This window comes from Marmota monax, unplaced genomic scaffold (genome assembly GCF_021218885.2).
Source record: "Marmota monax isolate L192 unplaced genomic scaffold, Marmota_monax_Labrador192_F-V1.1 WCK01_AAM20220418_F8-fsc00218, whole genome shotgun sequence".
Lineage (NCBI taxonomy): Eukaryota > Metazoa > Chordata > Mammalia > Rodentia > Sciuridae > Marmota > Marmota monax.
The window spans coordinates 137,712-280,182 of NW_026694764.1; the positions used below are offsets into that span (position 1 = coordinate 137,712).

The 142,471-nt window shown below is 42.8% G+C and overlaps 7 protein-coding genes and 1 long non-coding RNA gene across 9 annotated transcripts; 4 read left to right on the forward strand and 4 right to left on the reverse strand.

The window, feature by feature from the left end:
* Positions 1–29,060: 29,060 nt before the first annotated feature.
* On the reverse strand, positions 29,061–56,252 carry Pelp1 (proline, glutamate and leucine rich protein 1). The gene is made up of 17 exons (XM_046425068.2): positions 55,786–56,252; positions 46,857–46,921; positions 46,031–46,136; positions 41,726–41,875; positions 41,405–41,476; positions 34,319–34,378; positions 33,897–34,047; positions 33,581–33,710; positions 33,359–33,446; positions 32,825–32,913; positions 32,628–32,744; positions 32,367–32,514; positions 32,081–32,240; positions 31,346–31,401; positions 30,973–31,179; positions 29,352–30,860; positions 29,061–29,203 (listed from the first exon to the last, which is right to left on the reverse strand). The coding sequence occupies exons 1-17, from the start codon at positions 56,032–56,034 to the stop codon at positions 29,111–29,113; spliced, it is 3,450 nt and encodes a 1,149-aa protein (XP_046281024.1). The 5' UTR covers positions 56,035–56,252; the 3' UTR covers positions 29,061–29,110.
* A 3,219-nt stretch (positions 56,253–59,471) lies between these two features.
* Positions 59,472–67,724, forward strand: Arrb2 (arrestin beta 2). Its single transcript, XM_046425055.2, has 15 exons — positions 59,472–59,591; positions 62,269–62,299; positions 62,939–62,999; positions 63,110–63,154; positions 63,361–63,557; positions 63,874–63,933; positions 64,332–64,399; positions 64,531–64,666; positions 64,860–64,944; positions 65,229–65,301; positions 65,574–65,711; positions 66,482–66,565; positions 66,655–66,734; positions 66,834–66,888; positions 67,172–67,724. The coding sequence occupies exons 1-15, from the start codon at positions 59,569–59,571 to the stop codon at positions 67,263–67,265; spliced, it is 1,230 nt and encodes a 409-aa protein (XP_046281011.1). The 5' UTR covers positions 59,472–59,568; the 3' UTR covers positions 67,266–67,724.
* A 7,335-nt stretch (positions 67,725–75,059) lies between these two features.
* Positions 75,060–76,544, forward strand: Med11 (mediator complex subunit 11). The gene is made up of 3 exons (XM_046425020.2): positions 75,060–75,233; positions 75,446–75,576; positions 76,012–76,544. The coding sequence occupies exons 1-3, from the start codon at positions 75,149–75,151 to the stop codon at positions 76,147–76,149; spliced, it is 354 nt and encodes a 117-aa protein (XP_046280976.1). The 5' UTR covers positions 75,060–75,148; the 3' UTR covers positions 76,150–76,544.
* A 1,690-nt stretch (positions 76,545–78,234) lies between these two features.
* On the reverse strand, positions 78,235–83,336 carry Cxcl16 (C-X-C motif chemokine ligand 16). Its single transcript, XM_046425078.2, has 5 exons — positions 82,988–83,336; positions 82,482–82,620; positions 82,123–82,205; positions 78,859–79,278; positions 78,235–78,407 (listed from the first exon to the last, which is right to left on the reverse strand). The coding sequence occupies exons 1-5, from the start codon at positions 83,052–83,054 to the stop codon at positions 78,367–78,369; spliced, it is 750 nt and encodes a 249-aa protein (XP_046281034.1). The 5' UTR covers positions 83,055–83,336; the 3' UTR covers positions 78,235–78,366.
* A 215-nt stretch (positions 83,337–83,551) lies between these two features.
* Positions 83,552–89,644, forward strand: Zmynd15 (zinc finger MYND-type containing 15). Its single transcript, XM_046425076.2, has 13 exons — positions 83,552–84,894; positions 85,552–85,786; positions 85,876–86,031; positions 86,309–86,469; positions 87,005–87,157; positions 87,454–87,534; positions 87,680–87,796; positions 87,885–87,973; positions 88,060–88,158; positions 88,292–88,445; positions 88,537–88,595; positions 88,856–89,016; positions 89,362–89,644. The coding sequence occupies exons 1-13, from the start codon at positions 84,309–84,311 to the stop codon at positions 89,519–89,521; spliced, it is 2,211 nt and encodes a 736-aa protein (XP_046281032.1). The 5' UTR covers positions 83,552–84,308; the 3' UTR covers positions 89,522–89,644.
* A 20,336-nt stretch (positions 89,645–109,980) lies between these two features.
* Positions 109,981–113,555, reverse strand: LOC124079509 (uncharacterized). The gene is made up of 2 exons (XR_006847384.2): positions 113,313–113,555; positions 109,981–110,167 (listed from the first exon to the last, which is right to left on the reverse strand). It is a non-coding gene; the product is annotated as an uncharacterized LOC124079509 (long non-coding RNA).
* Positions 113,556–116,695: 3,140 nt separating this feature from the next.
* LOC124079487 (transmembrane 4 L6 family member 5-like) lies at positions 116,696–123,457 on the forward strand. Its single transcript, XM_046425060.1, has 5 exons — positions 116,696–116,866; positions 122,214–122,294; positions 122,814–122,950; positions 123,183–123,363; positions 123,443–123,457. Exons 1-5 carry the CDS (start codon positions 116,696–116,698, stop codon positions 123,455–123,457), a joined length of 585 nt encoding a protein of 194 aa, XP_046281016.1.
* An 8,071-nt stretch (positions 123,458–131,528) lies between these two features.
* LOC131423424 (endogenous retrovirus group K member 113 Gag polyprotein-like) lies at positions 131,529–134,749 on the reverse strand. 2 transcript variants are annotated; one of them, XR_009225004.1, is made up of 2 exons: positions 134,400–134,749; positions 131,529–132,654 (listed from the first exon to the last, which is right to left on the reverse strand). XR_009225004.1 is itself a non-coding variant. In XM_058572788.1 (2 exons), the coding sequence occupies exon 1, from the start codon at positions 134,318–134,320 to the stop codon at positions 133,280–133,282; it is 1,041 nt and encodes a 346-aa protein (XP_058428771.1). In that variant the 5' UTR covers positions 134,321–134,393; the 3' UTR covers positions 131,529–132,654; positions 133,226–133,279. The 2 variants fall into 2 exon arrangements, 1 of the variants encoding a protein (XP_058428771.1); XM_058572788.1 differs by lacking the exon at positions 134,400–134,749 and adding an exon at positions 133,226–134,393.
* Between the last annotated feature and the right edge of the window lie 7,722 nt (positions 134,750–142,471).

Below are 142,471 nucleotides of genomic sequence, written 5' to 3' on the forward strand. Positions count from 1 at the left end.
AGATACGTGTGTCAGAATACTTTTGATTGCAACTAACATAAAAATTCAAAATGATTCAAACAATTGGGAAAAATTAGGAAATAAGAAGTTCATAAGGTAGGTTGGCTGTAGGGTTGTTTGGGTCACTGGTTCAACAATATCACCAAGCAACCCAAGGTATTTTAGGGGGCTTTCTTTTGGGTTTACCCTGATCTTTCCATTCTGTCATTCTTCATCGGTTAGTTCCTCAATAGGTTACCTCTTTAATTATGTTATGGTGGCACCATGTAATAACTGCTATCGTTCCAATAATCCCATATAGACACAATATCTAGTGGGAAAAGAAGGACCATTTTATGCTTTCTTTTTAAGAGCCGAGAAAGTTTTCTCAGAAACCATCCAGCTGTTTTCCATCAATCCAAAATGAGCCACAACAAACAAACAAACAAAAAACAGCTCTCTAGAACACAGTGTTAATTCAGGAACAGCAGGGGACTGTTCCTGAATCCTGGATATGCAAGTCATAGCAACTCATAGAAATAACCAGGTGGGCATAGAAAGACAAAGACTGTAATCCCAGAGACTCGGGAGGCTGAGGGAGGAGGACCACAATTTGGAGGCCAGACTGGGCAATTTAGCAAGACCCTGTCTCAAAAAATAAATAAAAAGTGCTAACACTATAGCTCAACGGCAGAGTGCCCCTGTGTTCAGTTACCACAAAGAAAGAAAGAGAAGGAGGGTGGGAGACAAAGGTTTTTAAAGGCAAATGAGGATTATTACATAAGCTTTTTGAAACAATAATCCTTGGCTACAAAAATTAATTTTAAAAAAAGTAGTATCAGTCCAAGACTGGATAGGCTACTACTGGACAGACATTTTTTTTTTTTTAATGGCCTCAGCAAGAAAGTTGCAGTTCCGGAGTCTCTTGGGATATTCCCTGTTATCAGGCAAATGTGCTCATGGCTTCCTGACTCTCTTTGGTTAGGATTTGACATAAATGACTCCATTTTGAATCTGAAAACATCACATTCCTCTTATCTCTTTTCCCAAAACTGAGTGTCAAGCCTGAAACCATTAAATGGGCAAAGGAGATGGAACCACTGTGATTCTCTTGACTTAGTTAGAACTTAGCCCTAACTTAATTGAGCAATTATGGACACCCAAACATATTTGGGGCTCCTCCAATAAGCGAGAAGTTTGGATTAATGATTGGGAGGTAGGTGCCAAAGAGTGTCTGCTATAGTTTATAAAAGGCTTGAATTCATAATATTCAAAAGAAAAAAGTTGTTATAAACTGTTACCAAAAAATAACATAATGCAAAAGAGTGAATAATTAGGACTTTTGACATTTTACAGGTTTTAATGAAAAAAAAGAATGGTGTATTTCTTCAAAGTTCATCCATTGTAATTAAGAGATGTATGTTTATTTCCATTAGTAAATAGAAAAACATAAAAACAGATAATTGTATGTGAGCCAAATAGATCTGGAAAAAATTGGAACTGTTCCCAAAAGAGGAAAGACTGATCAGCACATGTGGTTACACATGATAACCAGATGGGAAGGAGGTTCAAACAGTTAACGAGTGCTGGTGCCTATACTTCATGACCAAGGAGAAGGGGATCCTGAGTTGACAGGTAGTCAAATTTCCTAAAGAGAAACTTATGGGTAAATGCAATCCATCTCTCCCAGGAGAAGAACCTATTAGATAGATGCCCCATTAGTCATGAGAATACATTAGCAATGCATGCATATGTTTTATTGTTGTTGTTGTTATTTCTGGTACTGGGGATTGAACTCAAGGGTGCTCTACCGCTGAGCCACATCCTCAGCCCTTTTTACTTTTTATTTTGAGACAGGGTCTCACTAAGTTGCTTAGAGCCTCACTAAGTTGCTAAGGCTGGTCTTGAACTTGCGATCCTCCTGCCTCAACCTGGATCACTGGGATAACAGACCTGTGCCACTGTGCCTGGCTAGATATGTTTTTAATACTAATAACAAAATAGGATAATGTGGGCTGGGGTTGTGGCTCAGCAGTAGAGTACTCGAGATCCTGGGTTCAATCCGTAGCACTACATAAAAATAAATAAAATGAAGGTATTGTGTCCAACTACAACTAAAAAATAAATATTTAAAAAAGAGCACATAGATATTAAAAAAAAAAACAGGACAATGAGAATGAGGGGTTCCACAACTCTGGCCAAGTGAATAAAAGAGTGCATCATTTCAAGGGAAAAGACAGATTGCAGAAACAAAGACTTCTGTGAAAGATACAAACACTGAAAGGTTTATTGAGGTAGGTGGAAAAGACAGTTCCTTGGGAGAAACAAGCTTCAGTACCCCAACCATGAATTAATCTGTTAGGAAGTGTGATTTTGAGCTTTAGAAGATCTGAGGATTGAGGATATTAGAGGTTTAACAAGTAACAAGATTTAAGTGTCAAGAAGAAAACAATAAAAGAAATATTTTAGCAACCTTAAGGAAGAATCTAAGCCAGGCGTAAAGGCATACCCCTGGAGTCTGCAGCTACTCATGAGGATGAGGCAAGAGGATCATTTGAGCCTAGGAGTTCAGGGCCAACCTGGGAAACATACCAAGAAACCATCAGGAAAGGAAAGGGAAGGAAAGAAGGAAACCTTATTCCTAGGGAAAAACAAAAACAAGTAAAAACCAATGAAGTCATGAATTAAATCCATAGGGTTGATGTTTTAAAATAGATTTAAGAACAGTTGTAGTAAGTCTTATAATCATTGTATTGGTGTTTATTTTGTGTACCCTTTAAAGTGTACTCAAAAGAATCATCAAATTAAATTTGCAATTGCAGTTTAAACTGTTTAACACAATGCAATGAAGTTTGCAACGTGTAAATATTTTTTTGAAGTTTAGGTTTCCAACTTCTACTTAGAGATGTTTAATAAACTGAGCATTAAATAAGATGAATATTGTAGGATGGACAAAATATCCTCAGACATTAAAAACTTTATCAATGTTGAACATAAACTGTGAACAATAAGTATAAATAAATACCTGAAAGGGTGTTCATCAAAAACTAGCAATGGTTAGCTCTAGAGAATGGGGATAAGGTGGGGAAAGGACTCTCGTTTCTTATATAATTTGGAATGAATTTGTAAAGTTTTAAAGAAGCCTGAAGGGTTTTTCCCAAAAATTTAATCTTGGGCAAAATGTAAGACTATAAAAACTATCATAAGGGCATTAACTATAATCAAACATGGCTGTCAGGAAAGCCCCAAAAGCGAAGTTCAAATTTTCTCTTTCAGATTAAATTCAGAAAAATCAAAATGTCACAAAATTTATCATCCATAGTTATGACACAAACCCAGTAATTTTCTTACAGATTAAAAGTGTAATTGAAGAGTTGGGAAGACATCCAAAAGCCACTCAGTGACTTGTGGGTAACCTCAGTGAGTTTCGATAATGATGCAGTTATGACCCAGAGAGGTAAAACCTGAGCCAATTCTCCCTTTTTTGGCCAGGAATATCTATCAAAGTCATCCTATGTCTTTTCCACCATTGCATGTTAGGGAGAGGAGGGCAGATGACTCCCCTTTAATTTATAGGTCTTTAGAAGGAGAGGAATTATACTTGAGATGCTGTACTTAATGAAATACACTGGGAAATCTTAGCCATACCTGAAGCTGACTTGAATGGTGAAATGCTGGGCTTCTGTAATGATTCTATAATGGGATCAGACTTTGGTGCAGCTTGAAAGGGGTTGAGTCTATTTTGCACATGGGAGGAACATAAGTCGAGAGTCCGAGGGCATTCAGTCTTCAAAATGGCCCCCAGGGATCCCTACCACATAACATCCATAGTATTAGAGATATTATTTTTATTGTTTTATAGATAGTCTCCTCTAAAATTCTATCAGGGTTAGTCTGAATATGGCAAAAGTGATGGAAGTCACTTCCAAGGCTAAGTCTTTAAAACATTGTTTTCCTTCTCCCTACCTCCCCTCTCTTTCTCTCTCTCTCATGAGGAAGAACTCAGCTGCCATGTCATGAGGACACTCAAGAAATTCTGTGGAGCCAGGCACAGTGGCACACACATGAAATCTCAACAACTTGGGAGGCTGAGGCAGGAGGATTGCAAGTTCAAGTCCAGCCTCAGCAATTTAGTGAGGCCCTCTCAAAAAAAATCAAAAGAGCTGGGGATGTAGCTGAGTGGCAGAATGCTCTTGGGTTAAATCCCCAGTACCAAAAGAAGGAAAGGAGGGAAAAAAGGAAAGAAGGAAGAAAATAAGGAATAGGAAGAGAGGCAGAGAAGAAAAGAAAGAAAAAGAAACTCTGTGGAGAAGTCTACATGGCAAGGAAATGAACATTTCTGCCACGAGACAGCCAAGAACTGAGGCCTCCACCAACAACCTTGTGAGCGTGTTATCTTGGAAGCAGATCCTCCAGCCCTTTTCAGACCTCCAGATAACTGCAGTCCCAGCCAACATCTTAACTGAAACCTCACCAAGAGACCTGATCTACAACCACTTGACTCCTCAAACTGTGGGAGGTGATGTTTGTTGTCTAATGCCTCTGAGTTTTTAGATAATAGTAATTCAGCAATGGATAACTAATAGAGACCATGTACTTATTTTCTGAATTCCCAAACTCACAAGCTTCTGTAAAGCCAAAAATATTCACAATGAACTGACCACTTTCAAAATTAATCCTCACACAGATATTCCTCCCCAATTAATAGCAGCTACCAACTACATGATCATCTACTTGACTGTAAAGTAAAATTTCAAGTTTTGAAAAAGATGATTTCTTGGAGCTGGAAATGTGGCTTCGTGGTAAATCGCTTGCCTAGCATGCACAAAGCCCTGTGTTTAATCCCCTTAGTGCTAACTAACTTCTTAGGTATCTCACTTCTTATGAGACTAGAATCTTCCAGGAAACATATAGGATATGGTTAAAATTGATCAGCCTTTACTCTTTCTTCTACTGAGACAGGATTCCCAGGAGGCTGACTCCAGTACATGAGGTAAACATCGGAACCTCTGGTTAAATATACTTGCGATAGCCAGGCACAGTGGTGCACACCAGTAATCCCAGTGGCTCGGGAGACTGAGATAGGAGGATCACAAGTTCAAAGCCAGCCTCAGCAATGGGGAAACGCTAAGAAACTCAGTGAGGCTCTGTCTCTAAATAAAATACAAAATAGGGCTGGGGACGTGGCTCAAATCATGTGCCCCTGAGTTCAATCCCCAGTACCTCCACAAACCAAAAAAAAAAAGAACACTTGCAACCAAAAACTCAATATGTTTTCAAGGAGTACAGGATTGAGACGAATAAGAGGGTTTGGGATTGTGGTCAGAGTATGCCACAGAAATGTAGGCATGAGGGAAAGAAGAAAAAGATTAATAAAAAGTTACAAGAGCCAGTGTCAGAAATTGTAAATGACCTTGGAGTTGTGAATGCCTCCAACTCTGTAATTGCCCAAAAGTTCTTAGAGGGTATTCAATGATGACTTTTCAGAAATTGGACATCAGATTTCAAATAAACACATTCTCATGTGTCAGAATAAAGACCACTCTGTTCATATGCACTAAGGCTGGAGGAGCTTCAGAATGAACAAAACACCCACATGCTATGGAATACAGTTTGGAAAAATAGGATTTGTTAGAGTGAGCAACTTACAGAGAAAGCTCAAATTGGAAAACTCAGGCTTCAAAATGACCTTAAGGCCTTCCTGAATTCACATAAGAGAAGGAGAGGACATTCGTTCTCTCAGAAAATAGGAAAAAACACTAGGGTTGGCCTTAAAGGAACCTCATCAAATTCGGGAAATGAAATTGATATGTATCTGATTCCACTCCTAAAGACAAATTCTCAACATTTTAGATCTCAGGGAGGGGAAGAGAGATGAGTGGGTTTCCCACTTCTTGTAGAAGTTTCCTGAAAACAAGCTGATTGGGGTCTGTAGTGTGGGGAAGCTATGTGACTGATCTGGGGAGAATATTTGGCTTTCTGTGGTTGGTCTTAAGTGGAAGCACGGACAAAAATTCTAGTGTTATTGACCTAGTCTTAACCATTTTGAGCCAATTGCTGCAGAAGTTGTGGTTTGGTTTCTGCCACAGTGTGATTTGACTTCCCTGGATGGTTACTACAAAGGTTATAGGACAAAGTTCTATATTTATATATAATTCTGGCCATTGTTCTTTTATACGTTTAGTCTCTCATTGGAAATGCATGAGAGTGCCAGTTACTCTGCACTCCTGCCGGTACTTGGTATCATCAGTTTGTCAATTAAAGGTGGTTTTTGGGCAGGGGGTTGGAGATGTGCAGTTCACCATGCAAATAGATGTGTAATCATATGCCATTGTCATTTTAACTTACATTTTGCTAATGACTAATTATACTGAGAGTCTTTGTTAGTTAGACTTCCATTTCTGTGACAAAATACCTGAGAAAAACAACTAAGAAGAGAAAATATTTATTTTGACTCATAGTTTCAGAGATTTCAGTCCATAATCACTTGGCTCCATTGATTGGCCTGTGGTGAGGCAGAACATTATGGCAGGGAGGATGTGGTGGAGCAAAGCGGTTCACCTCACTGACATCAGGAATCAGAGAGACAGAGAGAAAGGGGCCAGAGAAATGATATACCCTTAAGAACACACCTAATTCCTCCAATGAGGCCTCACCTTCAAAAGTTTCCATCATCTAATAATACCATCAAATTATGAATCCATCAATGGATTGATCCACTGGTACGTTAAAACCCTCATGATCCCATCATTTCCCCAAAGTCCCACCTCTGTACATTGCTGCATTGGAGGCCAATCCTTCAACACAGGAAACTTTGGGGGACATTCTCAAAAAATGAAAAGGACTGGTGATATAGCTCAGTGGTGAAGTACCTCTGGGTTAAATCCCCACTATCAAAAATAAATTATTAACAAAAATTTCTGTTTGGCCTCAGCAACTTAGAGAGACACTAAGAAACTCAGAGAGACCTTGTCTCTAAATAAAATACAAAAAAATGCCTGGGGATGTTGCTTAGTGGTTAAGCACCCCTGGGTTCAATCCCTGGTCCCCTCCCCCCAAAAAAAATCTGCTGGGTTCTTTTTTATTGTGATTATATTGAATATATTGATATATTTGTAAAGAACTGACTTCTACCAAAATTGAGTTTTCCAATCTATGAATAAGATTTATCTCTCCATTTATTTAGTCTTTGATTTCTTTCATTAGTATTTTAGTTTCCAGCATACAGATCATGCACATATTTTATTTGATTTGTACCAAGTTTTTCTTTCTTTGGTGAGGTTGTAAATAGTACTCTTTTATTCCACATCCCAGTTATTCATTACTACTGTATAGAAATGCATTTGATTTTTGTATATTGATCAAGTATTCTGCAATCTCAAAAAATCTCACTTATTAGTTCTAGGAGCTTTTTTTTCTTTGAGTTTTCTATGTAAATAATTATATTAGTCCATTTTCTGCTGCTACAATAAAATACTTGAGGCTGGGAACTTTTTTTTTAAAGAGAGAAAGAGAGAGAATTTTTTTTAATATTTATTTTTTTAGTTTTCGGTGGACACAACATCTTTGTTTTATTTTTATGTGGTGCTGAGGATCGATCCCAGCGCCCTGCGAATGCCAGGCGAGCGCGCTACCACTTGAGCCACATCCCCAGCCTGAGGCTGGGAACTTTATATAAAAAAGAGGTTTATTTAGCTCACAGATTTTTGAGGTTCAAGAGCATGGCACCACCATCTGCTCAACACTGGTGAAGCCCCACAAGGCTGCATCACCTGGTAGATGGCATCATCATGGGAGTGCATATAAGAGGGAGAGATCATTTGTAAGGCAGAAAGCCTGAGAGCAGGGAAGGGCCAGTCTTGCTCTTTCACAACAAGGCTGTGATAAGACAATCTCATAGAACTACCTTAATTTAGGGCTGCATCCTCATTGACACAAAGACCTCCCAACTAGGCCTCACCTCTTAAAAGATCCACCACCTCCCAATGTCACCACACAGAGAACCAAGCCCTCAACATGTGAACACTTAAGGGGGTGGAAATACATCCAAACCCTACCAACAATCATAGCAAATATAATGGGAAAAATTTTATTTCTTCCTTTCCAATTTGAATAGCTTTTATTCCTTTTCCTTATAACGATGCACTGGCTAGGACTTCCCATATGGTGTCACATAGGAATGGTGAGAATGAACAGCTTTTTCCTGTTTCCATTGTTAGGAACAAAGTATCCAATATTTCACAATTAAGTATAATTTTAGCTGTAGCTTTTCAACATCAGGTTGCGGAAGTTCCCTTTCCTCTTTACTCTGTTAAGATAGTGAATTATATTGATTGATTTTCAAATGTAGAATCATCCTTGTATTCCAAGATGCATTCCACTGTTTTAAGCAATAAATAAATCATTGCTTTGAACCATGTAACTCTGGACAGTGGCCACTTCTGGGAATCCTTCAGTGAATGCCACGGAAGAGCCCATTTGCATGCAATTTGTGACTCCTGTTGATAGGAAGAATTCTGTGTTTTTTCCATGGAATTTACTAGTTCAAAAACCTTGGATTCAAATCTCAGCTGCCCAGAAGTAGAAGCAATGGGTGTAAACTGATAAGCCTCAGCCAAGCTGTTTTGCTCAACTTCATCCTGTTTACCTCAAGAAGCCTTTCTACACCAAAACCCTTTGGTGTTCATATCTACGTAAATAAACCTGCAGACCCGCCTTCTTTGTTAAGCCAGACTCCCTCAGAGCTGCTTGCCCACCATGTCCCGCTTCCATCCATAATTGAGTCTTTATTTCCATAATTTCTAATTTTCTCAATCTGACTCACAGCCTGAGTTTGGTGAACTGTTCATTCACTGTGTAGGATGCACTCCACTTAGATATGATTTTTATACACTTTATATACTGGTGATTTCAATTTAATAACATAGCATTAGAGATATTCCCCTCTATGTTCGTGAAAGATCTTAGTTTGCAGCTTTTGTTTCTTATTATTTTATTTTTTATACCAGGGTGTTGCAGAAAGCTCAGTCCTTGTCCCTGATGAAAATCTAATAACGAGGACACGGTTTTGAGGAAAAGGAAAAAGACAGTTTATTGTTTTGCTAGCAAAGGAGAAACATGGGGGCTTCTGTCCCAAGGGCTGTGATTCTGACCATCAGCAAGAACAGGGCGGGTTTAAAGAGGTGATTCAGAGAAAATGAGATTAGCGAGGAGAGATCAGGAAGGAGATCAGAGAGGAGAAGATCAGGGAAAAGTTTAGGGAAAAGAAGATCAGAAGGGGCTGGGGATATAGCTCAGTTGGTAGAGTGCTTACCTTGTATGTACAAGGCCCTAGGCTCAATCCCCAGAACCATCAAAAAAGATCAGGAAGGAGGATAGGGAAAAGAATATCAAGGAGAATAAGTTTGGGGAAAAACAAAACAAAACACATAAGTCAAGTGAGCCACATCCCCAGCCCTATTTTATATTTTATTTAGAGACCAGCATCTTGCTTTTACTGAGGCTGGCTTTGAACTTGAGTCCTCCTGCCTCAGCCTCTTTAGCCATTGGGATTACAGACGAGCGTCACCGTGTCCAGCTCTTTCTTGTAATATCTTTCCCTGGCTTTGGTAATAGGATAAGACTAAACTTTAAAAACAAAATCATAAAAAGAATGGGGAAGTGTTATTTCCTGTTTTCCAAAGGAGGTTGTATAGGATCCGTATTATTTCTTCCCTGAATGTTTAATAGTGAAAGCATCTAGACCTGAGGTTTCCATGATTAGAAGTTTTCTACATATAATTCAATTTCTTTGCTAGATATAGAAGTTATAATGTCTAGGGCCAGGCATTGTGGCTCACACCTCTAATCCTAGAATTCAGAGGCTGAGGCAGGAGGATCCTGAGTTCAAACACAGTCTCAACAATTTAGTGAGGCCCTGAGTAACTCAGCAAGACCCTATCTCTATAAAATATTTTTAAAAAGGGCTGGGATGTGGCTCAGTGGTTAAGCATCCCTGGGTTCAATCCCTGGTACCAAAAATAAATAAATAAATCAAAAGTTACCCTATGTCTTCTTGAGTGAGTTTGGCAGGTTAAGTCTTTCAAGTAGCTCATTTCATCTAAGTTCTCAGATACATAGATATTAAATTGCTCATAATAATCCCTTATTATCATTTTAATATGATTGGAATCCATAGGGATATCTACATTTATATTCCTGATATTGGCAATTTGTCACTTGTCTCTTTTTTTTTTCTTGGTCATGACTAGAGATCTATCAATTTTATGATCTTTTCAAAGAACCAACTCTTAGTTTTTCTGCTTTTTCCTATTATTTTTTCTGTTCTCGGTTGCACTAATTTCTGCTCCTTAAAATCTCTTTTTTTTTTTTTGGCTTGATTTTGATTTCCTTTGTGTTTTTCCCCCTAAAGATGCAAGCTTAGACTATGATTTGAGGGTTTTCATCTCTTCTAATACATTCAATGCTACAATTTTCCAAAAAGTAGTGGTATAGGCTGGCCTATACCAACTCATGAGAGTCAGATCCATGCATATCTTCCCAACTTTGTGTTCGGTCATGTCACGTGGTGCCTTGAATCTGTATGCAATGAGGGTATTTACATCCCAGAAGGTGGAAGATACTGCCAATCAAGTCTATTTTCCCCAGAAAACCTCTTATTAAATATTTGCCAGCAACTAATAAGTACTTCCTTAGCTGTATGCCACAAATTGATTTTTTTTCATTTTTATTCAATTTATGTTTTCTTATTTCAATGTGATTTCTTTCTTGTTCCTTGAATTACTTAGAAGCCTATTGTTTGATTTCCAAATATTTTAGAGATTTTTTAGAAATCTTTCTGTTGCTGATTTCTAGTTTAATCCCATTATGGTCAGACACATACTTTATATGACTTCAACTATTTTAAAATTTGATGAGTTTTGTTTTGTGGCCCAGAATATGATTTGTATTGGTGAATTTTTCATGTGTACTTGAAAAGTGTTTATTTGGATGCTGTTTGAGTGGAGTGTATTCTGAGTATTAATTAGATCAAGTTGCTTAAAAATGTTGTTCAAGTCTTCTGTATCCTTGCTGATTTTCTGTTTGTTCTACTGATGATAGGGAGAGTAGATTGAAGTTTCAAAATATAATTATAGGGCTGGAGTTGTAGCTTGGTGATGGAGCGCTTACCTAACACAAGTAAGGCACTAGGTTTGAACCTCAGCACCACATAAAAATAAATAAAATAAAGGTATTGTGTCCATCAATATCTAAAAAACTTTTTAAAAATATATATATAATTATAAATTTGTCTACTTATCCCTTGGTTATGTTAGCTTTTCTTAGTTTATTTTTAATCTTTATTTTAGGCACCTATACTTTAAACACTTGTTATGGCTTTTTGTTGAAGTGACCTGTTTTTTATTGTGTCACATCTCTTACTTTACTGATAACACTTCTTGATGTAAAGTCTAGTTTGTCTAATATTAATATGGTTACTCTAGTTTTTTCTACTAGTATTTTTATTATCTTTTTCAACTCTTTTATTTATAATCTATTTATAGCATAATATTTGAAGTGGATTTATTATATACAGCATATAGTTGGCTCTTGGTTTTTTAATCCAATCCAATAGTTTCCATGTGTTTAACCCATTTACATTTAATATGACTATTAATATGCTTGGATTCATGTCTACTATTTTATTATGTTCTCTGAATTTTACATTCCCGGACTTCTTTTAGATTATTTAGATATATTTTAGTATTTCTTTCTTTCTTTCTTTTTTTTTTTTCCAGTACCAGGAATTGCCAGGATGTTATACATGCTAGGCAATCATTTTGAAAAACCACTGAAAATTTACAAAAGTTAGGGCTTAAGAGAAATTTCAGTGCTGATATTTACCACCTTTAAAAAATGGATGATACTGGGTATGGAGGCACCCACATGTAATTCCAGCAACTCAGGACTAAAGCAGGAGCTTCACAAGGTACAAGTCAGCTCAGCAACTTAGAGAGACCCTATCTCAAAATAAAAAATAAAAAAGGGCTAGGGATGTGACTCAGTGGTTAAGCACCCCTGGATTCAATCCCCAGTACCAAATAAGAAAAAAATAAATTAATTATTTAATAAAATTAAAAATTGATGCTATGCTAGGTATGGTAGCACATGCCTATGTGTGTACATATACAGTTTTTTGTCATCCTTAATCACTTTAGATTACTAATTATGCCAAAATTAAGAGATGGTTTCTGGGAAGGGACAAATCCAAGGTGTTTTCAGGAAACATGCTTTAAAGATTAAGCCAAATGTATAACTGTAAAATAGTTTTATTAAAACCTGAGAAAGATTTAAGTTAGTGCTTTAAACAAACAAACCTTCTAAGAATCTTAAGGGCATGCTTGGCAAAACATCTCTGTTAAACAATAGGACTTTAAGGATATTAAGGGCAAGGAGTCCAAACTAGATGAGGCTATTCTATGATTTTGTCTGATAGATTGGATTAAAATTGAAACATCAAACATACACACAAGGTTTTTTTTTTAATTAATGAGCTTGATCTGAAAGAAACAGAAAAATCATACTTCACCACATAATTGTCATCACTGTAAAATTGTCACAACCTATTTTTTCAGTCCCAAAATTGGACCTTTCATCTTGTAATTGGTATAATTCTGTTGTCATGCCACTTAAAAGGTAAATAGAGCAGCAGTGTATTCACAAGTGACACATAGATGTGCATTAGTCCTCTTGTGCACTTTGAGCCAAGAGCAAGAATTCTCAGCACCCACATTGTCAGTATATTCCAGAAAGCCAACTTGGCATGGTTTGTTTTAGAGTGCTCCAGTACTGATGGTAAACACATCTCAGGTGAGTGGCACTGAGGTCCAAGTATCAGATGAGGAAACCAATGATAACAGTACAGAATCTTTGGACACAGAAGATTAAATTTTTAAATCCATGTTTCACAACACTGTAGTAAATTTTCTCAAGTGTAATATTTTTAGCATAATACATAAATCAGTAACAACTAACGTGTTACCTGTATTTTTCAGATGAGAAAATGTTTGCTAAACTGTCATCAAGAAATGATGTACATTGATTTTGACTACTCAAAACATATTTAACATGTATTCACAAGTATTCCATGTATGCTAATCTTGCACCAAAGACAGTTTAATAATAAATTATTTTTTAGGAATACAACACACACACACATACACACATACACAAAGCGTCACATAATGGTCACACCATATTTTTTGAAAAAAAATTGGCATAAAAATCTGCAACAAATATGTGGTGAAATACAGAAGTACAAACAAAAAAAAAATTTTGGACCTGAAAACTTCTATAGGCAAGAATCAAGCTAAGAAATCTATTTGCCTACAAACATAGGCTACTATTTATGGAAAAGGGAGGATGACTTAGAAGAGGAAACAAGATCCTAGAGGATGAAGCCAGGAGCTACAGAGACCTCACAAGCAACAGATAAGCCCCAATCAAAGACCTGTCCCTGAGAAACACACCTAGGAGGCCTCATCTAACCTGGATGGGACCCTGAACTTTAAGCTGATGCTATTATGGAACATGACCTGAGGGAAGGATTGAGTGGACTTAACTGTGGAATGAATGTGATTCATTGTGGTTGGAGGGTGGACTGTGACAGATGGTGCTCCCTTAATTTAGCCACAATAATATACAATACCCTGCATTCTCTTCTATGACACTGATATCAGGTGCCACCTCGTCTAGGATAAGAAAGGTGCAGCTCTGCGAGTGGGTGTCATAAGATAGTTGAATTACACCCACCTGTTGTTGTAATCCTATCCTTTTGCCCTTTTGAGATAGAATGTTCCTTGGATTAGCTCTCTTCATTAATAAATCCAGGTTCAAGGTGTGCTCCTCCTTTCTTGCCTGCCTTGCCTCACTTGTGGGAGCTGTGGCTAGGAGCAGTCACTGAATCCAAAGAAAAAGGTACTTTCTGTGTCTGTGTGTTTATTTAGTCAGCCCAAATTCACTTGGAGTGACCCTGATTTAGTTGCGTGTCTCCGCACACTGATGCTCCTCTCATGGAGGAGCAGGTTCTATTTGCTCTTCTTCATGCACCTAAGTGGACCTTTGTGATGCCTCAACCAGGGGTTTACAAGGAAGCACTGCTATGTGATTTCCGAGACCAGGTTATGTGAGTCTTTGTTGCCTTGTGATGCTTTCTCTGGAACCTAGTGGCCATACTGTGAGAACACCTGGATCTCATGGAGAAACCATACATAGATGTTCAGCTGACAGCCCTAACTCAAGATCCCAATAGAAAATATCATCCAGCTGATAAGTGAGTTAGGAGGCCTTTGAAATTACTCTGGCCTAAGCCACTGAATACAACCACGTGAGATTCCTCAAGTGAGACTAATTTAACTGAGCCCCCATCCACCACCAGCACTGTACAAAATAATAATAATATGATTGATAATATCTTATGTCACGAACTTGGGAATGGTTCATTACACAGCAGTATATAACTGGAACAGATATGCAGAAGCCAAAACAGGAAGTAGAGGGCCTGCAGAAAGAAACCAACTCACAGCTTGTCACAAAAAGTGTTGACAGAAACCACAGATCCCTTGCTTCACCAGAGATAGCAAGGCATATGGTTGTACACAGGGCATAGGCCTACCAGGTGCTCTTCCATTTTGTGGAGTCAAGAGATCTATAGAGCCCTGAGGTGAATCAAGTGTGGCAAAAAACAGGGCAGGATATACTACTAGTTTCCCAGTCACCCTTATTTTCCAGCCCCCAACCAACAAACATCAACTGGAGATGTATATTGGAGCAGAGAAGACAAAAAGATAAGAAAATTGTAAAAAGAAAATTACCTGACTCTGTATTTTATAATAGTGAACAATCTAGTTTAAAAATCAGCACACGTTTCAAAGAAAACATTCAGGTATCAGGCCAAAAAAGAAATAGATATTTCTAAAAATCAGTGGGTAAGCTAGGCTTAGTGGCAGGTGCCTGTGATTCCAACTCCTGGGGAAGATGAGGCAGGAGGATCATTTAAGACCACAAGTGGAGGTCAGACTGGGTAACATAGCAAGATACCATCTTAAAAAAAAAAATCAATGGGCAAAAATCTACTCACTGACATGAAGACTTCTTTTAGGGCTATGTGATTATTGCTTAGCCACCCTCAAAAGAGAGAGAGAGAGAGAGAGCACGAGCGAGCGCTGGGTGTGGTAGCACACACGTGGGAGGTTGAGGCAGGATGGATCACAAGTTCAAGTCTAGCGTCAATAATTTAGGGAAGTCCTAAGCAACTTAGTGAGATACTATATCAAAAGAAAAAAGGGTTGGGGATCAAAAGAAAAAAGAAAAAAAGGGTTGGGGATTCAATTCCCAGTTCAAAATTTAAAAATAAATTAAAAATTTAAAAATAAAAAGGGCTGGGGATGCAGCTCAGTAGTAAAGCACCCTTGGGTAAAATCCCCAGTGCCAAATAAATAAATAAAAATAAAAATTCCTCATTCAAAATCCAAAAAAGGTAAGAAAGATCAAAATGCCACAGAAGTCTATCCTTCATAGTCTGACTTGGGCAGAAATGTGTCCAGTGGATGCAGAGAGTACTTTTTGGAAGGAAAGAAGTGACAATTTGTCATTTGATTATTCTTCAGAATCCTGCAGCTCTTCAATAAGCTTGAAGGTTCAGCTAATTATGAAAAACTTCTGATGCTCACTACTAACCCTGGTTTCTCAAAGCCCTACATTCTTTTTCAATCAATATAGTTCCAAGGAACTATATTGTAAAAGCAAAGACATCATTGGTTGCAAAGATGATGGCTTCAGTGTTGGGATAAATATCCTGTCCATCATCTGGGCGGGACTGAGGAAAATGAATATCAGAATTCTCATTAAGTCCCAAGTCTTTCTATGAGAAATGTCTAGGAAATGATTATAAAAGAAAATACTTCAAATAAAACCCATGAATAATTTTAAAGCCAAAGAAGCAATGAATAGATTAGATAAATCAATCTATTAGGTTTACAGAGATTAATGAAAATACCACAAAGTAAAGAATACAGCAAATGGGGCAAATTTATTTTATTCTATCTTCATCTTCTGGATTTTGCCTTGAAACAGAATGGTTCAACATAATTCAATTTATTAGATTTCTGTCTGATTTTATCTAATGCTTTATGAAATTCATATGTATAGATAGATATATGTGTGTGTTCACTCCTAGTCAGAATGTAATACAAGTCATTGAAAATAAGACTTACTGAATTATTGATAATATTGGCTCAAACTACAAATGTGATGTTATTAAGACTAAGTAATAATATAATCTTAAATTTGGCTGTAATATCATTGGAAAATAAAGTTGCTAAGAGAATTGGATCAGTGACTTGGAAGGAGATACTGTTGTTGTTTTTTTTAATTTCAGAATCTGAAAAAGAGAAAATTTTCTAGTGAAATTCCAAATAATGTGAGGTCATTTTAAAAATGATTCTTAATCATGAAAACAACTTACAAGGAATTAGATGTTTTTCAGTTCAGCTCAGATTTAATTTCGGGTGTGGATTTAAAAGTGAAAGATGAAATAAGAAAGTTGGACCATCCAAATCCATTTATTAAATCATGAATGTGTGATCGTGGAATTTTGGAAATACCTCAGTTTCAATATAAGGTAACCTGGGCCATAGATTCCAAAAAGCAAAATTAAAGAGAAGCAGAACTTGTAAATATTCTAACTGAAGTGTGTTTGCCGGGCATGGTGGCCCATGGTAATAATCTCAGAGACTTGTGAGGACAGAAAGATCCCAAATTCAAGGCCAGTCTCAGTAACTTAACCAGGCCCTAAGTAACTTAACAAGACTCTCAGATAAAAAGTAAAAAGGACTGGGATGTAGCTCAGTTGCAAAGCACCCCTGGGTTCATTCCCAGTACCAAAAATAGAAAAGAAAGAAAGAGTATGTTAGCAGAAAGAGGAACCTGAAGAATAAGTGTGAGTCAGGTCAAAATTCATCAGGATTTCCAACAGTGCCATTACCTGAAACACCTATGCAAACAGAGATGGTGTGAGATCCTTTGTAACTCTCTGTGGCAAAGAGCAGGACTCCAGGATGGAGCAAGGGACAGGATTGTGTAGGAGTCCCTATATCCTGCCTCAAACATAGAGCACAAAGACACAAAAGTTTAGCAGCTGCCATTTTTTATTCCCAAGACAATAAATACATCCATCCACTCCACATTACACCTAAGAAATCTGGCCTTTGTAACCACGATCAGGGCACTACTTCTCAGTCCAAAGAATTAGTGCAGACATTTCTGATAAAAAAAAAATGGATGATTTAATGCATTTTTGCATTCCACCTTAAAGTCCCAATATTGTTACAAAAAAAGAATTGAGGCAGGTGAGTTCTAAGGGATCGAACCAAAGGATTTGGACATGCTAGGTAAGTGCTTTAACACTGAGCTGCATCCCAGGATGGCCTCAAACTTGGGATCCTCTTACCTCAGCCTTCAAGTAGCTAGGATAACAACTGTGTACCTGGCCTGTAAGGAACTTTTTTAAACATATAAACCCACAAGAACAAAGGTAGTAGGAGAGGTAACATATATAGATGAGAGCTTCAACAAATTTATCACCTAGAAGCAGTGAGGTGATAACTACTTTAACATCCTGGAAAAAGATGAACATTAGAACCATGGAGGGGGTAGACCCAGGGTCATAAATCCTCTTTAAAAAGCACATCAGCTGGGTGTAATGGCTCATACCTGTAATCTCAGTGCCACAGGATGCTGAGGCAAGAGGATCACAAATTTGAAGCCAGTCTAGGTGATTTGGGGAGACCCTCAGCAATTAGCAAGACCCTATCTCAAGATAAAAATAAAATAAAAAGGTCTGGGGATATAACTCAGTGGTAAAGAACCCCTGGGTTCAATCCTCAATACAAAAATTAATTTGAAAATGTAAGCCAATTCCTGACAAAACGTCCTGAAAGGCTTAGAAATGAAACATACCCAGTTCCTTGAAGGCGCAGGTGCAGAGTAAGACTATATACTGGGAAATTAGATAAAAATCCTTAAAATAGCAATTATGTCTCCAGAAATCTTTCCTTAATCTGCACAGTTGGCAACAATCTACACCCAAGACTGGGGAAAATTTTAAAGTTTTACTTTCTGGGGACACCAGGCTCCCTGGATGTCTCATCCTGGTTCACAGGATGTGATTCTATGCTCAAAACATACTGAACAAGGAAATTTCCAGCACCCAGCCCAACCAAGCTTCCTGTGCCAGCAGCCAGGCTTATTCCCTGTGAAAGTTAAGAGTACTCCTGTTTGGGAAAATGAGCATAACCAAGAAAAATTACCTGTAAATACTGGCTTCTGGGATCCTCCCGCAAAATGACCAGGCCCCCATCACGGGCAACAAGGCCCTCTAGTAGAAAAGTCCCATTAACATACCACAGTTTCCAATGGGCATCTCATAGAGCCTGACTTAAAATCTAAAAGACAAATATCACCAGATATTTGAGAAAAGTGTAGAAATATAGGAACCAACAGAAAGGAAACTTAGAGAAAAGAGAGAGAAGAAGGAGCCAAACAAATTTTTCTGAAAAGTTATCATTAACATAAAAAGAAAGGTAAGAGAGGGGGATATTGCAGTCATGAAATAAGAATAGGAATCTATTTATTGGAAAAAAAGAGAGAAAAAGCCAGAGAAGAAGGAAGAGTTTTGGGAAATAAAAAATTGGTAGTAGAATCTAAAATTTCAAAAGAAGCCTGGTAGGAAAAGTATATGAAATCTCACAGAAAAAGATAAAGAAATAGAAAACATCAGTAAGGGCAATTAGGGAATACATCCAAAATTCAACATCTAAATAATAGCACTTCCTGAATGACAGAAGAGGAAAAACAAAAAATGTGAGGAAAACACATGAACAAGAAATTTTTCTAGAACTTAGGGAAGGAATATTAGTGCCAGATTGATTCAGCCCACAAGCTGTCAATAAAATGAACACAATCAGACCTGGAACGAAGCATACTGTAGTGAAATTTCAGAATGTTGGGGACCAAGAAATAAAACCTAAAAATGCAGGGAGGGGCGAGAAAGAAAGAAGGGGAGGAGGAAATAGGACATAGACAAAGTAAGTCAAAATTGCATCAAACTTCTCAATGATAACACTGTGAAAACTGTAAGAAATGGAAAAATGTCTACAGGTATTTTGAGGAGAAATAATTCCTGACCACTATACCTGGCTAAATTGTTAACAAATTGTGAAGATAAAGTCATTTTACCTGCTACACACCCTTTCTCAAGAAGCTACTGGAGGATGTGCTCCATGGAAATAAATAAGAGAAAGGCTTGGGATCCAAAAAACAGTAAAGGCAAACGGACATCCCCAAATAACACTTTTATCACAGGTCTAGAGAGCAATGGATCCAGAGTGGGGCTAGAGGTATGTCTTTAAGAATGAATGAATGAAATCTTACTTTGATTAAATATAAATTACTAAAATGTGTGTAAAAAATTACTGTAGAAATATCACAGCAAAAGATAAGCCATAATATATAGTTTCCCCTTAAATTCTCTGTTGTATAATAGTTTAAATATTTTCTCCTATGCTCATCTGCAATGTTAATTGATGATGTCATGGCTACAACTTTCCTGCTGTCAATCCCTAGCTTCTCTACCCATTTCTTTATGTTTGTTTCATTCATTCCACAAAAATGACTGGCTTTCATGTTGTTACAATAGCAATCTTTATGACCTATTCAGCCTGACCCATAAATTCTAAAGTCTTATTGACTGCCAGCCCTTGGTGTTCTGCAGAAACTGAAGGAATGTTAGCAGCTAAATTGGAATTGCACCGCCATCATTGTTGTTGCATTCCAGCAAAGGCTCCAACCTTGATGACTATGTGGCCAGATGACAAGAAAGAGATGCTTGGACAGAGCTAACAAGTCTAGCAGTCCTGCCACAACCTAAGCCTTATCTTGGCTGGACATATATGGCATTCTCATTTAATGGGAATCTTTTTTAAAAGTTACAAATATGTTAGTTAGGGTTTTATTTACTTTTAACTGGAGAGAAAAGAAAGTAAACACTAACTTGGGAATCTAATGCTAAGCAGGACTTAGCAGAGATGGCTCATGCTGTAAAGATTCAAATGGGGGTCAGGGAAGTCTTGTCAGATGGGGCAAGGGTACCTATGACTTGGTGACACTAAAAAGCCAAAATTAACAACCAGCCATAAAGGATATTAATAGGACAATTGGGGAAATTCAAATGTGGACAGCATGTTAAGTAATAATATTCTCTCAATTGTTAAAATTCTTGACTTGTACCTGGCAAAGTGGCACACACCTGGAACTCTGGAGGCTGAGGCAGCAGGAATCCAAGTTCCAGGCCAGCCTGGACAACTTAGCAAGACCCTATCTCAGTTAAAAAGAACTGGGAATGCAGCTCAGTGATAAGTACTCCTGGGTTCAATCCCCATACCATAAAAAGGAAAGAAAAATCTTGATTTTTATGGTGATTGTATTAGATGATATCCATAATTTTAGGAAATACTGTAGAAGTATAGTGTATTAGAGTGTGAAAGTATTTGAGGGTAAAGAATCATAATAATGCAACTTACACTCAAATGGTTCAAAGGAGAAAATTGAGATATAAAGAAAAAAGTATGGTGGAATGAATATTTAACTGACCTAAGTTAATGGTATATGGATATCTGTTGTACTGTTATTCTGTTAGCTTTCTAGGATTTGAAGTTAGGGAAAAAGGGAAGTTTTTAAATTTTTTTTGAACATTTTTTAGTTGTTGATGGACCTTTATTTATTTTATTTATATGTGGTGCTGAGAATTGAACCTAGTGCCTCACACATGCTAGGCAAGCATTCTACCACTGAGCCACAACCCCAGCCCTAAAATTTCTTAAAAGCTAAATACTTTGTTATATAATGTGAATATCCTCCTTTTTGGCTCCAGCCATTAGGATTGATGGAGCTCCCTAACCTTCTTCTGGCTAGAGTGCCTGACCCCAGTATGCTCAGATGACTGGCACTGCTCTCCAATAACCTTCTAACACCCTTAGGTCTTCCTATTGTCCCCAGCCAGCAGCTCTCTGTTGGGGCTCCCATTGTACACTAAAATAATTACTCAAGGATTTCATTTCATTGTATTTATCCATTTGCCTTCCTCCTACACAGGGGACTATGAAATCCTTGGAGATGGTGACTGTTTCCATTTGTTATCTCTAGCACATAGCATGATATGTGGCCTACAGCACTATATGTATTAGGAAATGAATTTGTAAATCAAGTGAATGGCTCCCTGGATGTCTCATCAGAGATGAGAGCTGAAGTACGACAAATGAAAGCAAGTAACCACCAGGCTGGTTGATGGGCTGAAACAATGAAAAAGCGAGTTCAGATTCTTAGTGTTAGAGACCTAAAAGTATTGCTTACACACTACAACATGAGAGCTAGAGAAACACAAGATAGGTTAGGCCTGAAGGACTTGTGGTCAGAAAGGTGGTGGAACCTGGAGTCAAATGGAGTTAAAGTGTCTGGAAACAAAACCAGCCTGAGAAGAGGAAGGCCAAGCACAATCACCAAGGACTGGAAAGGGCATTTCCTCCTCAAATTTGGATCACACAAAGGGACATTCATTTACCTTCCAGCCACCAACAGCCTCTTGATACCAAGCATTTTGTTAGGTAAAGAATATCCAACACTAGGGCTGGGGATATGGCTCAAGTGGTAGCGCGCTCGCCTGGCATGCATGTGGCCCGGGTTCGATCCTCAGCACCACATACAAAGATGTTGTGTCTGTCGAAAAAAAAAAAATTAAAAATTCTCTCTCTCTCTCTCTTAAAAAAATAGACCCAACACTCAACATCTAGCATCCACAGGATGCTAGATGAGTTACTCTTTTGGGAAATCCACTGGACAGGTGGTAGGGAGGCCACTCCTTCGGGGTTTTAAGACTGATTTCCACAAGGCAGAAACTGAGAAAGAACACCAGGCACAAGGGCTGAAAATTAATGTAACCACATAGTTACAGGCCAGAGAAATGGCACCTTGTGGGCTCCACAGGCTCTGTGCTCTGAAAGATAGCTCAAAGTCTTCTTGGCTTGCAAGGAATGAGGGAGGAGGGTGTGCAGTCCCGTTGGTGCCCTACAGCCCCAGCCGGTTCTCTGTGATGTTCGGGCTGGGAGATGATGCCACCGAATGTTGGGACATTCCTCAACAGCACAGATATTGACTTGAAGCTCTTATTTTCTGGGACACTGCCCTCTCCAAGTTCCCTTTCCTCTCCTCAAAGGGGCCCTTTTAACCCTAAATGTGCTGTTATCTAGGTTCCACAGACAACATCACTTTGCACTCCAATCAACTCCCTGGGTGGCTTTTTGCCTCCCAAATCTCCAGCCCTGGGCCCTCTCTTGAACTTTCAACCTCACATACAGCTGCTTATCACCCCAGAAGTACTGTTCCCTCAAAATGTTATTGCCCAGACTGTGCATTTCTTTGGAGAGACATCTTAATAATATACTGCTTCCTCGATGCCTCATACCTGCTTGTGTACCATAAGGACATAAATGCTTGTTTAAATTGTTCTCCCGGGGCTGGGGATGTGGCTCAAGCGTTAGTGCGCTCGCCTGGCATGCGTGCGGCCCGGGTTTGATCCTCAGCACCACATACAAACAAAGATGTTGTGCCCGCCGAAAACTAAAAAATAAATATTAAAAAATTCTCTCTCACTCTCTCTTTAAAAATAAATAAATAAAAATTAAAAAAAATAAATTGTTCTCCCGTTTATTCCCCAAACTAATCTTGGCTACAGTCCCTTCCATTTGGGGGATTACCTATGGTTTTCATCTACCTACTCCCCCAAAGTCCCATCTCTATCAGAGTGTAAGCAATAAGGACACTGATTCATCATACTGAGAGTGACAAGAAAACACAAAGCCTGGCTACGCAGCCAGCTCCTCCAAGGAAGAGTAGGAACAGTGAGACTGCTTGACCCAGCCAGGCTTTGGCAAGGATCCCCCAAATTGATACTCTCATGGCTTATGTGGCAGTCAAGCCCAGGATGGTGGGCCAAAGGGCACTCTGACATATCAGGACAGCTCAACCTCACTTTCTCCATCCAGGGCTCCTGCCTACAGTCAGCTCCCACCACCCTCCCACTGAGCCCCTGCACACTTAGTCTCTGATCTCTTGGGCTCCAACTCTCTTCACAGGCTGTCAGAGCTGACTGAAAATAGAATAAGACACTTACCTCCTCAAGGGAGGGAATCCCTGCAACTTAGAAGAAAGTTTAAACTCTGAAGCACAGCTTCCGATGCCCTCCACCACCAGATCCTCACAAACCATCCAGCACCTTCTTCACTACACCACCTGCTTCAGCCTTCTCTTGTACTCAGGTGGCTATGCATGGAAGTACACTTCTGAATCTCCCTATTTCTTCTGAACCATATCCTCCTCCTGCTCACTTAACTGAGGGGTCCAAAGACAAAATAGTCTGATCCTTGTGAAATTCCACCCTACAGCTTTGTCTTTTCTCCCCCAGTAGTGCTGAGGATTGAATCAAGGGCATCACCCATGCCAGGTAACACCCTGTCACTGAACTTTTTAAAAATCCCTTTCAGATAATTCCAGATATGAGCCTTCCAACTTTGTCTCATAAATATTTAATAAACAGCTTCACAATTGAGCTACTTACAAGGATTTTTGACCAAAGTCTGGAGAACACCCCAAAAAACCCTCTCTTAATAACCCTGATTTGTTATCCCTAATAATTAGGGTCAACAAATTAGGGCACTAAATATGTGAATAATTTAACTAACCTTTCACTACCCTGGCCACAAGCACATCTGAAAATCTGGTGGAAAGCTTGCTGAAGTCATTATGCTGACCTTACTTCCTCAACAAATAATCCAGAAATCCAGGACTAGCCGGACAACTCCTGTTCTGAATTATGGACCCATTCCAGTCTCCAATAATTATATGTGCACAGGCAGACCAATGGAATAGAACACACGGGGAAAAAACACCCAAATACATGTAGAAACTATAATAAAAGCATTTCATATCTTGGAAAAGATGACATTTTTACAAAATGAGGTTTGGTTAAAATAGCAATGTTGGATTTGGTTTTGTTGTTGTTATTGTTTGGGGGCTTTTTGGTATCAGGGACTGAATCCAGGGGTGCTCTATCACTGAGCCACATCCCCAGCACCCCCGCTTTTATTTGTGGGGCTGGGGATGGAACCCAGGGCCTTGTGCATGTGAGGCAAGCATTCTACCAACTGAGTTATATTCCCCAGTTCCCCCCACCTTTTTTTTTTCTGAGACAGGGTCTTGCTAAATTGCTTACGGCCTCACTAAATTGCCAAGACTGGCTTTGAACTTGCAATCCTCCTGTCTCAGCCTCCCAAATCACTGGAAGGAGTACAGGTGGGCACCCAGTGCAATGTTGAATCTGTACCTCATGCTTTACACTAGAATAAATTCCAAATGGAAGAAAACTTTAAAATTAAAAACTGAGGGCAGGGTACACTGATGCACACCTATAATCCCAGTGACTCAGGACACTGAAGCAGAAAGATTGCAGTTAAAGGCCAGCCTGGGCAACTTAGCAAGAACCTGCCTTAAAATAGAAAAAAAGGAAACTAGGTGCCCTTCAATAGATGATGGATAAAAGAAAATGTGGTATATACACACAATGGAATACTACTCAGTCATAAAAAATGAAATTATGGCATTTTCCAGTAAATGGATGAAAGTAGAGACTATCATGCTAAGTGAAATAAGCCAATCTTAGGAAAAAACTAAGGGTCGAATGTTCTGATATGTAGATACTAACACACAATAAGGCGGGGAGGAGTGGCAAGAGAAGAATAGAAGTTCATTGTACTAAAGAAAAGGGAATGAAGGGAAGGGTGGGGGAATGGGAATAGGAAAGATCACAGAATGAACCAGATTTGACTTTCCTATGTTCATATATGAATACACGATCAGTGTAACTCCATATCATGTACAACCACAAGAATGGGAAGTTATACTCCATGTATGCATAATATGTCAAAATACACTCTATTATCGTGTATATTTAAAAAGAACAAACTAAAAAATTAAAAATGGGATTGGGCATATAGCTCAGTGGTAAAGAACCCCTGGGTTCAATTTTTGCACAAAAACTCCTAAAACTTAAAACCATAAAAATTAGTACTACAAAAGCATGGCATCATAAAAATCTTAGAGGAAAAAAATGTGAGACTTTCCCAATCTCACTCTAGGCTTCTTAAAAATATTACCTGAAGAGATAGGGGTGTTGCTTAGTAGAAGAGCATCTAGCTCTACTACTCTCTAGCATGTTTGAGGTCCTAGATTCAATTCCTGGCACTGCCAGGAAAAAAAAAAAAATAGGAAAAGAAAATCAAGCCAAACCCAATAGCCCTAAAACACATAAATTCAATAAAATAAAATAAAAATAAGCTGAAAAAATTTTATCATGGAAAACAGTATAAACCATTAAAAGACAAAAAGCAACCTTATTACAAAGAGCTAAATTTCCTAATCCACAGAGTTATGATGCAAGAAAAAACAGAAAACTTATTAGGCAAAGAATGTGGACATCTCACAGAAAAGGAAATTTAGAATATCTTAAACAAGTTTTAAAAAAAAGTTCAAAACATGTTGATTTGCCATTGAACAGACTGGCAAAGGATCACATGATTCAATACAATTTGGCAAAGATCTGGGGAAACATATTCTTGATGGAAGCAAAAATTGGTACAAATCCAAGGAAGGACTCAGCAATTCTGCTTCTAGGAATTTATCTAACACATATTCAAATGAAAAATGATACGTACACATATCATGCATATACATGTACATGTCTGTTTTGTGGCAGTAAAAGATAATCAACCTAAATATCCACAGGCCAGGGACTGGTTTCTTAAATTATTATATAATTAAATTCTAGGCATCTGTCAAAAAGAGAAATGGGGAACTCCCTATGAACTGAAATGGAATGTTTGTCCATACTACCTTCAAAGATTATCTAGAATCCAACCATTTTTTACCACCTTGGTTGAATGAGCTCCTGACTGGGGTCTCTGCTACCACCCTTACTCCCTTTCATCTGTTCCCCAAGAATGTCCAATGAATCCTGCTAACATACAAATCACATTGTCGATTCTCCGCTTAAAACCCTTCAGCAACCCAGGGTATGGTGCACACCTATAATCTGAGCCAGCCTTGTCAACTTAGCAACACTATCTCAAAATAAATATTTTTAAAAAGGCCTGGGAGTTATGGCTCAGTGGTAAAAGCACTATTGGATTCAATCCCCAGAAGCGGGGTAAGACATGTTGGAAAACACACATACCCTCACAAACCTAAGCCCCCTTTCCTTATTTTCCTAAGGTATTTGTCACAATCTAACAGGGGCACATCCCTAGCCCCTTTTTCGGTATTTTATTTAGAGACAAGGTATTGCTGAGTTGCTTGGGGCCTCGATAAATTGCTGAGGCTGATTTTGAAATTGTGATCATCCCCACTTCAGCCTCCTGAGCTGCTAGGATTACAGAAGAATACCACCACACCTGGTCACATTTAGAAAACAAATCCCATAAAGACTGGACAGAGATTTTTGTCCATTTCCAAGCTTCATCATCAGCTTGGAAAATAGCACCTATCAGTGTATCAACATCAAATGGCTGGTTTTGACATTGTACTAAAATCATGTAACCAGGAGGGAAGGAGGGGACTGGGTAAAGGCTACCTCAACAGTCCTCCCCTCTGTACCATATTTGCAAACTCTTGTGTATCTTAACTATTTCAAATATACATATATTAATATATGTGCCTAGGGCATAATGGTACTAAATATTTCCTGAATAACTCCCCACAACAGTGAAATTAAGTGCTCTACTAAATTGTGGATATTATCATTTGTGTAAAAAAAATAGGATGTATATTTGTGTGTGTATACATAAATATATCCACAAATATATATCTCTGGAAGAATATGTGAATACTGATTGTACTGGGTGCTTTAAGGAGAAAATCTGGGTGGCTACCTAACAAGCTTTTGGTAGTTTTTGAATTCTGAACCATGTAAATATATTATCTATTTAGAATACAGTTCAAATTGAGAAATACCTGTGCTAGCCTCTTCCCAGGGTCAATATCAACTGCACCTATCTACAATTTCCAGACATCAGGTTTGGTTCTTTTCTGAAAAATCACTATTGCCTGAGGTCTTACACTTCTGTACCTCTGTCCTTGCAGTGAGCCTTGGACTTTAAACAGCCTTCTCCACATAATGAGAACTCTTAAACTTGATTCAGAAGGAAAAAAAAAAAAAAAAAAAAAAACCCAGCTCTAAGACATTTTAGGGACAATAAGGGAGATTTATCACAACATATATAATACAGATGTTCCTCCTCTTACGTTGACATTCCAATAACCCATAAGTTTGAAATGTTTTTGAAAATTGCATTTAACACACCCAACCTACTGACCATGAGTAGCCTAGCCTACCTTAAATGTGCTCAGAACACTTCTTTGCCCACAGTTAGGCAAAAATCATCTGACAAAATATTTTATAATAAAGTATTAAACATCTCATGTAATTTGTTGAATACTGTAAACTGAGAGTGAAAAAAAGGAATGCAATCCTTATTATCTTTAGCAGTCAGTTTAAAACAAATAGCCCACATCAATGTAAAGCCAAAAAAAAAAAAAAAAAAGTCAACTATCGTCGTCACAAGGGATTATCTGTATTATTGAATTAGTTACTTGTGTTAAATTTGATGATTGTATCATGATAGTGTTCTTAATCTTTAGAATGTTGAAGAATTGAGGGGAAAATGTGCATGATGTCTGCAACTAACTTTCACATGGTCTCACAGAGAGGAATGTGTACCTCCAGATTTCTGTCTACATGTAGACGGTTACATGGGCTAAATATTAACAACTGATGAGTCCAGGGAATGGCCTATATATTATATTATTACAACTATTCTGGGGATTTGGAATTTTTCAAAACAAGTTTGGGGAAAATTTTTTTAAACCATACTAGTTCAAAAAAAATTAGTTTAAATGCTTTCAAGGTATACACAGAAAGAAGAAATGACTCTCTTTTCTGCATTCCTAAAATCTTTACTTGTGTTCATACATCAATAGACTGAATGAAGACATCATGGGGCCCCATCTCAAGCCTATAACTCTTGGTACCTCACAAACAGCTTCAGGCTCATGGTTCCTAAACAAGACCTAGGATAAATATTAAATTTATTTAATTAAATGCACCACACACTAATTGGAGAATACCCAGGTATCAAGAGTGGGCAGCCCCTGGGTATGCTTATGAAATTCCTGCCCATGAGGTGTTGGGAGAACAGGGAGATTGTCAAAGGATGGCCCCAGGACAAAGTTCACTCCCCAGCCCCACTGACAATGCCCCTTTAATATGGGGTACCCAAAGTTCACAGTGCACAGAATTTAATGACAAAACTTTCAATTAACTTCAGTCTGAGCCAGATGCAGTGGTGCACACCTGTAATCCAGCCTCAGTGGTCTGAGGCAGGAGGATCTAAGTTCAAGGCCAGCCTCCGCAAAACTGTATCTCAAAGTTAAAAAAAAAAAGGGGGCTAGGGATGTGGCTCGGTGGTTAAGCTCCCCTGAGCTCAATCCCCAGTGTCCCCGCACTACCACAAAAAATCCGTTTGCTTTCAGAGCAAGAGACTGCATGTGCACAGGCACAGGTTCACTCAGCAGGCTGCTTACTCCCTTAAATTCTTATATTATTTCCCACCTCTAGATTACAAACTCAAAAGCAGGGTTGCATCTTTTAATTCCTTGCAGTCTTAGCCATAAAAGCATCCTTGCATATACTTAGTATTATATGAGAGCAGAGAGCAAAAATTCTAAAACTCTGACTCTTAAATGTGCTGAGTGACAAGACCTTCATTTCTTCTATAAATCAGTGTTTCCTCCTCTATACAATAAAGACAACATGACAGTTGCAGAACTCCGGGCTCCTGGCCGGGGATATGTTGTGGCAAGAGCCAGAAGCCACATCAATATCTAAGGATATAACTTTATTGGAAACAAAGTGTTGGGATGTGGAAGAGAGCTAGGAGTCAGGTTCCGTGGTAGGTGGTGGCTTCTCATCATCAGGGGGGCAATCGATGAAGTCAGCCAGCATGGCAGCTGTGTCATCCTGCTCCTTTTAGGAACAAAGACATAAGATTTGAAACAGATACATAGGTATACATAGAAAAGTGGCAAACCTCTTCCCTAATAAAAGCAGCTGCACCCCATTTCCCTACCAGCCCCACCTTTCTAGCCAGAGTGCTTCTCCACCTGGCTCTCACCTTTTCCTGGAGAACTGCAGCCTCTGACTCTGTCTCCATCTCTTCTTCTGCAGCTGTCTCTGGTGGGGGTGGTACGTTGTCACCCCCACCCTCAGTCCCCTCTTCCAGCAGGGTTGGAGGAGCAGAGGGTTCTTCTTCAACAAGCTCCTGAGGAGGTGGCCCTGCCTCTGGGCTTCCCCCTTCCCTCTCTTCCTCGCCCTGAGAAGGGAGCACCTCGGGGACTAGGGTAGGGGCTGTCTCAGTCCCATGCTGCTCCTCTGATCCTGGTTCCTCCACTTCCAGCAGCAGCCCAGGCTCTGGTTCTGGCTCAGGCTGCTCTTTGGGAGACTCTGGAGGAGGGAGAGCTGGCGGCAGGGTTGGGGGTGGGGGTCCACCTTCTTCTACCTCCCCTCCTGCTGACCCAAACTCCAAGTCTTCAACCTCTTCCAACTCTTCTTCCTCCTCCTCTTCCTCTTCCTCCTCTTCTTCCTCTAATTCACCTTCTTCCTCCTCAAATTCTTCTTCAAACTCTTCTTCCTCCTCTTCTTCCTCTTCAAAATACTCTTCTTCCTCCTCTTCTTCTTCCTCAAATTCTTCTTCCTCCTCCTCCTCCTCCTCCTCCTCTTCTTCCTCCTCCTCTTCCTCTTCCTCCTCCTCTTCATCACTGCTATTGATATTAATAACTGTCAAATCTTCTTCCAGAGCTGGGGGTCCTCCCCCTCCAGGAGTCCCCTCAGGGACCAGCTGCGGTGGCGGGAGTGTCACAGGACCAGGTACAGGTGGGGGCGGGGGCGGGGGCGGAGGGAGAGGCCCGGGGGCTGCAGGAAGCTCTTCAGGCTCCTCCTTGGCTGGCACAGGAGGGGATGCTGTTGGGGGCCCAGTAGGGGCAACAGGGGGAGGAGTGGTGCCCGAGGGTGGTGGGGGTGGCAGGGGCGGAAGCCCCTCAGGCACAATCACCACGCTGTCATCAGAGTCGCTTTCTAAGGAGATCTCAACATCAGATGCCTCCTCCTTATCATAGTGGACAAAAGCTGGTCTGGGCACTCTCCCCCCAAAAGTTTCATCTGGTGGGATGGTGGGTGGAGGAGTCCCACTAGGAGCAAGGACAGGGTCCTCATTGGAGCCTGCACGATGGTTCTCAGGGCCAGGAAGGAGCCGAGGGGGTACAGATACCAGGCCTGGGACAGAGAGGCCTAAGTGATTGGCTGTGGCTGGAGGTCCAGGACGTGCTGAGGGCACAGGGCCTGCAGAGGGTATGGGGCCTGCTGAGGGCATGGGGCCTGCGGAAGGCATTGGGCCTACTGAGGGCATAGAGCCTGAAGAGGTCAATGGGCCTGCTGAGGGCATGGGACCTACAGAAGGCATAGGGCCTGGGGGCTGGAAAGAAGGAGCTCTGAATGGAGACGGGGCCTCAGGAGGGGGCACTGGGGCAGGTGTGGGGCAGGTGGGGCCCATGGCCTGTAGAGGAGGAACTCGGGGGTGAGTCAGAGCAGCACAGGTCACCAGTGCTTCCGAACAGAAAGAGGAGACCTAAGGAAGGAAGAAAAGGCCACTGTGACCCTCAGGAATACATGGTCTCACGGGCCAGCATAACAAGAGAATCCAATAATCAAAGAGGGTCTCGGGCCCAGTGAGCAGTTACCTCAAGACTGTCCTCTCGCTGACCAAGGGAGAAAGCTTGCAGGGCACAGGCAAGAGGAGGTGGGCAGCGAGGAGAAGGCGCCAGCAATAGCGCCAGCAGCAGGCGGTAGAGCTCACGGCGGCAACAGGAGCTGGTATATGGAGAGCTGCCCAGGACCTCACCCTGCTGGACACCCATGACCAGAGGCAGAATCAGATCATGCAGTCTCTGAAAAGGACACAGAGCACACCTAGAAACTTGGCCAAGACTGCCCAGACCGTCTCCAGGGCCTCCTCCCAGGTTTCAATGGACCCACCTTAGGGGCACCCCCCATACACATGCAAAGAGCAACAGCCCCCACCCCCAGGCTCCATGGAGAACATGTTCCACTAACCCTGTGAGTCTCCTCCTTGATGAGAGGCCCACACATGAGGATGGTCCGGCTGAGGCCTGGCAAAAAGAATAGTATGTGACCTGTAGGCAGGCTACCGACAAGATAAAGACTGAGGGCTTCTGAAGCACACAGCCCAACAATAGCATCTGGCTGCCACTGAGCACCCTGGGCAAGGCATTTATTTCCTTCCCTTGGTCTGCTTTCTCATGTATAAAATGGGGACCATAAAAGCCCCTCTAGGATATAAGGCTATTGATAATACTTAAATGAGATAATGGAGGTACACCATTATAAATGTGCCCTTAGGTACTTGGACAGTTGACTCCCTGCTTCACATGGTGTGGGGGAGAGTGAAATACATGGGAGCCAAAGGAAAATCACCCATTAACTGCATAGCATCCAATTACTAACTTCTGTTGATAGATTAGTGGCTGCACTGGAGGCAAGGAAGCTCCACCAGGCATCCTGCCTTATAGGGGAATGTCAGTTCCAAAGGCAGGGATTTCCCCCAAGGGCTAGAATTGTATCTAATACATGGGTACAAAGTGTCTGTTAAGTAAATGAAAGGAGAGAAATGAAACTCTGGAAGGGCAAGGTGAACTATCAGAACCCCAGTCTAATAGCAGGACCCAAGACGCCACCTGCAGCCCTCATAGCTGCATGGCTGCTTCTGGTCATTCTGCAGGCTATGGCTCCAAGCCTTCCCAGAGCCACACAGGTCCAGGCATCACCAACCTCTCAGCGCAGCTGCACAGACATCGCTGTTGGCATTGTTCTCTCCTTTCCGGTGGCTGGGTGGGGCCATAGCCTCCCCTACATCCAGCTTTATCTTCTTGGGGGCACTAGGCTTCCCAGTTTGCAAACCCCCATCAGGGCTCCCCCGAGGGCTGCGTAGCTGATGGTAGAGGAAAACACTAATCAGGTTATACAGAGGCCAACAGAAAGGCAGGACAGAGGTAGGAGACAGTGTAGTGAAGAGGCACATTTGGACAAAGGGCACAGGAGATAAGTTCTCACTCACCTTAAGGGCATCAGACGGTGGGGAGATATCACTGAGTAGATGAGTGAGCAGGGCCTCTCCAGAGGCTCCTCCCTGAAGCACCCCTGCTGAGGCCCCACAAACCTGCACCCACAGCTCTAAGATAGCATATACTTTGGTCCGAATAGTGCTATAGTATGAGCAAAGAGGGTAGGTTATAAATGGAAATTGGTTGTGCCAGAGCCCCAGGTCCACCTGCATGCCTTCTCACCCTCTCCCCTTTATCCCCTCCTGGATGATCACCTGTAAGGCCTCTCTTGGCCAGGAGAGAGAGCATCCCTACCAATGCTCCAGGCGTTGAGGACCTGGGGGAGCAGGCGACTGATCAGAGCCCCAAAGCGTAAGAGCCGGCCTCCACACCTAAGGGCAGAGATGGAATGGTGATGCTAATTTCCAGCAGGCCCAAGATCCTTCTCCACACCCAGCTAAATCCCACTCACGCAAGAATGAGTGCAGAGAGCAGGTCCAAGGCTTCAAGGTGGATAGACGGCAGTAATAGCAACCTCAGGGGACCATCTCCAAGCAAGCTCTAGAGAAAAAAAATCAGCAAACGTAAGGAGTGGGAAAAGAAAGCAAGAGCCAGAGAAAGAGCAGAAGAGTGTGACTTTATACATTATGTACAAATAATTAGGAACCTACTCCTTGGCCACAGCTCACACAAAAACAAACTCCAATCCTCTAATAAGACCCTGAAATGGAGGGTAACAAGAGGATGGCTAAGCTTCTCAGTAACGACTCAGTTGATCCCCAAAGTCACCCTCCAATAAGGAGGCACTGGCTATGTGAGAAAATCTACTTTGACACTGGCACTTGTGTCAGGGAAGCACAGTGAGTTATGGTATTTGGACCAAAATAAGGAGCCATCTGGGACAGCTTCAGAGATAAGTCTGTTTGGGGAGCTTCAAGTCACAGTGCTTTCCTAGTTGCCCAAAGTCCTGAACAAGGGCTATGTATAAAGGACAAAGTCCACTCACAATATTCTTGCCACTGACACTGAGAGTCCGGCAGATGAGATCCAGGACTTCCTGCACAGGCACGGAAACAGGAGCCCCAAACTCAGAGCTAAAGAAAATAAGAACAGGGAGACCCTCAGAGCAGGCTCCCCAGCATGGCTCCACACCCACCTCAATCTCCCTTCTTCACATTGAAGTTAACTCTCCCATTCCAAGACCCTGCTCCTTCCAATACCCACACACCTGAGCATAAGCCCCAGACAGCGGGCCAGTCCTGAAAACCTCTGCCGAAGGCGTAGGAGGACATGGGCATCACCATCTTCTGAAGGGGAAAGCAGTGTCTCCACTCCAGGGCCTTCATTCTGAACAGGAGCTGAGCAGCAAACAATCACCTCATATACTATCTTCTTTCCATTCCTTCCTTTTTCATCGGTGGTACATGACCAGCTATGTTCATCCATTTTGCCTAGCAACCAACTGCCCCGCCTCTCTGGACCTCCCTCCTGTTCCCTCCTGTCAAGCTCCCCAGTCCTTATTGACCACCAGCCCCGGTCCCTACCCGTTTCTGCGCCTTCATAGAGGGCCCCCAACAGGCTGTGCAGTGAGGCCAGCAGGCTGTGCAACTCCTGCTCCCAGCTCTCAGTGTGCTTCAGGCCCTGGGAAAAGCCAGCCCCTAAGGAAGGCAGCCTGGAATAACACTCACAGGCCAGCTGCAAGAGGAAGGGCAGAAAGCTGGTCAGATGGAACTAGCTCAGCTATGGAGCCCCCACCCCTCTAAAACCCAAGAGCTGGAAATCAAAGGAAGCTCAAGAGACAGTTAGGCTTTCGGGTCCAGATGGGCATAGGAAAGTAGAAGTCGAGAATAGTGATGTTAACCATGGAGAAGTGGAAACAACCCAAAAGCTATAAAAGAAAAGCTAATAATAAACCATAAGAGGCTCATATCCCTGAGTTCTGTACCTCTCTCCCCACTTCCTTTACCTGCTGGAGCTGAGGGCTCAAGGCATCCACTCGAGACAGGAAAAACGAGGCCAATTTGCCCTGGAACGGAAAAGAAGGAAGAGGTTGCGAAGCAGCTCCATGATCCAGAGATGCACACCCATCCATTCCCAGTGGCAGACTCTCCACCCAGTCTTTCCTACAGACGCAGAAAGCACACTGCCTACACAGGGCAGTGAAGCCTGGTATCATACATTCTTTCATAGCAGGAAAACACCCTATATGTCACATCTGCTCCTTAGCCTCCTGTCTGGGGAGAAAAGAACCTGGGTCCTGCACTACAGACAACTGGATTCCGTCCTGCCAGTTTTTACAAAATTACAATCATCTCCCTCAACCAAGGACACAGTCCTAAGAAACAATCTCTACATTCCAACCCTCTACCAACTCAGACACAGAAACCAGAGTCCAAAGCTACGAATCAAGGCACTCCCTAGAGGTTATGAGGGACAGGCCAGTGGAGCAGAACAAAGGCAGCAAATCTGAGCAGTAACATGACAGTCAGCAAACATCATCTCTGCTTGCTATGAGAAAACTCTGGCACAAGAGTGTTTAATCTGAGGGCCACAATTTATTTGGAAATAAAATCAGAGGCCTTGAACATAGAAGGTGAAAAAATTACATCATTATTTTCACTAACTATAAGTGAAATGTAGTGTTCCCTTCAATTGGAAATGTAGACAAATGGCAGTGTTAGCAGTACCTTTGACTGTCACCAACAGAACATACTTATTTTTATTTCATATTATAATGGTAACATATCTTGAAATATCATCCATATGCATGACAAATTTAAAATTACAGTAGTTAGAAGACCTACTTCTAGATTTATAATGAATTCTTTTAATTTTATGTTGCCTTAATATCCACTGTGAATACAAACTGAACTTTCTTATACCAGAAGCAGTGCTCAGTCATTCCAACAGTGTCCAATTCTCCACCTTCTCCCAATTGCTCAATGCAAGTGATCCTGGTATGTGTCTTGTTCTCTTGGTAGCCAGCCCCCAGATCCAGCCTACTGGACTCAAGGCCCTGCTGACCTTCACACCATGAATGGGCTGGGAAGATATGCCAGAGTGACTGCTTTGCTGTCACCTCCTAGAACCCATGCTTGATTCCTTTAAACACATCAATTAAAACTTCCAAGGGAAATCTGTCTGAATAATGCCCTAGAGTCAGAAGTGAGAGTGTGTGTATGTGTACGCGTGCGTGTGTTTTGGTCTGTTTCCTCATGTTCCCTAACCTCTTGTGTAAGTAGCCTCCAGGTATGCCATGTATCCTATAAGGTCCCTGGTAGGACCTGTAAGTAATAAAATCTTTGTTCTCTCTAGGTTTCTCCTAATCACTGAAGGAAAACTCTCATCTTAAGACAACTTAGATTAAAATAAGACCTTGCTATTTAATGTATTAATAAACTAGAACATACTACTCTATTTTAAAAACTATTTTAAGAGACTAGCTTTCCTTAAAATTCTATGCATTTTATTTTATGAATTCAAAAATATTACTCCAATAAAAACATTACACTGCTGGGTGCAGTGTACACATGCTAATAATCTCAGAGACCCCGGAGGCTGAAGTAGTAGGATTGTTAAGTTTGAGGCCAGCCTCAGCAACTAAGGCCCTAAGCAACTTAATAAAACCCTGTCTCAAAATAAAAAAGTAAGAAGTTGAGGATGTAGCTCAGTGGTAAAGTGCTTCGTTCAATCCCCAGTACCAAACAATCAAACATTACTCTCAGAAGGGTTCATGGAAAAAAAAAAAAAAAAGAAGAAGAAGAATACAACAACTGAAATATAAACAGGAAGAAGATAACATTTCTACTTTCAGAGAGATGTAAGAGTTAATCAGGTAGACACAATAGCCAACGCTGGACAGAAAGAAGATCAGGAGGGAACAATGCTGAGGCTAGAGAATAGAACTGAGCTTGGTTTAGGAAAAAAGGCTACAATCCAGATCATGAGGCCAGAGAAAGAAAAATGCTAAGGAAAGCTACAAAATCACAAAATGCCAAGAGAGAAGAAGACTGAAATCTTGAATTCTGGATTGGGAAGTACTAACTTTATCCTGGACTCTGTGGCACCCTATGTACAAAGGTGCACTTCCAGAAGACAAATAAGCCGTAGCACCAGGCACAAGGCCCAACACTAGGGAGGATACTAGGAATAGAAGCCTCTGCCAGTGTGTGGTTCAGAAACCAAGTTCCCAAGGGTTCCCTATCTACCTGTGGCAGGAGCCACATATAGTTTCCCATATTACACTTCAAGATTCTCACGAACCATGAGACAAGCACTGTTACAGCTAATCCCAGGTAGGGGAGGATGCAGGACCATTTCCCTTAGGATTCGGAGAGCATTTGTATGTCTTATGTGGTACCCAAGGTCTCCTGACTCACTTGCTTCTCCAAGAAAGACAGGTCTTCAAGAAATTAAGAAATACGAAAGCCTCAACTATTAATGGCACTTGGCCTTTTGGGCCAACTTATTACTCATGCTTTTTTTTGAGACTCTGGCTCAAATGGCTGGACTGAGGCCAACAGAAGTCTGCTTGTGTATCTGTAACAAAATAAACAACAGTACAGTGACATGGCGCCAACCACAAGGTTTGCCCTGGCTAACCCATAAAGCAAGCCAAAGTTGTTCCAAGCTCACCTGAACATTTCACTTAAAACATGCATGAAGCCGGGAGCAGTGGCATATACATCTAATCTCAACAGTTCAAGAGGCTGAGGCAGGAGGATTGTGAGGTTAAAGCCAGCCTCAGCAACTTACTGAGACCTTAAGCAACTCAGTGAGACCCTGTCTCTAAAACATACACAACAGGGCTGGGGTTGTGGCTCAATAGTCAAGTGTCCCTGAATTCAATCCCTAATACCACACACACACACACAAAAAAAAGAAACAATATACATGTCACACACACACACACACACACACACACACAGTCCTAGGTGTATCACAAGGGTAGGGTTTGTCTCCCCCCTCATTCCAAGTAACTACTAATCAACTTGGCAAGGAGGAAGAAGAGAGGTAAAGCCTCAGCAGAGACTGACTTCAGGAACTCAGAATGTTTGAGATTCTTCATTTGGGAAGTATACCCCTGAGATGGAAGATTGCAACTGCCCTGGGAGCATCTGGGAGACAAGACAAAAAATTGATAAATATTTCAAAATGGCAACTATCAGTTTCCTAAGTATTGGTCTGCAAGATTTCACAAATATAGACTGCCCCTAATGCCTGTGCACAAAACAGATTCTTATCTGAATAGATAAAGCAATAGACGAAGCCAAAATCCTCAACAGAGGGAAAGATGTTTTCCAGATGACATTATTTTTAGAGAAATAAAGGCAGGCCAGATACAGTGGCACACACCTGTAATCCCAGCAACTCAGGAGGCTATAGCAGGAGGATCACATATTCAAAGCCAGCTTCAGCAAAAGTGAGTCACTAAGCAACTCAGTGAGACTCTGTCTCTAAAATACAAAATAGGGCTGGGGATGTGGCTCAGTGGTCGAGAGTCCCTGAGTTCAATCCACAGTAGCAAATAAATAAATAAATACACAAAGGTACGCATACCCTGCAACCACATATGAATGCTTTGTTGTTTGTTTGGAAAGAGTACACAAAACACAGGCCATAACTCTAAAAACTATACTGTCTAAAAAAGGCTTTGAATTACACATCAACCTCCCAACTACTCACATTGAAAACTTAAGAGACAACCATAGAGGAACCACTTAGCATTCTAATCTCTGTGACTATTCAAATTTCCACTCTTCAGGTAACACTCAATTTCCATTCTGCTTTTACATGGGGATGCAATTAAATGTAAATACCAAAGAAAGCTGAATCAAAACAGATATTTGTAGTATAATCTCACAAATTTTGGTTAGGGACAAAATGCTAACCTGTATAATCTGAGAACGAACAAAACATCTTGCAAGACAGGCAGTTAGTAAAATGTCAGTAAATAAATCTTTAGTAATTGTTGGTAAAATCCATGAGTTACTCCAAATACTTTGTTTCTTTACCAAAATCCTGTCCTGTCCACTCAAAGTTTCTATTAGCTGTGGTTAAGAGCATTCATATGAAAACAAAGAATCAACAAGGACATGACCCATCCTCATGCTCACTAAGAAATAGCACATATTCTAGGACTTTTCAGATACTGCAAATAACCAGTTACAGAGGTCTCCCTCTTAACCATGGGGAGCACATTTCAAGAACCCAAACAGATGCCTGAAACCAGATAGCTGAAAACCTATATACTATGTTTTTGTTTTACTATACATACATACCCATTGTAAAGTGTGAGTTTTAAATTGGGCACAGTAAGAGAATAACAACTAATAATAAAACAGAACAATTTTAACAACATATTGTAATACAAGTTATGTGAATGTGAATTCTCACATATGCTCGTGCTCTTGATACTTTAATAGCCACCTCAGTTATCAGACTATTTCAGCATCATAATGCTTGTGTTCAAATAACCCTTATTTTACTTTATCACGGCCCCATAGAGTGAGAGGAGTGTTACTGGCAATCCAGACATGCCAAAGAGAAGCCATAAAGTTCCTCCTTTAAGTAAAAAGGTACTCCACTTACATACACAAAAAAAAGTACACTGAGGTTGCTAAGACCTAGAGTATGAACAAATCTTCTATCTGTGAAATTGGAAAAAGAGAGAAAGTCATGCTAGTTTGTTCCCAGCATGAGGCCAATTATCATTAAATCTATCAGTTTATATATAGTAAGAGAAAACATTTGAACTACAATGCAACACCTACTGGTTTTTAGGTATAGCTCACACCCAATTACACAGATATGCCAATTACAAATGACCCTTAACTGTTGCTGTTTTAATAGAATTTGTAAACTGTTACTGCTTTAACAGAATTTGTAAACTATCCATATCTGTAGCAGCAACTTGAAAATCAAAACTGGACCCCAGCCCGACGCACGGGGGAGGCAGAGGAGATGGCCCTGGCAACCAATGCATGGAGGAGGACACTGACCACATACACGTGGAGGAGGAGACTGACAGCACTGCAGCCCCCCATCTACCAATGCATGGCCCTCCCAGTTCGCTTCCATCTAGAGACAACAGCCAGGACAAGGAAGACTATAACCAAGGTTCCTGCAGGCCTAGTTAAACCAGAGGCGAGGTATTGGTAACCTGCAGGGACACTACAAGATTACGGAATAAAAATTATAATACCTCAGATCTGTACTGCCAGAGAGGAAGACACATGAACAACATGAAAAAACAAGGGAAGAAACTGCCCCCAAACAAACCAAGATGCTACAATAATAGAATCCATTGACAACACAGTAAATGAAATGTAAAGAGAAGGAATTCAGAATGTACATAATTAAAATGATCTGCAAAGCACAGAATAAGATGAGAGCGATTATAGGCAACAATTGATCATTCCAACAAAGCGATAAGAGGGCAAATACAGGTAGCAAAAGATTACTTCAAGAAAGAGACAGACTCTTAAAAAAAAAAGAAAGAAAAGAAATCCTTAAAATGAAGGAAATAAACCAAATACAAACTTTAATAGAAAACATCATTAACAGACTAGACCACTTGGAAGACAGAACCTCAGGCAATGAAGACAAAATATATAATCTTGAAAATAAAGCTGACCACACAATGAAGATGGTAAGAAACCATGAACAGAATATTCAAGAATTATGGGATAACATGAAAAGAACAAATATAAGAATTATCGGGATAGAGGAAGGCACACATATACAAAAGGAATGCACAATCTTTTCAATGAAATAATATCAGAAAAATTCCCAAATATGAAGAATGAATTGGATAATCAAATATAAGAGGCTTACAGGACACTAAATGTACAAAACTATAACAGATCTACACTATGGCACATTATAATGTAAATGCCAAGCGTACAGAATAAGCATAGAATTTTAAAAGCCACAAGAGAAAAGTTTCAGATTACATACAGGGGGAAACCAATTCAGATCTCAGCAGATTTCTCAACCCAGACCATCAAAGCTAGGAGATCCTGGAACAACATACACCAAGCTCTGAAAACAAAATTAAGGAGCTGGAGATGTGGCTCAAGCGGTAGTGCGCTCGCCTGGCATGCGTGCGGCCCAGGTTCGATCCTCAGCACCACATACAAACAAAGATGTTGTGTCCACCAATAACTAAAAAAATAAATATTAAAAATTCTCTCTCTCTCTCTCTCTTAAAAAAAAAAAATTAATTCTTCCCCTGGCCTCTTCCCTCATCTGTGCCATGTATAGTCATTTTGTATGGATCATGATAAGTGGTGTGGAGTGGGGTGACAAAGGGAATTTAGGCAGGAATACAAAAAGAAACTTTGGAAGAGTTGTCCTAGGAAAGCAATACATCAAGAAGGCCTCCTACAGGAACAAAGATAGGATGTAGAAAAATGGGCAAGGCATTCTATAGATTCAGAGAAAGCAAGGCAGAAAGAGAAACAAGGCAAGACACAATGGCACATGTATCTAATTCCAGCTGCTTGGGAGATGAGGCAGGAGGATTGCATGTTCAAGGGCCTGGGCAATTTAGGGAGACCCTGTCTCAAAATAGAAAATAAAAAGGGCTGAGGATGCACCTCAGTAGTAGAGTGACCATGGGTTCAATTCCTGGTTTGGGAAGGAAGGAAGAAGGAAGGAAGGAAGGAAGGAAGGAAGGAAGGAAGGAAGGAAGGAAGGCAGGCAGGCAGGTGGGCGAGGGGGAAGGAGGGAAGAAGAAAGGGAAGGAGGAGGAAAGAAAGGAAGGAGGAAAGGGAGTAAATGGGTGGTTGGTGGTTAGTTGTGGGAAGGAGTCCATGGGTACAGCCTAGGTCTTAACATCAAACAAATAAATAAAGGTACTAATCCCTGCTGATCTTAGGCCAGTTGCTTAATTCTAATTTCTTGATCTGTGAAGATTAAACAAGTGCTCCAAGGTAATATCATTATAGTTGTTGAGACAGGTGCTTAGAAATCTCAGAAATGGGATCTGAGGTTAAGAGTGCTATCAAGGCTTATATTGGTGGGGAGAAGAGTTTCCATGAATACTTACTTTGAGAGAACCACAAGCCCGAGGGAAATAGGTCATACAAGCCTTCATTCCTTCTAATGCTGACTGCTCACACTGTAGGAAAAACAGAAAGTCAGGAAGAAGGAAGAAATCAAGAGCCCAATGGCCCCATGCACATCCCCCAACCCACTGCACTCTACTACCCTAGAAGGTCCTTTCTCCACACACTCACTTTTTTCTTGCTCCTCCCTCATCCCACTTCTTCATCCTATTCCTTAATTACTTCTCACCACATTCTTTAATCCAAACAGTGTAAATAAGGGCAAAGACTCCTAGGGGTAAAGCAGTGGGGAAGTGTCTCACCTCTGGTCTAAGGCCCAGCAGGGAAGTGAGAAGTCCAGGAAGGTGGTTGATGGAGATGTCCCGAAACAGTGTAGGAAGTTGGGCTGCATACCGGAGTAGGTCCCTCAGGACAGCCACAGCCAACTCCATGGTGGGTGGAGGGTCCTGGGACTAAAAGCAACAACACCCATGCTGCCAACCTCACCTCCACTGTCACCAAGAGGAGGAACAGGAGGTATAACAACACAGGGCTTTTGAGAAACATCACAGTCGGTGTCAATAGTATCATCAAATCTACTACTGTAGGGAAAAAGGGCCACAGAGAATATACAGATCCAAAAAGAACATATTTGTCTTCAGAAAGAACTTGTGCTTAATATTTTAATATTAAAAGTATCTGGAATCCCAGGAATATCTGTTAGGAAGGGAAAAAGGTAAGGAAGCCACTCCTCAAGATCCAATTCACCTGAAGATTTCAAGAGTTGTTTGAGCTGGGCTGGTGGCACACACCTGTAATCTCAGCAACTTGCAGGGCTGAGGCAGGAGGATCACAAATTTAAGGCCAGCCTTAGCAACTCAGCAAGACCCTGTCTCAAAATTAAAAAAGGGTTGAGGATGTGGCTCAGTAGTAAAGTTCCTTTGGGTTCAGTCCTCAATAACAAAGAGTTGTTTGAATCTCTCATACTACTCTTCAAAAAAAAAAAAAAAAAAAAGAAAATCATTGGATTTAGAAAGAAAATTAACACTATTTAAGGACAAAGCATTTAATACAGATTTCCTTCTACACCAGGGGAGACCATGAGCCAACAAAATAAATAAGAATACTTCTTAAGAAAGTAAGACGAGGTGGGCCTGCCTACCAACCACAGGCTCTCAACGCTGTCCAGCAATCCTACTGCATTGGCTAATTTCCTCGGCTACTCAAACCTTTTCCTTGAACTTCCAAACCCAACTTCTCCCACCACTACCACCTTGAGGTGGCCTTGCCTACATCTTAGAAAACTAAAGCCCAAAGATGGGAACCACCTTAGTTTCCTGTTCCCAAATCTGAAACCCTTATCATCCTTCTCCTCTGCTAAAGCCTGCCTGCCTCCTCCTGTCCACTATGTTTTAAAATACTATCCCATCCCTTCTTTTCAAAACTTTACACATCAACCAGCTCTCTCTTCTGTCCCTCGAATGGATTCTACCCACTGACATTTACATGTGCTCAAGCACTCCCAACTTCAAAACTCCTCAAGCTGGGTGCAGTGGCACACACCTCTTAATTCCAGACTCAGGAGGTTAAGACAGAAGGATCACAAGTTCAAGTCCAGCTTCAGAAATTTAGCAAGGCCCTCAGCAACTCAATGAGATCCTGACCCAAAGATGAAAACAGAAAGGACTGGGGATATAGCTCAGCAGTAGAGTGGTTCAGGGTTCAATTCACAGTACAAAAATGAATCAAAACTACACATACACACACATATTATTCTTCCTTGATCCCATCTAGTGTTCCACTTGTCAAATTCCATTAACTGCCCAATTTCTCTCCCTTATCATTAGAGCTAAAATCTTGAAAGGCTCACCTATTTTCCCTACTTCTACTTCCATTCTCCTTCTCCCACTTATCTTCATCCCAAGCTAACCTGGTTTCAGTGTCTATAGCTCCATCAAAAACACTTTCACTACAGTCTTAACAACTTTTGGATTTACTAACATGATAAGCAATTTTAGATCTGTGTCTTGTTCCATCTCACAGGAGTATTAACAGAAATGACTCTTGCCCCTTCCCTCAAGAGTCCTTCCCTTGGAATCCATCCAACCCACAATCCTGCTTGCTACTCTCTCTTCTGTTGGATTTCATCCAACCTACCACCCTAGTTACCTCCTTTCTATTATCATCTTGGTCTCCTTTGTTAAGTTGATTCTCCTCTATCTGACCATTACCTGTGGTACACCTTGAAACTCAGCTGGTACAAAACTCATCTTGATATCTCATTCTCAATGTTAACTGCTATCTAAATATTGAATGCTCCTTCCCTTATGAAACATACCAACTAGCTGGGTGTGGTGGCGCACACCTATAATCCCAGTGGCTCGGGAGGTTGAGGCAGAAGAATGGAAAGTTCAAAGCCAGCTTCAGCGACTTAGAGAGGCCCTAAGCAACTCAGCAAGACCCTGTCTCAAAATAAAATATAAAAAAGGGCTGGGGATGTGACTCAGGGGTTAAGCACCTCTGGGTTCAATCCCTGGTACCAAAAAAAAAAAAAAAAAAAATACCAACTAAAGCCCCAACCCTCTGAACCCTTCAAGGCTATATGGAGACACTTCCAGTCATGACAGATGAGATGCTTATGAAGAAGGATTCTATATAACACCCAAGGACAGACACATCTATGGTGTTTTCTCCCATTCCTTCTGAACCTGGCTGTCTTCCAATGTTCTCAAGTCCGTGAGTCATTCTGGGCATGTCTTCTCCCTAATGCTAATCAATCATCAGGAATCCCTGTTTTGCCTCTGTATCTCTATATATATCTATTTCTCGTTAATTCTACTGCCACCACCCTCATTCAAGCTACTGCAAATGTTCTAGATTACTTCAGTAGTCTTCCACATGGTATTCCTGTTTTAATTTTCTCCTTTCTAATCCTTTCTCCACACAGCAGCCAGGGTGCTATTTTTAAATAAAAACTTGACCATCACTGTTACCACTATTTCCTCACTCCCACTGCTATGGTTTTAATGTTCTCCAAAATTCATGTGCTGGAAACTTTTCAACACAATAACTTAGGAAGGTAAGACCTTTAGGTGGTGATTAAGTTATGAGGGTAAAATGGGTTAATGTCATTATCACAGGATTGGGTTTACTATAAAAGCAAGTTCTGGGCATGCATACTCATGCCCACAACCCCACACACCTAACACCCAACCTCCCATGTGATGCCACCCACGTTATGTTGCCCTCACTAAATGCTGCCTCTCAATCCTGCACTTCCCAGCTTCCAGAAGTGTGACCCAGATAAATCTCCATCTACAGTATTTTGTTATTTTGTCTGTTAGTATTTGGTATACTAAGATATCAACTTTAAAACTTTGGATGAATTCCACTGCTCTCAGAATAAAACTAAAAATCCTTAATGTGACTATCAAGGCCATACATATTTTGGTCACAATCTATCTTCCCATTTGTGTCTCATCAACTCCAGCCACACCAGCATGCTTTCAATTCTTCAAACGGCAACTTCTCTTCTGTCAGGGTTTATGCACTCTTACAACATTTTTTTCAGCCCAATTAACTACTACTGATCAGTTCAGGAAAGCCATTCCTAAACCTCTGACCCCAATCCCTACCTCTGCAGTTGGGATCAGATTCTACCTCCATAGCACCTACCTCAGTTTATCACATCACATTCAACTGTATCATTATTCAGTTAAAGTGTTTTCCATTAGAACAGAAAATAGCAAACTAGGGTCTGTGGGTGCCTGTTTCTTCATGGCCCACAAGCTAAAAATGGTTTTCACATTTTTAAAGTGATGGAAAACAAACAACAGACGACAGAAACATGTGGTTCACCAGCCTAAAACATTTACTATCTGCAAACACTTATTTCATTGAGAAAATTTCCCAACCTCTGTACTAGACTCTAGGCACCATGAAAGAAGAGTCCAAGTACACCTTACCACTGTCTGCCCAGAGCTTAGCACACAGTTTGCTGTAAAACTAAGTACAGACATCATCAAAGCATGGAAAAGGAGAGAAGAGAAATTAAAACATTAAAAGAGGAACAAAGGAAGCCAGGAGCAGTGGTGCACACCTGTAATCCCAGCATCTTGGGAGGCTAAGGCAGGAGGATCATGGATTCAAAGCCAGCAAGGCACTAAGAAACTCAGTGAAACCCTGTCTCTAAATAAAATATAAAAAAGGGCTGGGGATGTGGCTCAGTGGTTAAACCCTTCTGGATTCAATCTCCAGTACTAAAAAAAAAGGGGGGGGGGGACGACAAAGGAGTAGACCAAAACAAACCCAGAAAAAGGAATATTAGCAATTTAGCGATGACATTCATTACAAAAGCTAACTAAGGAGTGAAGCTGTCAAAGGTTACAGTGTGTGATAGATCAGATGAATTAAAATAAGCCAGCAGATAAAAATATCAAAAAAAAAAAGTTTGAAAGGATGTTTCTATTTCAAGTTTAATCTCCCTATTTTCAGGAAATTGCTTCTCTAATCATTCTGTCCTCAGAACTAAATGTCCCAGGCACACACACACACACACAAAAAAATACCAGACCCAGGAGAAGGATCAGGTGGGAAAAGGAGAGGGCAGTAGGCAGCTGAATCCTTACCTGCAACACCTGCTGAATGCTACGAAGCCAGGACACACAGTGCTGCTGGAACATCTCTGTAGGGCTCTCCCCCACCAGCAGGGACAGCAGACACAGGCCCTCAAACCTTACAAGCAAGAAGGGTGTGACACAGTGGGTGGGGGCTATTGACTGCACTTTTATTCTCATGGGCTCTAATAAAAGACTTCAACCCCAGATCCATTGTGCTTTCCACCTCCTGAAATGCTTGGAGGACCTAAGGTAAGGTGGGGCCAGCAAGGAAAGAAAGGAGGCCCAGGTAAAGAATAGAAACTTGGAAACTGGAAAGGGTAGATTCAACTCAAGGAGAGCTCACAATCAGAAAGAAACTTCCCACCCTTCTGGAAATGGAGAAATCTTTTGAATCCACAGGGTGGTGATAATAGATGGACAGGTGTATATACAGTTCACTCCCTAAGGGAACATACCCCTGGAGAGGAGGAGGGGGAAGCCAGGTGTGGTGGTCCACACACCTATAATCCCCGCAACTTGGGAGGCTGAGGCAGGAGGATCTCAAAGTCAAGGTCAGCCTTAGCAATTTAGTAAAGCCCTGAGCAATTTAGCAAGACCCTGTCTCAAAACAAAAAATCAAAAAGGCCAAAGAGCCAGGCATGGTGGCACATGGCCTATAATCTCAACAGCTCGGGAGGCTGAGGCAGGAAGATTAATTCAAAGCTAGCCTCTGCAATTTAGTGATACCCTAAGCTGTCTCAAAATAAAAAAGGGCTGAGGATATGGCTCAGTGGTTTAGCACCCCTGGCTTCAATTCTTAATATCAAGGGGGAGAAAAAAGTGTTAAAAGACTTACCTAGTTTTGATGGAACCTAGACGCGCATTACTGAGACTCACCAATGCTCCAAGGGCTGAAAGATTCTAGAAAAAAGAAGTTAGGTAATAGGACATTAAACACAAGCAGAATTCTCCAAGCTTTCCCTGTCCCAGCACATCCAAAATCCTTTCTGAAGTTACAGTTCCTTTGAAGCCAAAAGATCATCCCTCTAGAGGCCTTTCACCTGTGTCCTCTTCTCCTGTGGGTAACACTCATATCAGCCTCTGAGCTCTTCCTCAACTTCTAATTTGCCTGATCCCTTCCACCATACCACACCCAACAAATCAGAGCTATCCAAGAAGAGCCAAACTCATCCCTCCATTAGTCTTCAACAATGGGTCAGGTTCACCTCGGATCCCTGGAAAGCACTCAGCATAGAGATATCCAGAAACCATAGCTGAAGGGACACTGAACTCATTCCCCATCCTTCTGCCTTCATACCCAAGCAAATCCTCTCCCGTTCCTGATTTCCATACAGCTGTAAAGAGGACATCACAGATTACTCAGCCAGAGTCTTCCCTCCAAGGTTCCCCATCCTCTCATACTGTGGAAGCCCATGAAAGAGGTTTCCTCATTGGCCCTCCCACAGACAACTTCTCTACTGGCAGAAGGACCAGACCCCCCCCCTCATGGCACCTGTATCTTCCTAATGGTATACAACACTCATTGTTTCTGTTTTTCTTCATACTGGGTATTAAACCCAGAGGTACATTACCACTGAGCTGCATCCCCAGCCCTTTTAATTTTTTTTTTTTGAGACAAGGTCTCCCTAAATTGCTGAAGCTGGCTTTGAATTTACAATCCTCCTGCCTCAGCCTTTCGAGTTGCTGGGAATTACAGGAATGTGCCACCATGCCCAGCATCACTCATTCTCTGAACACACATCATGCATCTTTCTGAACACACATCATGTACTGGGTCAGGTGAAGGAACATATAGCTCAATAAATGTTTATTCAAATGTGACATTGTCTTAGATGCTGGATAGTTTACTTTCTAGTTAGAGACAGAAAATAAAGAACTGATGAAATAAAAACAGGTTGAGCATTCCTAACTCAAATATCTAAAATCCAAAACATTTTGAGTGCTGGCATGACACAAGTGGAAAATTCCACACCTGACCTTACGTGATGGGGCCAGTTAAAACAGGTATACAGTAGCTTATGCAGTGCCCCCAAGGGGAAAAAAAGAGGACCCTCTCAGCCCCCTTCAGCTGTAATTCTCTTTCCCACAGCTCAAATTTCCCCCACATAAGCCTACCCAAAAAAGGTTGTAAAATGGAGGCATGAAGGCCAGACCAGCCAATGACAGGTTCCTCACAATGCTCCACATGGATTACATGCAATACTCAGTGTTTTATTTTGCTGCTTATTCTCTGCTCTCTAATGTAAAGATATTGTTGAAAATTTTAAAAAAGCAGATACCTCTATAGGTAACCGTAATAAGAAAAAAGCATGTGTATTTACTTACAGCACACATAGGTGTTCATGATAACAGTGATGATGAAGATGATGTTAATATTGGGGAAAATGTACCTACAGATGACATGGTGAAAATGTGTGAAGGATTTACTTAAGGACTAAAGCAATATGCATTCATAACTGAATAAGAAATCATGTCCATTTGTAAAATCAAAGAGAGACTTCTAAAACAAAAAATGTTAATGGGGCAGATGACTAGAGGAAACATTTCAAAAAGTCATCCAAAAAAATGCATTCTCATTCTTTCAGGACCCACTTCCTAGTCTTGCAGCTGTTTCACATGTTTGTGTTCACTTAAAAAAAAAAAAAAAAAAAAACACTAAAACAGTACACAGTAACCTTTCAATGAAAACACATGTAGGTGCCATTATTTGCAGATACTGGTATTCAATAACTGATGCAGGGCTTTTCTTGCTTTCTTTTTTCCTGTGGGTACCAGGGACTGAACTCCAGGGCACTCAACCACTGAGCCACATTCCCAACCCTTTATTGTGTTTTATTTAGAGACAGGGTTTCATTGAGTTGCTCAGTGCCTCGCTGTTGCTGAGGCTGGCTCTGAACTTGTGATACTCCTGCCTCAGCTTCCTGAGCTGCTGGGATTACAGGCATGTGACACCACACCTGACTCAATGCAGGGATTTTGATGATATTTTTGTACTGCTTCCTTATCACTTACTGTATTAATGGTGTGTCATATCATATTTTTCACTGCAAAGTACTTAAGTATTAATAAGTATAAGAAATGATTGCTTAGCATATAAATTCATTGCCACAAATGATGGTGATACCAAACAACCACAGATTGTCCACATGGGTGACTAAGAGCGTCAGCTTCACTTCTTTACAGTTCAATGTACCCAAACTTTGTTTTATGCACAAAATTAACTAAAATATTACATAAGCTGGCTGCAGTGGCACACACTTGTAATGCCAGCACAAAGTGGGAGGCTGAGGCAGGAAGAACCAGGTTTAAGACCAGCCTCAGCAATTTAGCAAGACCCTGTCTCAAAATAAAAAGAACTGGGGATGTAGCTTAGTGGTAAAGCACCCCAGGTTCAATCTCCAGTACCAAAAATAATAACAATAAAATGTTCCAGTACATATATGTCAGATGGTGCTAAATGTTTAAAGAAAGAATAAAGCAGAGTAAAGAAGGAAAGCAGTGCTCTGAGTAGGAAGGGAGATAGTACTTAAGTAGTAAAATGGGCACAAAAGTCCTCTCTTGAAAGTCTGTGTAGGCAGAGATCTAAAGACAAATGAGAACAAGACACACCCTCATATGCTACTGATAAAAATGCAAGATGGTCATTTTGGAAAAAACAATCTGGCAGTTCCTCAAAACAATATGCATAAGCCAGGTGCTGGGTAATCCTAGATATTTGGGAGGCTGAGATAGGAGGATCGCGAAGCCAAGGTTAGCCTCAACAACTTAATGAGATCTTGTCTCAAAAGAAAAAATAAAAAGGCTGGAAATGTGGCTCAGTGGTACAGTATCCCTGGGTTCAATCCCCAGAACAACAACAACAACAAAAATGGGGTTATATGCAGAGTGAATACATGACCCAGAAATTCCACTCCTAGGTTGTTTTATGCACAAAATTAACTAAAATATTACATAAAATGAAAACATGTGCTCACAATAACTTGTATATAGTTCAAAACAGTATTATTCTAACAATGAAAAAGTAGAAATAATTCAAATATCCATCAATTTCACAAGGCCCTGTCTAAAAAGTAAAAAGGGCTGGGATGTAGCTCAGTAGGAGAGTGTCCCTGGGTTCAATCCCCAGTACCAGTGACCACACACACACAAAAAAAAAAATTATAGAAGTAGACTAATGGTCACCTATGGCTGGAAGCAGTCAGAGAGGGGTTGATGGGAAATAGGGACTATCAATGGGTACAACGTTCCTATATAGAGTGATGAAAACGTTCAAAACACAGTGATGGTTGCACAACTCTGCAAACACACACACACAAAAAAACAAACATTGTATTGGGGCTGGGGATATAGCTCAGTTGGAAGAGGGCCTGCACAAGGCCCTGAGTTCAATTCCCAGCACACACACACACACACACACACACACACACACACAAAACTATTGTACCCTTTAAATGAGTAAACTATACAGTATATGAATCACATTTCAATAAAAACTTTTTTTTAAAGGAGAGAATTAAGCAGAAAAGTGACATTATCTGACTTATGGTTAAAATAAGTAAATAAACAAAGACAGACATACCAGATTATACTGGTGAATACTATAACCTATTAGCTACTCCAGAAGTTAAAGCAGGAAGATCACAAATACAAGGCCAACCTGCAAAACGTGGTGAGACACTGTCACAAAATAAAAAAATAAATAAAAATAGCCGGGATGTAGCTTAGTGGTAGAGCTCTTGCGTAGCATGTATGAGGCCCTGGTTTGATCCCAGTATTATCTCTTTGTAACCTGGTAAGAGTGTGGATAAAAAGCTGTTAAAATCCAATTAAATTCTGAAGGTAAAGCTAATGGAATTTGATATGAATATGCATACTGGATATGGATGGGAGATACTGAGAGAACTCAAAGATAACCTCAAAGTTTATCACTTGAAAATTAGACAGAGGTGCCATTTACTAAGAGGAATGATTCAGGAGAAGTAGGTCTTGGAGGTAAGAATCAGGAATTCAGTTTCAGGTATGTTAAATCTGTGGTATTTATTTAGCATCAAAATGGAAACGCCAAACAGGCACTGGGTAGACAAGTCTGGAGTTACAAGAATTCCTGGTTAAGATGTGAATTTGGGAGTTTTTGGTCATGACATTGGATCAGTTCACCAATGAAATAAACATAGCAGAAATAAATAAACGGAATAAATAAAGCAAAGAAGCAGTGTGAAGATTGGGTTCCTGGGAACTTTAACCTTTATAGAGGTCAAAGAAATAAGGAAGAACTAGTCTTTACTGGAAAAGACTGGAAAGGAGTAAACAGTGTGGTAGGAGGAGAATTGAGAGAGTGCTATCCCAGAAGCCAAATAAAGAAAGTCTTTTAAGAAGGAAGGATTCAGACACACGGTGGCACACACCTATAATCCCAGCAGCTGGGGAGGATGAGAGAGGTAAGAGGATCCCAAGTTCAAAGCCAGCATCAGCAATTTAGCGAGACCCTATCTCAAAATAAAAAATAAAAAAGGGCTAGGGATGTGGCTCAGTGGCTAAGTATACCCAGGTTCAATCCCTGGTACTCCCCCCAAAACAAAGGAAGGAACAATCAACTATACTGAATGATATAGATGGGTCAAGTAACATAAGGACTCAAATTTGACCCATGAACTTACTCTCTTAATGGTCACTAGGATTACCTTCAAGAGTTACCAGATCACCCCAAAAAAGTGTTTTGGCAAAGTGGCTGAACAGATTAGCCCAATGAAATAATCATCATAGTAATAATCTATTCTGGGAAGGAACTTTAATGGATGGCAAAACAGATGAAAGGTTAAGACACAGGACATTTAAATCATCTCCCAAGATATCTATTAATTACAAATAGAAAAATCATAAGTTTATAGTTGAGAAACCTAGAAAATACATCTTAACCCAGAGATGAAAATTAATATATCAACATGGAAAAAAATAGACAATATATGCCTCCTGATGTGGATGCTCCAAGAATGACACATCATAACTTCTGCAGAACTCCTGCTGAAAATGCACAATCTCAATCTAAGGAAAACCCAGAAAAACCAAATGGAAGGGCATCTTACAAAACAACTATCCTGTACTGTTTTGTTTTTCTTTTTAGTACTAGAGACTAAACCCAAGGGCACTTTATCACATTGAAATACATCTCTAATCCTTTTGATTTTGAGATAGGGTCTCACCAAGTTGTCCAGTTTGGCCTCAAACTTGCAATCCTCCTACCTCAGACTCCTGAATTCCTGGATTTAAGGACAGAAGCCACCACCATCAAGTTGATTTTGACCTTTTTAAAGAGTATTGGGCCAGGTGTGGTGGTGCACACCTGTAATCCCAGCTACTTAGGAGGCTGAGGCAAGATGATTGCAAATTTGAAGCCAAACTGGGCAACTTAGTAAGACTATAAATTTTTAAAAATTTTAATGAAAGGGCTGAAGTAAAGATTCAGTGGTAAAAGAACCCTGGGTTCAATTACAGTACTGCAAATAAATAAATTAAATGAATTAAATGTTGACTTGTGGGTAAAGGATATGTAGGATTTCTTTTAATCTTTCAACTTTTCTGTGAACTTTAATGTTTAAAAAAAAGAAGAATGGAAGCAATCAAGTATAGAGAATTATTTTGAGGAGTTTTGCCATAAAATAAAATATAAAAATGGGACAGGAACTGGAGGGTAATTTTTTTTAAAGCAGCTTTGAGTTATATACTGATGAAAATAATCCACCAGCGAATAGGGGAAGTTGATGATGGTGGAGTAGAGATCTGCTGAAACAAGGTTCTGTGTAAGTGGTAAGGGAAAGTGTCTAGTACACATGCAGAGGAACCAGCCTTATGTAAGAGTATGGACAGCTCATCACTAGTAACATGGGGGAAGGCAAAGCATTTGTCACAGGTAAGCTGGTAAATATGGTGGTGGGAGTCTATGGAAATTCCCATCCATCCATTTCTCCTTTCTCCATGATGTCACCAAGTAAGAGTGAAAATGTAGAAAATTAGTAGGGAAAAAACAAAAAATATTAGGAGAGGTTTGAAGAAGGTACAAAACAGTTGTCTAGGAAAGTGGGACTGTAACAGGTTTGCTGGGCAACACTAAAAGTCCACTTCTGAGGACAATGGCCATGAATTTAAAGTGGAATCATAAAGCAAGGACTCACGGTTTTCTCTAGTTATACTGAGCTGTGAAGATGCAGGAACAAAATAAGTTAGAATTGGATTTAACACTTACCAAGTAAATGCAAGTCAAGAAGAGCAAAGGAATTGATCACAATGGATCACCGAATTTAAACTGGGAATGAAGGGAAGAGAAAACTTAGAAAATGATAAGTAGATAAATTTTCTTCTTTCAAATAGTGGTAAATGCTAGGAAAGAAATAGGATAAAATGAAAGAGATAAATGAAATAAAAGGGGCTACTTTACAACAGTGGTCAGGAAAGATTCCTCTGAAATGGTGACATTTGAGATCTAAGTTTAAAAAAGCTCACTTTGCCAGGAATTTCCCAGCAAAGAGTTAAAAAAAAAATTAATAAGCAATGGCCTCTGTGTATCCTAGAAATTAGATAAGCCTCGGTGGCTGGAACACAATTAAGACAAGCAGAGTGTCCTATGAGATGAGTTCAAGAGGTAAACATGCCATGTACAGCCTCATGCAATGGTAAGTTACTGTAGAGTTTCAAGCAGAAGAATGCTCTAATCTTACTGATATTTAGCTACTGGCTAGAACAGAACACTACTAAGCCCTAGGGATACAAGGCAGAAAAGAAAAACCACTGTCCTTCAAAGAGCATATAGTTACAGGAGAAATATCTGGGATTTGCTTGGGAGGGGGCAGAGCTGAGAAGGAATGAAACAAAACTGCTAAAATGTTCATTGTTAAATTTGGGTGATAGAGACAGCTCAGGGTGGAATGATTAGAAACATTATCTGTGTATGTCTGAATATTTCCATAAGATTTTTCTTTCAGTTATAAACAAAAATAAAACAAATCTAAGCCTAGCTGTGCTCCTGCAGAGAAGAGAGGTTGAATATACTATATAAATGAAAGAAACAATGTAATAAACATTTCTTAATCATAGGTGGTTAGGAACAAGCAAAGAACTGAAAAGATTTGAGGCAAGAGCCAAGGCAGCTCACGGAGGGATTTCAAGAGAAGAATAAAGGCCCTGAAATGAAATTTAAAAAAAAAGAAAGCAAGCAAGCCCAGGTACTGAAGGATTTTTAAAGGCAGCAAACAGAAACAGAAGTTACTTTAGAAAGCTCACTCATTGCTGGGCATGGTGATCCATACTATAATTCCACCTACTCAGGATGGCAGGTTTGAGGCCAGTCTGGCAACTTACTGAGACCAGCCTCAAAATAAAATTTAAGCCGGGTACAGAGGCACACGCCTGTAATCCCAGCAGCTCAGGAGGCTGAGGCAGGAGGATGGAGAGTTCAAAGCCAGCCTCAGCAAAGTGAGGTGCTAAGCAACTCAGTGAGATCCTGTCTCTAAATAAAATACAAAACAAGGCTGAGGATGTGGCCCAGTGGTTAAGTGTCCCTAAGTTCAATCCCCGGTACCCAAAAAGAAATGGCTTGGGATATAACTCAGTGCTTGCCTACTAATGTGTTAGGTCCTGGATTCAATTCCCAGTACACCAAAAAAGAAAAAACAAGCAAGAAAGTTCACTCCAACTACTGTTCAGGTAGTAAGAAGACAAGGAGAAGACTTTGCTATAATCTGAACTAGAAATTGTGCACTGTCCTGGAGTAGTACCATTTTGAAACTGTTAAATTTGTGGTACCATGGGAAAGTCAAGTCGGTGATTAAGCTTAAATGGGTTGATCAAACAATGTATCTCTCTTCTCAAGTTCCAGGCCCTTTTACTTACCTTCATTTCTGTTCTTAACTAAACTAGAAATTCTTAGGGAAAAGACCCATGTCTAATTTATCTACCTAGAGATAGGAACAATATGTTACATATAACCCATACCCAATAAATATTTGCTGAATGAAAATCTATGGGGAAGCAGCAGGATTTGATAGAGTGCTCATGGTAAGGTGTGTGAGGAATAAAGTATTCAATATGACACTTGACTCTCTACTCACGCTTTCCCTCCACCTCTGAGTCTCTGGACAATAACCTTTTCAGTTCTTTCCTACCCCAGGGCCTTCCCACATGAGTTTTCCTCTAAAAACCCTCTCCCATTTTCTTTCCTTACCCAACCCCTACTCATCCATAAGGTCTCATTTTACATTCCAGTTCCCTTGGAAAATCTCGACAATTCTCCGGATTAGGTTAGGTTCCCTGCTAGGATTCAATTTTCATCGCGTTTCACTGCGCATTGCTCATCGCCATCATGTCTGTAAATGGAGAGCCTAGTACAGCCTTCGGCTTTCAGTAAGACCACGTAAATATTTATCCGTTGAATATGTCCGTTAACTCTGTGGAAACAATCCCCAAAACAGGTATCTCCATAAGAAAACGGGACTGGAGATCATTCAATTATTCAGTGACCAGGCCTGGAACTGACTCCATTCCGGAGTGCCTACCAAATAGCCTAGCAACAGAAAAATGAGGCCTAATTTTTCCCCTAGAGAAACGGCGGATAAAGGGGAAAGACGTGAACCTAGTCTGAAATGATGGCTGGATTCGCTTTCTGCCGTTCTCCCCTCAACCTCCCTACTGCAGCTTCGGTGCAGCGTAATCCTGGCCCTCGGGTGCCTTGCCAACCTTCCCACAGAGCCCCGAGCACGCGAGCTCAGACTTACCTGGGCCCCGCCCACCGTCCCATGCAACCGCAATAGGCACATGAGCCCGGGCAAATGTGGAACAGAACAGACTGGGGGATGCACAGGAGCAACGGTAGACCCCGTTCGCGGCTGCAGCAAACCGGAAACGCTCTCCAGCAGCAGCAGACGAAGACGTGGGCCAGAGTTCATCGCCGAGAGACCCCCGGCTCCCCCGGGAACCCCAGCCGGGGAGCCCGCTGAGGGCCCACTAAGAACGGCTGCCGCCATCTTCCCCGGGCTCTACTGGTGGCGTGGCGCGATGACGCCAACACACCGCGACGGACGCGTCTTGAGAAGGGGGCTTACGGAGGGGGTTGTGATCCTGCGCACTGGCTGAATGGAGGTGGACTCCCGGGCTCAGGCTGAGTGGGAGCATGCGCGGGGTGGAGGGGCCCCGGGGCCCCGGGGCTGAGGCAGCGGGAGTGTAGCATCTCCGGTGTTCCGGGATGGCCTATAAGGCCCGCCCGGGGCGGGACGGAGGCTGGCTTGTGGTCCTTAGTAAACACGTGGTCCGGACAAAAGGCGCTGAAATCCGAAAATTTTCCTTTAAACAGTTTTAGACACCTTCGTTCTGGGATTTGGTATTACCTATTTAAGAAACCGCTTGTCTGAAATCACATTTTTAACCACACTTTCAAGTCCGGAAATGATATAATATACGTGCCTTTGAAAAACAAATTAAAACTATACGAAGGGCATCAACTATAAAGAAAACCTTCTCTTTTCCAAAGGCACTCCCCCAGTAACGTGTGTATTTTCCTAATATTAATCCATGCACAAACACATTAATGAATAGTTTATCTTACAACAAGAGGGTGTGCACTTGGCTTTTTAATTCATATATCGTGAGCGTCTTTAAGCTGCTACGATCTAATAGTTCCTATTGATGAATTTTTGCACCAATTTTTCACCAATACATTATAAATGAACACCCCAATACCTCATTCTGTATTGAGTGATGGTTAGATTCAAATACAAGAGTCATCCTTTTTTCTGCTAGACCTCTATCCAATTCTTCAAATCCTGATATTCTGCTTCTGAAATACATTAACTCAAGAGGGCTAATTTTTTTCATTTCTCCATCTCCGGTGTCACTCTGGTCTAACTCACCATTCTCCCTCACCTGGCTTCTTATAAGCTCTTACAAAGGTTTATTCATTGTTTTCTGCCTCCCTTTTGCTTCCTAGTCTCTCCACACAATAACCAGAGGATTTTGATTTTGGGGGTTTTAGTGGTTCTTTGTGTGTGTGTGTGGGGGGGGGGGAATGTTGTATTTGCTACTAGGGATTGAACCCAGGGAGCTTAACCACTGAGCCACATCCCCAGTCCTTTTTATTTTTTTTAATTTTGAGACAGAGTCTCACTAAGTTGCTTAGCACCTTGCTAAGTTGCTGAGGCTGACTTTGAACTCGAGATCCTCCTGCCTCAGCCTCTGGAACTGATGGGATTATAGGTGTGCACCACTGCAGCAGGCGCCCATGTATATAAGCTTTTGTCACTTCCACCTTAAAGCCCTTCTGTGGCTTTCAATCAAGATGCTGAAGATGTAGCTTAGTTGGTAGGTCCTTGGATCTCCAGCACTGCACAAAACAAAAAACAAAAGTAATGACAATGAAATACTGTCTCTCAGGAGATATCTTGAGCCCAGGAGTTTTTGTTTTGCTGTTGTTATTGTTTTGTTTGTTGGCAGTACTGGGATTGAACTCAGGGCACTTTTCCACTGAGCTACATCCCTTTTTCATTATTTTTCATTTTTGAGAGAGTCTCATTAAGTTGCCCAGGCTGGCCTTGAATTTATGATCCTCCCGCCTCAGCCTCACCAATAGCTGGGATTGCAGGCATGCACCACCATGCCTGGTGAGCTCAAGAGTCTGAGACCAGCTTTGGCAACATAGAGAGACTCTGTCTCAAAAAAAAAAAAAAAAGAAAGAAAGAAAAAAGAAAAAGAAAAAATGCCAGGAGCGATGTTGCTCACCTGAACTCTCAGCTATTCAGGAGGCACTGAGACAGGGATCCCAAGTTTGAGGCCAGACTAAGTGACTTAGTGAGACCCTCTTAAAATAAAAATAAAAAGGGCTGGTGTGTAGTTCAGTGGTAAACTACCTCTGGGTTCATGCCCCAGTACAAAAAAAGAAAAAAATAAAAGGCCAATCTGGGTGTTGAAAAAATCTAATTAGTGAAATAGAATAACTTTTCATAGAATAACTTTTGGTGTTTACTAGACATTTATATTTCTTCTTCATTACCTTTCATGTCCTTAACCTATTTTCGTTCTGTAGAAATTCTTTGTAGATATGGGAAATTATTGCAAGGCATTTCTACCAATTTGTCCTTTTATTTTTTTAGTTCATTTGAGGAGATTATGGGAAAAGAGATAAAAGGAGAAATACTTTATCTCCATAAGTCATCCTTTATTCTCCCTCAAGTCCAATCTCACTCAAGAAATGACTCCAGTATGGCCCTCTTCTCTCTTCCACTCTACCAACCATCATTTTCTTTTGACTAGTTTATGTACTGCAGTCTTGTCCAACTCCTTCCACCCTCCAGATTGCCCAGAATTATCTTCCAAAAAGAGAAATCTCTTCATGTCACTCCTCTTGCTAAAATAATAATAGTAACAATAATAATAATTAATAAATAAATAGTTTCCAGGGAAAGACCTCAGTCCACTTTCTCCACCTACTATACCAAACAACGTGTTCCACTCTTTCCCCTTTCTCTTTCCTGCCATCTAACCCTGTGAACACTTCAGAAGAGGATGTGACTTGACTTTTTCCCTCTTTGGAATGCCCTTTCTCCACATCTGCCCATCTTTCAAATTTCCTTCCTATGGACAGTCTTCACTCTCTCCACCCCCATGCTGGCCAAGCGCTTTTAGTTGTTTTGTCTTCTGAGTCATACCTCTATTATAGCATTCATAGGATCATAAAACCTGTTTGTGTGTGTCCTCAAGTATACAAGGAAAACAGGGGCCAGGGTACCCCATAGAAACTAGCATAAAATAGGGATGGATGTATCGATGGATGAATGAGTGGGTGGAATGTTAGCTGGGATGGGTTGGTAGAGGAGGTGGAAAGTCGGAGAAATTTTAAAAAGGAACCGTGTATGTCGAAGACTTACACCAGGGGGAGCTGAGACACCACAATAAAACGGGAAGGCGGGCCAAAGGCTTTAAGCTCTGGGGTAAGAGGCACTCACTAAAGCAAGCATCACGCAACTAAGAACCGCTCACCCACGTGTGCATTACCCAGTCCTCCTTCGCAGACTGTGTTTGAGCTCATCCCACCTCCCCTGCCACCCGCGTCGCCTCCACAGCCACTGAGAAAGCAAACAAAGGGGAGGGCACCCCTGCAGGGCTCCGGCTGCCAAGAGCCAATCAGTGGGCTCTAGTATCAGGGAAGGCTGGTGCCTTGGTTTAAAGGGGCCCAATCGGTTTCTAAGGGATTGAGGGGGGGCGGAGAGATGGGCGGGAAGAGCGGGAGTAAAAACAGCGCGCGCAAGAAGGCTCCCCCAGGGAGGCTGAGGGCTGAGGCGTGGGGCGGGACCCAGGGGCGGCCCTGTCTGAGAAGGCAGGCAGCGCTGCGGCGCGCGCGATCTGGCTGACGCATCTGGCCCTAGTTCCTCAGGACCTGAGGGGAGGGGGAAGAGGAGAAAGAGCCGTGGGCGCGCGTGCGCAGTGGCGCGGGGAGGAGCTGGGACCTGGCAGCGGGCGAGAAGGCTGCGAGCAAGCCGCGAACCCGGCGGGCGGCGGGCGCGCGCACCATGGGGGAGAAACCCGGGACCAGGTAAGGGAGGTGGGGCCACGCGGCGGGGCACGGCCGGTGGCGGCTCGCCGTAAGTGCCGGTATGGTCCCCAGACAAGGACAACGGGGAAAAAATCTCGGGCCAGACCCCTGGGTCCCTAGGGGGCAGCCATCCGGGGCCGCACGCCTAGGTCCTCGAGGATAATGGGGTGGGGGGGGCGGTGTGCGACTCATGTCTGGGCCCCTGTAGAAAGCGAGGCCTGTCGTCGTGCGACCAATGGATTCTCCTGTGCAGGCTGCGATGCAGGGGCGGAGGAAGAAGGAGCAGGTGGCCGGCCCCAAGAGGTTGTGTACTAGGAGACTGATGCTGGGAGGGGATCCTCCCTAGACTCAGGCTTAACCAATGGAAAGCCTCCTGTCCGATACCCCACAGGCAGTCGGGCTGCCCCCACCTGTCCCAAAGGCCCAGTGGCTCTGCTTCCAAACTTCTGCCTTTCCCCATGTTGCTAGGAGCAACAGCTTCATATTGAGGGAGCAGAGTGCTTAGAGACCCTCTATGAGATTAGGCCGAATCCCTCTTCTGGGGATGGGGGAATATCAGCCCTGGGCACAGCATCCACTCCCCGGATGTTTTCTGTGCAATTGAGGCTCCTTCCTTCCACTGACACCCCGAGTTCTCGTTTTTTTTTTTTTTTTGGTCTCTAGCAAAATCCACTTCCTGTTGTGACCAACACCCCAAGGGGGCAGAGGGTGCATGCCTTAGTCCCAGGGGAGTAGGAGCAAAAGAAAAAAAGGTTGGGGTTGTATGCCTCAAAGCAGAGGGGATCAGGAATGGGAGCTTGGTCACTAGTTCTGCAAAACATCATATAAATCCCACCACTCCTCTCACCCATATAGTATGAGAATTCAGGTTTCTGAGCATCAAGAGGACCAGTGTCCGATAGAGATAATCAGAGGGAAGACTGACATCCTGGGTTAGGGGTTAAATACCCCACAGAAAGGGGAAGTCACAGACTTGAGGGAGGCCCCCTGATTTCCGTTGTGTGGTTCATGGAGGGGGACGGGTGGACCAAAGTGGACTGCTGACTTGGCATGATTCCCTCCACCCTCATCAAATTCTGGGCCATAGGAAATGAAGAGAATAGCAGGAAGTGCAAAGGGGCATCTGCTTCAGCTACCCTCCCCCTGACTCCAGACACCTCCCTGGTCATTCCCATACTCTGCTTCCTTGACCAGCTTTACTATGTGCATGCTCTGCTCCCTAGCATGGCAAGAGGTGGCTGGGATAAGATCCAAAAGGCAAGTGTCCTGTAGTTGCTCCAGAACTATTGACCCAGAGCCACATTCCAGTTGGCCAACTGACTGTGGCTGTTGCAGCCCTTTGCCAGGGCTCCTAGTAGGAGGAAACACTGGGACAAAGAGGAAAACCAGAAGCTGAGGGCAGGGAGAGTCTGGATGATGCCATAGCAAGTTGGAAAATAAGGTAGGGTCCTTATTCTAGCTGCCACTGTGTCCATGTTTACACTCCTTTATGATTGGGGGTATCTGGGATGCTCCATACCCTTTGCCATATGACCTTTGGACAGCTTGGCTTCAGGAAAAAGGGACAAGGAAGTTATAACAGAAACTTGTGGTGGCAGAATTTCAATTTCTATTATCTGGGGACCCTTCCGAGGGATTGCTGCTGATGACAAATTATTGATGCTAGTTACAAAGCATAGTGAAACAGTTTGGTGATTAAAAGCAGGGACTTGGAGCCAAGTTGCCTCAGTTTGTGGAGGCTCACCATTTACATTCTGTGACCTTAGACAAAATTCTTGATCTCTCCGTACCCCAATTTCTTCACCTGTAAAATAAAAATATTAGGACTTTCATCATTGGATTAAGAGCATTAAATAACACATTTGGAACAGTGCTAGGCATGGAGTATTCACCCAGTAAATGTTAGCTAGCATCATGAATTTCATCATATGGCTGTTACTAAACTAGGGATGCCTAAATGAACAAGGCTTTGGAACTCACAGTGTAAGGAGACAGAAAGATGGTACACAGCTAAATTCCCTTGTGTGCTGTCACTTGTCATGCAAGTAAAATATGAACAAGGTGTGATAGGATTCACAAAAAAGGAGTGGGCTGAGGTCTAAGCTGGGTCTGCATCCTAAAAGAGGTGTTATGTGAGCTAAGCTTTGAAAGATGAATAGACTTTTTAAGCTGCTGAGATCAGAGATGGGGACAGTTGGTGGTTAATAGAAAATAGCTCCTGTGGTAGAAACCATTTGAGGGACAAAGTCCAGAGCCATTGCTCTTCCATGTACCCCAACTATCATTGGAGCTAGAGGGCAAATGGAAAAATGGTTAGTTCTGACTCAGGACACTGCTGCAGCTTGCCCATTCAGGTCCCCTCTGGGGCAGGTACTCTGGGAAGAGTCTGGATGGTTCCTGGGGCAACCAGTGGCCATCACTGTGGATGGAAGGGGACTAGTGAGGGTTGACCAAGGACAAGAGAAGGAGCATTTGCCCTGGTAACGAGCTTCAGGGGGCTGCCATGTGAGAAATGTAAGGGACTTATCATAAAGTGGGAGGGGTAGAGCTGGGCAAAGTCTCCAGCCAGGGTTAAGGGTAAGCTCTGCTTCTCAGGCTGGGGAGGGATAAAGTCCTGGCATGGGGGTCCCTGCTGAGTCTGAGGGAGGCAGTGGGGTTTCCCTTTCTGTTTTGTTAGGGTCTTCAAGAAGTCGAGCCCTAACTGCAAGGTGAGTCACCCAAAGTACTTATCCTTTGACCCTCCCTGGGCCCTACCAAAGCCCAGCCTGCCCCTAGACAATCCCCAACACTAGCTCCCCACTTCCTGTGACAGCTAAGAGCTGACTTCCTTTGCCTCTTGAAGCCCCTTGCTTCAGAGGCTGCTCAGCCTAAGCCAGCCACAGGGCTGGGTGTGGACAGGCCCAAGGCCTTATAGCAACACTAAAGAAAAAGAGCCAGAAGCAAGCCCAGTTCCTGTAACCCTTTAGGAGCCAACTCATTGAGCCTGGGGCTGGGAAAAGTTAACAACCCCCCAGGCTATGGCCTGTTTATCCCAGAGCACCTTGAGAGGTGAGCCTTCTGTGCCAAATCACTAGCACTGTTCTCTGACCCGCTGATTGGGCTATCCTCTCCCAAACACATACACCTGACTGGTGAACAGAAATGAGAAGAGAGATAAAAGAGCAGCTAAAAAGCCTAAGAAGTTTGGTTCGATAGTTTGGGAAACCCACCACCCTCACCTTCCTAAACTACTGGGAGAAACTCCTTGATAGCCCAGCCTGGGCCTGGGGCAGGGCAGCCACTTTTGAGGGCTTTGATGCCTTGTCACCATCCTCCCCAATCCTCCTGTGACTCCTTGACATCCTCAGCTCACCGTGTACTTGGGCAAGCGGGACTTTGTAGATCACTTGGACAAAGTGGACCCTGTAGGTAAGTTTGTCCAGAAGGGGACAGCTTACTCCCCCAAAGGGGAGGAGATTCCTAAGCCCGGGAATGGGGAAGAAGTCCCTTCAAGAAATAAACCTGTGTCCTTTTCCTAGACGGTGTGGTGCTTGTAGATCCTGACTACTTGAAAGACCGCAAAGGTACCAGCCCCAAATCCAAGGGGCCTGAGGGGAGGTGGGGAGGAGAGAATGAGATGGACTGGCATTGGAAGGTGCCACAGAGAGATAGAGGGCTGAGGCAGAAGGAATTCTTATGCTACCAAAAAAGAAGCTATGGCTGCTTAGGTACTGGGAGGCGTTGGGGAAAGGGGTTCTCCTGACCACCCCACCTTGCCCTCCCTTACCAGTGTTTGTGACCCTCACCTGCGCCTTCCGCTATGGCCGCGAAGACCTGGATGTGCTGGGCTTGTCCTTCCGCAAAGACCTGTTCATCGCCACCTACCAGGCCTTCCCCCCAATGCCCAACCCTCCCCGGCCCCCCACCCGCCTGCAGGACCGGCTGCTGAGGAAGCTGGGCCAGCATGCCCACCCCTTTTTTTTCACAGTGAGAATGCCCTCAACTCTGCTGGGCAAGGGGTCTGGGATCATGGTGGGGCAAAAGGGGTGAGGCATCTATTTTAAGCAGATCTAGAAGAAACAAGTGAGGCAGGTGCCCTAGATTCACCGCCCTTTAAGGAAGCAACTTCTATGGTTTAACCATTCCCCACTTCCTGGAGCCCCAGGAAACCTTAGTATAGGCCTCCTCCCTGGGGCCTCTTTCTTATCCCCAGGTGCCCTTTGTCCAGCCTCTTAAATTGAGATTGGGGTAAAGACATGAGGCTTTCTGGAGGCACTGAAGTTTCCCCTTTCCTCTGCTACAGATACCCCAGAATCTACCCTGCTCGGTCACACTGCAGCCAGGACCAGAGGACACAGGGAAGGTATGGAAGGAATGGCTCTGAGGACACGTGGGCAAAACAAAGTTGAGCAAGACCCAGAGCATAACTGAGCAGAAAGTGAAACTGCAAGGGTGGATAGGGAGATGTCCCCCACACCATAGACGTGTGTGTGTGAGAGTGTGTGTGTGTGTGTTCACTGCACATGTGACACTGCCTCCTGCTCTTGACCTGCATGCACATGGGTACAGGGGTTGCCCATATACTACCATAAATGAGCCTCTGCAGGCTTGGAGGCAGCGGGGGAGATAATCCCTGCACTCCTCACGGCAATGGGGCAAGAGTCCCTGCCCAAGACAAGAAACACGGAGGAAGGAAGGGGAGTGGTGGAGATGAGCACAGGAGTCTTGGGTAAGATGTGGCCTTTCCTCCCCCCTCCCAAGGCCTGCGGGGTAGACTTTGAGATTCGCGCCTTCTGTGCCAAATCACTAGAAGAGAAAAGCCACAAAAGGTGAGGGAAGCAACCTCCTCTGTGGTTTAACTATTCCTTCCCCACTTCCTGTAGCCCCAGGCCCTGTGGGAGGTGGGAGGGAGATTTGGGAGTCTAGAGATTGATCCCTTTTCCTCCCCCCCCAACCCAAGGAACTCTGTGCGACTGGTGATCCGAAAGGTACAGTTTGCCCCAGAGAAACCAGGCCCACAGCCTTCAGCTGAAACCACACGCCACTTCCTCATGTCTGATCGGTCCCTGCACCTTGAGGCTTCTTTGGACAAGGAGGTGGGATGCTAGAGAGTGATGCAAGTGCCAAGGCAAAACTGACCCTGGGGGCAGGGATGAAGCCACAAGCAGTTGCCTCTGCTGGGTGTGGAGTTGCTATGGGCTAGGGCTCAGGGGAGGGGGCACACCGAGAACGGGACCAGTGAAAAACAGGTGCAATTCATGTAACGCCTGCCCCCCCCCCCTTCAAAAGCTATACTACCACGGGGAGCCCCTCAGTGTCAATGTCCACGTCACCAACAACTCCACCAAGACCGTCAAGAAGATCAGAGTCTCTGGTAGGAGACAGGGTTGGAAGGGTATCTTGGGGGAGGGAGTCCCTGCATAAGTGACTTCTGTTAAGATTTCAGTCCAGGTCATATCCCAGTGTGGGAGACCTGCCAGGGCACAATGAATTTAGAGAATGTTATCTAGACCTCGGTATTTGCTGCAGGGAGGGCCCTGTGTTAGGGATAGTAGGTAGGGGTGTGCTGGGGTTTGGGGCCCACCCCACATGGTCTGGAATGGTGGCGCAGTGGTACGTCTAAGCTCCATCCAGAGCTGTTCCACCCCCACCCCACAGTGAGACAATATGCCGACATCTGCCTCTTCAGCACTGCCCAGTACAAGTGCCCCGTGGCTCAACTTGAACAAGAGTAAGTATCACAACAGGCCTGCGGGTCCCAATCTTAGAGAGGAGTAGGCCCAGGGGAATATGAGGTGAAGGGCAGAATTTATTTCCTGAACCATCTCACTCCTAAGGTTGTTCTCTACACAGTAAGGTGGCTCTGAGCTGTTCATTTTCTTGAACAGACTGAGCCAAAACCTACCCTATGTAACGTGTGCCTAAAGGGACAAAAAGAGGTAGGCTGCCCCATCACCCAGCCTAGCCTCTCCAAGATTCTTGTCCCTTTGTTTCTACCCCAAGTGACCAGGTATCTCCCAGTTCCACGTTCTGTAAGGTGTACACCATAACCCCACTGCTCAGTGACAACCGAGAGAAGCGTGGTCTTGCCCTGGATGGGAAGCTCAAGCATGAGGACACCAACCTGGCTTCCAGCACCATGTGAGGCGGGGCTGAGTGCCTATGGGGCAAGAGACAGGGCTGGTTGTGTGTCAGGCTCTGTCCTAGGTACCAGGAAGGTATCAGTGAACAGGAGACCAAAAACAATTTTTTTTTTTCCCCTAGGAGAGAACAGATGATCAGATAAAGGGTAAAATATACATGGCATGTTAAGGGACAAGAGTTAAGGAGAAAAAGCAAGCACAGACTGGAAATCTAGAGAGGGGCAGGTCTGCATGATTTTAAATAGGGTAGCCAGAGGTGCATTTTAAGGAAGGAGGTGTTGTGAATATGCAGACCAAGTGTGCTCCAGGCAGAGAGAGCTATAAGCCCTAAGACTCAGAGATGGGACAGGCCCAGTGTATATAAGGAATTGTTAAGTGCCCTGTGCCCTTGGGCAGGAGCAGCCCCATTGGTCCAGAGCTTCACAAAGGGCTGGATCAAACCCCAACTGGGCACACAGTGCACACTGCACACAGGAGGCCTGGAGGCCAGCATAGTGAGAAAGAACCAAAAGGAGAGGAGTAGGTTGAGGCGAACAGAATCTGTAAGGTTCTCGGGTTAGAAAGACTGAGCTTTTGTTGCCAGGGATGAGGGCCCAGGAGGGTTCTGAGCAGGGGAATGCCGCGATGTCCTTTGCCAGTGCTGCTGGAGTCCCGGGGTATAGTGTGACTTTGTAGTCCAGCTCAGAATCCTGATGGAAGCCACAGGGTTGTGTGAGGTGACAAGGCAGTGAATGGGCCACCTGATCCAATATCTCCCCACAATTACAGAGTGAAGGAGGGTGCCAACAAGGAGGTGCTGGGAATCCTGGTGTCCTACAGGGTCAAGGTGAAGCTGGTAGTATCTCGAGGCGGGTGAGTATGGCAGAACCTGGTAGGGGTCACAGTGGTTCTCTCTGGTTCCACATCATTGTTGTCCTCTTCATACATCCTCTTTCTCCCAGGGATGTCTCTGTGGAGCTGCCTTTTGTTCTTATGCACCCCAAGCCCCATGACCACATCACCCTGCCCAGACCTCAGTCAGGTGAGCACTCTGCCCACCCTGCACCCCCAGCAAGGCCAGTGGAGAAACCTTGATCCTTCCAGCACCTGCCCACCCACCCACTCTCTCTTCTCCCCTCAGCTGCTCCCGAAACAGATGTCCCTGTGGATACTAACCTCATTGAATTTGATACCAAGTAAGAAACCTAGAGCTATACCTTTACTTTGACCTTCTTTGCAGATTCCCATAATATCCAAATCTACCCTTATACCTCCTGGGGTTATTTGTTTTCCTTGCGGGGTAAGAGGGTGGTTGAATATTGGATGACTCAGCCTTGTAAGACTCCATATTTCTGTCCTTTTCCATCCCTTCTGGTTCCATTGTTGTTTAAACACCTCTGCCCCTGGGAGGGGGTAGGGAGCAGAGGGGGAGACAAAGAAGGGTCACAAGCCTTCACCTCATCCCTCTCTACCACCAAGCTATGCCACAGATGACGACATTGTGTTTGAGGACTTTGCCCGACTTCGGCTGAAGGGGATGAAGGACGACGATTATGATGACCAATTCTGCTAGGAAGGGGGGCTGGAAGAAGGGAGTGGATGGTGCTGGGAGAGGTAGGGACAAGACCAAGATCTCCGCTATGGAGGCGGGGGGTGTCCCTGCTTCTTTTCCTTCCCCTCCATCCAGCAGTTTCCTCAACCAACCCCTTTTCTCACTCCCCCTTTACCCCAGATACGCACTGGACCCATCACTTGTTTAAAGTGGGCATTAATCTTTTGACTACAGCTCTGCTTCCCCAGTTGCCCAGTGGGTGGCAAGCTGTGTTCATACATGAATTTTTTGGAGGGGGACAATGAAAACAAGGAGTGAGAGTAGGGAAAGGGGAAGAACTCCCATATTCAACTTCACACCAACACACCTGCCCCCTCCAGTCACTCTCTGCCTCCCATTCCTCCAAGATAAGACCCTGCAGAGGCAAAGCTGTTTCTTTGTTTCTGAGCATAAACAAGAAAATAAACCTTTTAATAGGCATGAGTGTGTGTGTGTTTTCCCTGTAGTGTTCAGTGCATAGTGTGCGTATCCACAATTCCTTTCTGTACCCTCAGGGCACCTGACACCAGGCTATCAATAAATGTTTATTGAATGATTGTGTGTTCCTGTGTTCCAAAGTAAACACTGAAACTTGATTTGGTCACTCCACACTCAAGTTTAATAAGGCCACAAAGTAAACTGTCATTTACAGGGGAAATAATAATTAACTTCCCCACAGACTAGATCCTCCCAGGAGCTGAGCAGGGTGGGCTCTTCCCTGTTATGCCTGATGACATAGGACAGCATTGTGACCCAGCTGGTTTCATTCCCACTTCTTATGGTTACTCAAGTAGTCCGCTCCTGGGGCTCAGTGGAACCACATCTGCACACTTCACCAGACAGAAGCCACATGAGTGACGTCTTTCTAACACAGAAGCTGAAGCTTTGATCAGCCAAGAAAGTCATGCAGCTGTGGGCCTAAAGATACATCCTAGTGCTGTTCCTGTGATGCCTGGGATATGCATTAGAGATTCCCTGAGGCTTGGCCTAAGCTCCAGGCTAGGCTGAGGAAATAAGCAACACTCCAGAACATTTCTCACCATCACCCACTGCCACACCTGTAATTGACCTTTATCTCCTATAGCTCCTTCATTCATTCCATAAACTCTTTAGTTTTGGTGGGGGAGTACTGGAGATTGAACCCAGGGGTGCCCTTGAGGGTCTCACTAAATTGTTTAGGGCCTTGCTAAATTGCTCAGGCTGGCTTTGAACCCATGATCTTCCTGCCTCAGCCTCCTGAACTATTGGGATTACAGGCGTGTGCCATCACGCCCAGCTCATAAACTCATCTTGATTTAATTTGTATGTGCCAGGCATGATATAGGGACATAGCAGTAGGAAAAACAAATATTAAGTCATTCCCCATCTATTACAGTATCTGTGTCCCAAGGATAAGCACAGGAACTGTGAAACACATGACAGGGAGTCTGATATATCTGGGGTTTGGGGATGATTTCCCTGGAGGAAGTGACTTTTAAGCAAAGGTAAGGAGACCACACAGAGATGGCAACCCCAAGTGAAGACTGAAAGAAACAGAGTGCCTTTTGGGGACTTAAAGAGACCCTGGACTGGAACAACCAGTCAAAGGCAATGGGTATAACAGGTTCACTTGATGCTTTAACTATATCCCTTGTGGCTTTGAAACAAGTGGTTTTTTTTTTCTTTTTCCTCAGTTTTCCCTAAACTCCTCCCTGATCTTCTTTTCTCTGATATTCTTTTCCTTAAACTTTTCTTCCCTGATCTCTCTTCCCTAATCTCATTTTCTCTGAATTACTTCTATAAAACCCCCAGTTCCTGCAGATGGGCAGAATCTTTGGGACAGGAGTCCCTTGTGTTTCTCCTTTACTAGCAAAGCCATAAACCATCTTTTTCCTTTTTCTCAAAACCGTGTCCTCTGGGGCTGGGGATGAGGCTCAAGTGGTAGCGCGCTCGCCTGGCATGCGTGCGGCCTGGGTTTGATTCTCAGCACCACATACAAACAAAGATGTTGTGTCCGCCGAAAACTAAAAAATAGATATTAAAAAAAAAAATTCTCTCTCACTCTCTCTTTAAAAAAAAAAAAAAAACTGTGTCCTCATTGGCAATGGGGACAAGGATGGAGCTTTCAGCAACATGGGGACAAGTCTATGGGCTCTTAGTCTATGTCAAAGTTTATACGTGTAGAGTTAAATCATTATTTATCCACAGGCTTTAAGTGCTGCCAAAATGTCATACCTTGCTTACCCCACCACAGGATCAAGCTTCCCTCTGACTGCCATGACCCTGCTCCTTGACCTCCAAGTCCATGGATCTCCAAAAGCTTCGAGTGAATAAGAACCCTTTGGAGGCACAATAACAATTCAGAATCTGGCTCTACCACCTTGGATTCAGAGCCAGGAGCCCCCAAGAAGAATCCATATGTATAGTTAACACACTTTGAGAACATGAGGTTTTTTAAAGCTTTTTATGTTTTTAATGCTTTTTAGGAAGTAATACATGCAGTATGGTTTTTAAAAAGTCAAACATTATTTAACAGTAAACAATGAAAAGAAGGCTCCCTCCTGCCCATTTCCCATCCTTCCGTTTCTTTTTCCTAGAGACAACCACTATTGCTAGTCCTTGATTATCCTTCCAAAGATATACTTCATATTCAGTCACACATGTGGGTTTATGTATTCATTAGCTTATATAATACACAAAGACTAGCATATTATGAACTCTTCTATACCTTTTTACTTAATAGTGTATCTAAAATAGCATTCCTTCCACAATACATATAGATCCACCTCATTCTTTTAAAGAATGATTTCCTCATTGTTTAGATATCATTTATTTTTACCAGTTACCTATTAGTGGACATGCTGAATGACCACTATTTTGCCAACTCAAACAGTATTAAAATAACTGCCCTTGTTGATTTGTGGTTTTTGTTTTGCTTGTGGTACTGGGGATTGAACTCATGGCCTCAGTCATGGTAGGCAAGCACTTCCCACTGAGTTACATCCCCAGTCCTTTATTTTGAGACAAGGTCTCAAGTTTCTAAGTTCCCCAGGCTGGCCTCAAAGTTATGATCATCCGGTCTCAGGTGTCTGAGTAGCAGGGATTACAGGTGTGCATCACTACAGCCAGCTTATAGATATGTTATTTTGCCTATGCTAAGAGTGCCTATAGGACAAATTCTTAAAAGTAGAATTGCCAGGTCACAGAGGGTGAGCTTTTTTTTTTATTACTGTCAATCTAGCAAGTAAAATATAATATTACTGGAGTTTTCACTTACATTTCTTTGATTATGAGTGAGGATGAACCCAACTTACTGCACTGATTTTTCTTCTTAATGACAAAAGCTCTTCATGAAGAAATCAGCTATTTGTAGTATACTTTGCAAATATTTTCCCCAGTTTTTTATATCTTTTGCATTTGTATCTAGTTTTTTATCTTAAAATGCAGAATTCAATGATAGTTAATACATTCACTATGTTGTGCATTCTTCACCATTATCTAATTCCAAACATTTTGCTTCTAGTTTTACTCATTCATTCATTCCAGAAATTGAACCCAGGGGTGCTTAACCACTGAGCCACATCCTCAGCCCTTTTTATTGTGTATTTTGAGGCAGGGTTTCACTAAATTGCTTAGGGCCTTGCTAAGCAGCTGAGGCTGGTTTTGAATCTTCCATTCTCTTGCCTCAGCCTTCCAAGTCACTGAGATTACAGATGTGTGCCACTGCTTCTAGTATTTTGTTGTTGTTTTTGGTGGTGCTGGGGATTGAACCCAGGGCTTTGCAAGGCAAGCACGCTACCAAATGAACTATATTCCCAGCCCTGCTTCTAGTATTTTTAATACACAAATTTTTAAGACAGTCAGCTATAATCACTTTTTAATGGCTTTTTAAATTTTTTTTCTTCTTTTTAGTTATGACAGTAGAATGTACTTACTTTGACAAATTTATTGGCTCTTTTAGTTTTTTATTACGAAAGCTCATGGTTCCTTCTGCTTTCTCACAACTCGACACTTCCTCTTCTTTCCAGCCTACATTCAAGATCATTAGATCAACCACTATCTTATCAGCATACTCAATTTCTTCTCCTTTCACAATTCTGCTTTCAAACCCCACCCTTGAATCTGTCCCACTATCTCCTGCCTCTTTGCACTAACAGGGAGCTGATAGGCACTAACTGGAGAGAAATCATATAACCACACTTATCATTCAACAAATATTTTTGAATACCTCCTAGGTGCCAACACTATGCTAGGCCCCAGGTATAAATTTAGGGCCACTATAAATTTATGGTCTCTAATCTAAGCTGAGATCTTGATACCTGATACCCTTTGTCCCTTCTCCTTGTCCCTGGTCACCTCCCTCTCCTGCTCCCATCCAACTATTCTCTACCTTCCTTATAAGGATTTCTGCTTTTCACAGACATTAGGCAGTGAGGATGAATGACTTCAACTTCCCACTCTACAAACACTGACATCTACACCAACTCTCCTACACCACCAAGGTTAAGATGCTTTTTTGGTTCAAAGCTAATCATTCCACCTGTGCTCACAGCTCTCACTTCCCTCCTCCTCAGAGACCTTAATTCATTGAACCAACCCTTCTCTTCAACCCCCTTTACTAGCTCTTCCTTCACAGTAAATAAACCCACACAATTCTTTCCACTGAAGGGAAGAAGAAAGGAGAAAGAGAAAGGAGGGAGGGAAGAAAACAAACTCCTCCACGCTTAGCTCTTTTTCACAGTAAAGTACATCTCTATTTTCTCTCTCATTTTTTTTTAAACTTATTTTTTTTTTTGTACCTGGGATTGAATCCAGGGGTGCTTAACCACTGAGCCACATCCCCAGTCCTTTTTTAATGTTTTAGAGACAGGGTCTTGCTAAGTTGCTTGGGGACTCACTAAGTTGCTGTGGGCAGCTTTGAACTTGTAATTCTCCTACCTCAACCTACCTAGTCCCTGGGATTACAGGTATGCACTACCATGCCCAGCTTGTCTCTGAGTTGTCCTCAGAGACAACTACTTTCACTATCTTTAGATGTTTCTGTTGACATTTATCTCCACATCTCCAAATACTTTTGACTTCTTGATTTTTTTTTTTTAAGCATTTATGGCTTCCCACCATAGAAGATAAAGACTGAACCCAATCACCAGGGAACAACTTTCATCTTGCCCCAACTCCAATTCTCTCAAGGGAATTATATCCTCAGTTTGGATCAGACCAATATTCTATATTTAATTATGGCTATGCAAAGGTTATTTATGGTTGAGTCATGTGGTATATTATGATTACCTTTCTGTTCTTATGCAACTATTTCCCCTAAATAACTGACATTTTGAAATTTGCTTATTATCAGAATTTATCACTAATTCAGCAGTATACACTTCCAAAAAAAGTCTACATTTTGAACAATTCCAAAATTCATCTCTTTCATCTCCTTGAAGCAATCTCTCCAGGATCCTTCTGATGAACTAGCTGTTCTTTCCACCTGCTGTCCTGGAATTGCCTGGGCTGTAGCCCTTGTGTTGGTGGTATAGTGGTGAGCATAGCTGCCTTCCTGAGCCCAGGGGTTCCCATTTACCTCTCAAGAATTAAGGCTTACTTCCTGGATCCTAGATCTTCCCCTTCTGGTTTAACTCTAATAACTTCCTGAGAGGGATTGGGGTTGTGGCTCAGTGGTAGAGCACTCACATAGCACGTGCAGGGCCCTGGGTTCAATCCTCAGCACCCTATAAAAATAAATAAAGGTGTTGTGTCCAACTACAACTAAAAAATAATTTTTTTAAAAAATAATAATTTCCTGAGAAAGGATGCATATAGGAGAAAAATTTTGAGAGCTTGTGCATATCAAAATGCCTTTATTCTGCCTGTGTAATTGAGAATTTGACTTTGTGAGTCTATTCTCTAAAAATCTATTATTTCATATCAATGGAACAATTGCTGGCCACCTAGGTAAGAACTGATTTCCCTGAACCTCAGAGACCATCTGACTAAGTTTTCTTCAATGGATGTGAGTAGCAGTGATATGAGTTACTTCCCTGAGACAGGTGAGCCTCCTCTGCATTTTCTCTCCCGGCTTCTGCCAGCTGCAACCCAGGAATGGAAACAACTATTTTGACAATGCAAACAACACATGCTCTAGAGTGTATTTCTCAAATTTTCTACGCGTACAAATCACCAGGGGATCATAAAAGAAACACTGGCTAGGTGCAGTGAAACAGGCCTGCAATACCAGCAGCTCAGGAGGCTGAGGCAGGAGGATCATAAGTTCAAAGCTGCCCTCAGCAACTCAGCAAGGCCCTATGCAACTCAGCAAGGCCCTATGCAACTCAGCAAGACCCTGTATCTAAATAAAATATAAAAAAGGGCTGAGGATGTGGCTCAGTGGTTAGGTGCCCCTGGGTTCAATCCCTGGCACCAAACGCGCGCATGCACGCACACACACCCAAAAAAACCCCACAAAGTTGATTCAGCAGGTCTGGGTTGGGGATTGAGATTCTGTATTTCTAACAAGTTTCTAGGTTATGTCAATGAGGCTGGACTGAAGACCACACTTTTGAGGATAAGACCCTAAAGATGGCCCAGGTACACTGAAAGCCTTGGTCCTGTATGATTTGTGGAGCACTGAATTATCCATACCCAACTATTTTATGAGGAAAAAAATTAAGTGTGCTGAGTCATGGGAAAAAATGCAGTCACTGGATCCCTCCCCCTTCCCCAGTACAGGAGATAGAACCCAAGGGTGATCTACCATTGAACTACATCTCCAGCCTTTTTAAAAATTTTTTATCTTGAGACAAGAGTCTAAGTTACTCAGGCTAGCCTCAAACTTGCAATCCTCCTGCCTCAGCCTCCATAGTCCCTGAAATTACTGGTAATTACCACCTTAGTTTCATTCTTGATGATCTTCTGCAAGCTGTAGAGAATGATCTTTCCAAAAAAGGTAAATCTGGTCATAAAACACTTACTAAAATTCCTTCAAAGGTCCCCATATGTTTTCAGAATAAAGTCCAAATTACTTAGCTTACAAGTCTTTTCCTAACCTGGCTCCCGGATCCTGTCTCCCCAATGTCACACCTAACCACCACCACACTCCACTCAAACCCCTTGCTGGATTTCAAATGTGCTAGGCCTTTTCACATGCTTTTGCCTACGGTGTTTCCCTTTTCCACTCCCACTTCTCATCTAGTTAGCCCTTCGGGATTCAGTTCAAGCAGCATTTCCTCTTGGACTCCTTGTGATACACCCTGGGCATATCTCTAACAAAACATCTATCCAACTGTCACATGAGAGTCCGCCTCATTCTTCTTTAACTCCCCTGATCCTACAACATAGGTAACCAGAAAAGCAAAAAGAAAAAAGCTGGAAGGTGCCCGCAACAGAGAATAAATACTTCAATAGTCTGTATTGCGGCTGGACTCACAGTCAGAGAAAAGCCCTGGGGAGAATAATGTAACACTCACCAAGTCAAGTTTTCCTCGGGCGTGGTTGGCAGACAAAGGGCCCATGGCCATCCAGTCTGAAGGAATACCCTAGAAATCCAATCACCTAGCACCCAGGAGACGGCTATTCTTATTTTACAACTAAGTATGCCCAGCAAAACAGTGGCATGAAGGTGGACAGGTCTGAATGTTCTCAGACCAGGACCTATTTCAACATTACCCCTTACACAGGTGGTCCGCGGTGAAGGCGCAGACGCGGCCAGACGCTGGACGCCCTGAGAGTGACACTAGTTCCCAGGTGGACCGAGTGCGCGCTGGGAATCCTGGGAATTGTAGTGTTCGCTACAGAGTTCCCTCTACGCAGGCGCAAGCCGACAGCCACTTCCGAGCCCTAAGCGTTGCACTAAGCAGAAGGACGGAATCCCGTGGAGGTTTCCCAGAGGCACGATGGCTACCTACAGCCTGGCGAACGAGCGATTACGCGCCCTGGAAGACATCGAACGGGAAATCGGCGCCATCCTCCAGAATGCAGGTTCGGAACGCGACGAGCAAAAGGCAGAGAGCCAAAAGCTAACCGGAGCTGCGCACACATGCGCCGACCGGAGCATCGGCGCGTGGTGGGGTGGGATTCTAAGCGCCTGCGCGGTAAATAGGGTGGGAACGTCCTTAGGGCGGGGCTATAGTGCCAGTCTCCTATTAGCCTCACCCATTCCAGTGAGCCCCGCCCTCTCCCCGCCCCGACAGGGACGGTGATCCTGGAACTGTCCAAGGAAAAAACCAATGAGCGGCTTCTAGACCGGCAGGCGGCAGCCTTCACCGCTTCGGTGCAGCACGTGGAGGCGGAGCTGTCGGCTCAGATCCGCTACCTCACCCAGGTAAGTATGTCTGGGATGTGTTGTGCACCTACCCCTTCTCCGCCTTAGCCTTAGCCGTAGGGATCCTCTAGTAGAGCATTAGCTGGGCAAAATCAGGCCTCCCAAACTGGCGAGTTAACACCTTCTTTCCAGGACTTGTTTCCTCCTCTAAGAGAAAAGAATTAAGGGGGTTCCTTATGACCGCTATCACCATTTCCTAACGTTTATGTGTGCCAGGCATTCATTATTATCTTATAATACGACAACTCTAAAAAGTAGTTATTTTCACCACCATTTCACGGATGAACTTAACAGAAGTTAAGTGATTTGTCACCCACCTACCAGGCTGCTTAGCAGACCAAACTCAGGAAAGAAATGAGACAAGAAACCTGATACTTGGTTGGGGGTTAGGTAAGGGAGGTAGGGCTTCACTGATCAGTCTTATCTGTCCTGTAGGTGGCCACTGGGCAGCCCCATGAGGGCTCCAGCTACTCTTCAAGGAAAGACTGTCAAATGGCTCTGAAGCGAGTAGACTATGCCCGTCTCAAGCTCAGTGATGTGGCCCGAACCTGTGAGCAGATGCTGGAGAACTAAGCCAAGGAGTGGATCCAGAGTGTGGAGGGAGATTATGACCTGCACTTTGGGTCAGAACTTAGAAGCATGCAGGATGGGAAGCAGGAACTGAAACATACATGCCCTGCTGGTCAAAGAAGACTTAAGACAAGGACCAGAAGTTGGAAATGGAGAAACTAAAACCCCATCTTACCCACAGCTGTGGCTTGACTCCTCCAGCAGGGTGTTCCTGCTTTGGATTTAGCAAGTTCAGGAGATGGACATTCAGTTGCCCAATCCATTTCCTCATGTCCATCATGCCCCTGCCCCAGGCTCCCAAAAACAGCCTAATGAAGATATGTTCTTCCTCATTGGAAGATACTAAACAAGAACTAAGGATTTTATTAATAAAAGCAATAACAATTTTTTAAAGGAAATCAGATTCTTAATTGGGGTATATTTGAGTGATGTGAGGGATTGAAGAAGTAAACCTGGCCTGAACTGCATCAGCACAAAGCCACTGAGGATGGAAAGTGGGAGAGCCCAGACCTTTGGTGTGGGGTTGGAGAGGAACCACTGGTATAGTGTGCAGGATACTTGTGACTAGGAGGAACCATCAGCAGCAAAACTGAAGACAGGTGTCACGGTAAGGGGCAAGGGCCTAAAGCAAATGTCTATAGAGAAAAGAGTCAACAATTCTAAAAAAAAAAAAAAAAATTTTCAGTGCTAGGGATTGACCCAGGAATATTCTACCACTGAGCTATCTCCCCAGTCCTTTTTATTTTATTTAGAGACGGGGTCTTGTTTAGTTGTCCAGACTGCCATCAAATTTAAGATCCTCCTGTCTCACCTTCCCAAGTCACTGGGATTATAGGTGTGCACCACCACCCAGATCCTAAAAATAATTTTTATTTATTTATTTTTTTTATATTTCTTTTTAAATTTGTTATTTTTAGTTATATATGACAATAGAATTTATTTTGACATATTATACATGCATTCTTTCAGTTGTACATGATATGGAGTTACACTGGTCATGTATTCATATAAAACATAGGGAAGTAATATCTGATTCATTCTACTGTCTTTGTCTAATCCAAATTACTTCTATTCTTCCCTCCCCATGCCCCTTATTGTGTATTAGCATCCATATATAAGAGACAACATTCAGCTTTTGGTTTTTCGGAATTGGCTTATTTCATTTAGCATGATCATTTCTAGATTCATCCATTTGCCAGCAAACATTTCAGTCTTTATGGCTGAATAATATTCTTGTGTGTGTGTGTGTGTGTGTGTATCACAATACTTTTATTTTTTGTCCATTTATCTGTTGAAGGGTACCTAGGTTGGTTCCAGAGCTTAGCTACTGTGAATTGAGCTACTATAAACATTGATGTGGCACATCATTATAATATGCTAAAAATAATTTTTAATAGTTAAGAAACACATATAGATTTTGTCTAAGCTATCATTATGTAGGATAAAAGGCAGATTTTATTTTCTTTTAGATTTTTTTTGGCATAGATAGGGATTTAAACCAAGGACTCACACATGCTAAGCAAGCACTCTACCACTGAGGTACATCCTCAGCACCCAGATTTTATAATATTGATTTTTTTTAAGGGGGACAAATTTTGCCTGGTACAATGGCGCACACCTGTAATCCCAGCAGTTTAGAAGGCTGAGACAGGAGGATCACAAGTTCAAAGCCAGTGTCAGCAATTTAGCAAGGCCCTGTCTGTATGTAAAGTTTAAAAGGACAGGGAATGTGGCTCATTGGTTAAGCACCCCTAGGTTCAATCCCCCCCCAAAAGGGGGGGGGGCAGGGAACAACATGCCTCTAGTCCAAGTTGCTCAGAGGCTGAGGCAGGAGGATCCAAGTTCGAGGCCAGCCAATTTACAGAGTCCCTGACTCAAAAATAAAAAAATGCTGGGGATGTAGCTCAGTGGTAGAGCACTTGCCTAGCATGTTTGAAGCCCTGGGTTCAGTCCCCAGTATGAGGGTAGGAGGCTAAGAAAGTTCATTGATTGGTTAGTCATATTAAACATTGAATATAGTACCTTATATGTGTCAGAAGTTGTATTAATTAATAAAATATAAAAACAAACCAACTTTAGGCTCACAAGTTGTAGATGGACACATACTTTCATTTTATGTATTTTTATGTGCTGAGGATTAAACCCAGAGCCTCACACAGGCTAGGGAGGTACTTTACCACTGAGCTACAACCCCAGACCACACAAGCTTCATTTCTTGGCTTAGGCATTGAAGACTGTTGCCACAGGTGTATAATGCAAACCTGAAAAGGATAAAGAAATAGAGATGAGCTCTGAGATCAAAGGGAGTTGGAGAAGTGGATAATAATTTGAACTGGGGAGTCAGACTCTAAGACATCTAGGGCCTGGTATATAGTAAGTACTCAATAGAGGATTTGTGAATTTATTGAATGGTCCTCACCCTTTTCCACAAGTTCATTTCCCACTAGCCTAGTCCAGCTGCCATCTCCTTGATGTTGCTCCAAGCATTGCCTGACTTTAAAGTCCAAGTATTGGTCCCTGGGCCCATGGTGACTTCCCTCCCTCTCTACTCCATAGTCTCTGGCTGACTCTTCCTGTGTTCTGTAGCACAGGAAATGTTAATATTTGTGTGCCAGGGTCAGGTTTCTAGCTACCTGAGAACTACCAGGGGCAAGAGTCCTGCCAGGAAGGAATCCTGGATCCCTGGGGGAGGGATTCACAAGCCCAGTTTACCTGGAGAGCACTGCAGAGACTGTTCCCTCCTCCTCTTGCACAACACATAAAGGAGGACTCCAGTGAGAACGAAGACAATGGCCAGGAGGGACAGCACTGCCACCATGACTGATTTGTTAATTGCAGTGCCTTCCATTTCTTCCTTCTGCTTCTGTTTCTCTCCATCCTTAAACCCAATTCCCAGATTATAACCCACAGTGAAAGTGGTGGTTTCCTTTAGGTGAGTGAACTCTTTGTCCAAAGGCAGCACTCCTGATGGAAACTTGAATTGCTGGGTAGACTGCTGAGTAGGTGGCAGGTACATCTGGGTAGGAGTGCTCGTATCTGGAGGTGCCAACTCTGTGGGCTCAGGAATTGGAATGCTGGGAAAAAGTAAGTGCTCCTGGTTGACCCGACTCTTCCAATGTTCATATCCACACTCTGAAGAGGAAAGAAGTGAGGAGCAGGGATATCAGGGAATAGGTGAAAAGCAGACAGAGGTACAGGAAAGAAAAAGTGGTAAATTTCCTCATTCATCCCCCAAATCATGGCTGACACCCCTATAAAAACCAAAAAAAAAAAAAAAAGATTAAAGCTGGGTGTGATGGCATACACCTGCCATCCCAGCAACACAGGAGGCTGAGGAAGGAGGATTACAAATTTGAGACCAGCATCAGCAATTTAGCAACCCTCAGAGACTTAGGGAGACCATGTCTCAACATAAAAAATTAAAAGAACTGGGGATGTATCTCAATGAGAGAGCACTCCTGAGTTTAACCCCAATGTATCCCCCAAAGAAATTAGATATTAACAAGAGAAAAGCATAACAAATGTATTTAATCAGTTTTACAGGGCATGGGAGCCTTCAGAAAGAAGACCCAGATTCAGGAAAAAATATTTTTGTCCTTAGATTGAATGAAGAATGGACAGTTATGTAGAAGTATGTACAAAAAGGGTATGATCTAGTGGTGATAAATGGGGTTGGAGGAGACTAGCAAAGCTTGCCTATTCCAATTCTTCTTGGCCTCCCAGTATAGGGCAGGACCCCTATGGAAGGAGAATATTATGACTTATTTTCAGATGAGGTAGGAATTCCCCATAGAATTCCTTTAGGGAACACAGAAAGATGGTGGAAGGTCAGAGTGAGCTTGCTTTGGCAGTTTCTCAATTGTTAAGGGGCCATGGTTTGGGGTATGGTGTCCCAAGCCTCAACAAAGGGAAGGATAGTAGGTCAAGGACAACATCAAGGGGACAACTGAAGGCCAAGAGAGGGAGGGAGACAGCAACAGCTGGGAAAGGCAGGGGACAAGGAAGTTCGCAAACCCCAAGATAGAACAACTGAGACAAGTGAATGTTCTGAACTGGAGAATCAGGAGGCTTGGGTTGTACACTGAGCTGTGCCACAAAACAGCTGTTTGACCTTGCCCCTCATCTCTAAACTCTCTGGGACTAACTTCTTTCATCTGTCAAATGAGTATAATTGTAGTACCAAGGGCCAGGGTAGCTGGGAGGATTAAAGAAATAACAGGTCTATGTAGCCTGAAGGATTATACTTCACAATTTTAGGTAGGACATCAAAGAACATTTTGTATTTAAATAGTTGTGTATTTATTTCAAGAGCAAAATACAATCAGCACATCAAATATGTGACTTCAGTCAGGTGCAGTGGTGCACACCTATAATCCCAGCAATTCAGGAGGCTTAGGCAGGAGGATCATGATTTCAAAGCCAGCCTCAGCAATTTAGGAGGCATTTAGCAACTCATTGAGACCCTGTCTCTAAATAAAATATTTTTAAAAGGGCTGGGGATGTGGCTCAGTGGTTAAGCACCCCTAGGTTCAATCTGTGGTACCAAAATAAATAAATAAAAATATATAGTGACTTCACAGGTAACATTTTTTAGGATAAATTGTTAAATAACTTTTTTTTGCAAAACCAACTTGTGTACATTTATGATTTATTCACTTCTATATGCAAAATATACCCCCAAAAAACAGCAGTGAAATTTTGAACTCTACTTAATAATATACAAGCTTAAACATTTTGGGATGAAATATAACCATGCCTACAACTTAGGTTGAAGTGCATCACAAAGTCAGCCGCTGTGAGACACAAATTGAGGCAGGATCACAAGTTCAAGATCAAACTCAGCAATTTAGCAAGACTCTCAGCAACTTAGGGAGACCCTGTCCCAAAATAAAAAATAAAAAGGACTGGGGATGTAGCTCAGTGGTAGTGCCCTGGGTTCAATCCCCAGTACCAGAAAAAGAGAGAGACAGAGAGAAGAAATCCATCAAAAAATAAGATGGATCTAAAGAAAAATGAGGAAGTGCCCCTGGGTTCAAGAAAGAAATAGAGAGAGAAAGGCAGGCAGGCAGGCATCAAAAAATAAGATGGATCTAAAGAAAAATGAAATTGTAGGAAAATGGATGGAAGACTTGAGAACATTATGTTAAGCAAAACAAACCAAACTAAAAAGGTCAAGGGCCATGTTTTCTGTCATACGTGGAAGAGGAAAAAGGGAATGAAGGGGGGGGGGTCTTATAAAAATCAAAGGAAGATCAGTACAACAGAAGAAAGGGACCAGGGGGATGGAGAAGGGAAGGGCAAGGGGAAACACTGGGCAGTGAAACTGGCCAAATTATATTATTATATTATGTACATGTATGAATATGTAACAACAAATCCCCCACCATTATGTACAACTATAATGCACCAATAAAAATGTAGAACAAAATTTTTAAAAAATAAGATGGGTTAATGATAGAGAAGGATATGCAATAAGCTAATACAGTAAAATGATGTAATCTCAATATTGTGAATATCACATATGGTAAATATTTGCTTTATATGTGAGATATAGGTATATATAAATCAAATATTGCAGTCTAGGTGAACATATCATTGTTCATTGTACAATTCTTTAAATTTTTATATATGTCTAAATTTTCATAATTAAATATTGGAAAATGAAAATAGTGCCTTCAAGTGATTTCAAGGAAAATACAACAGTGATTATTTTAAATATGAAAACGTTTTATATGATAGTGATTTCAAGAAAAACATTAAGTACAAAATATCACATGAGGTAGAATTGGCAAAAAAAAAAAAATCATGAAGGAGCTGATAAATGATGTTTGGTAGGTGTGGACTTAAGCGAAAGTACTTTGGCCAGAATCAGAAGCTTCAAGGATGTAGTGTCTCGGCTTAAAGGCAGAGGCGAAGGAATTTATAAGGTGGAAAGCTGCCATGCCCAAAGTTGAGGAGGAAAGGCAAAGTTCTCACCTCCGCGATCAAAGCAGCTCATTAATTCACGAACCCTTGGGTCTTTGATGCTCCCACATACGTTCTGTCTAATTAGCTCAAACCTGCAAGAAACAGAACCTGGTCTCAGCAGCAGCACCTTCCCCACCTTCCCTCATTCCAAAGACATAACGTCACCCAAAGAAAGTTGTTTCTGCGGAGACTGGAAATCCCCAGTGAAGTGAAACAGAAAAAAGATGGTGCAGAGAATTAGAAGGAACAGAACTCGGAGATGGGGCAGGATTCACCCCGAGGGGGTTCGCGTTTGACCAGAGAGGATTCCTGGAGACAACTGGCAGGGACGGACAGTTAGGCGCTGCCAGCTGGGTGAGGGAGATTACCAGATGTGGGTTCGACAGTCACGGTAGGCTCTCAGGTTTCTTCGGTAACGATTCATGGTTTGCAAGGGTATTGGGTTATTAAAAGAAATTCTTTCATCACAGGGACAGCTTCCAGCGACGCTGCCTTCGTTGCCATCTCCTGAACGGGATAGAGGCGATCGTACCTGTTCTCAGGCCAAGAATCTCCCACCGCTAGTACTTAATCTACTTAGTCTCCAACTCATTGTCCCATGCAGCCTCTCCCCCTAGGCCTCGGGGGTCTGACCCGCAGCCTCAACCCACACATCACACACCGCACCCCTCCAAAACGTCCATAATCCCACCAGGACCCCACTGTCTCCAGCCTCCGTTCCCAATCCCAAGCAACTTCCCCATGTCCCAATTGCCTTGGGAACCCTGCAGCGCCCCAGTTCTGCACTCAACACCGCGGCCCTAGTGTCCCCTTCCCTAGCGCATTCTCTTCCGGGGACTCCAGGCTCCGGACTACGAACCCGCTCCAGACTAACCTGGCAGAATCAGCAGCACTAGCAGAAATAGGAGCTCGGGGAGCAGGAGTCCCGAGCTCGGTCTCATCTCCGGGTTCGGGGGGGAGTTTAGCTCATAGGGCTGCCTCTCCCTGACTCCGGATCGGAGAGTGTGACGTCCAGCTAATTGCTCGATGGCTTTCGCTTCCTTCCCCCGCCCGCCTCAGGTTCTGGAGAAGACTGCGGGGGGCCGTAGGTGCCAAGTCTCGGCTGGGGAGAGGGCGCGAGGTGGAGGCGGCCTTCCGCCCAGCGCTCGCGCCGTCCCGAACCGACCTTTGGTCAGTATTTCCGAGCCCGTGCCGCGTCTGCCACCCGCGACAAGGAAATCCCCAAAGCGGAGCTCCTTAGCCCGGTGCCTAACCCAGAGTGGAGTGAGGGGGCGGTCAGGAATGTCCGACGAAACCGAAAGAAAACTCAGACTTCGGGGTGAGACGAGTCTGGGTAGGCGGGCAGTTACTATACGGGATGATCGAGTTCGGTTCAGGGATGCCAGCCCCTCTGGCCGCCACAGGCCAGTCCGCGGACCTGTGAAATGGATGAACGGCTAGACTCCCACCTGCTCCAGCATGCTTTCACTTCCCCGGCTCCTCAGCTCCATCGCGGCGGGATCCACTCTGCGGTGCGCAGAGGTGAAGCGGTCAGAGGACTCAGGCTCAGCAGCGCACGCACTGGCTAGGGCAGCCACCCGCCAAGACACCCAGTTCGGGGGGGGGGGGGGGGCGTGGCCACCCGAGGGACTGGCCGTGGGCTCGGGCAGCCCTAACGTCACGACCGCCCCCCACCCAAGGTATTTACCTTCGAAAAGTAGTGGCGGCTGCAGGTACCGGAAGAGTAGGGCGACCGGGTAGGGCTAGGTCTACTGGGGCTCACGCCAAAGTCCAAGGGATGCCTCAGCTCCTATTCCCTCTTCCCATACCCCATAGATCAGTGGGTCTTCCTTCCTCACAAGCCCTTCCCTATAGGATTAACTCTACCTCATCTCTACCTCTAATTAAAACCTTACTTTAGAGAATTTGAGTACCCAAATTTTGAGCTCAAAATACCATCTCATCCCTGAGTACTCATCTTCAACGCTAATAGCTCACTTTCCAATCCCGCGCCTCCTCCACCATTCTCACCCCAATCTCCCATCCTCATTCCCAAAAACCCTACTCTCAGCTCCTAATATTCATCCATAGATCCACCCTAAGTGACCTTCAAAACCCCATTCTCGCCCATTTAGTGACCCTGCCCCAAACTTTCTCAATACTACCCTATTACTTCCTATGCTTAGTCTGGGCCCAGGCCCTGTGCCCCTGAAGACATGGAGTTTGTGTCTGGATACCGCGATGAGTTCCTTGATTTCGCTGCTCTCCTCTTTGGCTGGTTCCGCAAGTTTGTGGCAGAACGGGGGGCTGTAGGGGCCAGCCTTGAGGGCCGCTGGCGACAGCTGGAGGCTCAAATCAGAAGGCTGCCCCAGGACCCCGCCCTTTGGGTGCTCCATGTCTTGCCCAACCGTAGTGTGGGCATCAGCCTGGGGCAAGGGGCAGAGCCAGGCCTTGGACCAGGCCTGGGGGCTGCCCGGCTCCTGGGAGATGAGCTTCCACTCCACCTTCAAGACCTGAGCCCCTATGTCAGCTTTGTCAGCCTAGAGGATGGGGAGGAAGGGGAAGAGGAGGGGGAAGAAGATGAAGTACGAGAGAATGGAGAGGAGGAGGGTGCAGGCACAGAGAAGGTGGAACCACAGGAGGATGGGGAACCGGCCACTACCAGTAGGGAATCCCCTCAGGAAGCCAAGCCTCCAGGGGAGCCAGAGGAGGCTGAACAGGAGGCATGTGGTGAGGATGGCTGCCGAGATTACAAAGTGGAGGATGAAATGGGACCTGAGAAGAGAAAGGAACGCAGGAGTGGTAAGAACCCAGGGCCAGCCTGCCCTATGTCCTGCCCAGCCATCCTCCCCTTATGAGGCCATCCCCTCTCACTCAGACTCAGCTAGGGGTCACAAACTGGTGGCCTTTGGATCATCTGGCCCAAAAAAGTGTTTTCATCAACCACAGTGTTTTTTGTTTTGTTTTTCAAATCAACATTTAAACATTGAAAGTGATGAAAATCCAAAAGTATGACCTGGGCACCAGGGTGCATGCCTATAATTCCAGCAACTCGGGAGGCTGAGGCAGGAGGACTGCAAGTTTGAGGGTGTCAGCATCTTAATGAGGTCCTGTCTCAAAATAAAAAATAAAAAGGGCTGAATATGTATCTTAGTAGTAAAGCACCCTATGTTTGATCCCCATTACCAAAAAAGAAGAAAACCCCAAATCCCCAGAAGTCTAGATTTATACTTCCTTAAGAAAAATCTAAAATTCTGACAGTGTGCCTACATTTCTGCATGTGGCAAATTCTGGTACTGTGTAGTAACAGTTGCCTTAAATGAGGCAGGGCCTGTCTACCTAGGCTCCTTTACTCACTGAAGTTACTTGCCTAACCCCCACAGCATTTGAGTTTGATACTCCTGTCCCTGTACATCTTTGTTCCCTATTGTCTCTCCCAAATTTTCTCTCTTTCCCCAGAGACTGCCCCTCTGCACCTTTCCTGCCTCTTACTGGTGACGGATGAGCATGGCACCATCTTGGGCATTGATCTGCTAGTGGATGGAGTCCAAGGGAATGCAGGCAGGGGTTCAGGAACTGAGAACCTAGCTCCTCGGGCCTATGTTCTTCTCTGCCACAGCATGGCCTGCCCCATGGGCTCTGGGGACCCCCGAAAGCCCCGACAGCTTACAGTGGGAGATGCTCAGCTGCATAGGTACAGAAATCTGGTATTAGAGGATGGGGAGGTCTAGGGCCTGGACACTGGAGGCCCCTTACCCCATCCTGATGCCATCTCCACTTCAGAGAACTGGAGAACCTGGTCCCAAGGCTGGGTGTGAAGTTAGCAAAGACCCCAATGCGGACATGGGGTCCTCGGCCAGGCTTCACCTTTGCCTCCCTTCGGGCTCGAACCTGCCATGTTTGTCACAGGCACAGCTTTGAAGTGAAGTTGTCACCCTGGTGAGTAGCCCACAAAGATGGAGTCTGAAAAAAGACTCTTAACAGGGAACCCCCCCGCCCCCCCCCCCGCAAGCCAGGTCAGTTGGAGACAGCCGACAGACAGGGAGGGTCAGGGAAATACAAAGACAGAGATGGAAAAAACAAACAGGAATTACAGGTAAATTAGAGGGTATAAGACAAAAAGGCCAAATGACATATGGGCAGCTGCGGGGCAGACAGCCAGCAGACAGGACTTAGAGAGATTAACACTAGGTGCCTACCACCCCATGTCCCCCAGTCCCCAGTGCAGTGCCGTATTGTACTGTGGAGAGATTTGTCTCCGGGCTGATTGGCGGCGATGTCCAGATGATGTGAGCCACCGATTTTGGTGCCCAAGGCTTGCAGCTTTCATGGAGCGGGCAGGGGAACTGGCAACTCTGCCTTTCACCTACACTGCAGGTACCATAAGGAGTTCAGAGTGGGCTGGGTGAACACTGGGACCAGGTCTTTGAGATAGGGCCTGAGTACCTGGAAACAAGGTTCTGGAACAGAAAACTAAGTGCCTTTGATTAAAGTCTAGATCCCTGGAATAAAGTTTGGGTACTGGGTATTTGGGGCTAGAGAAAGGATCTCTGAAATGGAAAACCAGGTGCCTGGGTCCCAGTGAGAGCTCAGGGGACTTTCGGGTAGGTTTCAAATGCTTGCTTCTCAGCTCCACCACCAACTGTCAGTGCAACCTTAAACATATCATGTTACTTCTTGGAAGCTTAGTTTCCTTATCTGTAAAAGAGGAATACTAACAAATGTAAAATCCCACAGAATTGTTACAAGGATGGTGTAGGCTCTGTGCCTGGTATACTGTAGACTCTCAGAAATGATAGTTCCCTCCTTGACTAGAAGCAGACTCAGACCCTGATTCCTTGGGGGAAGTTGAGCAGAGCTAAAGTCTTGGGGCCTCAACTCCAGGCCCTCAATACTTCCCCTCCTTCTCCAGAGGTGACCAGCGAAACCTTTAACAGGGAAGCCTTCCTGGCCTCCAGGGGACTCACTCGTGGCTACTGGACTCACCTCAGCATGCTGATTCCAGGACCTGGCACCCCTAGGCACCCCCGGGGCAGCACACCATCCCTTGGCCTTCTTCTCAGTGGTGCGTGGGGACTGTCCTCAGCCTAGAGGGAAGGATTGGGAAGAAAAAGTTGACCAGGTCCCAGATAATTCCTTCATATACACACCAAACCCCTACCAACACCAACAGTGCCATTTCAACCCTCTCTGAAGCCTTCAAAGGGGTCTCCCTGCCTATCCCATTCAGTAGCCTTGACCCTAAAAAAGGCTCTCATCCCTCCTAGTACAGTTCTAGGCCCTCTCTCAGAGGATGCAGCTCTTCTGGAAGCAATAGAAGTTGGGTCAGGTGAAGGTTCCCTCTTCTTTTCATCCTCTCAGGAGATCCCTACCAGCTTCTCCAGGGGGATGGTCCTGCCCTGATGCCTCCAGTGCCCTCAGATCCACCCAAGGCCCTCTTTGGTGAGCAGGAAGGGCCCTGAAGGATCCAGAGGTGGGGACACGGAAGGCTGAAGGCCTGGGTGTCTGAGAAAAAGGGAGCTATTAGACCAGAAAGGTTGGGGTTCAGGCTTGGAGCTGGGTCCTCCAGTAATCCACTCTCCCCCAGGCTCGTGGCAGGATTACTACACATGGCGGGGCCTCAGCCTCGACTCCCCCATGGCTGTGCTTCTCACCTACCCGCTGACCGTGTACTATGTCATCACCCACCTAGTGCCCCAGTCCTGTAAGGAGTACAGGGTAGGATGGGGGGATGTAGGGGCAGGAGGGGTCATTGAGAAAGACCATATCCTTAAAAACTGGCCTCTCCTTAGTCCCTGAGCTCAATATACAGAACAAGCAGTCGCTGAAGATCCATGTGGTAGAGGCAGGGAAAGAGTTTGACCTTGTAATGGTGTTTTGGGTAAGTCTTTCCTGGCCTGGAGACTGGCATTGGCTGTGGGGTGGACACAGGATGGGAGCTAGACCTGTCTTATCTTTGTTCTTCAGGAGCTTTTGGTCTTACTTCCCCATGTGGCCCTGGAGCTGCAGTTTGTGGGTGATGCCTTGCCACCTGAGAATGACCAGCAACATTTTACCCTGCAAAGGGTGAGGGCTTGAAGGAGGCCCTGATCCTTCTATTGGCCTCCCGATGTTTGTCTTCCTCTCCCCATTCTTCTGTCTTAACTGGTGCATCCACCTGAATTTTGGTGGCTTCTCTGCCCTACCCTTGGCTCCACAGGATGGCCCTGAGGTATCTGTCCGTCCTAATTCTGGAGTATCAGCACGGCTCAACTCTGGGACTAAAGAGAAAGGGGGTCGCAGGGACCTGCAGATCAAGGTGTCAGCCAGACCCTATCATCTACTCCAGGGGCCCAAGCCTGACCTTGTTATTGGTAAGAGCCTGGGGCTAAGGGAGAGAAGTATGGGGAAGGGAGGAGAGAAGGAGACCATGGAAGCCAGCATCTCTCTGCTCTCCCTGGGCAGGATTTAATTCCGGCTTTGGTCTCAAGGACACGTGGCTGAGCTCTCTGCCCAGGTTACAGGTGAGGTATCTCACTTTCTTCCCAAACCCCTCCTTCCTTTTCTGAAAGCCTCTGTACTCTCTTCTCCCACATCAACTGCTCCCCAAACGTGGAGAGCACCCACGGGTCCTGGACCCTCTGAGCTCTGTGACTGCCTCCTGCCTCTGTTGCATCCTGGTGTGTCATAGGGTCTCAGTTTTCAACTGTCATCCTGGGGGCTTGGGATGTATCTGGAGGGAGGAGCCTCTCAGGGAGTCTCTAAGGCTCTGCCCCCACCTCAGTCTCTCCGAGTGCCTGCTTTCTTCACTGAGAGCAGCGAGTATGCCTGTGTGATGGACGACCAGACCATGGCAGTGGCCACGGGAGGGGGCACCAGTCCTCCACAGCCCAACCCCTTCCGCTCCCCCTTTCGCCTCAGAGCCGCCGACAACTGCATGCCTTGGTAAGGGCCCACTTTCCCTCTGGACCCATAACCTCTCTTACTCTCTGCACCTAAAAGGTCTCGGTTCTCCTGGAACCTTACTCTCCTCAGCCCTATAGCCCCCCTTTTCTGTCCCCACTAATCACCACCACCCCATCCCCGCTGTTCCAGATAATCTCCAATACACCCCTTTGGATCCAGTTCACGAACTCTCCCCAACTCCTTTTCCTACGATGCAAAAGGCCCTGCTCGCCCTTTAGCGAGCTGTGAGCCCTATTTAGCCCCTCTCCCTGAACGCCGGGCCCATAAGTCCCGCCCCTAAGAGCCCAGGCCCCGCCCCTGACAGCGCCCACGCGCCTCCCGCAGGTACTGCAACGCCTTCATCTTCCACCTGATCTACAAACCCGCTTGGCGCCCGACCCCGCGCCCCCAGCCCCCAGCCCCAACTCCCGTAGCTCCTCCTGCCCCCGCCCATAGGCGTCGAAGAGAAAAGAAGGCTGGACGCGGAGTCCGCCGGCGGAGATGAGTGCAAAGATGGTAGCAGTCAACTCCCCCCTTCCCAAACACACATCCTAGAAGAAAACAAAAATACAAAGGGGAGGATTGGTTGGCCGAACCTGAAAAGGTAAATAAAATTACTTGTTTGAAATCACTGAGTCATAGACCCTTTGATTACCTGTTTTTAATTGGGCCATTAAACTAGGAAAGGAGAGAAGGATTTGGGAATGACTGATTTTGTCCCAAACCTTTTCACTTGTCTGATCTCAAACTCAGCTTTGGGAATGCTGATCTTCCTTGACAATCCCAAACCTCTCCCAATTTTTATGTAGGTAAATCGTTTTCCAGCCGGGATAACCTTCAGGGACCTGCCCCAAAGCAAGGAAAGACCAAGAAGCAGAAATTGGGTTCTCTTTGGTGGATAGGGAAGCAGACAACATTTTAGGGACACACAGACCCTTTGGTTTGGATTTAGTGAAAGACCCTAGCCACCCAGCTCCACCTTCTCTCATCCTTCATTTCCTGTACATCTAATAATATCAATTTTTGCTCGGTTGATCTCCTAAAATCACTCAAGCTTCATCATATGTCATTTCCACATTACTGCCAAAGTATTCTTTTTAAAACACATTTGAGGGTTGGGGCTGTAGCTCAGTGGCAGAGCGCTTGCCTAGCGTGTGTGAGGCACTGGGTTTGATCCTCAGCACCACATAAAAATAAACAAAGGCATTCAGTCTGTTTACAACTACAAAAAAAAAAATTAAAAATTGAGGGGCTGCGGTTGTGGCTTAGTGGTAAAGCTTTTGCCTAGCACATGTAAAGCGCCGGGTTCAGTCCTCAGCATCATATAAACATAAATAAATGAAATTAAAGTATTGTGTCCATCTACAACTAAAAAAAAAAAAAATATATATATATATATATATAGAAAAACTCATTTGAGGCTGGTGCATGCCTATAATCCCCTCTGCCTGGGAGGCAGAAGCAGGTGGATCGCAAGTTCAAAGCCAGCAATTTAGTTCAACCTCAGCAATTTAGTGAGGCCCTAAGCAATTTAGCCGTAATCTGTCTCAAAATAAAAAGGGCTAGGGATGTGGCTCAATGGTTAAGTGTCCCTGGGTTCAAGCCCTGGTACCAAAAAAAAAAGGAAAACCACACACACATATTTGAGGGCCTGGAGGTGTAAAAAAATGATAATGACAGAGCACTTGCCAAGCATATGTAAGGCCCTGGGTTCAATTCCCAGCACCACAAAAATAAAACACATTTGAATTTAGTCCTCTCCTAAGTCCCTTCAGTGACTTCCCTCATTCTTAAAATCAAGATGGAGGCCCAGCATGGTAGTGCATGCCTGTAATCCCAGACAGGGAGGCTGAGGCAGGAGGAACTTAAATTCAAAGACAGCCTCAGTAATTTACCAAGGCCCTAAGCAACTCAGTGAAACCCCTGTCTCTAAATAAAATACAGAAAAGGGCTGGGGATGTGGCTCAGTGGTTGAGTGCTCCTGAGTTTAATACCCTGTGGCCAAGGAGTTCCTTGACTGTAGGCAGTAATGATTTTCAAGCTACTGAATATAGAAAAGAAAAGATAACGAACCTGGCAGACACCACCTTAACCAAATGACTAAGATTTTTTTTTTACAGAGTTACAAAAATTGTGCTGTGAATGGATAATGTAATGCACCCCACTGTTGTCATGTATGTAAGAAATAAATATAAACAAAGAAAGGAAAAATTTTTAGTAAGTCTTGTTGACACTATATGCCTCCTGACATGATGTGATGTGAAAGCCACCTCACCTCTGCAGTATTCTTCCTCAAATCCACAATTTCAGGCTAATCATGGCACACATCCAACAAATCCAAATTGTGAACAGTCTACAATATACTTGACACCATTCTTCAAAAGTGTTAAAGCCATGAAAGGCAAGGAAGGCCAAAACACTGTTACCGAGATTAGAAGAGACTAAGAAGATGTGACATTGGATTGGATCCTGAAGCAGAAAAAAAGGACCTTGGTGGAAAAATCATAGAAACTGAATAAAGTCTGTAGTTCAGCTAATAGTGTTGTATCAATTCTGATTTCTTAATCTCGATTAACATGCCATAGTTGTGTAAGATAAAACATTAGAGGAAGGTGGTGAAGGGCTTATGGAAACATTCTCTTTGCAATCCATCTATTTACCTAAAATCATTTCAAAAATAGAAAGTTAAAAAGTGAAGTTCTTTAATATTGCATATAAGATGCTCTCTTCCTATTAAGTATTCTCTAAGTTTCCTAATATACACAAAGCCCAGAGTCTGATAATAATAAATATCTGTATAACTATTACCTAGCTTTAAGAATTATCAACATTTTCCCCATTTTATTATTCCTACCTCCAGATTTTTTCCAGAATATTTTAGAGCATACACCAGACACTAGTCGTCTCATTTATATGCATCTATAACTAATAATGGCTTTTTAAAAAATGTAACCACCATGTACAGTGATTCCTTAGTATCTTATAATGCCCAGTTCATATTAAAATTTCTTCAGTTATCTCAAAGGTGCCTTTCATAGTTGGTTTGTTCCAATAATGAAATAAATGAGAGCCATACATGACTTCTGGTAGTTATGTTTCTTAGGTCTTCTTCCTTTTGTTTTTGAGGTTGTTGTTGTTTGTTTTGGTTGCTGTTGTTTTGGTTTTTGTTTGTTTTATTTTGTATTTTAGTACTGGGGATTGAACCCAGAAGCACTTTACTTCTGAGTCACATCCATATCCCCAGTCCTTTTTATTTATTTATTTATTTTTTATTTTGAGATGGGTCTCCCTAAGTTGCTGAAAGGCTTGTTAAATTGCTGAGTCTGATCTTGAATTTAGAATCCTCTTGCTTCAGCCCCTCTAGTCACTGGGATTATAGAACATGCACCATGGAGCCAGCAGAACCTCTTATTCTGTAACAGATCACCCTCCTTTTTCTTTCTTTCCCATTTTCATGCCACTGGGAACCCAGATCATTTGTCCCATAAATTGTTCTTCATTCTGGAGCTAACTGATTACTTTCTCCTCCAGGTGTTTTTTAATTTGTTCACTAGTCTTCTTTAGTTTCCACAAAGTGGTAGTTAGATCTAGATGACAAGCTTCTTTTGATGTGGTCCTTGCCAACCTGATCTCGTGCTAATTCTTGCTCCTCTCTGCCCTCCAGCCAAACACCTCTAAATAAAGATGCCCCGCTCTCTCATTATGGAACTTCCCATTGTCTTGTCCAACTAATTACTAGACAGTCTTCTTTCCTTAGGAAAGGAGGCATTGCCTAACCCACACTTGAGATTAGACAAACCCCCTACCTCAAACTCTCACAGCACCGTGAATTTCCCCCCCTCGTATTTCATCGTTCTCACTCTTATAATTCCTTATCTACCTTTTCAATTGTAAACACAGAAAGCATGAGTGCTACATCTATCCTTCAGGGTCTGGCTTTGCATGTGGTAGGAGATCGTTAATTGCTTGTCTAATTACTTTCCCCCCATAATCACTGGGATTATGATTTAGGATGCATGCACCATTTCCATCCTTCCTCCTTATCTTTCTTCTCCAGCTTCAGCCCCTACAGCCAGAAAGGGGAAGCCTAGCTCCCTTGCGGTTTGAAGGGAAACAACTTTTCACCACTCCCTTGGCCAGAAAACAATCTTTTCCTAGCCAGACAGGCGTGGTGGTATACACCTGTAATTCCAAGTACCCAGGAGACTGAGGCAGGAAGATTGCAAATTCAAGCCCAGCCTCAGCAATTTAGTGAGACTCTGTATTCATGGAAAAAAAAAAACTTTTTCTAAATTTTTACCATCTACTGCACAAAAGTATAAAAAGATGGCTATCTCTGAGTGGTGGGATTGGTAAAGATTTGCGTATTCATTTTTGTGTGGATATGCTCATTTTTTTTATCTATTAACACAAAGTCCTTTTGTAATAAAAAATGTTTATGTACAAATTACTCCTTTAATAATTCATTTACCAACTTTATTCCACACACACACAGGCACACACACACACACACACACCCTCACTCCCCTACTGGGGATAGAACTCAGGAACTGAGCTACATCCCTACCCATTAAGACAGAGTCTCACTAAATTGTCCAAACTGACCTCAAACTTGTGATTCTTCTGCCTCAGCCTCCTAAATCACTGGGATTATGATTTAGGATGCATGCACCATTGCACCCCAAATTTACCAAATATTGATTGAGTGCACAGAAGGCTTTGTGTTGGTCCTTAGATATCTAATGGGGAAAAAAGACAGATAATGATCCCTGCTTCCAAGAAGATTATAATCTGTGTTAGTAAATCGTGGCCTCTAGCCAAAATCAGCCAACCGTCTGTTTTTGTATGACTTTTTTTTTTTTTTTGGTACTGGAGATTAAACCCAGGGGCACTTAACCATTGTTCCATATCCCCAACCCTTTTCTGATTTTAGAGACAGGGTCTCACTGAGTTTCTTAGGGACTCCCTAAGGTCTCCCTGAGTGCTGGCTTTGAACGCAAAATTTTCCTGCCTCAGACTCCCAAGGTGCTGGGATTATTGGCGTGTGCCACCTCACCCAGATGTTTTTGTATGACTTTGAGAAGAGATCAAAAGAATAATATTTCATGATGTGAAAATTATATGAAATTCAAGTTGTAGTGTTAACAAATATATATTAAAACAACTGCAACGGTGTCTTTACATTTTGTCTGTAACCACTTTCAGGATACAAATGGTGCTAATATTGGAACAGAAATCCTATGGCTCAAAAAGTCTAAAATATCTACTAACAGGCCCTTCACAGGCAAGAGATGATGGTGTTTTGATGTTGGAGAGAAGAAGAGAGACCCTAAAGCTAATGAGGAGATAGAAACAACAGGTCATCATCAATGGATAGACATTAGAGAGAAGGAAAGGGCAGGGAGAAGGGGGAAGTAATAAATGATAGCTCACTGGTTCCTAGCTAGGGGAACTGGATAGAAGAAAGTGCCATCTGTTCACAGTAGGGACACAAGAGGTACAGAGTTGGAGTAATTGGAAGGAGTTTAGAGAGAAACATAATGAATTTGGGTGGAACTTTTAAAGTTTGAAATGCTTGTAGGACATCCTGGTAAGATTCTGGAAGTCTGATTTGTTTGTTTTGTTTTGTTTTGAGGTACTGGGGATTGAACCCAGGGGTGTTCTACCACTGAGCTACATACCTAACACCCCCCCCCCCACACACACACACACACACTCCTTTTTTGTGCCAGGAATTGAACTGAGGGATGCTTAACCACTCAGCCATATTCTTATCCCTTTTTATTTTTTATTTGGAGACAGGGTCCCACTAAGTTGCTTAGGGCCTTGCTGAGTTATTGAGTCTGATTTTGAACTTGCCATCCTTCTGCCTCAGCCTCCTGAGTTGCTGGGATTACAGTCATGAGCCACCGAAACCAGCTCAGATATTTTAAAATATACAGTTGTTGTCAGTTACAGTTACTGTACTATGTATGCTACAGAATGTTAGAAATTATTCCTCTTATCCAGTGTACTCCTTTGCCCATTAACCATCCCCAAAGAACATTTAAATGACACTTAATTCTAACACCCAAAGATAATCACTGTTGTCAACTTGGTGTATTTACATACTCTTAATCAGAATGCAGAAATTTCTACAAAATTTTAATAGTGATATACATAATGCTAAATTGCTAATTTTTTTTGTCCTGGGGATTATTGAACCCAGGCGTACTTTACCTCTCAACAAAATTCCCAGCCCTTTTAACTTTTTATTTTGAGGGACAGGGTTTTGCTAAATTGTGGCCTCACTAAATTGTAGAGGCTGGTCTCAAACTTAATATCCTCCTGCCTTAGCCTTCTGAGTCACTGGAATTAAAAGAGTGTGCCACCACACCTGGCTGCTAACTTGCTTTTATGACATAACAATATGTTATGAACAATTTTTTATGTCATTAGGCAGTCTATTCTCATGGATAGTTGTATACTCGCTAACCAGCCCTACTTTTGGAGATTCAGACAGTTCCTAATTTGGCTTAATATTAAATGAAAAAGGAAGTAGAAAGTGGCCCAGTTTGCAACTTAACAGGGACCATATATGGTGTGGCCTGCTTGATGGGTGAAGAGTTGATTTGCCTGAGATGCTCTACATGGAGTTTCTGGTCAAGGATGAAAGAAGGAAGTTTGTAGGTTAAAAGTGTGGGACGGAGATGGGGAGGGCATCATGGGTCAGAGGGGGATGCTCGTCCCAACTCAGCCTCTTGGGTTTAGTTAAATCTGAGCCCTACAAGGGAGGAACCATGGGCAGAGGCTGGAGGAGGTATTTTTAAAAACTCCTGTAAAGACAGGAATGTCCTTCTCCTTCTTGGGGAACACAGTGTGGTCTCGACAGGCACTGACAAGTCTAAGGAATCCAAAAGAGTGGCTCGGGCACACAGACAACTGACAAATTTGGAAACATTGGCCTTCTCACTGGAAGCATTGGTGAGACAAGAAACAGCAAGCTATATAGATGGTTATCATGAATAGCCCCAGTTGGTACCCACATGCTGGGGTGGGGGAGCACTTTGTTTAGTTTCTAAATGTTTGGAGGTTTTTCCTGATATTATGTTGATTTGTAGTGTGAGTCCATTTTGATCAGAGAACATTCTCTGTATGATTTCCATTTTTTAAAACTGGTTAATGTTGAGTTTATGGCCCACGATAGATGGTCTATCTTTGTACATGTTCCATGAGTACGTGAAAAGAATGTGTATTCTTCTATTATTGGGTGGGGTGATCTTTCAGTACTGATTGCATCCTGTTGTTTAAGGGCGTTGTTGAATTCCTCTGTTTCCTTGTCAGTTTGGGTCTCATTGCTCAATCCGTGGCTGACAGGTATGCCACGGATTATGAATTTAAGCAAAACTTGTTTGATCCCAGGTTTCAGTAGTTACTAGCTGGGCAGATATGGAGAGATTCAGAATTAGATTCCCTAGGGAAATTCTTCTGAGATCTGAACTCTGCTGGCCTAGCCTGGAAAATACAAATAGCAAATATTCTAGTCTGTGCCACACTATGTTCTAAGCATTCTTTCCTCCCCCAGGGATGCTTGACCACTGAGCCACATGCCCAGCCCTTTTTATTTTTTTATTTTAAAACAAGGTCTCTTTAAATTGCTGAGGCTGGCCTCAAACTTGGGATCCTAAGCCTCTCTAGTTACTGGGATTACAGGCATATGCTGCCACACCTGGCTGTGCTAAGCACTTTCATACATCAATTTAATCTTCACAAAAAAAGCTACATCAGATGGTATTGTCTTCATTTTAGAGATGAGGAAATTGAGGCACAAGGAGGTTTGGTAACTTAATCAAGTCAAATAGGGTAGCCTGGGAACAAACTTAGGCAATATGGCTCCAGATATGAGCTTTAACGTCTCCGTCATACCGCTTCATGGAGAATGACACAATTTGCTACAGTTTGGATCTTGAATATCTCCCCAAATCCAGGGTATTGAAGGTTTGGTCTCCAGGTGGTGCTATTGCAAGGTGGTGGAACCCTTAGAAAGCAGGGGCTAGTAAGAGGTCTTGAGATCAATGAAACATACCCACAAAGGAGTTTGTGAGTCCCAATCCCCTCTACATTTTCTTTTATTTTCCGGGCCATGAGGTGAGCAGTTTTGCTCCCTATATGCTTCTGCCATAATGTGTCACCTTGTCCTCAGCCTGAAAAACAATGGGTCTGCCTGATCTTGGTCTGAAACATCCAAACTCTGAACCAATATAAAACTTTTCTTTTTTAAGTTAATTATCTTAGTGTTTTGTGATAGCGACAGAAAACTGATTATCACAACGACCTTGGGCAAATTACCAGCTCCTCTGTGTTTACCTCTTCACCATAATATAGGGCTAGCAACAGTACCTACTCTATAGAGTTAATAAATGAATTAACATTTATTAATTTCCAAGGAAATTAATAAACGTAAGTGCTTAGAAGAGCCCTCAAGATAGTAGGTATCCAAACAATAAGTGTCATATGATTTTTTTTATACCTTTTTTTTTAGTTGTAGACGAACACACAATACCTTTATTTTTATGTGGTGTTGAGAATCAAACCCAGTGCTTCACACATACTAGGCAAGCACTTTACCACTGAGCCACAACCCCAGCCCTCATATGATATTTTGTTGTATTTGTTTTTATTGCAAACTAAGAGACCAATTCTAAGACAGAGCCTACAACTAGAACTAATTTCCCACATTTGGCAAAGAAAACACCTTTCTTTAAATCCCTATTAACTATAGGTACAGAAGTCCACACTTGCTAGGGCATCCACTATCACTTAGATTGATCTCCAAACAACTCTTCATCCTCTCTTCAATACAATTTTCTACCTTCTCCCCACCCTTAAATCCTTCATTGGACTCTATCTGGATCTTAAGCTAAATCATCAACAAAATTCCCCAAGTCATCATCCCCATTTTCCCTTTGCCATCTTGCTCTCATAGACATTTGACACTCCCTCAGAGATGCTACTCCCTTGCAACACTCCAAAGTAGTAGTAGCTCTTTTGTTTTTCTGTCATGCTCCACATACCTGGAGGTGAGGCAGGTATCTTTCTTGCTTCCTCTTCTTCTTGCCTCCAAAACCTTTCTACTCCTTCCAAAACCAAAGCATCTTTGAAGCACATGGAAACAGACTATACCACTCATGATCCGTCCCTGTTGTGGTCATCTGCCCACATCTACCAACTTCTCCAAAGATAGTTAGCTTACAATAACTTTTCCACCATTAATCATGTCCTCGTTGATGGGGCTTCAAATCCACCTAGGTAATCTGACACTTTAAATTTGCGGTTCCTTTCCCTTTGCATTCTATTACCAACTTTTCCTCCCTGCCACCTCAGCCACACCTCCCTTGGTCAAACCCCCAACCCTGTCATTATCAGTAACTGCAGCATTTCCAGTCTCCCTATTACAAGTATTCTACCAGTATCCATCTTTCTAGCCTCTTCTCTGGTACCCTCACACCAGCAATCCCTCAGTCCTTCAGAGTCCTTAGTCCATTAATCATGCCATGTTTTCACTATCACTTTCTTCACGTCTTTGCATCTCACTTCACCAAGTTTAGATCCAGCTGTCCATTGCTACAATCATTCCTTTTCATGCACTCTTTGTTTTGAAAAAAAAATTGCTGCTGGATATTGAACCCATGATCTCATGCATGCTAACCAAGAATTACCATTGAGCTACATTCCCAGCCCTTTTTACTTTATTTTGAGATAAGATCTCACTAAGTTGCTGAGATTGACCTCAAACATGTGATCCTCCTGCCTCAGCCTCCCAAGGCACTGTGGTTACAGGCATGTACTGCTTTACGAGGCTCTGCATACATTTTTCTTCTTCTTTATGTATTTATTTTTTCCTGTTTTGGTTCTGGGACTGAACCCAGGGGTGTTCAACCACTGAGCTACATCCCCAGTCCTTTTTTTTGTGTGTGTATTTTACTTAGAGACAGGGACTCACTGAATTACTTAGGGGCTCGATAAGCTGTTGAGGCTGGCTTTAAACTCACACTCTTTCTGCCATAGCCTCTGAGCTGCTGGGATTACAGGTGAGTGCCACCGCACCTGATTCTACATACACTCTTAATTCCCGTGTCCTTCTCGCTCCATCTCACTTGCTTGCAAAATTGCAAGTTTGGTTAAACCACATTCCATCAATGATGAGACGTTTTTCTAAACTACATGACTGGAGAGAAATAACTGTGGTGACTGATTTCACTTTGAGTTTATAATCACAAATCATAGGTAGGCTCTCAGCACTGCCCAACAATTGTACTTGGTTTCCCTTTTCAGTTCTCTCTTCTACCCTCTGAAATAATGACTGAATACCCCATCTCTCCACAAATGACCACACCTCCCCATCCTCAGCGGGTGAACTTAATTTTTAATGCACACAGAAAAGAGAAGCAACCAGAACTTCCTCCTCTTTCCACCAGTGCTTTCTATTGTGTCTCTTGCCTGCATGTTCCTGTTTTTTCTCTGTAGATTTTCTTTTTCTTTTTCAGTCTCTGTTGAATGCAATCTTCAAATGTTAGATAATGCTTTCTTCTTCATTCACATCTTTTTGTTTTGTTTTGGTACCAGGGATTGAACCCAGTGGCACTTAACCACTGAGTCACATCCCGAGTCCATTAAATTTTTTTTTTTTAATTTTGAGACAGGGTCTCACTAAGTTGCTTAGGGCCTTGCTAAGTCCATTCACATCTTGACCACTTCAATGAAAACCCCCTTGTTAACAATCTTGCCAAATCCGGTGGTCAGTACTTAGGACCACTTCACAGAATTGTGTCCTTCCTTGAAATCTTCCAAGACCTCACATGCTCTCCGTTTTCCTCCTACCTGGCCAGTGGGTCCTCTTGCTGGCTTCTCCTGCCAGTGTGTCTGTCCCCTAAGCTCTTCTCTCTGAGTGTGTTCATTCCCCTACTGTGCCCTGCCTGTCTGTCTACCTCCTGCTTTCTTGTGTTTAAAGTGGTACCACTTATCACTGGATCCAAATCTTAGGGAGATATAGATATAGATATACTTTTTTTTTAAAGGAGCTGGGAATGGGACTGGGACTGTAGCTGAGTGGCAGAGCACTTGCCCAGCACATGTGAGGCACTGAATTTGATCCTTAGTACCATATAAAAATAAAACAAAATAAAGCATTATGTCCATCTACAACCACACACACACACACACACACACACACACACACACACAGAAGCTGGGGATAACTCAGTGGTAGACTACTTGCCTAGAATAGCTGAAGCCCTGGGTTCAATCCCCAGTAGCTAAATTAATTAATTAATCCCTGCCTTCTAACTTTGTGGTTGGAGAATGCAGCTAGTACAAGTTTGGGTTTGGGGACTTTTGTACTTCCATCAGAGCCTAATGTTTGACCAATATTTATAAATGTTTTATTGGCATTGAAAAAGATATGTTCTCCATTTATGAGATAAAAAGTTCAATAAATATTGCTTGAGTGAAAACTCTGAGAGGATGCAAACTTTATGTTCACTGCTAATGTATTTACTGCTGATGTATTACTGATATCAAGCAAAGGGCCTGACGTCCATCATAGGTATTCAATAAATATTTGTTGAATGTGTGGTTAACTAATCAACTTTATTATCATTTGGATTCTCTAAACCTTTGTACCATAGTATATTTTTCTTACTTTGCATGCCAAAGACTGGTGACATAGGTTAGTTTCCTGCTACCATTATATTTCTAACAGTTTTCAGTCTATTTTTATTTTGGCTTTAAATAGTTTGATACAATATGATTTAGTTTCTGAAGGTTTATGATCATTATATAATCACTCAGATAATAAATATATCCCATATCAGTATAAAATGTCTACTTAACAAAACACTATCTATAAGATATGGTTTAGGGCTGGGGATGTAGCTCAGTGGTAAAGCATTTGCCTAGCATACGTGAGGCACTGGGTTCAATCTTCAGCACCACATATAAATAAATAAATGTATAAAATAAAGGTATTGTGTCCATCTACAACTAAAACTAAATATAAAATTTAAAAAGATATAGTTTAATATTATTATGCATTTATTATTTTGAATAAGCAATATATAATAATAAAATTCAAAAGGTACAAAAGTGAAAAGTAATCTTCCCTCTTCTCTCTTCTCCGATCACCTAATTCCCCTTCCGTGAGACAACACTGCAATAGAATTTTGCTGATTAGCTCAATTTAAAAACATTTAATTTTTTTTTTAGTAATTTAGGATTTTCTTTTGTTAAAGCATGACCAGTATTGGATGTTATATTTGCATTTTAAACATTGTAATATAAATATAAAACACGAAACATCCAAAATTAACACTGATATCCGACACTTGGATTTAGATACTGAGCATTTTATACTTTACAGAAAGAAATTTTCAAAGTATTGTCAGTGCTTTTAGTATATACTATTATTCCTACCAAAATCTTAATGAAATTTAAAGCATTGATATTAAAAGTAGTTATTTCTTTTCTTGAATATTCTAAAACATGCCAGTTTTGGATTAACCTTCAAATTTTAAGGATGTAAAAGATATTCAAATAGAATACTCAAGAATATGTTTTAACATGATAATTCTGTTTACAATTATGACAAAAATACCTTCAATTTTCAAACAAAAAAATCCCTAAGCAAACAAAAGGTATTTGGGGTCAAGTTATTTCTTAGTACAAATAATATATCATATGTCAATCAATTTAAAATTTTTACTTTTTCATATAGGAACTTAAAGTATTTGGCCCATATCCTTGCTATAATTTATCATCTTATTTTATGCTTTCTGCTTTTTATTTTTCCTTGATGTTTTATCTTCTACTTTATTGACCCTAATCCAATATGGCTGTCATCCTTATAAAAAGAAGATATCTGGATACAAATATATACTAGGGAAGACCATGTGAGGGGACAAGGAAACCAGCCACCTACAAATCAAGGTGGGGAGCCTCAAAGGAAGCCAACCCTGCTGACTCCTTGATCCCAGACTTCCAGCCTCCAGAACTGTGAGAAAATAAATTTCTGTTACGTCACTCAGGCCATGGTACTTTGTAACAGCAGCCCTCTCAAACTAATATACTTTCCAAAATAACTCAAAGACAAGGGGGACCTATGTGGTCTTCTCACAGGGAATACCCCCAATGACCCTCTAGGGAGGAATCTAAAGAGGGGGGAGGGGACAGAGCATAATGTGTTCCCATCTGTGCTGCCATCTGCTAGCAGCTCTTCCTTGTCGCTCAGTGGTTCCTAATGAAGATGTTGCAATGCCTGTAAGTAAATATTGCCTTCCCTGAAGTGAATATATACTATGTCTAAGGATTTAAGCAGACTTGACTACATCATTTCCACGATTTCTCTTGCCAGTAAGGAGAAGACACTGCATGGAGTTCTATTTTAGTGACTTTGTTCCTGGAACTGCACCCAAGATGGGGATACGCTAAGATGAAGATCCACTTGCAGATGAGTCATAGCTAGCAGATCCCTAATGCTCCATCTCTGTCCACTGTTCCTAATCCCTGCTGAGTTGAGGACTTTTCTCAAAATGCCATCCTTCCTTTAGAATCTATTCCCCATACCCTCTTTGGTCTTGCAAATATTACAGTCAAATATGTGGTGTTTTTTTTTTTCCTGGTATCTCAGAGTCTACTCACTAGAAATAATCGTGAAGGAAGAGAGTGGATGGTGAGCTCTGATTCCCTGGTCTCTGAAAGTCTCAGTTGTGGGAGGGAAGAAGAAAGAAACACTGAGGGGCTGTGTGCTGGGTTTCCACTGAAAATCTGAATTTGAAGGCTTTACCATTTTGAACATTGTAATATAAATTATCTCCCTTCTAAAGACTCCATCTGATCCTCACGTGGATATTAGTTCTCAGGAACTGGTGACCCAGGTCTTGCCATGCTCAGAGAACATTCAGTTCCCATCCCCAGCCAAATCACATTACAAAACATTCTAGATGGGAATCCTTGGGTCCTCTGAATAGTATCACTTTCATTCTTGAGTCTACCTTCATTTTCTTCGCTTTCATGGTTTTAACTCCCCCACTTCAGGAAACAAAAACACTAAACAACTATGGGTTGTTCAAATCCCAAGTTTAGAGACATCTTTGACATCCTTTTCTCTTCCCACCTCCAGCTTTAACCCATCAGTGATCCATGCTCTCCCTATGCATCTTTCTGGTCCACATCTACATCCTTCTCACCTACACTGCTATAATAGCTTTTTTTTTTTAGTTGTAGATGGACATAATACCTTTATTTATTTATTTATTTTTATATGGTGCTGCAGATCAAACCCAGTGTCTCACACATGCTAGGCAAGCACTCCACCACTGAGCTACAATCCCAGACCCATGTAATAGCCTCCTATCACACCTGGTCTCCCAACTCCTGCTCTTCCTTTTCACAATCTGTTCTCTAGATACCACCAAAATAGTCTTAAAAAAACAAACAAACAAACAAACAAAAAAAACAAGGACCAAGTGTAGTGGCATATGCTTATAATCCAAGCAGCTGGGGAGGCTAAGGCAGGAGGATCACAAATTAAAAGCCAGACTCAGCAACTTAGTGAGGCACTAAACAACTTAGCAAGACCCATAAATAAAATATAAAAAAAGGGCTGGGGATGCAGTTCAGTGATTGAGTGCCCCTGGGTTCAATCTCTGGTACCAAAAATAAATAAATAAGGCCTAGAATGTAACTCAGTGGTAGAGTGGATACCTAGCTTACACAGGCCCTGGGTACAACCCCCAGCTTCAATAAACAAATAAGCGAGTAAATAAATAAAATCATTTCACAGCTCTATTTATTTATTTATTTTAGGCGCAACAACTTTTTTCCTTTATTTCTTCCCCTTATGAAAGGAAATTCAAGTTCTGCAGCTATCCTTTTCTGCCCTCAAGTCTCCAACCAAACAAGTGACCACAGACACCAAATCTAAGGCTTAATAGCACAGACCTCAGACACTTGCCTCCAGTTCTGAGGTCCAAATGGATATTTATATCAGTAAGTCAGCATTAAAAAGAAAAGCACCACTCAAGACCGGGGGTGGGGGGCAGCTAGACCTGAAGCTTTTGGGTAGACCAGAGGCAGTCTTCTGAGTAATGAGTCTCAAGACAAGAGGCCACCTAAGCTTGGCTGGATGGAGCTCCACAATAATGATGGCCACCTCTGTTTGTATAGAGGGCTGTTGAGAGTAAGTCAGCTCAGTTGTCTGAACAAAAGTGGAACACATAAGTCTTTCAAAGGAAGCAATCAAAGCATATCAGGGTTACAGCTCCACCTTTATGTGCCCAAGTGGTTGCTGAGTCAGTGGTTGGTGGAGGCTTCCAAGGACAGGAAACAATGGGTACTTGTAGGCCATGTAAGCCTCTCAGGAGACTTCCAGGAGGGAAAGCTCATTCTTGGGGTCAGTTGAACATGGCTTTACCCAGGGCCTCCAATACCTCTCACTTAGAGTCCTCAAAGTCCCCCATCAATTTGGCTAACAATTTGCACCTCCACCACCCAAAGTTGGCAGTTGGTTTCTGTGATGAGTCAGGTATCATGGCTGATGACAATCACAGCACCCTTGTACTCATTGATGGCCTCCCTTAGAGCACCAAAAGACTCTATGTTCAAGTTATTGGTTGGCTTGTCTAAGATGAAGACATGGGGCTCCCGACAGGCCAGCTCTGCATACACAACTTGGGCTTTCTGCCCACCAAAGACTTTGCAGATCTGGATGGTGTGTGAATGATTCTCAAGGCCAAAGCAGCCCAGGCACTTGCCACATTCTGGTAGGGCAGGTTGACACTATTTAAACCTATTTAAAACCCTCCAAAGACTTCTAACCTTCTCACAAGGCTCTATATGGGAATCAGCCCCTGCCTGTCTCTCTGATTTCATCTTGGATCCTTCTTCCTTCTTTTGATTAGAATCACAAGATTCTAATGTTTTCAAAGTTCAGTCACTTTTGGTTCCGCATGGCGAGTTCTTTCCCACTAAGTTCCCTTCCCTGAGTGGAGGTGACAGCATTGTGGTGAAGGGTATCAACCCTGGAGCCAAGCTGCCTGGCTCAGACTCCAGACCTTCCCAATTTCTTTATTGACAAAATGAGAACAATGATAATAACTCCAATTTCTCTCATAGGTTTCTTATGAGAATTATGGGAATTAATACATGTAAGATAATTAGGACAGACTCTGCCTGGCTTACTGGTCAACCATTATTATGTTAGTTATTATTATATCCTGCAAGTCCATTGAAAAAAAATTTTTTTAAAGAGAGAGTGAGAGAGAGAAAGAATTTTAATATTTATTTTTTAGTATTTGGCGGACACAACATCTTTGTTTGTATGTGGTGCTGAGGATTGAACCCGGGCCGCACACATGCCAGGCGAGCACGCTACTGCTTGAGCCACATCCCCAGCCCCATTGAAAATGTTTATAAAGCCCAGGACAGCAGCACAAATAGAGGCCCACATATCAAGAAAATATACATCAAACTATTTCCACACTGCTTATGTGGAATTGTCCTCACAATTCAGAGGCTGAAGGAGCCACACTCTTTTCTATACCAGTAGAAGTCCAAGAGTAATCCAGAATTGCAGGCGCAGAGTAGGCAGAAGCTGGCTCTAGGAACCCACCAACCACTACACACACCTACAGACTAAGCTTCAGGTCTACTTCAATGCATATATTTCTTTCCCATAATTTCATGGATTCATTTGGTTTCTGAACTTTCAAAACCTTTGTCCCAGGGCCAAAAACAGGACTGGAGGAGGTGGGTCTTTGTGTTTTAGTATTTGTGATATGCAGAACCTTCTACATTCTTACTACCCACAATGTGGTCCTTGGAACAGCAGCATCAGCATCATCTGGGAACGTGTTAGCAATGCAGGCTGTCTAGTTCCACCCAAAATCTACTGAATCAGCATCATCTGCATTTCAACAAAATCCCCCAGAGATGTATATCAAGTTAAAGTTTGAACTAAGCAGTTAGGTAGGGGCCCTTCTCGCTCAAGTCCAAGTGTAGTTCTGATTCTCTGACCACCAAATAGAGTAGCCATACCCCAGTCACCCTTTATCTTAACATCCTGTTTACTTCCTTCATATAATTTAGCATAGTCTCTCATTTCTAGTTTATTGTCTGTCTCCCCAAACTATAGTATGTCAAAACAAGTGCTGTATCTGAACTTGGCCTGTACAGAGAATGTGCTTGATACTGAATTTTACTGTATCTAAGATACCTTCAATTGTAACACACCATTATTCTATGTACCCCTGGGGGAAAAAAAATGCTGCCAGTTAAACTACAACACAATTATTTCTTTTTTATATATATTTATTTTTTAGTTTTAGGTGGACACATTATCTTTATTTTACATTTATATGTTGCTGAGGATCGAATCCAATGCCTTGTGCATGCTAGGTGAGCACTCTACCACTGAGTCACAACCCCAGCCCTATTTCTTAATATTTAAATTTTTAAATCTTAATGCCAATTAAAACTCTTTCAGGCCATTAAAAAAACATCTGGTGCGTACAATTTTTTCCACACAAATATTGTTCTCTGTGCCTGCAAGAACATTGACCAGGGCTGGGTGCAGAGGTGCATGCCTATAGTCCCAGTGACTCAGGAGGATCACAAGTTCAAAGTCAGCCTCAGCCACATAGCAAGGCTCTAAGCAACTTAGTGAGACCCTTTCTCAAAATAAAGAATAAAAAAGGGCTGGGGGATGTAGCTTAGTGGTAAAATGCCCCTGAATTAAATCCCCAGAACCTGCTTACTCCTGAAAAAAAAAAAAAAAAAAAACATTGGCCAGGGTCTGTGGATGTGGCTCAGTGGTAGAGCACTGGCCTAGCATGCATGAAGCCCTGGGTTCAATCCCCAGTATCTCAAATAAAATAAAATAAAAAAAAAGTAAAAGAAGGAAAGAAAAGGCCAAACAGCATTTTTGTTTGTTTGATGCTGGGATTGAACCAGAGTATTCTACCTGTGCTATACCTCCAGCCCAGTGATTCTTTACCTTTTTGATTTTTTTTTTACTTCCTTTTTTCCTTCCTCCATTTTTTTTTAATACTGAGGATTGAACTCAACTTGCTGAAGTTGGCCTCACACTTGTAAACCTACTGACTCACTAGAATTACAAGTGTGTGCCATCCCACCCAGCTCCAGCATTTCTCAAGAATGTTCTTCCAAGTTGCTGGCATGTTCTTGTCTTACCAATAGTGTGCACAGAATTGAAAAATTGAAACCTTCAAGCCAGGTGTGGTAGCATATCTGGTAATCTTAGTAACTCAGGAGGCTGAGGCAGGAGAGTTGCAAGTTTGAGTCTAGTCACGACAACTGGGAGACCCTGTTTCAAAAATAAAAAATAAAAAGGGCTGGGGATGTAACTCGGTGGTAAAATGCCCCGGGGTTCCATCCCCAATACTGAAAATAAAATTTTTGACAACTTCACTAATATCTTTTTGTGTGTGTGTGTGTGTGTACTAGGGACACTTTACCACTAAACTACATACACTCTCTTTCATCCTTTTTTGTTTTGTTTTGAGACAAGGTATCCCTAAATTGTCAAGGCTGACAGCAAACTTACAGTTCTTCTATCTCCACTTCTGAGTTGCTGGTATTACAGGCATACATTGCCAGGTCTGGCTATTAATATCAGATTTTTATCTCTACTTTGTTTTCATTCTTTTCTAAATACATCATTAGCTTTTTGTTTCTATTTTAAAACATAATATTCTGAGCACTGTGGTGCATGCCTGTAATTACACACACACACACACACACACACACACACACTTCAGTAAGAGACACAGTGGTATATGCATGTAATCCCAGCTACTCAGGAGGCTATACTTGAGACCATGAGTTCAAGGTCAACCTATGCAATATAGTGAGACTCCAACTCAAAAAACAAAACAAAATATGCATATACTTCCCTTTTTAGAGCAGTTTTAAGTTCAAAGGAAAAATTGCAGAAAGTACAGAGTTCCCACATATATTATGCCCTCACTCATGCACAACCTTCTCCATGATCAACATACTATACCACAGTGGAACATTTGTTACAATCAGTGGACCTATAATAACATCATTATCAGCCAAAGTCCATAGTTTGCATTAGAGTTCATTCCTGGGAGTTGTACATTCTATGACTTGGACAAATATATGACGAATCCACCATTATATATGTCATATAGAGTAATTTCAGTTCCCTAAAATAATCCTCTGTGTTCCGTCTATTCTTCCATCCCATCCCCCCATAATCCCTGGCAATACTCACCTTTTCACTTCCTCCATAGTTTTGTATCTTCTGAAAGATCATATAGTTAGAGCCATACAGTATGCAGCCTTTTCAGATTGGCTTCTTTCACTCAGTATTGAAGGTCCCTCCATGTCTTTTTATGGCTTTATGGTTCATTTCTTTTCTTCCCCCCAGTACTGGGAATTGAACCCAGGTCCTCACACATGCTAGGCAAGCACTCTACCACTTAGCTACATCCCCAACCCTCTACAGTAAGTTTTGAAGTCAGTTTGTTCTTCTTTTTCAGTCTTGTGTTGTTTATTCTAGGTCTTTTGCCTCTCCATAAACTAGAATCAGTTTGTCAGTACCCTCAAAAAACTTGTTGAGTTTTGATTGGGATTGTATTGAATACATAGATTAAGTTAAAAGAACTGTTATTTCAATAAGATTGAGCCCTCCTATCCATGAACCTGAAATATTTCTGTTTACTTAGATCTTCGATTTCTGCTGGGCACAGTGGCACACACCTGTTATCCCAGCAGCTCAGAAGACTGAGGCAGGAGGATTGCAAATTCAAAGCCAGCTTCAGCAACATAGTGAGGCTCTAAACAATTTAATGAGACCCTGTCTCAAAATAAAAAAATAAAAAAGGACTGGGGATGTGGCTCAATGGTTAAGCACCCCTGGGTTCAATCCCTGGTACCAAAAGAAAAAAAGAAAAGTTCTTCGATTTCTTTCTTTGGAGTTCTGGAGGCTTCTTCTTATAGATATTATACATATTTTGTTAGATCAGATTTATATCTAATTACAGTCAAATACCACATAACAATGTTTCAGTCAATGATAGATAGCATCTATGATGGTGGTCCCATAAGATTTTATTGCCTAGTGATGTCACAGTCATTTTAGTTTGTGCAAAAAATACATCCTATGCTGTTCTTCTAATGACAAAATCATTTAGCAATGCATTTATTAGAACATAGCCCATGTTTAAGTGACATGTGATTGTATTTCACTGTCTAATGTGCTAGGAATGTACACACACACACAAAAAAAAAAACCACACACATACACATTTAGTTGGAGCCATGGTGGTATATGGCTATAGTCCCAGCTATTCAGGAGGCTGAGGCAGGAAGAACACTTGAGCCCAGGAGTTCCAGGCCAGTTTATGCAATGTATCAAGACCACATTTCAAAACAAAACAAAGCAAAAATATATACATACACTTAATTTTTTTAACAGTAGAGCTAATGTAAATGGTATTGTGCCTCTTGAAGACCATTTCAAACTGCATCTTAACTCAAGAAGTACAAAATCAATAGGATGCATAATTCAGTTGCATTGATAAGAACACAAACAACTATGATCAAATTCTCACAAATGTAGGCAAAATATACAATGTTTACAAGACACAATCCATTGTATGATATATCCTCATGTCAGAGGTATTAAAATGTACAAAAATGCATGATATGGTTAACATTTAAGGAATCAATACTGGCACTGACTCAATCTGATGGCATCCTTGTAACCAAGTGTAGGTCCAAAATAACTAACACATTTCCCATTTTTTATTGTCAGTTTACATCCTATATGAAAGCAAATCTAATTGTGTCTTTCAACCTGCCACACAGTTTATGGATTGCCTCTGTACATTAGTTAGGATGTAACTTTGGCTGCTTATAACAGATACCCAAATTAACAACATCTCAAATAAGATAGGAGTTTATTTCTTGCTCACAAAACAGTAAAGAGGCAAGTGGACCACAGTTATAACAATGCTTGTGTTCCTCAAGGTCATTCAGGTATCCAGGCTTCTCGGATAGTGTTCTTTCACCATCTCCAGAGGCTCCCTTCATCCACATGGTTCAAAAGGCTCAACTTCACACCTGTATTCTAGCCAAGAAGAAGGAAAATGTGAAGGCCTGCTTAATTCCTAGAGTGTAGCACCAAAGTCGAACACACCATTTCTACCCCTTCCTGTAGACCACAACTGTGGTCACAAAGCCCCAGTTAGCTGCATGGGAATCTGGCAAATATAATCTTTAGCCAAACAGTCATGTGCCTAGCTAAAAAGTCTATATCACTACATAAAAACAAAAGAATGGAGCTGGGTGTGGTGGCATGCACTTGTAGACCCAACTACTGGGAGGCTGGGGCAGGGGCATCCCTAGAGCTCAGGAGTTCAAGGTCAGACTGGGCAACACAGCCAGACCCCCATCTCGAAACAAAGAAACATAAGAATGGTGCTGACTCACCACCTCTGTCATATACTGGGGCAGGTATGTGGTCTACTCAGCTATGACCAGGGATATAGGATCATGAATTTTAGATAGATTCCCTGGGAAGACACATTTATTGTGCCTCCCCACTATCCATTCCATACTTCTTCCTTCCTAATAGTTCCCCTAATTTCCTATCTTAGTGGTGAAGAATTCCTCCTGCTGTAGAGTGGTCCCTGAGTGACTTATGTCAATTAGCATGTTGACTTCAGCATGTTACCTGTTCACAGTGCTGGGTCAGAGACAGGCACTGAATCTGAACCAAGCAAAGGAGAAGTTTTCTGGGCAACAGAAAAAACTCCCTTTGTCTTTAGAGAAAGCCAAGAAGAAATTCCCTGGCTGCTGGTGGTATAATGTGATGACACCTTGAATTTCTGGATCAGACTGCAATCATGTTAGATCTACCTTTAGATGTTTTGATTACCCAAACCAGTAAGTTCCCCTTTTGTTTCAGTGTGGGGTTGTTTGTTTGTTTGTTTGTTTTTAGGACTGAATTGAATCCCTCTGGGGCTTCTCACATGCTAGGAAAGCACTTTACCACCCAACCCAACAGAGAGATGGGTTTCCTGTTACGTGGTAGTTTCTTAAAATAGACTCAGGTCATGGCAGGCAAGAAATGATTGACATCTGGACACTCTTAATATCATTTTTTAGAATTGAGATTATATATTCTGTCTTTAAAAGAACTTTTTGAGGGAAACATATCCAAGTCTGCAACCAGATTTATATAAATGATTTAGACTTCCCCATTTGGGAGTTTTGATTTTACTTCATCTCCTGGTGAGTTAAAATAATTTCCCACAAAAGGAGAAGGAGATACAGTGATATTTCCAAATCCAGACATTCTCAGAAATGCAGTTCTGTTGTCCTTTACGCAAAGAGCCACATGATCATATGACGCTAGGCATAAATTTGGACATGTACATACTAATTGAGTCATGACTTTTTTGTTTTTGACATAGCTATAGATAACACTCCTTGGTCTTGTGACATTTGGCATTACAGAGAAATCTCTGGTCAGACCAACTTTTGTCTTTTTTTGTTGTTGTTTTTATTGTACTGAAGGTTGAAACTAGGGGTACTTTACTACTGAGTTATATCCCTAGCCCTTTTATTTATTTTAAAAATTTTATTTATTAACTTATTTTGTGGTACTGAAGATCAAACCCAGGGCCTCATGTATGCTTGGCAAGTGCTCTAACACTGAGCTATGTCCTATGGTCCATTTTATTTTTTATATTGAGACAGGGTCTTGCTAAATTGTTGAGGCTGGCCTCAAATTTGTAAACCTCCTGCCTCAGCTTCCCAAGTAGCTGGACTACAAGTGTGCACCACCACACCTAGTTTAGTAGCACCTTTTCATCTTAGTCATTCTTTCTGGCTCTTACTGGAAGAATCCTAATGATGTCATTGAAAACCTTCCTGAAAATTTTCCAAATGCCACAGTAAATATTTTTTCAGAGATCTGTCTCTTCCTTTCAGTCTTTGGGATGATGTGCTCTCCCCTTGTTTTGAAGAAAAAATTTCAGACCTCCTATAATGTCTTGAAACATTATTCACATTATTTCATCCATCCAGAGTTGCATAAAAATAATACAATGAGTACGTGTGGACCATCCTGCCAAACAAAATTAATTTTTTTTCTCTCATTACTTGTCCTCAAAAGAAGTACCAACTTGGGCTGGGGGATATGGCTCAGTGGTAGAGGGCTTGCCTAATATGTATGAGACCCTGACTTTAAGGACCCTTGTCCTACCATATTGCCAGGTATGGTGATGCACATCTGAAATCCCAGCAACTTGGGAAGGAGGCTGAGACAGGAGGATTGCAAGTTTGAGACCTCAGCAACTTAGTGAGGCTTTAAGCAACTTTAGAAGACCTTGATCTCAAAAAAAATTTTTTTTAAAGTTCTGGGGGGCGGGGAACAAAAAGCTCAGTGGTTAAGTGGTCCTACACTTCAATCATCAACTCAAAAAAAATACATAAAAAAGTACCTCTCTCAGACTCATTAGTGATCAACTTGTGTGTTGATTGCAAATAAGTTGCCTGCTCATGGCCCACTCTTAGTCCATCAGGTCCAAAGGCCGAATCCCCTTTTCAGGTCTATATTGGGAAAGCCCACTCTTCAGGACAGGACAGTTGCTCTAGTAGTTCGACCTTAGTTCTGGTGACCCTGCTCTACCTTCAGCATCATCACTACCACCCACTGCCCCAGACCCAGATTCTCCATCTCTGCCTCCCGGTCCTCAAGCTCCTTCCTCCCGCACTCTTCCTGAATGGCACCTCTCTACTCAATTCTCTTGCTGCACCTTCTGATCATTTGTGGTTTCTGTTGCCTCATGGCTTCTTCTCACTGCCTTCCTTCATACATTTTTCAGTTTGGGGGACTCCCTCTTCTCTGTCTCTCTCAGGTTGTCTCACAGACATATTTCCCATGAGTGAAGATCCATTTAGTTAGTTAGACCATAATAGGGTCTGCTTGAGGACAAGTAATGAGAGAAAAAATTAATTGCATTTGGCAGGATGGTCCACACGTACTCGTGATCATGCAGACAGGGTACCTCTGTTCAGCAGGGCTCTCACCTTCAGCAATCTCATAAGTCTCTGGCTACATGCTTGCCTGTCTGTGGATCAGCTATTAGTTTGTGATGCAGTCAGCTGTGGCCTGTATAATCAGGTTTGTGCTAGGCAGCTATTGCTGTATAAAGAAAACTCCCAGGTCTTAGTAGTATACAAATATAAGCATTTATTTCACTTACCTGTGCATGGATTGGTTGGAGGTGGGCTGATCTTGGCTGGGATCCAACCTGGACCTTTCCTTGAATCTTGCACTTTGTTTTTATCAGTGGGTTAACTCAGGTATGTTCTTCTCATGGCCATGATAGTGGCAAGTGGCAACACATAATACCTCTTCAGGCCTAGGCTCAAAACCAGTATCTTGTTGATTATGCCTACTCTACTTTCTGCCCATATGGTGGGAGGTATATTCTTCCTCTTTCTGAGTTGACAGTGGGCAGGGGAACAACTAAATTTTTTAGCAAAGGACATGGATACAGGGAAGTTGGAGGACTTGCAATGAACAGTTCCATTTTTACTATAGATCACATGATCATATGGCTCTAGGCATGGTGAAACATCTGTATAGAACCCCTCAAAGGAGGCTGTGGAATGAGAGTCTGAAGTTTCTCAGGGAGAGGCAAGTTAAAGGACACTGTTTGCAATATTTAAAAGTAACCACTGGGGTTGGGGATATAGCTCCATAGTAGAGCACTTACCTAGCTGGGTTCAATCCTCAGCAACACACACACACACACACACACATACACACACATACACATATACACACTCACAAGAGATAATAATAATAAATAAAAATAACTGCTATTCAGATTTTAAATAGGTCTTCTAAAACACAGGAGAAAGTAAAAACTTTAAAGAAATAGAACAGAAGATATCAGAAGCAGCATGGAAATATTTTAAAAGCATTAAACAAGCCAACATAAGCAAATCCAAATATCAGTTACCACAATAATTGCCTATGAGTCAGAGGCAACCTGTTGGGGAAAGTTCAAAGTATTTTCTTTTTTCAGGCGTCCTCTCATTCAAGAGGACAATTCTTCATAGCTTTTCCCCCCACCCAGCTTCTCTGTCTTACAAACAGCAAGGATTCCCCTTAGATTCTGGTATACAGGTTAGCAGTAAGTTTCTCCACCATTCATGTCTCTCTAGTGTTTTGAGTGGGCCTTTGGGAGAAGCTATATCAAAAGTCCCCAACTGGCTCCCACTTTCCTTGTGGTACCGCTTTTTAATGCATGCCCTATGAAGTTCTGTGGTGCTTAATGCTATGCTCATTTTTTCCATGGGCACTACCATTTCCTACTTAGGTGTAGGCTAATTCTGTGGGGGCTGCACATTCCTATTTGTGTCTGAGACTAAGCTGGGTCTCGGTCCTAAACTGAGAATCCCCATATGTCTACCACAGGCCTGAATGAATCCAAGGTTTGATGAATTAAATCTCTGTATCAAAAACTATTCTTTACATTGTAGCTGACATAAACACAACCCAAACCGGTTCATATCATCAAAAGGTTCCAAGGACTGCCAGGCACAGTGGCTCACGCCTATAATTCCAGTGGCTCAGGCATGAGGATGGTGAGTTCAAAGTCAGCCTTTGCAACTTAGCTAGGCTATAAGCAACTCGGGAAGATGCTATCTCTAAATAAAATACAAAAAAGGGGGGGCGGGCTGGGGTTGTGGCTCAGCGGTAGAGCACTCGTTTTGCAAGTGTGAGACCCTGGGTTCTATCCTCAGCACCACATAAAAATAAATAAACAAAATAAAGATATTATGTTCATGTATAACTAAAAAAAAAAAAAAGGACTAGAGATGTGGTTCAGTGGTTAAGCACCCCTTAGTTCAATCCCCAGTACAAAAAGAAAAAAGGAAAAAAAAATGGTTTCAAGGAGTGATCAGGCTTCAGACATGGCTGGTCTGCAGATTCAAATGAAGTAATTACACCTCACTCTACCTCTCAATTGTTCTCTCCTCTGGATTGACTTCCTGTGCAAACAGGCAGGCCCTTCCTCATGGTGAAAACAGGCCACCAGCAACCTTAGTGCCTCAAAAAAAACACAACAACAACAACAACAAAAAACAATTTCTTTGAACACCACCACAAATAAATTTAAAGATGGATTCTTCACAGAACTGGCTTGGATTGTACAGCAATCATTGAGTCAAACATTGAGGCCAGAGGATGGAATGTTCTAATGTGATGGCAAAACCAGACCTGGTTGTGAAATGAGATTATGAAAACATTACGGTCAGAAACCAATGCCTGGGGAAAGGGTCAGTTCCTCTCCCCTCTCTCAGCATTTCTCCAGGAAGCCTAATTAACCAGGGGCCAAAACCTTTTGGATTGTAAATAATTGTCCTGGAAGTCCTACTACTTCCTCTTGAAATATAGCAGATACCTGTGAAAAGAGCCATTTCTTCTAATCTGTTTCTGTAACCATGCTTGATGTTAGAGACCCTGTACACGCCTTCAGCCACATAGATTAGGAATTTTTTGTTTTTTGTTTTTGTTTTTGTTTTAAGAGAGAGAGAGAGAGAATTTTTTTAATACTTATTTTTTAGTTTTTGGTGGACACAACATCTTTATTTTATTTTTATGTGGTGCTGAGGATCGAACCCAGTACCCCGTGCGTGCCAGGCGAGCGCACTACCGCTTGAGCCACATCCCCAGCCCCAAGGAAATGTTTTTTAAAAGAGGAAAAAAGTCCCAAAGATAGGAGGGGGTCTAAAATGATGCCGAATAACCAGAATAATAATGCTGTTTAAAAAAAAAAAAACTGTGGATCAAAACAAAAACAAAAACAAAAACAAAAAACCTGTGGACCAGGGCTCAGAATTTGTTTTCCTCTGGGTGCACTGGCGTAAAAAAAAAGTTTGGAGTTCTCCTTGACTCCCAGTGCTGCTTGCTGCTTCTCCATCAGTCTGTTTCCTGCAACACTAACAAATCAGGCCTCAATATCAAGTTCACCTGAGAAATAGGTAGTAGTCGCAAAAGGAGACGGGATCAAAAAACAAATGTAAAAAATATGAAATAAAAAGACAACTGAAGCCTATCATCTTTTTCATTTCTTTCTAGGAGGAACACTGACCGTGTGACAGATGGAAATGATGAGGCTACTGTACACCTTCTTGTGCTGCCTAGTTTACAAAATACCTCCCTTGTCCTAAGGAATCCTTACAGCCTGCTCAGGAGAAAAGTGGTATATCACTCTACCCTTTATAGAGATGAGGCAATTGTGACTTAAAGACATGAGATGGCTTGGTCAAGTCTTCAAACAGGTTAAGGAATCAAAGAAAGGACTATGGAGAGGTGTGCTCAGAAATAGAAGAAACTGATGCCAGGCAACTTCCAAAGGTGTGACTACTTCCCCCAACTGCTCCATCACTGCCTTCTCCCCGTCATCTCACCAGCTGCAGCCCCAAAGCCTCCACCACCTCGGGGCCTCTCTCCCTTATCATCCTAATCCTGCCAGTTTCTACCACACCTCTTCTCTGACCTTTGCTCACGCTCCAGCCTGTTTTCCTTTGGACCCAGGAACCTCCAGCTCACTTTCACTCACTGCCCGCCATGTGCACGGGGAAGTGTTCCCGCTGTGTGGGGCTCTCTCTAATATCTCTTTCCCTAGTCTGTATTGTGGCCAATGCTCTCCTATTGGTGCCTGATGGGAAGACCTGGAGCACTAACCAACTCAGCTTGCAAGTCTTTCTCATGGCCGGCTTCATCGGCGGGGGATTGATGGTGAGAATAAAGCATAAGCCAGTGGCCAAGGGCCTGGGCACCACTGTAAGGGGTTCTGAGTGGGAATCAAGGGGAGAGGAAAACGGATGGTGCTTCAGAGGGGATGGCAAGTGCTTGGTGGGGACAAGGAATGTGCCCAGTCCTTCCCCTACACACTCAGCACTCTGTAGATAGCCCTAGAGGAGCCCCCAAAGACCTGAGCTAAATGCCTGAAGGGAATGGGAAGGCAGGGAGGGGAGACTCAAGTCTCTAAAGAGCTTCCCTTCTGGGTCAAACATGTCCCACCTGACCCTCCCAGCCTCTGCGGCTGAGCAGATGTTGGGGACCTCTCACTACAAGGGTAGAACAAGAAGGAGAAGCTAGTTGTGTGGGAGGTTATCAGGACAGGGTAATAATAGGTATGAGGGGTACAGCAAAAAGGTCTGGAGTCAGGCAGTGATGTCACCCATCAGTCACAATACCTATCAGCTCAGTGTTGCCCTTCCCTCCTCCACATCCACTCTCTCTCAGCCCACATTCTGGATGCCCACTCTGTGCTGGGTACTAAGGGTAAACTCAGAAGCAGGTCAGTAGGGCAGAGAAGTTGCCCCCAAGGCTTCCTGGAGATGAGGACCTGCAGGGAGAAGTGGAGGAAGAGGGGACACAGATTTCCTGGATCTACTCCTCTCTTTCCTCATTTAGAGGAAGTTTTAGATGGTCAACTAGTGTCATATTTTTGTGGGGTAAAGATGAGACATCTACCCAGCATAGGTTCCCTCTTTTCAGGACAGCTGACTGACAACTTTCTCTAGAAGGGGTCTCACCTCATCCCTTTTCCAGGTCACACCTCTATTAGCTAAGTGGGATACCTCTCCTTTACCTAGCAACTCCCTCTTACCTTCTGAGGTCTCTTCTACTCCCCATCTGTTGCATGGATTTATGGCTGATGGACTCTACTCCAGCTCTCTGATCTGAACTTTCTCTGAGATGTCACACTCCCCCAGGTCTACATACTTGCTCAGTGTCACATCATGTCCCTTCTCCACCTATACCCCCCACTTTTCCACCCAGCCTAACTACTCTTCTTCAGGGGTGATCTCCAAGGATGTGCTTCCAATAGTCTCATTCACAGCTGTCCTGGGTTGTTGGAAGGAAGGAAGGAAGGAAGGAAGGGAGGGAGGGAGGGAGGGAGGAAAAGCAAGCTATCATAAAGAGTTCCTAGGGAAGAAGTTGGGGATTTCTGTGTTTTGCTTTTCTTTTTTTTTGGGGGGGGGAGCATGCACTGGGAATAAGTTACTCCCAGGAAGTACCACATGATGCCACAGGGACACAGACAAGATCCCTACTCCCCTTGAAGCTTCTGTTCCTTTGTGGGTCAGATGGTATGAAGGAAGCAAGACCAGAAGCCCCATGAGAGCAAGGGCTGCCTGTTCTGTTGGTTGCTGTGTGCCTGGTGCCTAGACCAGTGCCTTCACCTAACAGGAACTGTGTTAATAGTCACTGAATGAAGGAAGTAGTCTGCAAGATGATTTCAGACAGGAGTGGGTGCCATCAAAAATAAAAATACATAGGGCTGGAGGTGTAGCTCAGAGGTAGAGCACTTACTTAGCATGTGTGAGTCACTGGGTTTGATCCCCAGCACTACTGCAAAGAAGAGAGAGCAAGACAGAGGGAGGGAGTCAGAGAGGGAGAGAAAATACACACATACACACACAGAGAGAAACAGAGAGGAGACCACAAGCTAACAGGCATGGAAGACATGCCTATAATACCACTTACTCAGAAGGAAGGTAATGCCAGGTGCAGTGACACATGCCTGTAATCCCAGATACTCAGGAGGCTGAGGCAGGAGGATCACAAGTTTGAGACCAACCTGGGCAATAAAAAAATTTAAAAAGGACTGGGATAAACCTCAGTGGAGAGTATCATTGGGTACAATTGCCAGTACCACAAGAAAAGAGAGAGAGACAGAGAAGAAGAAGAAGAAGAAGAAGAAGAAGAAGAAGAAGAAGAAGAAGAAGAAATCATAAGTTTGAGTCCATCCTGGAAAAGGTATGAGGTATGTACCCCTCATACCTATTATTACCCTGCCCTGATATATATGGGAGAATATATATATATATATATATATATATATATATAATCATATATATATTCGAAATTTTCTCTCTCTACACACACACACACACACACACACACACACGGAGAAAGAAAGAGAGAGTGCACAGTGCATGCCGTGCTGTGGATGTAGCTCAGTGGCACAGTGCCCTGGGTTGTTGGAAGGAAGGAAGGAAAAGGAAGGAAGGAAGGAAGGAAGGAAGGAAGGAAGGAAGGAAGGAAGGAAGGAAGGAAGGAAGGAAAAGCAAGTTACATTAAGAGCTCCTAGGGAAGAAGTTGGGGATTTTTGTTTGGGGTGATTTTTGCGGTGGGGGGCGGTTATTTGTGGGGGACCCACAATCACTGGGGATTGAACTCAGGGGTTGTGAATGCTAAGTACATGCCCTACATCCCCAACCCCAGCTCAGTGAATTTTTACTAAGCGGACATATTCACATACCCAGCACCCAGATCAAAAAACTGTTAATTCACGCACCTATAGTCCCAGCTACCCAGGAGGCTAAAGCAGGAGGATCTTGAGGCTGAGACTAGGAGTTCCAGGTCAACTTGGATAAAATGGCAAAACCCCATTTCATAAAACAAGTGAGTAAAAAAATACAGGTCATTATTACCAGAATCCTTCACATGCCTCTCACCAGGTACTACCCCCACCAACAAGGGTAACCATTATTCTGTCTTCTAACCCCAGAAACTACTTTGACCTCTTCAGTAATATATTTGAAATGAAATCATACACTATGTGTTCTTTTGTGTCTGGCTTCTTTAGCATAATATTTGTGAGAGCCATCTATGTTACTTTGTGTAGCTCTAGTTTTTAATTTCTTATGCATTCTGTCATGTGAACATACTTCAATTTAAATTACACTCTACTGTTGGTGGACATTTGGACAGTTCCCAGTTTGGGTTTTTTGCAAATAATGTTGATATCATCTGTCCTGTAAGTGCCTTAGGTGAACATATGTGTTTATTTCCATTGTTACTCTTAGAAGTAACACTGCTGACTCTTAAGGTTTGCAAATAGCCAGTGCTAACACTGGCAAATAGTTTGCTGGAGTTTTTGTATCAATTCATTCCTATCAGCACAGTGTGAGAGTTCTAGTTGCTCCACACCCCACTGGATTGAAGTAGATCCCTCTGGCATTAGTGTGGAGAATGGACAGCGGGAGCTTAGCCATAGATGCAGAAAGATGACTAATGTCATGGAGGGATGATAGTATCTTGAAATAGGCCAGTGGCCATGGTAATAGAGAAAAGTGAGCAGATTTGAGCTATAAACAGTGTTGCCTCCTGAATTTATGATGACAGTTCTCTTTTTATGAAGACAATTAGATGGCAGAGAACAAGAGAGGGAAGTTTAGACCACCAAAGGAAGCAAATACTTTAACCAAAAGTAATATTCTCAAACAGGTGGGTCATTTGAAATGGGTAAATCTGGGTTGGGGCTGTAACTCAGTGGTAGAGCACTTGCCTAGCATGACAATGCCCTGGATTCGATTTCCAGAAAACACACACACACACACACACACACATTAGTAAAACCAGAGACAATTCTAGGTATCTTTGGATCCTGGAAACTCCCAGTAATTGATATCACCAGAGAGGGTAAGAAATGGGGGTTAGCACTGGCCCTGGATCTGCCAGGACATAGGAGGAGGGCAGTGAGAGTGTTGGTGGAAATTTGGTTCTACTCATCATTGCAAATAATCAATGCATTGGTGCTTCTCTGTGGTTGCTGTGAATGATAAAACAGAACTGAAATTCTCAGCCCCTTCCCTGCAAAAGAACAAAACGCTGCCTTGTATGGTGTATGCCAGACAAAACCAACAGGAAGGAAGGATCAAAACAGCCGATGAATTCCAGGGATGGGAGATGAACAAAGTACCTGACCTGGTCTATGAAGACAATGACAAGGCTAAAGGCAGAGTGAGGAGCCTCAAAGGACTTGCTGGGATTCAGTATTGATAGGATCCTCTGTGAAGGACTTGAGCAAAAAGAAAACCAACTGAAGAAGTCCCTGCTCCTGGCGATCAAACCCAGGAGCCCTTTCCCACTGAGCTACAACTCCAGCCCTTTATTTTCTATTTTGAGATAGGGTCTCCATAAGTTGCCATGGCTGGCCTTGAACTTGCACCTACCTGCCTCAGCCTCCTGACCTACTGGTTTACAAGTGTGCACCACCCCACCCTGGCAAAATCAAGTTTAATCTGGTGGTGCATGAAAGATGAAGTGTGCAACAGCATGGGGCAAGAGCTATGGGAATTTAGTAGGGAGGCCGAGAACATCTTCCTCATGGAACCTGATTAGGAACTGAATGGGGGAGAAGGACAAAGGACTGATAGATTCAGGAGCCATTGAAGAAAACTCAAGAAGACTTGAGGTCTGGCTAGATGCAGAGGATTAAAGTTTTCCATCATAGGTGACCTGATGGATGATATTTTTCAATCATGAGGATGAGGAAATCAAAGGAAGATTTATTTGGAAAATACTTTGAGGTCACCTGTGAGACTGAATCTGAGCTAAAACCAAGACATTTGAGTGAACTCAGACAGTTGGGTTTGGATCTCCAGGCATGTGGAGGTGACTATTGGCAGAGGGAGTAGCTGATTCCCTGGGAGGGGATGGACTTTGTGAGAAAAGTCACAGGAAGGAAAAAGATCAGGGGCTGGATCTTAGGAAATCCCACAACCCACATCACAGCATTTGTGAACACACTCTACCATATCCTAGCTCACCAGACCCTCCAACACTACTACCTCTTCCCACTACTGAAGGCATTTATAGCTAAGGAGCATTTACTCTAAAGCAGTCTTGACACCAGGCCCACCAGTTATCTCATTCAATCCTAAGCACAACACTGTGAGTGAGGTAGGTTTACAAATTCATTTTACATTGGACAAAATTGAGATCCAAAGAAACTAATCAGTTCACGAGTGTGAGATAATGTGTGCCTGGCCCTCAACCCAGGGCCTCCTGATTCCCATTAAGAAAGGCAACTACTATGTGCCAAGATTTATGGGAACTGTTTAATATTGAACCCAACCCTCAAGGAAGCTACAATATGGACAGAGTAAGATAGGCATATAAATAAGGTTTTGTTAAGATAGGCACGCTCCAGGACAGGTAGAGATAAGATCTTCCTATAGTCCAAAGGGTTGAGGACACCATAGGCAGCTTCCATAGGAGGTGAAGATCTTGAGGATCTGGGCTGGGGTGGAGGTTTCACACTATCACACTGATCCTTGTCCCACAGGTGCTGTGTCCAGGAATCGCTGCGGTTCGGGCAGGGGGCAAGGGCTGTTGTGGAACAGGCTGCTGCGGAAATCGCTGCAGGGTGAGATCTAAATTAAAAAGAGAATTGGGCCATGTGTGGTGGTGCACATCTGTAATCCCAGTGACTCTGGAGAATGAGGCAGGAGGATCTCAAGTTTGAGGACAGCCTCAGCAATTTAGCTGGATTCTGTCTCTTCAATAAGAAATAAGAAGGGCTGGGGATGTAGCTCAGTGGTAGAGTACTCCTGATTTCAATCCCCAGTACCCCTTCTCCTTGCAAGAAAAATGAAGGATTTAGGATTAGTTCTCTCTCACAGGGCCACAGCATCCTCTGTAGAATTCCTTACCCTCATGAATTTCTGCTAGCCCTTAGTTTTGCCTAACTCCAAGTCCTGGGTTTTTAGGAAAATGTATTTTCAAGCATTCTTTTATAGGACTGCATCCCCAGCTCTGGGAATCTCTTTTTAACCTGGCTCCAGAGGAATTTGGCCATGGGAGAGGGGTGACAGAGCTAGGCACGGTGGGGCCACGAGTGGGGACGGGGCGGCCCTATTCAGCCCACCTTCCACACCCGGTCCAGATGCTGCGTTCTATCTTCTCCTCGGCCATTGGAATGCTTGGTGCCATCTACTGCCTTGGCGTTTCAGGAGCCGGCCTCCAAACTGGACCCAAATGCTTGGTGGATGACAAGTGGGACTACCATTTCCAAGAAACCGGGTAAGGCTTAGCTTGTGTTCGTTACCCCCAATCTCTGCATTTCGCCTTTCCCATGCCCTCCCCAGGTGGGCAGGGAAACCTGGGTGCCACCGAGCTTCTGATTTCCCTCCACATGGGTCTAATTAACCCTTTGCAAATCCCAATGGGCGCGTGTACGGGGATGGGGGTGGGGGAGGGGGAAGGAGGGGGCGCCACGTATCTTCTTTACTCGCTTGACCCCACCTGTCCACAGAGGCGCTTACTTGTTCAACCGTACTCAATGGTATTTGTGCGAGGAGCCACCCAACGTGGTTCTCTGGAATTTGTCGCTTTTCTCGTTGCTGGTGGTTGTCTCGTGTCTGGAGATCGTGCTGTGTGGCATACAGCTGGTGAACGCTACTGTTGGTGTCATTTGTGGCGATTGCAGGAAAAAGGTGAGACAGCGTGAGGTGGAGTTGTGGAGGGACCGGCTTGCTCTTGGCTACGTCCTCACTCACTTTCTCTTTTCCGCAGAGCTCAGCTCACTGAGACTCCACTGATCGCCTGGTTGTACTTACATGCTCCTGGACCCCTGCCTGGCCCCCACAGTCCCTGGCTTGCCTAGAATAAATGGTTTTGAGTCCAACCCCAATCCTCCCTGCTCAGATAATGCCCTAAGCCAGCAGGAGTGTGTGAGAGTCTCCCGAGGATGGTGTTCTCCTGACCCTGTTTGCAGCCCCCCCCCCACCCACACACAAACCTGTTATTTTTTTTTTCACAGTTACTGAGCTATTAAGTTGTGCAGAAAATACAGTGGTAAAGGAGACGGATGATTTCTGTGCTCTCAAAAAACTTGACATTCCAGGGGTGAAAATGAAATTTTTAAAAGAAAAGGATTATTTCCATTGCATGGTTACTACATTTTATTTGCTAATTTTATTATTGATTTATTTTCACTACTGGAGATTATTGAACCCAGGGCCTCACACATGCCGTGCAAGTGCTTTACCACACTATTGAGCTACATACACCCCCATCCCTTTTTGTTTAATTTTGAGACAAGGACTCACTAAATTGCCAGGCTGGCTCAAACTGGCGATCCTCCTACCTCAGCCTCCAAGTTGCTGGGACACAGTATGCATCAGTCACCAGACCTACTTTACCAGCACCTTTTCATCTCAGCCATTCTTTCTGGCTCTTATTTGCAGAATCCTAGTGATGTCGCTGAAAACCTTCCTGAAAAATTCTTCCAAATCCCACAGTAAATATTTCTTCAGAGATCTGTCTCTTTCTTTTAGTCTTTGGGATGATGTGTTTTCCCCTTCTTTTGAAAAAAATTTCAGAACTCCTGTAATGTTTTGAAACATTATTAACATTTCATTCACACTGAATTGCATAAAAATAATATTATGAGTACCTGTGGACCACCATCCCCACACACGAATAACTTTTTTTCTCTTTACTTGTCCTCAAAAGTGGTACCATCTTGGGCTGGGGATGTGACTCAGTGGTAGAGTGCCTAATATGAGTGAGACCTGGCTTGGAGGACCCTTGTCCTCAGACAAAGTACCATCTTGCCAGGTGCAGTGACATATGCCTGTAATGCCAGAAACTTCAGAGAGAGGCTGAAACAGAAGATTGCAAGATTGAGACCAAACTCAGCAACTTAATGAGGTCCTAAGCAACTTAACAAGGTCCCGTATCAGTTAAAAAGGTCTGGGAATATGGCTCAGTGGTTAAGTGGCCCTAGGTTCAAGCCTCAAATCCAAAAAAAGAGAAGTCTCATCTTTTACAGTCACTAGTGATCAACTTGAAGACAAATGTGTGACCTGCTCAGGGCCCACTCTTAGTCCATCAGGACCCCTCTTCAGTTCTACATTGGGAAGGCCCACTATTCAGGACAGGACAGTTGCTCTTGTAGTTCAACATTAGTTCTGGTGACCCTGCTCTATCTCTCATCATTTTCACCTCCCACCCACACACCCCAGGACCCAGATTCTCCATCTCTGCCTCCCAGTCCACATGCTCCTTCCTCCTGCGCTCTTCCTGAATGGCACCTCTCTATTCAATTCTCCTGTTGCACTTTCTGATCATTTGCGATTCCACTGCCTTGTGGCATTTACTCACTGCCTTCCTTCATACATTTGTTAGTTTGGGGACTCCTTCTCTAATGTCTCTCTCAGGTTGCCTCACAGACATATTTCCCATGAATGAAGATCCAGTTAATTGCTGAGTGATCATGCAGACAGTTACTTCTGTTCAGCAGGGCTCTCCCCTTCAGCAATCTCCTAAGTCTCTGGCAACATGCTTGCCTGACTGCATATCAGCTACTAGTTTGTGATTCAGTCAGCTGTGGCCTGCATAATAGGGTCTATGCTAGGCAGCTATTGCTGTGTAAGGAAAACTCCTACACAGTCTTAGTAGTATACAAACACAAGCATTTATTTCACTTATCCGTGCATGGATTGGTTGGAGGTGGGTTGATCTTGGCTGAAATCCAACCTGGACCTCTTCATTGTATATTGCACCTTCTTTTTATCAATGAGTTAACTCAGGCATATTCTTCTCATGGCCATGATAGTGGGAAGTGGCAGTACACAATATCTCTTTGGGCCTAGGCTCAGAACCAGTATCTTGTTGAGTATGCCCACTTTACATTCTGCCCACATAGTGGGAGTTGTATGCTACCTCTTTCTGAGTTGACAGTGGTCAGGGGGACAATTAAATAGCAAAGCAAAGGACATGGATACAGGGAGGTTTAAAGACTTACAATGAACAGTTCCATTTTTACTACAGATCACATGGTCATATGGCTCTAGGCATGGTGAAACATCTGTATAGAACCCCTCAAAGGAGGCTGTGGAATGAGAGTCTGAAGTTTCTCAGGGAGAGGCAAGTTAAAGGATACTGTTTGCAATATTTAAAAGTAACCACTGGGCTGGGGTTATAGCTCAGTAGTAGAGCACTTACCTGGCCCTGTGTTCAATGCCTAGCAACACACACACACACACTAATAATAATAATAATAATAATAATAATAATAATAATAATAACTGCTATCCAGATTTATTATACATAGAAGAATGTAAAAACTTTAAAGAAAAAGTACAGAAGATATCATAAGCAGCATGGAAATACTGTAAAAGCATTAAACAAGCCAACAGAATGAAAACCCAAGTATCAGTTTTCACAGTGATTGCCTGTGAGTCAGAAGCAACCCGTTGGGCAAAGTTCTAAGTATTTTCTTTTTTCCAGTCCCTTCTCACTCAAGAGGTCAAGTCTTCATAGCTTTTCCTCCATCCAGCTTCTCTGTCTCATAAACAGCAAGGATTCCCCTCAGATTCTGGCATTCGGTTTTAGTAGTAAGTTTTCTCCCTTATCCACATCTCTAGTGATTTGAGTGGGCTTTTGAGAGAAGCTATATTAGAGTTCCCTGACTGGCTACCACCTTCCTTGTGGTACCAATTTTAGTTGCATGCCTGTAAAGTCCAGCAATCTTTATGCTACCCTCATCTCTTCCATGGGCACTACCACATCCTACTTGGGTGTAAGCTAATTCTGCAGGGGGCTGAAAACTCCTGTTTGTGCCTGACACTAAGCTGGGTCTCTGTCCTAAACTTGAATCCCTGTAACTCTACCATAGACACTAATGAAGCCAGGGTTTAATGAATTAATCTCTGTATCAAAAACTATTCTTTACCCTGTAGCTGACAGAAACAAAATTCAAACCAATTCACAACAAAATTCAAACCAGTCCACATGCTCCTTCCTTCTGCACTCTTCCTGAATGGCACCTCTCTATTCAATTCTCCTGTTGCACTTTCTGATCATTTGTGATTCTACTGGGTTTATAAATGAATACATGACCAATGTAACTCCACATCATGTTGAACCACAAAAATGGGAAGTTATACTCCATGTATGTACAATATGTCAAATTACCCTCTACTGTCATGTATAACTAAAAAGAACAAATATAAAATTTTTAAAAAAAGGTTCCAAGGAGTATATGGCACATGACTAGATTACCAGCAACTCAAGAAGATGAGGCAGGAAGATTGTGAGTTCAAGGTCAGTCTAAGCAATTTATGTATTCCCTAATCAATTCAGCAAGATCTTATGTGTAAATAAAACACACACAAAAAAAGAGAAGTGCTGTGATATGTGACTCAGTGGTTAAGATCTTCTGGGTTCAATCCCTAATACAAAAAGAAAAATGAGTGGATCCAAAAGAGTGGATCTGCAGATTCAAATGATATCATCACATCTCACTCTGTTTCTCAACTGTTCTTTCCTCTGGATTGACTTCCTGCTCAAACAGGCAGGCCCTATCTCATGGTGAAAACAGGCCACCAGCACCTCAGCACCTTGGAGGGGAAAAAATAAGAATTTCCTTGACCTCACAATGCTGAACAACAACAGCAACACAAATAAATTTTAAAAATGTATTCTTCATGGAACTGGCTTGGAGTGTACAATGATCACTGAGTCAAACATTAAGCCAGAGGATACAATGTTCTAACAAAACAGGCCTCAGTCTCAAGTCTACCCTGAGAAACACAAAAGAAGGGATCAACAAACGAATATTAAGAATATGATATCAAACCAGGCACTATGGTGCATACCTATAATCCCAGCACTTGGGGAGGTGAGGCAGGTGGATCATGATTTTTATCAGCCTCAGCAACTTAGCAAGGCCCTAAGCAACTTAGTGAGAACGTATCTATAAAAAAAAAATACAAAAAAAGGGCTGGGGATGTGCCCCAGTGGCTAAATGCCCCTGAGTTCAATCCCTGGTACAAAAAAAAAAAAGAATATAAAATAAAAAGAGAACTGAAGCCTGCTGTCACCTTTTTCATTTCTTTCTGGGAGGAACTCTCTCTGTGTGACAGATAGAAATGATGAGGCCGCTGTACATCTCCTCTGTGCTGCCTAGTTTACAGAATACTCTCCTTGTCCTATGGAAGCGTTACAACCAGCTCAGGAGGAACTCTACCCTTTATAGAGATGAGGCAATTGAGACTTAGAGACATGAAATGGCTTGGTCAAGTCTTTAAACAGATAAAGAATAAAAGGGGGACTATGGAGAGTGTGTTCAGAAAAGAGGATAAAGACACTGATACCAGGCAACTTGTAGTGTGTGACTAGCGCCCCTACTTGTTCCATCACCTCACCAGCTGCAACCCCAAAGCCTCCACCACCTCCACCACCTCCACAGGGCCTCTCTCCCTTATCACCTTGATCCTGCCAGTTTCTACCACACCTCTTCTCTGACCTTTACTCATGCTCCAACTTGTTTTTTTCTGAACCCAAAAACCTCAAACTCACTTTCACTCACTGACTTGTCATGTGTGCCCACTGTGTGGGGCTCTCCCTAATACCTCTTTCCTTAGTCTGCATTGTAGAAAATGTCCTCCTATTGGTGCCTGATGGGAAGACCTGGAGCACTGACCAACTCAGCTTGCATGTCTTGCTCATGCCTGGTTTCATTGGGGGGGGATTGATGGTGAGGAGTCTAGAGCACAGGCTGGTGACCTGCCTGGGCACCACTGTAAGGGGTTCTGAATGGGAAGGGAGGGGAGAGAGAAAAGTAGCCCTCCAGAGGAAATGGCAAGTGCTTGGTGGGGACTAGGAAAGTAACCAATCCTCCCCCTACACACTCAGAACTCTGGAGGCAGCCCTGCAGGAGCCCCCAAAGACCTGAGCTAAATGCCTGAAGGGAAGGGGAAGGCAGGGAGGGGAGGCTCAAGTCTCTAAAGAGCTTCCCTTCTGGGTCAAAGCATGTCCTACCTGACCCTCCCTGCCTCTGCAGCTGAGCAGATGTTGGGGACTCCTCACTACAAGGGTCCAAGCAGAGGGAGCAGCTGGTTGTGTGGGAGGTTATCAGGACAGGGTAATAATAGGCATGAGGGGTACAGCAAAAAGGTCTGGAGCCAGGCAGTGATGTCACCCATCAGTCACAATACCTATCAGCTCAGTGTTGCCCTTCCCTCCTCCACATCCACTCACTCTCAGCCCACATTCTGGATGCCCACTCTGTGCTGGGTGCTAAGAACAAACTCAGATGCAGGTCAGTAGGGCAGAGAAGTTACCCCCAAGGCTTCCTGGAGATGAGGATCTGCTGGGAGAAGTGGAGGAAGAGGGGACACAGATTTCCTGGATCTACTCCTCTCTTTCCTCATTTAGAGGAAGCTTTAGATGGTCAACTAGTGTCATATTTTTGTGGGGTAAAGATGAGACATCTACCCAGCATAGGTTCCCTCTTTTCAGGACAGCTGACTGACAACTTTCTCTAGAAGGGGTCTCACCTCATCCCTTTTCCAGGTCACACCTCTATTAGCTAAGTGGGATACCTCTCCTTTACCTAGCAACTCCCTCTTACCTTCTGAGGTCTCTTCTACTCCCCATCTGTTGCATGGATTTATGGCTGATGGACTCTACTCCAGCTCTCTGACCTGAACTCTCTCTGAGATGTCACACTCCCACAAGGCTACACACTTACTCAGTGTCACATCATGTCCCTTCCCCACCTAAACTACCCTCCACTTCTCCACCCAGCCTAACTACTCTTCTTCAGGGGTCATCTCCAAGGATTTGCTTTCAATATTCTCATTCATAGCTATCTTCCTTCACCTCCACACCTTGAGTCACTCCCAAGAAGTACCACATGATGCCACAGGGACACAGACAAGATCCCTACTCCCCTTGAAGCTTCTGTTCCTTTGTGGGTCAAATGGTATGAAAAAAGCAAGACCCGAAGCCCCATGAGAGCCAGGACTGCCTGTTCTGTTGGTTGCTGTGTACCTGGTGCCTAGATTAGTGCCTTCACCTAACAGGAACTGCATTAATAGTCATTGAGAGAATGAAGTAGTCTGCAAGATGATCAGACAGAAATGGGTGCCATCAAAAATAAAAATACATAGGGCTGGAGGTAAGCTCAGAGGTAGAACACTTACCTAGCATGTGTGAGACACTGGGTTTGATCCCCAGCACTACTGCAAAGAAAGAAAGAAAAAGCCAGGTATGCATGGTAGTACATGCTTGTAATTCTAGCAACTCAGGAGACTGAGACAGGAGAATCACAAGTTTGAGAACAACCTGAGCAATAAAAAATTAAAAGGGCTGTAGTATGCCTTAGTGGAGAAAACCCCAGGGTTGCTAGTACTGGCAGAGGGAGAGAGAGAGAGAGAGAGAGAGAGAGAGAGAGAAGAAAATCTAACACTGATTGAGATCAACTTGGGAAAATTAGAATACCTATAATTTGTATATATTAGAATATATATATGGAGAGAGAGAGAGAGAGAGAGAGAGAGAGAGAGAGAGAGAGAGAGACTGACTCACACTAATGATGTAGCTCAGTGGCAGAGTGCCCTGGATTGTTCAATACCTAGTACCACAATCAATCAATCAATCAATCATAAAGAGTTCTTAGGGCAGGATATTTGGGGATTTTTGTTTTTGTTTTTTGGTTCTGTGTGTTGTGTGTGTGTGTGTGTGTGTGTGTGTGTGTGTGCGCGTGCATGTGTACTGGGATTGACTCAGGGCCTTGTGAATGCCAACCACATGTCCTACTACTGAGCTACATCCCCAGCCCTTTATTATTTTTTTTTAATATTTATTTTTTAGTTGTAGTTGGACACAATACCTTTATTCCATTCATTTAGTTTTATGTGGTGCTGAGGATTGAACCCAGGGCCCCGTGCATGCTAAGCAAGTGCTCTACCGCTGAGCCACAATGCCAGCCCTTTATTTTTTATTTTGAGAAAAGGTCTGTGGTGCCAAGCCTGGCCTTGAACTCAAGTCCTGCTGCCTCAGCCTCCTGACCCGCTGTCACAGGTATGCTCCATTGCACCCTGGCAAGAATAAGTTTAATCTGGTGGTGGCATGTAGCATAAAGTGTGAAGTGGCATAGGGAAAGAGCTACAAGAAATTAGTAGGGAGGCTGAGAACATCTTCCACATGGAATGTAATTAGGAATTAAATGGGAGAAGAAAGAGAAAGGATTGATAGATTCAGGAGCCATTGAAGGAAAACTCAAGAAGACTTGAGGTCTAGTTCAGTGCAGAAGGACTAGAATTTCTCACCCTAGGTGACCTGGTGGGTGACATTTTTCAATTATAAGGATGAGGAAATCTAAGAGAGATAAATTTGGGAAATATTATGAGGTCATGTGATGTAGGCTGAATCTGAGTTACAACCTAGATATTTGTGTAAGTATATCCTTCAGGTAGTTGGATTTGGATCTCTAGGCATTTGCCAGTGACTATTGGCAGAGGCAATAGTTCCTGGGAGGGTAGACTTCCTTTGGGAAAAGTCACAGGAAGAAAAAAAAATCGGGTTGGATCTAAGGAAATCTCACAATCCACATCACAGCATTTGTGAACATATTCTTTCACACTCCACTATGTCCTAGCTCACCAGACCTTCCAATACCACTCCTCTTCCCACTACTGAAGGCATTTATAGCTAAGGAGCATTTGCTGTAAATCCTAAGAACCACTCTCTGAGGTAGATTTTACAAACCCATTTTATACAGGACAAAACTGAGACCCAGAGAAAGCAATCAGTTCATTGAATGTTGTCGCGACCCCTTGCCCGCAAGGAAGACGCAACTCAGGAATCTTCTTTCAGCAGTTTATTCAGGCCCTTGATATTTCTTCTTCTCCCTCTTGGATGCCCCTCCCAGCCTTAATAAAGCATCCCAAGCCCCAATGCAAAGCTGCCGCGTGGAGCTTTCTCACAGGGTGGTGAAAAATCATGTGCCAACTTTCCCAGATAAGGAGTTGTTTGTCACAGACCACAGCGGAGCCAGCGTCATCTTGTAATGGCGACCATAATCTGCAGAAACGGCAGAAGCGGCTCACCACAGTTCCCCCTTTCTGTTTTCTTAAAACAATACAGGCAAGAGTAGAGGTCCTATCCCACTGTGCAGAAGTGGCTGCATAGTATGGCTCAGTCCTAAGGAGGGCCCTTCCCCAGATCTGAGGCCATATCAGCCGACGCCTTTTTTCGTGGGGTGGGGCGTGGACGCGTCGAACCCGCATGCAATAGGACATGCTCTCCTTGAGGTCCACATCAAGGATCACTCAAGTGCAGTGCCTTGCCTCGCATCCTGTATCGTGACGATGGTGGACGAAGGGGGATAGCTGAGGCTGAACTGTGGCTGTTTATAACGACAAACAAGTTGACAGCACCCTGAAAGAAAGGCACGAACTTCAAGGCGATAGAAAAGCACTAGTGTGGAAACCCATCTGCGTGCAATGGCAGTAAGACCGGCAGAGTGCAAGGGCTTTCCAACACTAAGAGAATAACAAGGAAAGTCATGTCGATCCCAGTGCAATGTTATAATAACTTGGGGTGTAACGACCATGACAAAGGTTTACTGCTTAAGATGCGCAAGCCAGACTTGAGGCGAGTTGCCATTTTCTAAAGCTGCAAGAGCTTGTATGATCATAGCCTTTTCTTGTGCATGGCGAGTTTTAAGGTGGCAGAGAAGCCACAAACAAAGTACAACACCGAAGCAACACATTGCACCAAAAATGCCTACTCCCACCCACTCTTTGAAGAAGGAAAAAGCAGAAGATATCCAATCGGTGAATTGACCCAAAGTCACGGGATCGACACGGGTACTGTTCAAGACAGCTATCTGGGTTAGTTGAGACTGGATCATGTTTTCTGCTTCCATGGACCAGGTTCCGGATGGATACTCTCCGATGATGCGGGAGGCATTTCTGGAATCATTAAATCTGACAGAGGTTATACATAAATGTGCACGTTGATCAATACAACCCAAATGTACTAGGTCAGACAATTCCTCAACTTGAGCTTGAAGCAGATCTATCCTTTGATTAGCAGCCAAAATCCCAGATAGAATGTGTTGATTAATTCTACTTTGAGATTCAAGTATGGTGGATGTTTGTTGAATAACCTGATTAATAGTGGCAGCAGTTTGTACCTGGCTGGCCATGGCTACTCCAGCTATAACTGCTGCAGCAGCAGATACCGCCACAGCTGTCACTATGGCTGCCGTAATTCCAAAATCTCTACGGGCTCTAATCAGTTCAACAATAGGAAATGACTCTGGATCCGCAGTAACCGGGATCGGGACAAAAGTTGGAATTTTTATAATCACTGCCATAGGCCAGGATCCATTCCAACACTCAGACAAATAACAGGTAATATTAGAGCAATTAAGCATCCCCTGTAATGTAACATTAGCCAAAAGAAACAGGAACGGAGATTGGAGATGGACTGCTGCGGAGGGTAATGTAGCATTAGATAATTGTGAATTATTTGCAGAAATTTTAAGCCTCCTACCTCGCTCCGAGTCTTGGGTACTTCCAGAAACATTAAACAGCCAACTTTGGACTCCTAATATTTCCCTGGGGAAACACAAGCGCGGACTAGACTAGCCCAATCTGAGGGAGTCATGCAAAATCTAGTAAGTCCCTCCACCTGAGTGAGAGTGAAAGCGGCATCTATGCCATAAGTGCGGACAGATTCTGCCAAGGTTTTAATTATCTTAAAGTCTAAAGGCTCATGATATCTTCCCCTGTTATTGTCCTGAAATACAGGGTATGCAAGTCCCATATCTGTATTAACTGTCCTCCAAACTTGTGCATGAAAAGATCTCCCGGAACCTTGGCTCCCCCCCACATACGGAGGTGGGGCAATCGGCACCATATCTTCTTCTAGATATTCTACCTCCTCCTCCTCAGAGTTTTGTTGACCGATGTTAACTCCCTTCCCCTTCTTACAGTAGGCCTGTGTGCCCTGTGTCTCCTTTTTCTTCTTTTTCATTTTTATCTTATGTAGTTGTTGTAACAATATATCAAGGTCCTCAGAACTCTCTGAGTCGCTTGTGTTCTCAGGCGTTTTTAATTCGGTCAAGTCTGGGTAGAGCCTTCTCCTATTTTTATCTTCAGGCTCTTTTGCCTTCTCACTACTGTTACTTTTAATACTCTCTGCCACTTCACTACATGATCCTTCAGATTTTTCCTCATGCAATTGCTCAAGAATAGCTTGACCCTCTCTCACAGCTTCCTGGCATTTACCATCTGTAAGGCAACCACGGACCATTTTCCAAAGGGGTATCACCCCACCCTCTAATATGCCCTGCTCAGAAGCAAAGTCAAGATCTTTGCCTAATTTATCCCAACTAGGCACAGTAAGGCTGCCCGAAAATGCAAACCACGGTGCAGCGATATCTATCTTCTGTAAAAATCTCTGTAAAGTACTATGTTTCACTTCCAGTCCCTTGGAACGTAACAGGCCATCTAGGGCCAGGAGAAGCGGACTTGAAGATGCGGCACCCATGACACAACAACAAAGGAAGCACAAAAAACAGAAAGCGAAAGTAGAAGCGAAAGTACACAGTGCAGCTGCAATAAAATGTAAGGCTCTCTCTTTCATTACAGAGGAGCTGTCCCGCTTTGGTCGCGGATCCCACTTACTAGGGACTAACCCCGCTTTGATTGCGGATCCCACTTACCTGGGACTAACCGGTGCACCACCCCTGACTGCTGAAAGTTCTGGTTCCCGGGTCTCGGCACCACTTGTCGTGACCCCTTGCCCGCAAGGAAGACGCAACTCAGGAATCTTCTTTCAGCAGTTTATTCAGGCCCTTGATATTTCTTCTTCTCCCTCTTGGATGCCCCTCCCAGCCTTAATAAAGCATCCCAAGCCCCAATGCAAAGCTGCCGCGTGGAGCTTTCTCACAGGGTGGTGAAAAATCATGTGCCAACTTTCCCAGATAAGGAGTTGTTTGTCACAGACCACAGCGGAGCCAGCGTCATCTTGTAATGGCGACCATAATCTGCAGAAACGGCAGAAGCGGCTCACCACAAATGTGAAGTAATGTAGCCCTGGCCTTCAATCTAGGGCCTCCTGATTCCCATTCAGAAAAGCACCTACCATATGTCAAAGTTTATGGGGAATATTTAATAGTGAACCCAATCCTTAAGGAACCTGCAATATGGACAGAGATAAGGTAGGCACATAAATAATGATAAATCGAGGGAGAACCCAACAATGCTCCAGGATAGGTAGATATAAGGTCTTCCTATAGTCCAAAGGGCTGACGACACCATAGGCAGCTTCCATAGGAGGTGAAGACCTTGAGGATCTGGGCTGGGGTGGAGGGTTCACACTATCAACTGACTCTTGTCCCACAGGTGCTGATCCCAGGGATTGTAGCGATTCTGGCAGCAGCTGGACATCTTTCCTGGGTGAGATCCAAATTAAGAGGAGATTCAGCCAGGCATGTGTGCTCACATGTAATTCCAGTGACTTGGGAGGTTGAGGCAGGAGGATCTCAAGTTCAAGGCCAGCCTCAGCAATTTAGCAGGATCTTCTCTCATTTATCAGAAATAAAAAGGGCTGTGGATCTATCTCAATGGTATATTAAATGGGTTCAATCCCCAGTGTACCCCCATAGCCCACCCCCACAAAAAAAGGAGAGAGAAATTGAGAATTGGGTCTCTGAACCAGTCTCTCACATGGCCATAGTGCCCTCTACAGAATTTTTAACCACCATGAGTCTCCACTGGCTCTTGGTTTTGCCTAATTCTAAGGCCCAGGTTTATTTATTTATTTTTAAATGTAGTCTCAGGCACTTTGTTACAGGACTGTGTCCCCAGTTCCAGAAATGTATTTTTAACTGGGCTGCAGAGGAGCTTTTCAAAGTCAGCCTATGAGTGGGGAGGGGCCACCCTATTCAGCCCACCTTCCACACCCCATCCAGGTGCTGCATTCTGTGTTCTCCTCAGCCCTTGGAATGCTTGGTTACCTCCCATGTCCTGCACAGGCTGTGGATAGGGGGTTCCCTCTGGTGGAATGGGCTGGCGGGGAAATAAAGACTAAGAGAAATAAAATGGTGAAATAACCACAGAACACAGAAAGTAGTTTCAAAGCACAGGCAGGATAGGCAAGCTGACCAGACGGATCTAGCTTCTAATACACAAAGGAGCACATGTCTGCTTTATTTAATCAGAAGACATCAAAAAAATTATATAGAATGTTCTTCACCAAAACAGGTAATAAGTGAGAGCAGGCAGGCTGCTCAGTTCCTAATGAGTTACACTCATCTCTGGTGCAAATGTGGGGGAACTTTCTAGCAGAGTGGAGGGGAAGGTCACATGCATTGGGTGGTCTGTCATGATGGGAGAGCCACGGGAAGATTCCAATGCTAGACCTATTCCCTCCCTGACTTCCATGCCAAGAGAAGCCCTCATGTATTTCACAGATGGCTTCCTGCATACTCCCCTTTTTTACTTTGCAAATTTAAACTATGAGTTGTTGTTTTGGTTCCCAGATTCTTGTTCTGAGGGCACAACAATCTATTATTACAATACAAAAGAGAATTAGTAGCAAACATATCATTCCAATAATATACCATGCAGAATATTTCAGCATGTTTCCAGGATTAAAGCCATTCTGTACTTGAAGTATTTGATCACCTAGAGATGTAGGATCTATAAGATCAATTTTGCTTTTTTAAATATCCTGGATGTGATGATGTAATGCCATAAGATCCAGGCTATTATTATTGATAAGCCATATATGCATTAGATGCTTTTTAACTTTTTCCAATTCTACTGGGAAGCATTATATTTGGCTGCAGTGACACAGACATATTTATAGTCAGCATCACATTTAAGCCTTTCCTTAAACTCGAGAGTGGAAAGCTCATTACCAATATTTATAACAATAGCTTCTAAGGCATTCAAGTTAGTTTCAATCTTTTTATCAATATCTATTTGATTATGGAGGACTTTGAAATTATTCTGAGCAAAATTATTAAGAAAATTTGCATGTTAAATATTTTGGTCCCATGAAAGAAGGACTAGTATAAGCTGTGACTGTAGAAGTGATGAATGAAATTAAAGCAGCCACTTCAAGAATTATGAGACAAAGAATTTGCTTGGGTCTGTTAACTGAGCATGCATCTGTTGATCTGAAAACTTGAACATGAGCATCAGCATACCATGGTTCTGAAATGTTGGCTGGTAGTAAGACAAAGGAGGGTTGGTGAAGAATTAGTTTCTTTCCCTCTGTTAAATCTAGTGATGAAGTTAAGTTAGATTGCATTTTTTACACGCTGCAAGATATTTATCATCCTTCTTCTTAAGTCTTACATTTCTAGGAGATTGCACACAGGCTCATAGGCCATAGCAGGAACCCTCTTTGCAATTCCTGCCTACAAAGTCAGGCATCGGGCCATCAGTATAATGTAGGAAGTCTGAGGCTGCAAGTAAGCACCAAAGATCTTTTTGGATACTACCTCACTGAAGGTTAGAATATTACCAGGTGTCATGGCATCCTTACATAACTGTCTTTTAACAATTCTTGGAGACCAGTCTAAGATATACCTACTATTTCTAGAAACTTTGAGTTGTACTGACAAGACATTTATATATTCCATCCATTTAGGAAAGGTACAAAATTCTATTACAGAATAATTAGGACAGTAAGGTATTGGTGAACATTCTACAGAAATGACTGGCTTGATGTGAGAAAGTCCCATTTTAATAACTGTTTGGACATACGGCCTTGAGTCCCAGGGGCCAGTACAATTGGCTAGTGTAGCCCCCCCCCCCCATGCTGTCTTTTCTCAAAAGATACCCTGAGCCAGCCAGCATGCTTATCATGGGACCAAAATATAGGTAGTTGTCCACTGTAACTAGTATAATTAAATCCGGTCACATGGATGGGTATAATATGGGTGTCTGCAAAACCACCCATCATATGATTATCATTAGTGTATACTGGGGTATATTCTCCAGTCCACATCACTGGGTGTACTAAAGGTGGATCTGGAAAATATATTCAATAGGTTTCTCCACGGACCTCACTTACCAGACAGCTCAATAGAGTTATCATGGCCACAAACATTGTGGCTGGAGACTTAGTTTCTCCTTTTTGTTGAACTATCTGTTCACCTGTTGCATCAGATTCTTCAGTTGTTTTTGCAATGGTAGTTTGGACATTCGGTCTCTCTGGGACTTCTTCATCTTTCTCCTCCCTTCTACTTTCCTCTTTCTGCTGGGGTTTATGACTGACATCTCTTGATCAATCTTCAGTCATTTGAAGCTTGGCTCGAGATCCTCCATATCAGATGGCATGTTAAAGTACCCAAATAGGACAAAAGGCACCTTCTGGGAAAACATAAGTATTCCCTCTACCCCACATTATCACTGGATCTGGTCCTTTCCATTGTCATGTTTGTAAATCTTTCCACAAAACTAGGCCCAAGGGACCTGTTGCAGTGGAAGACATATATCTCTCAGCAGCAGTGTGACGTTCAGAGTCACAATTTTAAAAATTTAAAACAAAGCAGGATTAAGATTATTTTGTGATCTTATTTCCCCCTTTTTTGTTTTTTGTAATAGTAGCTTAATAGATCAATAAGCTTGTTCTACAATGGCTTGACCTTGAGGCTTATAAGAAATACCTGTTTTATGATCAATATAAAATTGATGGCAAAACTGCTGTAAAGAAGGACTAGTATAAGCTAGAGCATTATCAGTTTTAATATATTGGGTATTTTCTTTTACAGGGGCAGTGGCAAATATAGATCTAAAGTATCAAGAATAATATGGATGTAACGTTTGCCAAACTGAGGGAAGTGTGTTGCATCCATTTGCCATAACTGATTTTGTTATAAACCATGGGGATTAACTGCAGTTGGTGAAGATAGAATATGTGTAACACATTGTGGACACTGGCAAACAATTTGAAGAGCTTGTTCCCTAGTAATATTAAATTTTTTATGTAAACTAGAAGATTTCTGAGGATGCAAAGAATGCAAGGCTTGTGCACAACCATATAAAGACATTTGTTACAGACAGAAACAAGTCTATCAATCTTATCATTACCTGATGCTAAAGGGCCTGGATGATTAAAATGTGCTCTGATATGACCAACGAAACAAGGATGTTGATGCATTTGAATTGTCTTTTGTAAAGTATGAAACAAATAAAATAACTCTTGTGATGCTGTATTTCCAATAGTTGATGTCTCAATATTTTTTGTAATTCCAACTGCATATGCACTATCACTATAAACATTGACTGTCTCATTAGTAAAATGAAGTAAAGCACAGATGAGAGCTTCAAGTTCTGCTTGTTGGGAAAAGTATAAACGGCAGCCATACCCCAGAGAAAAAACCCCAACATGGTGCCTTCTTCCTACCTTCTTCTTTTCTGCAGTGGCGCGAAAAGTTCCCGCCCGTGTGAACTCTCCCGCCGGCGCCAATTTCAAATCTCGCTGGCGAGGAACCTTAGCCCCAATGAGAACTAATTCCTGGGCTCCGGAGCTGATATCTGAAAGAACTTGCCAATAAATGGGTTGCCTGCCATTTATCTAAACCCTACCATCTCCCCCTTAGTTCTATATAAGCACACTGCTTTTTGCAATAAAATTGGAATTCTCCCGGCGAAGTGTCTTTGCGTGGGGAATTCTTTCACCGCTCATTGTGCAGAAGTATATGATGTCTATATTATCTCCATATGAGCGTGACTAAAGAAACCCACTTGAGCCATCAGTAAATACTGTTATTGCTCCAACTATTGGTTGAGCATGTATGATTTTGGGAAAAATAAATGTAGTTACAAAAGCAAACTGAATAACCTTATCATGAGGGTAATGGCTTACTATTTGACCAGGAAAATTAGCAAAAGCTATTTGCCAAGTATTGGAAGATTGCCAGAGCCAACCATGCTGTTGAGTAGAAAAAGAAGTAACAATAATATTAGGCTCTGACTCAACCAATTGTAAAACTAGTGTTCTTCCTTTAATAACTGAGCAATAAAATCATAGAATGGAGCCAACAACTTTTGAGGAGAATGAGTTACGGGAAGTCATTCAATAATTTTCAATGACGGCCATATTGCTCCTGTAAGGGTATGAACAGTGGGAAATGTTAATAAATATATAGGCTCCTGTGGATTAATTCTAGAAGGCTGAGAAGTCTTAATGGCAGATTCAACTTTTGTCAAGGAAGTCCTTGCTTTTGCCACAAGTTGATGAGGAGAAGTTGGAAAAGGATCTCCCTGTAAAATTTAAAATAAAGGACTCAAATCTGCAGTGATTAGTTTTAAACGTGGTCATAGTGTTACCGCTGATTACCAGTGACAAGTTCTTGCTTCCCCCTATGCTGAAGTACAACACCAGAGAAGCATGCCAAGGCAAATGTAGAGTGGAAAGTGGAAGGCTTTATTAAAAAAATAGTAGAAAAGACTTCCTCCTGGAAGACGAAGGGGACCCTAAAGGCAGAATCCGTGGAAAGGGGAGGTCTTCCCTTTTTTATATCTAAGGTCTTCTTTTAGTCTTCCCACATTTCTGTCCTTTGTTTCCCTCTATCCTTCAGTGATGGAGGTGGGAAGGTCAAAAGGTGGGAGATAGGTAGGCTGATGGGGTGGGGAGGAGTAATCTGGGCAGGAAGGGCCTGGGGTGGTTTGATTAGCACCTCCCTGTTTGCTGGGAGCTACTTCTTTAACAGTTCTTTAGGATAGATTCTGGGCCTTGGGGACATTAACATTTTAATTTCCCCAGGTGTTGTTCTGGTTTCCCGGACTCCATTCTTGATGTGGTCTCCATTTTCCTTATTGTACTCGATATTGGACCCGATTTAACTAACTACACTAATTACCTATCTTTAAATCTGGCTTCAATAGCCAATTAATATCACCTAGTAATTTTGAAAGTCATTAGGAGTATGTAAACCATCAACTCTTATTTGTAGATTTGTGGACAAATCATGTGTCCTTGGGTTAAATTGCCTAAATATTGAAAAGGAGAAGCTTTTATAACTTTTCAGGTGCTATGCATAAACTCATTGCAGTAAGTGAAGTTTCTAATTGAGAAAAACTTTTTAAAAGTACGTCTGAACTAGCATGAGCCAAAAGAATATCATCCATGTAATGAATTACATATGCATCAGGGAATTGTTCTTGTATTGGAGCTATAGCCTATGCTACAAAATTTTGACCTAATGTTAGACTATCAGTCGGTCATTCCTTGGGGTAATACCTTCCAGCAAAATCTTTTAACTGGCTCTTTGAAATTTATAGCTGGGATGCTAAAAGCAAGTCTATTACGATCATCTGGATGCAATGGTATAGTGAGAAAGCAATCTTTCAAATCTATTACTATTAATTGATAATCAAGAGGGATAGCTGTAGAAGAAGGAAACCCAGACTGTAAGGCTCCCATTGGTTTCATAGTACAGTTAATAGCTCTGAGATCTTGTAACAATCTCTGTTAGCCAGATGTTTTCTTTACCACAAAAATTGAAGTATTCCAAGGACTAAGAATACATTTGATATGACCAGCTTGAAGATGTTTTTGGAATAGGATATTGTCTATTTGGAGTTTTTCCTCTGTAAGGAGGCTTTGGTCAACACAGAAAATATAATCTGACAGCCAATTAATTTTCTTTGCTGTTTTCTGGGCCAGAAAAGAAATCAATGCCTCCATTAAAATTTTTGGTTGGATGAACTAGATAATTTAAATTGTCTTTATTGAGAAGACTGAGTCATAGGTAAATAGCCTTTTTGTTGATTCCCCCCCCCCTTTTTTTGGCACTAGGGATTAAACTCAGAGGCACTGGACCATGGAGCCTCATCCCCAGTCCTATTTTGTACTCTATTTAGATAAGACAGGGTCTCACTGAGTCCCAGTGCCTCACCTTTGCTGAGACTAGCTTTGAACTCCTGATTCTCCTGTCTCAGCCTCCTGAGCCACTGGGATTACAGACAGGTGCCACCACACCCAGCCTTGTTGATTTCCTTTTAATCCATTAGTGAAAATAGATTCTTGATTAAGCATTTGAGATGACACCATGGAATTAGGAGTTATTAATAATACTCCTAGACTACTCAAAATATCTCACCCCTTTAAATTTACCGGCAAAGTGTCAAGGACATAAGGTTTAAAAAGTCCTGTATTGCCATCCTTATCTCCCCATTGGAGGTATATGAGCACTCTGAACTGGCTGAGAGATCTGTCCAATCCCTTCTAGACTGGAAGGTGCAGTATGCAAAGACCAATTTGGGGGCCAAAATCTGCCAAATATGACTGATTTATCTGCTCCTGTATCTATTATGCCCTTGAAAATTTTATAGTTACTTTTAGGGTCCAATAGAAGGTGCTTAACTAATTGAGCCCAATAAGTTCTGTATGGGGACTTGGAAGTCTGAATTTCTCCATGTCTGTTCTCTTGCAGAACAGCAAGGCAAGAAAATTATTTATACAATTGTATCTTTTTGGAGAAAGTTGAATAATGGAATTTGTTTGAACAGTAATCTTAATTTCCCCATTAAAATTTACATTTGGAACACCAGTCATTCCCCTTTTGAGTTATATGGCTTCTTCCCAATATTAAACCTATTGTATCTGGTGGCAATGGTTCATAAGTTCCTGTAGGAACTAGCTGTGGACCCATCTCTGGAGTCAGTATGAATTCTGAGGCCCGGCAGAGCTCCAAGTTCCCAGTTCCTGAGCGTAAAATGTCCCGATGTATCATGAGACTGAACCTGTGCATAAGGAGGATGGTCTAGAATG

Bases quoted from the DNA above. Each gene is read 5' to 3' on its own strand.
- Pelp1 (XM_046425068.2), bottom strand. From the start codon at position 56,034: ATGGCGGCAGCCGTTCTTAGTGGGCCCTCAGCGGGCTCCCCGGCTGGG. The intron at 34,048-34,318 runs GTAAAGGAAGTG...TTCCTCTTGCAG, and splicing joins TGAGCCCTCAGCTCCAGCAG to CTGGCCTGTGAGTGTTATTC. The intron at 32,745-32,824 runs GTGAGTGGGATT...CTCTGCCCTTAG, and splicing joins CTCTCTGCACTCATTCTTGC to GTGTGGAGGCCGGCTCTTAC.
- Med11 (XM_046425020.2), top strand. From the start codon at position 75,149: ATGGCTACCTACAGCCTGGCGAACGAGCGATTACGCGCCCTGGAAGAC. The intron at 75,234-75,445 runs GTTCGGAACGCG...CCGCCCCGACAG, and splicing joins CGCCATCCTCCAGAATGCAG to GGACGGTGATCCTGGAACTG. The intron at 75,577-76,011 runs GTAAGTATGTCT...TCTGTCCTGTAG, and splicing joins AGATCCGCTACCTCACCCAG to GTGGCCACTGGGCAGCCCCA.
- Zmynd15 (XM_046425076.2), top strand. From the start codon at position 84,309: ATGGAGTTTGTGTCTGGATACCGCGATGAGTTCCTTGATTTCGCTGCT. The intron at 85,787-85,875 runs GTACAGAAATCT...TCTCCACTTCAG, and splicing joins GGAGATGCTCAGCTGCATAG to AGAACTGGAGAACCTGGTCC. The intron at 86,470-87,004 runs GTACCATAAGGA...CTCCTTCTCCAG, and splicing joins GCCTTTCACCTACACTGCAG to AGGTGACCAGCGAAACCTTT.
- Cxcl16 (XM_046425078.2), bottom strand. From the start codon at position 83,054: ATGAGACCGAGCTCGGGACTCCTGCTCCCCGAGCTCCTATTTCTGCTA. The intron at 82,621-82,987 runs GTTAGTCTGGAG...TATCCCGTTCAG, and splicing joins AGTGCTGCTGATTCTGCCAG to GAGATGGCAACGAAGGCAGC. The intron at 82,206-82,481 runs GTAATCTCCCTC...TGTTTCTTGCAG, and splicing joins GACTGTCGAACCCACATCTG to GTTTGAGCTAATTAGACAGA.
- LOC124079487 (XM_046425060.1), top strand. From the start codon at position 116,696: ATGTGCACGGGGAAGTGTTCCCGCTGTGTGGGGCTCTCTCTAATATCT. The intron at 116,867-122,213 runs GTGAGAATAAAG...CTTGTCCCACAG, and splicing joins TCATCGGCGGGGGATTGATG to GTGCTGTGTCCAGGAATCGC. The intron at 122,295-122,813 runs GTGAGATCTAAA...CACCCGGTCCAG, and splicing joins GCTGCGGAAATCGCTGCAGG to ATGCTGCGTTCTATCTTCTC.
- LOC131423424 (XM_058572788.1), bottom strand. From the start codon at position 134,320: ATGAAAGAGAGAGCCTTACATTTTATTGCAGCTGCACTGTGTACTTTC.
- Arrb2 (XM_046425055.2), top strand. From the start codon at position 59,569: ATGGGGGAGAAACCCGGGACCAG. The intron at 63,000-63,109 runs GTAAGTTTGTCC...TCCTTTTCCTAG, and splicing joins GGACAAAGTGGACCCTGTAG to ACGGTGTGGTGCTTGTAGAT. The intron at 65,712-66,481 runs GTGAGGCGGGGC...CCACAATTACAG, and splicing joins AACCTGGCTTCCAGCACCAT to AGTGAAGGAGGGTGCCAACA.